Source organism: Hyperoodon ampullatus (genome assembly GCF_949752795.1).
Source record: "Hyperoodon ampullatus genome assembly, chromosome: 2".
In the NCBI taxonomy this organism is placed as follows: domain Eukaryota; kingdom Metazoa; phylum Chordata; class Mammalia; order Artiodactyla; family Ziphiidae; genus Hyperoodon; species Hyperoodon ampullatus.
This window is the reverse complement of record NC_136915.1, coordinates 56,081,408-56,223,869: the sequence shown is the minus strand read 5'-3', so window position 1 is coordinate 56,223,869 and position 142,462 is coordinate 56,081,408. Positions and strand designations below refer to the sequence as shown.

The 142,462-nt window shown below is 39.5% G+C and overlaps 1 pseudogene across 1 annotated transcript; it reads left to right on the top strand.

Annotated features, from left to right (window-relative positions):
* The first annotated feature begins 21,863 nt into the window (after nucleotides 1–21,863).
* LOC307064441 (very-long-chain (3R)-3-hydroxyacyl-CoA dehydratase 1-like) lies at nucleotides 21,864–108,194 on the top strand (annotated as a pseudogene). The gene is made up of 2 exons: nucleotides 21,864–22,600; nucleotides 108,074–108,194. The product of its transcript is annotated as a very-long-chain (3R)-3-hydroxyacyl-CoA dehydratase 1-like (transcript).
* The last annotated feature ends 34,268 nt before the right edge of the window (nucleotides 108,195–142,462 follow it).

Genomic DNA, 142,462 nt, shown 5'->3' with positions numbered 1-142,462 from the left:
CCTATCTTTTCTATACACACACATTTCCAAGTTTAAAAAGGGCATAAGTGAGGAGAGACGGAGAGACAGAGAAAGAGAAGGAAGGAGGAAGGGGATTAATCATAGTCAAATTAGGAATAATAATAACTACAATTTATTAATGCTCTGTATATCAGGTATTTTATATATAATGTTTAGTTTAAAACTTACAAAAATCTTTTAAGGCGGGCATTATTATCCAGATGAAAAAATTGAGATTTAGATCAGCTAAATGGCAAACTCAGTGGGGTCATTGGCTGAAATAGGATTCAGTGTGAGATCTTTCTGGCTTCAAACCCATGCGTTTCCTAATATGCCATACTACTTCTCAGGGACAGGAATTACAAGCAAACAAATAACAAATACTACCAGCTAAAATGTTAGCAACAGAAAATAACTTATTTTAGGCATTATCTAATACAACCACATGGTGAAAGCAAGGTTAAAATACCAAAGGAAAACACTAGCCAATAGAATGTTAACTGAAAATACCCCAAGAATCAAATAAGAACTTCAACGTAGCTGAAAAGTCATCCAGTAAACTTTACTCTTTATTCTTGATGAAAACTTTTTAAAAGTTGGTTTGGAAAGTTAATTACAGAGGTTATGCAATCACTATGACGAACAACTCCCAAATGCAGTGGCTTAACACAGCTTTATTGCTCGTTCACATCACACATGGCATAGTATGCATGTGGTGTGGTGGGAAGGGGAGTGGGCAGGGCTCTGTTCCACTTAGGCATTGGGAGGAGGGGGGAAACTTCTATCCAGTGGTACACTTTCCTTAGGGCCTCAGATTCCTCTGCTGGATCTTTTGTATTCAGCCAGCTGCCAAGCCGAGGGAGAGAACATGGAGGATCACACTAGACCTGCCCACATCCCATTGGCTGGAGTGAGTCACATGGGTCCACCCACCAGGAAGGTGCTGGGAAATGTAGTTTAGTCATGCACCAAGAAAAAGGAAACTGATTTAGAACGTCTGTGCCATTGAGTTTCTTATTATATTTAATAAGATATATGATATATATATTTAAAACTTTATATATATATATATATATATATGATATATATTTAAAACTGAGGTCAACATTTATAGTTAATGGAGACCTGACAGAATTATTTCCTCAAGAATGGCAACAGGAACAAATTCTATTTCTAGTCCTAATCAACCTACAATGAGACACTGATAATCGTTTTTTGAGAAGAAAAAGAAATGAAAACAGGAAAAAAAACAAAAAAACATTTACATCTATAGATGCCATTTTAAAAATCCTTGGATATCAAATAAAATTATGGTAAATTAGAAATAATTCACAAATAATCTCAACATAATTTAGAGTATAAGCTACATATCTGTGTCAGATCAAATCTTGTGCACCTCCTCAGATGCCCTGGATGATTATGCCACCTGCTTCCCAGCCTGTGCCAACTTTGCTGAACTCCCTAAGTTTACTAGAATCAAGTTGTAGCTCTGACTTGCCTGTGCCATACATCCGTACAATGTATTACTGCCTTTAGTCTCCACTTCCAGACTTGGATGTAATGCTCTGTAGTGTGCATTTTAATTTCCTGGGCTCCCATCACAGGGCTGGATGATGCAGTTCAGAAGTGCAGGAGAGTTACTTTCCTGTGGAGTAAACCTTGACCAATAGGGAATGGGAGACTGAAGAGATCTGTGCAAGTAACTTTCTCTTGTTATCCTCCTGGAGACCATCCAGAGGTATGGTTCCTTCTTGCCTTTCTGGAAAGATCCTGAGTAGTAAGCTACACCCTTTGTAGCCCATTGTGAAGTGGCTCATTGCACTGCATTACCTCCTCCTTTGCTTCATTTACCCTTTTCTTCTTTATTTTTTGGACTTGTGCCTCCCCAAATTTCAGCATTTTATCCTTATCTAAGACTCTGCTTCCTATTGGATGGTGTCAAAGTTTATGTTTGCTCACAAATAAATTACATTACTATATGCTAGTGACCTAACTAAAAAACAGAATGAAAAATCAATTTCTTTCAAAATAATAATTAAATATTATTTTGGCTCAGGTAGGTTTACTTAAAAGAAATTATGGGGATTTCCCTGGTGGTGCAGTGGTTAAGAATCTGCCTGCCAATGCAGGGGACATAGGTTCAATTCCTGGTCCAGAGAGATCCCACATGCCATGGAGCAACTAAGCCCGTGCACCACAACTACTGAGCCTGTGCTCTAGAGCCCACGCGTCACAACTACTGAGTCCGTGTGCCACTACTACTGAAGCCCATGCACCTAGAGCCTGTGCTCTGCAACAAGAGAAGCCACAGCAATGAGAAGCCCTCACACAGCCACGAAGACCCAATGCAGCCAAAAAAAAAAAAAGTTAGGTAAAATTAAAAAGAAAATTATGAAAACATTCTGGGAGAAACAAATGAAAAAATAATAAATAGATATATAAGCTATGGCTCTTATTTGGGACCCTGGGAAAATGAAATATTATTAAGATAAGAATTCTTTCTAAAGTAATGTACATTTAATGAAACACCACTTCACAGCTTCCTATGAGATACTTTATGTAGCAAGATAAACTGATTGTGAAAATTCCTTTGGAAAAATGAAAAGTCAAGAATACATATTTATTTAAATGATGATAAAATCTATTAGATTAAAAACCACCATATCAGTATGATGATAAAATAATTTTTGGTATGTTACAGTTTATAATGTACTTTCACATACAATTTTCTCATTTATTCATCATCATAGCACTATTAGATTTATCAGAGATGAATTAGTGTTAACAGCACTTTAAAGATTATTTATTTATTTTTTGGATTTAGTTATAGATGGCCTCTTTCCAATAAAGGCTTGAGGTGCTTCATCTCACAGTTGAGAAATTTGAAGTTTGGAGAGCTCACAATTAAAGGGTTAGTAAAGGTATACCAGGACTCCTATACGAACATTTTACCTCCAGAGCCCATGTTTTTTCCCACTGTACTTTACTGTCTTCTGTTATGAAATGACAATGAATCAAAATACATGGATTTAGTTTAAAGACAGAAGGTTTTTAATGGAATGGAGTAGATTCCAGAAATAAACTGTTGTAAGAATTCAGAATAGTTATTTTCATGGTCCTATGTGTTCATGTCTTATAAAATTACTTCAAATTATTTTGAGAAGTGGGAAGGATATAAATGAAGAGTTTTAAAAATAAATGAATGGGGCTTCCCTGGTGGTGCAGTGGTTGAGAGTCCGCCTGCTGATGCAGGGGACACGGGTTCATGCCCCGGTCCGGGAAGATCCCACATGCCACGGAACGACTAGGCCTGTGAGCCATGGCCGCTGAGCCTGCGCATCTGGAGCCTGTGCTCCGCAACGGGAGAGGCCACAACAGTGAGAGGCCCGTGTACCACAAAAAAAAAAAAAAAAAAAAAAAAAAAGAATGAATGAAGTAAATTAATTAATATATTCCAAACTTGAAACAATATAATAATTAGGGGAAAAATACTTAGATACATTTTGTTGGGATAATCAATCATAGTACAGTATTGAAAGTTAACTCAGTCACCCATATTTCACACTCAGTATTGCAGGCTTTTTCCAGGAAAGTTAAAGTATTATCTTGGCTCATAGTAGGCTCTCAAGAAATATTCATTAACTGAATGAAATCTAAAAATAATTTAGAGGCCCCAGATGGGTTCACAGGTGAATTCTACCAAACACTTAAGGAAGAAATTAAACTGATTCTCTAAAATCTTTTTCAGAAGACAGAGCAGAGGAAATACTTCCTAACTCATTCTGTAAGGCCAGCATTACCTTAATACTAAAACAGACAAAGACATTACAAGAAAAGAAAGCCACAAACCAATATCTATCATGAATATAGATGCAAAAATTCTCAAAAAAATATTAGCAAATCAAATCCAACAATATATAAAAAGAACTATATATCATAACCAAGTGAGATTTATCCCAGGGATGCAAGGCTGCTTCAACATTCAAAAATCAATTAATGTAATCCATCATATTAACAGGCTAAAGAAGAAAAACCATGTGATTATATCAATAGATACAGAAAAGACATTTGACAAAATCCAACATCCATTCATGATAAAAACTCTCAGTAAACTAGGAATAGAGGAGAATTTCCTCAATTTGATAACAAATAGCTACAAAAAACCTAATATCATACTTAATGGTGAGAAACTTGAAGCTTTCCCACTATGATCAGGAACAAGGAAAGGATGTTCCTTCTCACCATTACTTTTCAACATTGTACTGGCTAATGCAGTAAGACAAGAAAAGAAAATAAGAGCTATACCGATTGGGAAGGAAGAAATAGAATTGTCTTTGATCTCAAATAATATGATCATCTATGTAGAAAATCCAAAATAATTGACAAAAACACCTCCTGGAACTAAAAAGCAATTATAGCAAAGTTGCAGGACACAATGTTAACATATAAAAGTTAATTACTAGGCTTCCCTGGTGGCGCAGTGGTTGAGAGTCCGCCTGCCGATGCAGGGGACACGGGTTCATGCCCCGGTCTGGGAAGATCCCACATGCCGCGGAGCGACTGGGCCCGTGAGCCATGGCCATTGAGCCTGCGCGTCCGGAGCCTGTGCTCCGCAACGGGAGAGGCCACAACAGTGAGAGGCCCATGTAACGCAAAAAAAAAAAAAAAAAAAAAAAAAAAAAAGTTAATTACTTTCCTATATATCAGCAATGAACAAGTGGAATTTGAAATTAAAAGCACAGGGGCTTCCCTGGTGGCGCAGTGGTTGAGAGTCCGCCTGCCGATGCAGGGGACATGGGTTCGTGCCCCAGTCTGGGAGGATCCCACATGCCACGGAGCAGCTGGGCCCGTGAGCCATGGCCGCTAAGCCTGTGTGTCTGGAGCCTGTGCTCCGCAACGGGAGAGGCCACAACAGTGAGAGGCCCACGTACCGCAAAAAAAAAAAAAATTAGAAGCACAATACCATTTACATTAGCAAAAATGAAATATTTAGGTACAAATCTAACAAAGTATGTACAAGACAAATATGAGGAAAACCACAAAACTCTGATGAGAGATATCAAGGAAGAACTAAATAAATGGAGAGACCGTCCATGTTTATGGATAGGAAGAGGATTTTTAAGGCAATGAAACTACTCTGTAAGATTCTATAATGGTGGATACAAATCATTATACATTTTTCCAAACCCATAGAATGTGCATACCAAGAGTCAATCCTAATATAAACTATGGACTTTGGGTGATAATAATGTGTTGATGTAGGTTCACCAACTATAACAAATATACCACTCTTGTAGGGGATATTGATAAAGGGGGAGGTTGTGGGTGTGAAGGCAGGAGGTATATAGGAAATCTGTGTACATTTGCTCAATTTTGCTGTAAACCTAAAAGTGCTCTAAAACATTCAAATTAAAATTTAAAAAATAATAGTTTTAAAAATTACAGGCTTCCCTGGTGGCGCAGTGGTTGAGAGTCCGCCTGCCGATGCAGGGGACGCGGGTTCGTGCCCCGGTCCGGGAAGATCCCACATGCCACGGAGCGGCTGGGCCCGTGAGCCATGGCCATTGAGCCTGCGCGTCCGGAGCCTGTGCTCCGCAACGGGAGAGGCCACAACAGTGAGAGGCCCGCGTACTGCAAAAAAAAAAAAAAATTACTAGAAGGGGGGCTTCCCTGATGGCACAGTGGTTAAGAATCTGCCTGCCAATGCAGGGACATGGGTTCAATCCCTGGTCTGGGAAGATCCCACATGCTGCGGAGCATCTAAGCCTGTGCATGACAACTACTGAGCCTGCACTCTAGAGCCTGAGAGCCTCAACTACTAAGCCTGCATGCCACAACTGCTGAAGCCTGTGCACCTAGAGCCCTTGCTCCATGATGAGAGAAGCCACCACAATGAGAAGCCTGCACACTGCAACCAAGAGTAGCCCCCACTTGCCGCAACCAGAGAAAGCCCATGTGCAGCAACAAAGAGCCAAAGCAGCCAAAAATAAATAAATAAATTTATAAAAAAAAATACTAGAAGGAAAGGAAGCTACACATCAGAGGTCCCCAACTCCTGGGCCACAGACCGGTAATGGTCCGTGGCCTGTTAGGAACCAGGCTGAACAGCAGGAGGTGAGCAGCAGGAGAGCGAGTGAAGCTTCATCTGTATTTACAGCTGCTCCCCATCGCTGGCATTACCGCCTGAGCTCCGCCTCCTGTCAGATCAGTGGCGGCATTAGATTCTCACAGGGGCACGAACCCTAATGTGAGCTGCGCATGCGAGGGATCTAGGTTGCGCGCTCCTTATGAGAATCTAATGCCTGATGATCTGAGGTGGAGCTGAGGCCGTGATGCTAGTGCTAGGGAACAGCTGCAAATACAGATTATCATTAGCAGAGAGGTTTGACTGCACAGAGATCATAATACATCTATTGCTTGCAGACTCTTATCAAAACCCTATCAGTGAGCGGCAAGTGAAAACAAGCTCAGGGCTCCCACTGATTCTGCATTATGGTGAGCTGTATAATTATTTCATTATATATTACAATGTAATAATAATAGAAATAAAGTGCACAATAAATGTAATGTGCTTGAATCATCCTGAAACCATCCTCCCACACACATCGTTGGAAAAATCGTCTTCCACGAAATTAGTCCTTGGTACCATAAAGGTTGGGGACTGCTGCTATACATAAATTCCAAATGTGGAAGAGAGATTCATGGATGCTATCAGAGACAAGATGGATTGAACATATGTGCATCTTAAACATTTGCACAACAAAAAGTCCTCAGACTTTACCACCACCACCACCATCTCCGCCCTTTACTACATCCTCTCCAATGGTGGAAGAGTTGCTACTCTGATTGGTTAGATTCCCGGATAGGCACTGGTCATGTTTACCATTACAGGAGGTTACTGTGTACACCAGCAGTCATACTTCCAGCACTTGCTTCCAACCCTCTTTTCCTCATTTTCTTTGATATATTTTTATGTTATAGGAGGGCCTATCTTTATTGGGCACACCAGGCACTTCTCCTCCAGCTTGCTGTATCTCTATGCTAAGCTTTCACTCTCATACTGCGCCCTTGTTTGAAACACACTGTGGCAGAGCCTGATCCTCAGTGACAGGACTAGCCATTTCCTTCCGTCACTTCCTGCTTTTAAGACTGTATAAGGTGCATGGACTCTTTTTCCTTTTGTTGAGAAGCTGTGGCTACATCTCTTCTGCCTTCTCTTCTCCCAGGTGGAAGCTAAGGCTCAGCTCTGATTGTTATGCAGCTGTGCAGACACTTCTTCACAAATCGATGTAGGAAGACAGGTTCTTCTTGTAGAGACTGCCTCAGCAGCCTCATCTGTTCTACACAGGTACTCTGGCAACAGACCTTCTCCCTGGCCAATGGGGTGGGCACACAACTCACACTTGAACAATTATATGCACTGGGCACTGTTCTAGGTGCTTTACACAAATCAACTCATTCAATCTTCAAAATAACTCTATGAGATAACTACTCCTCTAAAGATAAGTGTAGTGTGATATACAGAGATTAAGTATTTCCCCCATGTGACACAACTAGTAAGTGAATAAATGTTTTAGGGTTCAAACCCAGGCAGCTTGGTTCTCAACTCTTCCTGGCCTCAATGTTTCAAGCTGGACCATTCAGAGTTCTTTCCTAGGATTTTTCCAAGTTGTGATGAGGCAGGTAATACTGTCACATCCCCAAGATGTTAAGATGTGAATCTAAGGGCATCAGCAACCACATTCCTCACCATGTGTCTGCCATAGGGGAGAATGAATTTGACAGTTGGAGACAATCAGAATTGCTTGACTGGTTCCTAGAAACTTCAAGATACAGCTTCAATTGCCTTCAGCCTTTCTCAGTTTCATTAGTACATGAAGTACAACAATTCACTTTTTTGCTTGTGTTTTTTCAAACTGTGTTTCTGTCTCTTGCAACCAAAAGAGTTCTGACTATGAGAGAAATTGGCGCCCAGATTGGCTAAGCTCATATGGCAAAGTAAGCATGGTCATTAAAATAGGGAATAATGTGGGCTCAGTAGTCCCTGTTAGAGAAACTGCTAAAGGAATATCTCAGATAAGCTTAATTAATCATAGGTTCACAGAAATAATTTTAACAAGTGACCCACCAAAGTCTTGATTTGTATAACCCAAAACATATCAGGTCTGGTAAACAGAGACTTAATATGAGCCATTGTGCTATAGGGTCATGTCCTCTTATCCATTTGCAGACCTGAGTAATCGTCAAGACCTAGAACCCTTGAATGAAGAGAAGACAGAATAAGGTCAAGTAAGAGGAAACAGGTAAGGATCCTATTATAACACACCATGTGCCTACTATGCATCTCCTTTCCCCAAAGGAACTTACAGTCTATGTGACTATTCACTCAGGAAGAATATATCCAAATTAAGGAGTGGGAAGGAGCACTATCGGATCTGGGTTTCAAACTCACACTTGTTCATGGCTACCTACAAATACCACTTGGGTGTTATGGGAACAGATGGTCTGAAGCTGAGTTCCAATCTGAATTCATGTCATAGAAGGTTCAGTGGAACCTAAATCCATTTCTATGGTTATTTCCTTAGTCTTTGATCTCAAATGAATATCTCTGGCAATTCCCTGCCACACTGGATCCCTGTCCCATGAAATGACCACAATCATGGGAGGAAGAGCCAAGTGGAAGATATTGGAGGTCCTCCTCTTTATAAAAGTAGTTAATCAAAGCAGTGTGCTTCCCCTGGGGAGTTGCAAAGGATAGAGACATATTAAAAGAAAAAGTTGGCCCTTTGTCACTGGGCTGAAAGTTGATTACATGTTTTAGTTTCTCTACAGTCATTCACTCATTTTCTTACTTAGATCCTGAGTTTTGAAACCACACTAATTTCTCTTCACTTGTATTTTATGTTGTTTTAGTGTGTTACTTATGTCTGATATTTGTTTATGAGTTAAGGTTTTAAGATTTATTCCTCGTTTAAACTATATTTAAAAGACTAAACATGCAAGATGAAATCTTCCTACTCCAGCATATAAAGAGAAGCTGGCCAAAGAGAAAATGTTACCATCTCTGACTAAGGGAAAATGATTTTGGTAAATGTTTACTAATACAAGTCTATAAAGATAATGAGAACTGGCTCATGGGACTGAAGCAGCACAGATTTATTTCCTCAGTTGTATACTAGTGAACTCTGCCGGCTAGTCGTTTCCATTTTGAGGACTGTTTATAAACGAATTTTAGAAATAAGTGCTTAGGGCTTCCCTGGTGGCGCAGTGGTTGAGAGTCCGCCTGCCGATGCAGGGGACACGGATTCGTGCCCCGGTCTGGGAAGATCCCACATACCGCGGAGCGGCTGGGCCCGTCAGCCATGGCTGCTGGGCCTGCGCGTCCAGAGCCTGTGCTCCGCAACGGGAGAGGCCACAGCAGTGAGAAGCCCACGTAATGCAAAAAAAAAAAAAAAAAAAAAAAAAAAGAAATAAGTGCTTAATAGAGAATTTGAAGAAGGAGGTAACATTGTGTCAAAGGTTTCAGGTTTTGGAAAATCTTACTCATGTACTTAGATTTCTCTCCTTGACAGAAAAACTAAGCATTTCAGAGATGTCACTTATTTTTCCAAATGATCTTGTGGATTTTATAAAATTTTAACCAAAATTGTACTTCTTAAGAACTTACCCAAATAATTCTAGAAAATGTCTGGAAAAAGGAAGAGACAAGAATAACTAAGCAGTTACTGAGAAAGATCACTATTGGTGGAAAATTGTTCACTAACAATTAAATTGAGATAAGTAGTACTGATTCAAAATAGATAGAAAATCAATTAAATAGATTTAAAGCCCAGAAGCTGACACAGGTATATATAAAAACTTAATACATAAAGAGTAAGGAAACAAAGGTGTTATAGAAATTGGATACTCTGAAAAAATGAATTAACATTCTTACCACATGCTATTTATTAAAATAAATTAAACAAATTAAATTTAATAATTTTAAAAACCATAGAGACAGAGAGAGTTCAAGATGGTGGTGTAGGAAGTTCCATCTTCCCTCCTCCCACAGACAGAATAAGTCTATAGCTACATATGGAATAATTCCCTCAGAAAGTGACCTGAAAGCTGGAGGAACAGAACCTCCCCAGCAAAGGGTAAAAGGACAGCATCCAGACAGGTAGAAGAGGCAGAGACAGTCTCAGCAAGGGAGAACCCACACTCCAGCCACAGCAATCCACAAACAGGAAGGATCACAAAAGGTAGGGATCTTTTCCCTAATGAGTGACAGATTTGAGCTCCACATCAGACATCTCAACTCCTTGATCCTGCACAGGAAAGATGAGCCCCCAAAACACTTGGCTTTGAAAACCAATGAGGAATACATCCAGTAAAGCTATAGAACTGCAGGAAATGAAAAACTTCCTAAAGGGCCCATGCAGATTCACTTGACCTGAAAGCCAGTGCAAAAACACCAGCTTGAAAAGTGCATGGACCATAGGTGAAGGGGACCCATTTATTAATCTTGAAGCATCTGGCAGAGAGGCAGAAACCAAGTGGGATGCTCCCCAGGGACTGATACACTGGCAGAAGACATTTTTGAGATCTCAGGCTACCATAATACTGGTGCTGGTGGGTGTCATTTTGGAATTCTCCCTCTAACCTATTAGTGCCTGCAGGCGTGCCCTACTGAGAGCCCCACCCATTCCTGATCCTTGACCAAATATTGCAGCCTGGAGCAATAGGCCAGCCACAGGTACACTGCAGTAGCCACAGGCAGGTCTCGAAGCTTAGCTGGGAGCCAGCCCCATCCACCAATGCCACACAGCAGCCATAGCTAGGACCTGCAGTTGATTTAGGAAATGGCCCCACCCACCGTTACACTGCAGCAGCTGTGGCCAGGTCCCATAGCCACTCCAGGGGCCAGCCTTGTCTACGAGTGAACTGCAGTAGTAGCTGCAGCCACCACAAAGGAAGGATGAATCCAGCTCACATAGGGGACACCTCGTGAGTACCTGGCTCTAATGGCCAGGCATAATTGAACTTCTGGGCCCCACAGGACATCTCCTTAATAAGGCCACTCCTTTAAGACTGGAAGAGATGGCTGATTTACTCAATACATAGAAATAAACACAGAGAATTAGGTAAAATGAGGAAACAGAGAATATGTTCCAATCAAGAGAATAAGACAAAACCTCAGAAAAAGAACTAAACAAAATGGAAATAAAAAATCAACCTGATAAAGAGTTCAAAGTAATTGTCATAAATATGTTCATAGAATTCCGGGGAACTTCAACAAAGAGATAGAAAATGTAAGAAAGTACCAAAGAGAAGTTACAACTCAACTGAAAAATACACTAGAGGGATTCAACAGCAGACTGGATGAGGTAGAAAGATGAGTAAGTGAGCTGAAAGACAAAATAATGAACTATCTTGGACACAGAAGCAAAGTGAAAAAAGAATTTTAAAAAATGAAGATAACTTATGAGACATTCGGGGCAACATCAAGCAGAATAACATTCACATTATAGGAGTCCCAGAAGGAGAAGAGAGAGAGAAAAGGCCAGAAAAATTACTTGGCCAAATAGTGGCTGAAAACATTCCAATTCTGGGGAAGAAAACAGGCATCCAGGGCCAGGAAGCCCAGAGAGTTCCATATAAGATGAACCCAAAAGGACACACAGCAAGACATATTATAGTTAAAATAGTAAAAGTTAAGGAAAAAGAGAGAATCCTAAAAGCAGTAAGAGAAAAGCAACTTGTTATATACAAGGGAAACCACATAAGGCTATCAGCAGATTTTTCAGCAGAAACTTTACAGGCCAGAAGGGAGTAGCATGACACATTCAAAGTGCTGAAAGGAAAAAACTTCCAACCAAGAATTCTCTACCCAGGAAGGTTATCATTCAGATTTAAAGAAGAGATCAAGAGTTTCCCAGGTAAGCAAGAGCTAAAGGAGTTCATCACCACTAAACTATCCCTACAAGAAATATTAAAGGCACTTCTTTAGAGCTGAAAAGAAATGGCACTACTTAATAATAAGAAAACATACAAAAGTAAAAAATTCACAGGAAAAGGTAAATATATAATAAAGGTAGTGTATCAATCACTTATAAAACAAGCATGAAGGTTAAGAGACAAAAGTAGTAAAATTAAAATTACAATAATTAGCTAAGATATGCATAAAATAAAAAGATGTGAAATGTATCATTTAAAGATAAAACATGGGGGGGTTAAAAAAAAAGATAAAACTTTGGAATGTGTTCAAATTTAAGTTGCTACCAACTTAAAACAGGCTACTATTTACATAGAATGTTATATGTGAAACTCACGGTAGCCACAAGGAAAAAACTTATAGTAAATACACAAAAGAAAATAAGAAATATAAACATAACACTAAAGAAAACCACTAAAACTCAGGAAAGAGGAAAAGAGAAGAACAGAAACTGCCAGAAAATTATTAACAGAATGGCAATAAGTACATACCAGTCAATAATTACTTTAAACGAAAATGGGCTAAATTTGACAATCAAAAGACATAGAATGGGGCTTCCCTGGTGGCGCAGTGGTTGAGAGTCCGCCTGCCAATGCAGGGGACATGGGTTCGTGCCCCGGTCTGGGAAGATCCCACATGCCGCGGAGCGGCTGGGCATGTGAGCCATGGCCGCTGAGCCTGTGCGTCCAGAGCCTGTGCTCCGCAACGAGAGAGGCCACAACAGTGAGAGGCCCGCATACCGCAAAAAAAAAAAAAGACATAGAATGGTGGAATTAATTTTTTTTTTTAAAGACCTATCTATATGCTACCTACAAGAGGCTCACTACAGAAATGAAACACACAGACTGAAAGTTAAGGACTGGAAAAAGATATTCCATGCAATGGAAATGAAAAGAAAGATGGAGTAGCTATATTCATATCAGATAAAATACACTTTAAAGCAAAGACTAATAAATGACAAAGAAGGGCATTACATAATGATAAAGGGGTCAATCCAACAAGAAGATATAACATTTGTAAATGTATATGTACTCAACAAAGGAGCACCAAGATACATAAAGTGTATATTAACAGACTTAAAGAAGTTGAAAGCAGTACAATATAGTAGAGGGCTTTAACACCCCCTCTCACATCAATGGAAAAAATTATCCATACAGAAAATCCATAAGAAAACATTGCAGTTAAATGACATGTTAGACCAAATGGATTAATAGATAAATATAGAACATTCCATCCAAAAGTAGCAGATTACACATTCTTCTCAAGTGCACATGGAACATCCTCTAGGAAAGACTACATGTTAGGTCACAAAACAAGTCCTAATACATTCAAGAAGACTGAAATTATATCAAGCATTTTCTTGGACCACAGTGATATGAAACCAGAAATCAATCATAAGAAATAAATAAGAAAAACCACAAACATGTGGAGATTAAACAACATGCTACTGAACAATCAATGGATCATCAAAGAAATCAAAGGAGAAATTTAAAAATACCTAGGGACAAATGAAAACAGAAATACAACATACTAAAATCTATGGGATGCAGCAAAAGCAGTTTTAAGAAGGAAGTTCAGAGCAATATAGGTCTACCTCAAGAAGTAAGAGAAATCCCAAATAAACTATCTAAATTTACACCTAAAGGAACTAGAAAAAGATGCACAAATGAAGTCCAAAATTAGTAGAAGGAAGGAAATAATAAAGATCAGAGTGGGAATAAATGAAATACAGCCTAAAAATGATTGAAAATATCAATGAAACTAAGAGCTGATTCTTTAAAAAGTTAAACAAAATTGACAAACTTTAAACTAGACAGATCAGAAGAATAAAGAGAGAGGACTCAAATAAATGAAATTAGAAATGAAAAAAGAAATACAAGTGATACCACAGAAATACAAAGGATTGTAAGAGACTACTACAAACACTCATATGCCAACAAATTGGACAACCTAGAAAGAAAGGATAAATTCCTAGGAACATACAATTCTCCAAAACTGAATTATGAAACATAAAAAAATTTGAACAGACTGAAACAGTATTGAAAAATCTCCCAGCAAACAAAAACCCAGGCCTAGATGACTTTGCTGGTAAATTCTACAAAATATTTAAGGAAGATTTAATACCTATCCTTGTGAAATTCTTTCAAAATATTGAAGAGGATGTAAACCTTAAAAACATACTGTATGAAGCCAGCATTATCCTGATACCAAAGCCAGACAAGGACAGCACAAATAAAAAAAATTACAGGCCAATACCCTTGATGAACATAGACGAAAAAATCCTCAACAAAATATTAGCAAACCAAATCCAACAATACATTAAAAGGATCATACATCATGATCAAGCAGAATTTATTCCAGGGATAAAAGGATAGTAGTTCATCTGCAAATCAATCAACTTGATACATCACTTTAACCAAATGAAGAATAAAAATCATATGATCAACTCAATAGATGCAGAAAAAGCATTTGACAAAATTCAGTATCCATTTATGATAAAAACTCTCAACAGTGGCTGTAGAGAGAATGTAACTCAACATCAGAAAGTCCATATATGACAAGCCCACAGCTAATATCATAGTCAATGATGAAAAGCTGAAAGCATTTCCTCTAAGATCAGGAACAAGACAAGGATGCCCACTCCAGCCACTTTTATTCAATATAGTATTGGAAGTCCTAGCCACAGCTATTAGGTAGGAAAAAAATTAAAGGCATCCAAATCGAAAAGGAAGAAGTAAAAGTGCCATGATTTGCAGATGATATGATATTGTATATAGAGAATCCTAAAGACTCTACCAAGAAAGTGCTAATAAAGAATTCAGTAATGTTGAAGCATACAAAATCAATACACAAAACTCCATGGCATTCTATACACTGATAACCAACTATTTAAATGAGAAATTAAGAAAACAATCTCATTTACAATTGCATCAAAAAGAATATAATACCTAGGCATAAATTTAACCAAGGAATTTAAAGACCTGTACACTGAAAACTACAAGAAATGATGAAAGAAATTGAAGAAGACACAAGTAAATTAAAAGATATTCCATGTTCATTGATTGGAAGAATTAATATTATTCAAATGTCCATATTACCCAAAGCAATTGACAGATTTAATGAAATCCCTATCAAAATTCCAATGCCATATTTCACAAAAGTAAAAGAATTCTAAAACTTGTATGGGACCACAAAAGATCCTGAATAACCAAAACAATCCTGAGGAAAAAGAACAAAGCTGGAGGTATCACACTCCCTGATTTCAAACTACACTACAAAACAATAGTAATCAAACAGTATGGCACTGGCACAAAAACAGACATATAAATTAATGAAACAGAATTGAGAGCCTAGAAATATACACACACACATATGAACAATTAGTTTACTGCAAACAAGTAAAGAACATACAATGGAGAAACAACAGTTTCCTCAATAAATGTTGGGAAAACTGGAGATCCATATGAAAAAAATGAAACTATACCACTATTTTATACCACACACAAAAATTAACTGAAAATGGATTAAAGACTTGAATGTAGGACCTGAAATCATAAAATTCCTAAAAGAAAACATCAGTGATAACCTTACTGACATTGGTTTTTGTGGTATTTTTGTACATCTGAATCCAAAGGGAATGGAAACAAAAGCAAAATTAAACCAATGGGACTACATCAAACTGAGAAGCCTCTGCACAGCAGAGGAAGCCACCTACAAAATTAAAAGGCCATCTACTGAATGAGTGAAGATATTTGCAAATCGTAACTCCAATAAAGGGTTAATATCCAAAATATATAAAGAACTCATGCAACTCAACAACAACAAAAACAAACAACCTGATTAAAAAATAGGAAAAAGTTCTGAACAGACATTTTTTTTAAAGAAAGCATATGGTTGACCAACAAGCCCCTGAAAAGATGTTCAACATCACTAATTACTAGGGAAGCGTAAATCAAAAGCACAACAAGATATCTCTCACACCTGTTAGAATGGCTATTACTGAAAAGACAAGAAATAAATGTTGGAGAGTTTGTGGAGAAAAGGGAACACTTGTACACTGTTGGTGGGACTGTAAATTGATGCAGTCACTATGAAAAATACTATGGAGATTCCTCAAAATACTAAGAATAGAACTACCATATGACACAGGTATTCCACTTCTGGGTTTTTATTCAAAGAACATGAAAACACTAATTCAAAAAGTTATATTCATCCCTGTGTTCACTGCAGCATTATTTATGATAGCCAAGACATGGAAGCAACCTAAGTATCCACTGATGGATGAATGGATAAAGAAAGATATATACAAAATGGAATATTATTTAGCCATAAAAAGGAAACAATCCTGTCATCATGACAACATGGATGTATCTAGACGGTATTACTCTAAGCGGAACAAATCAGATGGAGAAAGACAAATATAGTATGAGTTCGCTCATATGCAGAACGCTAAAAAAAACAAAAGGAATTTTAAAATAAAATAAAACAAAAACAAACTCATAGATACAGAGATCAGATTAGTGTTTACCAGAGGGGAAGGGGGTTGGGGGGAGGTGAAATGGGTGAAGGGGTCAACTTTATGGTGATGGATGATAACTAGATATATGGTGCTGATCACTTTGTAGTGTATAAAGATATCAAATTATAATTTTGAACACTAGAAACTTATAAAAACCTACAAATAAAAAGCTGTAGGCACATTTTAATATATAGTTTTTTGATCTCTGAAAAAAAATAGAATATACTCAACTTAAAAACAAGGAAGAATAAAAATTGCAAAGCGAAAGATTTGATATGATGTTTATATTGTAAACCAAAAGCAACCATAAAATTTAATTAAGAAACTAATAAACGGGGGAGCAAATTTTCAAAAACATGACAAGTAAAAATCAATGTACATTGATATAGAGAGCTCATAGATGCTAATGAGAAAATGCATGAGCTCCCATTCGAAAGATGGGTCGGGAACTTCAATGGTAAGTTCATATACCTTTACACATACACACAAGGAAAAGAAAAAAGAAAAGACAATGGTTTACAGTATTAAAATATTAAATGCTATGAATTATGGCAGAGATGGCTAACAGACTTCCAAAATTTATGGTCCTTTTTTATAACAGGTTTTTATTTTATTTTATTTATTTTATTTATTTATTTTTGGCTGCATTGTGTCTTTGTGGCTGTGAGCGGGCTTTCTCTAGTTGCGGCGAGCTGGGGCTACTCTTCCTTGTGGTGTGTGTGCTTCTCACTGCGGTGGCTTCTCTTGTTGCGGAGCATGAGTTCTAGGTGCGTGGGCTCAGTAGTTGTGGCATGCAGGGTCTAGAACACAGGCTCAGTAGTTGTGGCACATGGATTTAGTTGCTCCGCGGTATGTGGGATCTTCCCAGACCAAGGCTCAAACCTGTGTCCCCTGCATTAACAGGCAGATTCTTAACCACCACGCCACCAGGGAAGTCCCTATAGCAGCTTTTTAGTTAGAAACTGCCTTTCTCAGACACCCTTTCTCTAGGTGGTTCATATGACTGGTCTCTATCAATGGAATGTGAGTGAAAAGTGATGTCTATTTCTCTTAGAGCAAGGCTTTTAAGAATTGGGTTGTGCCTTTTTTCACATTCTCTGTTCTTCCACCTTCTGTATGCAATTAACTATGATGTTCTAGCAAATGTTTATGACTTAGCTGCAATTATTTGGCATTTTCAGCTCTTATAAAATGAAGTGGTCTCTTTTCTCCTATGAAGATTAATAAAGTAGGAAATTCTCTAAACATAGAAAGGTTTAGAAAGTGGCTATAAAACAAATAATCAATGCTACAACAATATAGTGTAGGACTATACTCAGAAAAGCAAGGAAGAAGAAGACATAGGATTATGGAAACTGTGAATCCATATCAGATAGAATTAGGTTTGCTGCATGTAACAGACAAAATAAATGAGTAATTTAAACAGGATAGAGTTGTATTACTTTCTCACATAAAAGAAAGGCAATGTAGAACTGATGCGATATCTACCCATTATCATTTTGTATCTAGGGACTTATCTTTCTGTTCCACCACCTAAGCATTTTGCTCCTACATTCAGCATCATATAATGTTGAAAAATGGATAGTGGAATGCCAGCTGTCATAGTTATAGGCTTAAGAAGAAAATGCAGAAGGCAAAAAAACTGCAGAGTCAGGTTCCTTTAAAAGTATTGTGAGGAGTCCTACACTACACTTCTGTTTCCACCTCATTGGCCAGAACTGCCATACGGTCATACCAAACTGAGGAAGGCTGGGAAATGTGTTTTATATCAGGTGGCAATATGCCCAGTTAAAATTTGGAGTTTTTTCCAAAGAGAAATGATGAAGATGATAGGCAGCTGGACCATAGGACCCCTCCTACATAGTGGTGAAGAGAAGTTCTAGGATGAGCATTGCCAGCCGCTGTAGGAAAAGCCACGCCACATTAAAGGAAGAAGGAGGTCTTTGGGACAAAGTTCCCTGGGGGAAAATTTGGGACTCCATGCTTTAGATGATATGACTGAGAGGGCAGGACAACTTGAAAATCTGATAAGGACATTTTTTTTTAATGAAAGAGAAAATAATAGCAATTAAAACTCCAGGAAAAACAAAAGCTCTACAATAAAATCATGTTTGAGATATGTAACAAAATAAAATAATGGTGTAAGAAAATAGAGTTCATTAAATATTTTTAATAAGTATATTCTCTTTTAAGTGGCCAAGAGATCAGATAGTGACCACGTAAAGAAAGATGTAATCCTAGCGCACTTCTTGAACCAATGGGAGAAAAATATTTACATAGGTATAAATATGAAAATAGTATGTACTAGTTTTTAATGTTTAGAGTCAGCCTTCAGACAAGATATGGATTTGTTGTTGCTGAGAAACAACTAATGTGAAAGTGTAACTGACAGAAGATGGAAAGTGGGAGGCAGGGGAGGAACATAAAGAAAAGGGTAGAACTCACTTTTCATCTTACAGAGTTGAGTCAGGATACTGACTAATATTGATAGAAAGAGAATTTTAAATATTATTTAAAGTTATACAGATAATCAGTAAAAGAAGTAAAAATAATATATTGGAGGCTTGGCCAAGATGGTGTAGTAAGAGGACCCTGAGCTCACCTCCTCTCTTGGGCATACCAAAATTACAACTATTTACAGAGCAACTATTGATGAGAAAGACTGGAATCTACCAGAATAGATCATCTACAACTAAAGATATAAAGAAGGAACCACAACAAGACAGGTGGGGGGGTGGAATCGCGGTATAGTAAAGACTTATACCCCCAGGTGGGCAACCTATAATCAGGAGAATAATTACAATTGCAGAGGTTCTCCCCAAGGTACGAGGGGCCTAAGCCTCACATTGGGTTCCCCAGCATAGGGGTCCTACACCAGGAAGACAAGCCTCCAGAATGTTTAGCTTTGAAGTCCAGTGGGGCTTACTTTTGGTAGACACAGAGGACTGTGGGAAATAGAGACTCCACATTTAAAGAGCACACACAAAATCTCACATGCTCTGGGACTCAGGGCAGAAGCAATAATTTGAAAGGAGCTTGGGTCAGAGCCACCTGCTGATCTTGGAGAGTCTCCCAGAGAGGGAAGAGGCAACTAGAGCTCATTCTGGGGACACAGACACCAGAAGCAGACATTTTGGAGCACTCATTCTACCATGTGGACACTGGTGCTGGCAAGCACCAATGTGGAATCCTTCCTTGAGCTCATCAGCCTTTGGACCCAGCCCAGCCCCTGCCCACCAGCCTGTAGGTTCCAGGAGTCGGATGTCTTAGGCCAAGCACCTAGCTGGGAAGGGACGCAGCCACACCCACCAGCAGGCAGGCTGCTTTAAGACTCTGTGAGCTTAGAGCTGTCCCTGGACATGGCCCTGTCCACCAGAGGGCTCAAGACATGTGTGTGCAGGCACTAGAACTGAGACCCCCCCAGGGCCCTGCAGCCAGAGACACTGGGACCCAGCTCCACTCCCAATGGGAGGTATCAGCACCAGGACCACCTGGGCCCTGGCCCCACCGAGCAGCAGGCGGACACCAGCCCCAGGACTATTGCAGCCCCTCAGCCTGCCATGGCAGGAAACAGCTCACCCACCAGCAGGCTGGTACCAGCCCTGTGACATGATGGGCCCCAGCCCTGCCCACCAGCAGGCCAAAACCAGATTTGAAAAACCTTGGTCCCCTCCAGCCACCATGGGGTCAGGCCCCACTCAACAGTGGGACAACACAAGCTTCTTGACACCCTGGGCCCCTCAGCCAGCTGTGTCAGGAACTGACCCCACACACCAGTGGTCTGATAACAGCTCTGGGTACCCTGGGCCCTGCAGACAGAGACACCAGGACTTGGCTCTGCCTGCCAGTGGGCTGGCACTAGCCCCAGGATATGGCTACAACTAGAAGCATGAAAATTACAAAAGGAAAAAACACATTGGTAAAGGCAAATATTCAGTCAAGGTAGTAAATCATCTATATCTACAATAAGCAGTTAAGGGATACACAAAACAATTACATGTAAAATATGATGTCAAAACAGTAATTGTGAGGGAAGGAGAGTAAAAGTGCAGTGTTGTTAAAAATGTGTTTGAAATTAAGAAATCAGCAACTTAAATAATCATATATATGTGTGTATATATATATATATATATATATATTTGCTATATGTAAACCTCATGATAATCACAAACCAAAAATCTATAACAGATACATACCCAAAACCCAGAAAGGAATCCAAATATAACACTAATTACAATCATCAAATCACAAGAGAAGAGAACAAAAGACAAAGAAAGGAATAAAAAAGAACTACAAAAACAACTCAGAATAATGAACAAAATGGCAATAAGTACATGCCTATCCATAATTACTTTATATGTAAATGGTCTAAATGCTCCAATCAAAAGACAAAGAATGTCTAAATGGATACTAAAACCATATATATATATATATATATATATATATATATGCTGCCACAAGACCTATATATATGCTGCCTATAAGAGACTGACTTCAGATCTAAAGACACATACAGACTAAAAGTGAGGGAGTGGAAAAAGATATTCCATGCAAATGGAAATTAAAAGGAAGCCAGATAGCAGTACTTATATCAGCCAAAATAGACTTTAAAATAAAGACTGTAACAAGAAACAAAGAAGGACATTACATAAAGATCAAGGGAATTAATCAAAGAAGAAGATATAACAATTGTAAATATATATGGACCCAACATGGGAGTTCCTAAATACATAAAGCACACATTAACAGACATAAAGGGAGAAATTGACAGTAACCCAATAACAGTAGGGCATATGGACAGAAAATCAATAAAGAAACACAACCCTTAAACAACACGTTAGACCAGATAGTATATATATATGTGTGTGTATGCACATGCGTGTGTGTATATACATATATACATACATACATACACACACATATATGTATATATATATAATATTCCACTGAAAAGCAGCAGAATATGCATTCTTTTCAAATACACATGGAACATGTGCACATGGATGCACATGGAATGTGTGCACATGGATGCACATGGAGCATGTGCACATGGATGCACATGGAACATACTAGGCTACCAAGCAGGTCTCAGTAAATTTAAGAAAACTAAAATCATATCAACCATCATTTCTGACCACAATGCTATGAAACTAGAAATCAACTATAGAAAAAAAGACTGCAAAATACACAAACACATGGAGGCTAATCAATATGCTACTAAACAACGAAGAAATAAAAAAATCTGGGAACAAATGAACATGAAAACACAATAATTCAAAATCTATGGGGGCTGGGGGTGCCCGCTCCTCCCCCAGTGGGTGGCTGGGCTGGCAGTGCTGAGCTCCCTGTGTGTGGCACAGGGGGCGCCTGATGGATGCAGTGCCAGTGGGCGATGGTGCTTCAGCAGTGTGCTCAGCTGGGCCCCCTCCCACTCCCCTGCTCCTCTCATCCACGTCCCCCCAGCTGTGCGGCCACCATGGCGTCTGGTGAGGAGGACAGTACCAATGGCAGTGCCTCGGAGGCCATGGGCAAGAGGAGGTGCCTAGGCTTCTTGGCCACCGCCTGGCTCACCTTCTACAGCATCACCACGACTGCAGGGTGGCTGGTACTGGCTACTACATGTACTGTAGTAAAAATGTACTGGCTGGTACATTTTTATGTGGGAAAAGGAATACACAAAGGTTTATATAAAAGTATTTAGAAGACACTTAAATTTTTCCAGACATTTGCATTGCTTGCAGAATTGTACCTACTTCTGTGCTTGTGGCTGGGGTCCAAGTGAGTTCAAGAGTCTTTATGGTGTGGCTCTTTACTCACATTATAAAACCAATATAATTTTTTTTATCATTTATATCCTGTCAGAGTTGCTGGTGAACTTCTTATGATATATGCTGCCTTATCATATGTGAAGAAAAAAGGAATGTTCTCAATAAGACTTCTGAATAAATACAATGCTTCTTTTGACTATTATTATTTTCTTCTTATAACCATGGCCTCATATATACCATTGTTTCCACAATCTACTTTCATATGTTACGTCAGAGAAGAAAGGTGCTTCATGGAGAGGTGATCGTTGAAAGGGATGATGAAATGATCCCTACAACAAGGTGTTTTTTCCAGAATAACCAGGATTACTTGAGTCTAAGGGTTAATAACAGGAATAAACAGGTTCATGAAAAAAAAATCTATGGGATGTAGTAAAATCAGTTCTAAGAGGGAAGTTTAGAGTGATAAAGTCTACCTCTGGAAACAAGAAAAATCTCAAAATTTCAAACCTTACACCTAAAGGAATTAGAAAAAGAAGAACAAACAAAACCCCAGAAGAAGCAGAAGAAAAGAGATCATAAAGATCAGAGCAAAAATAATTGAAAAGAGATCATAAAGATCAGAGGTAGTAGTAGAAGAAATGAGATCATAAAGATCAGAGCAAAAATAAATGAAATAGAGACAAAAAAGAAAAAAGAAAAGATCAATGTAACTAAGAGCTTGTTCTTTGAAAAGATAAATAAAATTGATAAGGCTTTAACCAGACTCACCAAGAAAAATAGAGTGATGGCTCAAATCAATAAAATCAGAAATGAAAAAGGAGACTTTGCAATTGACATCACAGAAATACAAAGATTCATGAGAGTACTACAAACAACTACATGCCACGGAAATGGACAATTCAGAAAAAATGGGCAAATTCTGAGAAATCTACAGTCTCCCATGACTGAACCAGGTTTAAATCGAAAATATGAACAGACCAATTACCAGTAATGAAATTGAATCAGTAATTTTAAAAACTTCACAAAAACAAATGTCCAGCACCAGATGGCTTCACAGGTGAATTCTACAAAACATTTAAAGAAGAGTTAACACCTATCATTTTCAAACTATTTCAAAAAATTGCAGGGTAAGGAGCACGTCCAAACTCATTCTACAAGGCCAGCATCACCATCACACCAAAACTAAACAAAAATATCATCACAAAAAAGGAAAATTAGAGGCCAGGGTCACTGACAAACATATATGCAAAAATCCTCAAAAAATATTAGCAAACTGAATCTAACAATACATTAAAAGGATCATACACCATGATCAAGTGGGATTTATCCCAGGGATGCAAGGCTGGTTCAATATCTGCAAACCAATCAGTGTGATACATTACATTAACGATTTGAAGAATAAAAATCATATGATCTCCATACTGGCTGTATCAATTTACATTCCCACCAACAGTACAAGCAGTTTCCCTTTTCCCCACACCCTCCCAGCATTTATTGTTTATAGATTTTTTGATGATGGCCATTCTGACTGCTGTGAGGTGATACCTCACTGTAGTTTTGATTTGCATTTCTCTAATGATTAGTGATATTGAGCATCTTTTCATGTGTTTGTTGGTAATCTGTATATCTTCTTTGGAGAAATGTCTGCTTAGGTCTTCTGCCCATTTTTGGATTGGACTGTTTATTTTTTTGATATTGAGCTGCATGAGCTGCTTCTATATTTTGGAGATTAATCCTTTGTCAGTTGCTTCATTTGCAAATATTTTCTCCCATTCTGAGGGTTGTCTCTTCATCTTTTTAACAGTTTCCTTTGCTGTGCAAATGCTTTTAAGTTTCATTAGGTCCCATTCGTTTATTTTTGTTTTTATTTCCATTTCTCTAGGAGGTGGGTCAAAAAGGATCTTGCTGTGATTTATGTCATAGAGTGTTCTGCCTATGTTTTCCCCTAAGAGTTTGATAGTGTCTGGTCTTACATTTAGGTCTTTAATCCATTTTGAGTTTATTTTTGCGTATGGTGTTAGGGAGTGTTCTAATTTCATTCTTTTACATGTCCCTGTCCAGTTTTCCCAGCACCACTTAATGCAGAGGCTGTCTTTTCTCCATTAGGTAGTCTTGCCTCCTTTATCAAAGATAAGGTGACCATATGTGCGTGGGTCTATCTCTGGGCTTTCTATCCTATTCCATTGATCTATATTTCTGTTTTTGTGCCAGTACCATACTGTCTTGATTACTGTAGCTTTGTAGTATAGTCTGAAGACAGGGACCCTGATTCCTCCACCTCCGTTTTTCTTTCTCAAGACTGCTTTGGTTATATGGGTTTTTCTGTGTTTCCATACAAATTGTGAAATTTTTTGTTCTAGTTCTGTGAAAAATGCCAGTGGTAGTTTGATAGGGATTGCATTGAATCTGTAGATTGCTTTGGGTAGTATAGTCATTTTCACAATGTTGATTCTTCCAATCCAAGAATATGATATATCTCTCCATCTGTTTATATCATCTTTAATTTCTTTTATCAGTGTCTTACAGTTTTCTGCATACAGGTCTTTTGTCTCCTTAGGTAGGTTTATTCCTAGGTACTTTATTCTTTTTGTTGCAATGGTAAATGAGAGTGTTTCCTGAATTTCCCTTTTAGATTTTTCATCATTAGTGTATAGAAATGCAAGAAATTTCTGTGCATTAATTTTGTATCCTGCTACTCTTCTGAATTCATTGATTAGCTCTAGTAGTTTTCTGGTAGCATCTTTAGGATTCTCTGCGTATAGTATTATGTCATCTGCAAATAGTGACAGTTTTACTTCTTCTTTTATGGTTTGGATTCCTTTTATTTCTTTTTCTTCTCTGATTGCTGTGGCTAGAACTTCCAAAACTATGTTGAATAAGAGTGGTGAGAGTGGGCAACCTTGTCTTGTTCCTGACCTTAGAGGAAATGGTTTCAGTTTTTCACCATTGAGGACGATGTTGGCTGTGGGTTTGTCATATATGGACTTTATTATGTTGAGGTAAGTTCCCTCTATGCCTACGTTCTGGAGAGTTTTATCATAAATGGGTGTTGAATTTTGTCAAAAGCTTTTTCTGCATCAATTGAGATTATCACATGGTTTTTATCCTTCAGTTTGTTAATATGGTGTATCACATTGTTTGATTTGTGTATATTGAAGAATCCTTGCATTCCTGGGATAAACCCCACTTGATCATGGTGTATGATCCTTTTAATGTGCTGTTGGATTCTGTTTGCTACTATTTTGTTGAGGATTTTTGCATCTATGTTCATCAGAGATATTGGCCTGTATGGAGGTTCCTTAAAAAATTAAAAATAGAACTACTATATGACCCAGCAATCCCACTACTGGGCACATACCCTGAGAAAACCATAATTCAAAAAGAGTCATGTACCACAATGTTCATTGCAGCACTGTTTACAATAGTCAGGACGTGGAAGCAACCTAATTGTTCATCGACAGAGAATGGATAAAGAAGATGTGGCACATATATACAATGGAATATTACTCAGCCATAAAAAGAAATGAAATTGAGTTATTTTTAGTGAGGTGGATGGACCTAGAGTCTGTCATACAGAATGAAGTAAGTCAGAAAGAGAAAAACTAATATGCTAACCCATATATATGGAATCTAAAAAAAATGCTTCTGAAGAACCTAGGGGCAGGACAGGAATAAAGACACAGATGTAGAGAATGGATTGAGGACACGGGGAGGGGGAAGGATAAGCTGGGACGAAGTGCGAGAGTAAAACTGACATACATACACTACCAAATGTAAAATAGATAGCTAGTGGGAAGCAGCTGCATGGCACAGGGAGATCAGCTTGGTGCTTTGTGACCACCTAGAGGGGTGCGATAAGGAGGGTGGGAGGGAAATGCAAAAGGGAGGGGATATGAGGATATACATATACATATAGCTGATTCACTTTTTTATACAGAAGAAACTAACACAGCGCTGTAAAGCAATTATATTCCAATAAAGATGTTAAAAAATCATATGATCTTCTCAATAGAGCAGAAAAAGCTTTTGACAAAATTCAACATTAATTTATGTTGATAAACATGCTTATAAAGTATGACATACTTAAAAAGTATGTCAACATACTTTGTAAAAAGTCTCCAGAAAGTGGGTATAGAAGGAACATACTTCAACATAATAAAGGCATGTGAGCCTTTAGACACAGAGCTAACATCATACTCAATGGTGAAAAGCTGAAAGCATTTCCTCTAAGTTTAGGAATAAGACAAGGATGCCTACTCTAGCCACTTTTATTCAACATATTATGAGAAGTGCTAGCCACTCCAATCTGGCAAGAAAAAGAAGTAAAAAGAATCCAAATTGGAAAGGAAGAAGTTAAACTGTCACTGTTTGCTGATGACAATACTATACACAGAAAATATAAAGATGCCACCAAAAAACTACTAGAGCTCATCAATGAATTTAGTGAAGTTGCAGGATACAAAATTAATATACAGAAATCTGTTGCACTTCTATAACAACAAAGTATCAGAAAGAGAAATTAAGGAAACAATCCCTTTTGCAATCATATCAAAAGAATAAAATACCTAGGAATAAATCTAACATAGGTGGTTAAAGATCTGTACTTGGAAAACTGTAAGACACTGATGAAAGACATTGAAGACAACACAAACAGATGGAAAGATATTCCATGTCATGATTTGGAAGAACTGATATTGTTAAAATGACCATACCACTGAACGCAACCTAAAGGTTCAATGCAATGCCTATCAAAATACTAAAGGCATTTTCCACAGAACTAGAACAAATAGTTTTTAAATTTGTATCAAAACACAGAAGACCCTGAATAGCTAAAACAATCTTGAGAAAGAATAACAGAGCTGGAGGTATCATGTTCCATGACTTCATACTATACTACAAAGCTGCAGTAATCAAAACAGTATGGTACTGGCACAAAAAGAGATATATAGATCAATGGAATAGAGAATCCAGAAATGAACTCACACTTATGTGGTCAATTTATTACAAAGGAGGCAAGAATATACAAAGGCAAAAAAGTCTCTTCGAGAAATGGTGTTGGGAAAACTGGACAGCTACATGCAAAAGAATCAAACTGTACTGCTTTCTCACACCATTACAAAAATAAACTCAAAATGGATTAATGGCTTACCATCAATAAATTCACACCATTACAAAAATAAACTCAAAATGGATTAATGGCTTAAATGTAAGTCATGAAGCCACAAAAATTCTAGAAGAAAACATAGGCAGAGCACTCTTTGACATAAATTGTAGCAATATTTTTTGTATCTGTCTCCTATGGCAAAGGGAACAAAGTAAAAATAAACAAAGCGGACCTAATTCAACTTAAAAGCTTTTGCATAGCAAAGGAAACCATTGGCAAAACAAAAAACCAACCTACTGAATGGGAGAACATATTCTCAAATGATATGACCAATAAGGGGTTAATATCTAAAATCTATAAACATCTCATACAACTCAGAATCACAAAAACATACAACCTGATTAAAAAATCGGTAAGAGACCTGAATAGACATTTTTTCGAAGAAGACATACAGATGGCCAACAGGTCCATGAAAATATATTCAACATTGCTAAACATCAGAGAAATGTAAATCAAAACCACAATGAGATATCACCTCACACCTGTCAGACTGTCTATTGTCAAAATGACCACAGATAACAAATGCTGGTGCAGATGTGGAGAAAAGGGAACACTTGTACACTGTTGGTGGGAATGTAAATTTTTGCAGCCACTATGGAAAACAATATGAAAGTTCCTCAAAAAACTAAAAATAGAACTATCTGCAATTCCACTCCTGGGTATGTATTTGAAAAAACTGAAAATACTAATTCAAAAAATATACAAGAACCCTGATATTTATAACAGCATTATTTACAATAGCCAAGATATGGAAGTGTCCATCAGAAGATGAATGGATAAAGAAGAAGTGGTATATATATATACAGTGGAATACTACTCAGCCATAAAAAAGAATGAAATTTTGTTATTTGCAGCAACGTGGGTATTATGGGTATTATGCTTAGTGAAATAAGTCAGACAGAGAAAGACAACTACTATATGTTATCACTTATATGTGAAATCTAAAAAATAAAGCAAACGAATATAAAAAAACAGAAGCAGCTTCACAGATATAGAGAACAATCTAGTGGTTACTAGTGGGGAGAAGGAAGGTGGGGGCAAGATGGAGGTAGGAGATTAAGAGGTACAAACTACTATATATAAAATAAATAAGCTACAAGGATATATTGTACAGCAGAAGAAACATAACCAACATTTTATAATAACTTTAAATGGAGTATAATCTATAAAATTGTAAATCACTATGTTGTACACCTGAAATTAATATAATATTGTAGCTATCTAGGAAAAGAGAGACCTTAAATAAAAAGTCATACAATTAATGTACAGTTATGAAATCGGCTTAGAGAGTTTTAGGTGAGAATTAAAGGGAATTCATCTCATGTCCGCAGGTTCGGAATTCTGGATCTAATCTTTATAGTTTAGAAAAGCCAGTTTAAAAAAAGCAGGATCGGGGACTTCCTTTGTGGGGCAGTGGTTAAGAATCCGCCTGCCAATGCAAGGGACATGGGTTCGAGCCCTGGTCCAGGAAGATCCTACATGCTGCAGAGCAACTAAGCCTATGTGCCACAACTACTGAGCCTGAGCTCTAGAGCTGACGAGCCACAACTACTGAGCCCGTGGGCCACAACTACTGAAGCCCACGTGCCTAGAGCCCATGCTCCGCAACAAGAGAAGCCACCACAATGAGAAGCCTGTGCACCGCAAAGAGTAGCGCCCTCTCACCACAAATAGAGAAAGCCCGTGCGCAGCAACAAAGATCCGATGCAGCCAAAAATAAAATAAATAGCAGGTACACAGACTGGCTTTTTAAAATAAAAGCATGATAGTGTTCAGGAGGTAACAGATACCGATTATCCACATGTTTTTTTCATCTTTTCTATATTAATTCTTCTATTTATACCCACTCAATATGTAAAATGCAGCTGCCTGTGCAGTTCTCCTAGTTGTAAATGACACAACAAAGTCTTAGCTTAATTAAAAGACTATAAACGGTGGGGGGGAAATCCCAGCTTCTTTCCCTTTTCTTCTGCTATCAATGGGATTAGGGTAGCTCTTCATCCAATGTTGCCTTCTGATGCCTATCACAGGCATTCTCAGAACCACCAGATAATGAGAGGTATTACCAAGTCAGGGAGAGGGAGAAAAAGGCTTATTTTCCAATTATGAATGTACTGATTCATTAACACTGACTTGAGCATTCATTTTAGATTCAGGTTGTCATGGACTTGCATTTAAACAATAGTGGCATGTTGATCTCTGCTATCTTTCAACAATCTTGCACGGGATGCCATTTAAGAAACAGCAGAAAGAGGAGCTGAAAAGGAGTAAAATATTCATGGCCAAAGTCAAAATTATATAAGCTGGCTGAGGAACACATTCTTTTTACTCATCTTTGGCAAATCTCAAAATGTAGTACAATAATGGATTATTGTACAAACTTTAAACTAGACACTAAGAAATCCAAAGTAGAGAGCTCATTACCTCATCCAAAATCTACCTAAAGTCATGGAAAAGTTAATGGTAGTATTAGTTAAAGCATCAAGTTACAAGAGTTTAAATATTTACTGTTATATTTATTTTTCAATATTTATGAATGTACCCAATATTTCTATAAGACTATACCTCGTTAGTGATGCAGCACCAAAAATATAGTCAATTTCCATAGAAAGCATCATATTACTTTAATTAATATTTATTGTTCAAGTAACCATCTCAAACTATTTTTCTTAATCTAAATTTGCTTTGGATTTAGGAGAATATTTTATATCTTTGTCATACATCAGTGGCTTAGATACCACTTTCAAAATTTTTGTCCATCTCCAGGCATCAACTTTATTTTCTTCATATTTTTGTTTAAATTGACTAATTTTATTTTAATTAACTTGACTTAAGTAATAATATGATTAAAATCAAGGGATTGGTATGATAGCTGTAATTTTTCAAATAACCATTAAAATAAACCCAGAGTGTAGAGTCCATAATTGTTATTACCTGGACTGTTAGTTCAAGGCAAGCTATAACTCTTGTTGCTTTTAAGCTGCTGAAAACTGAGATTTTCTGCTTTTTATTACAGAATAACTTAGCCTATCCTGAATGATGAGGTAGAAAATTTTTATATTAATGGTTGTGCACCACCCCTCAAATTTTGCATTCAAAATTTCCTAAAATCCTTTAGTGGCTGCAAAAGTAAAAACTCACAAAGTGAGAACACAAGAATGCCAGCAAAAAGTGGCTAGGAGGAAGAAATTTTAATAGCTGCATGGAGCTGGGGAGAAAGAGTTCAAAGTTCACATTCTGTCAAGTTAGAAGGGTTTGGTGAACATCTCAGACTTTTCACTAAAACCTCAGAAAAGCCATACCTTATAAGAAGCCCAGGACTACAGGCTCCAGTCTAGAATTAAATGCAAAATGAAAATAAATCCATTATAACAGAACTTAAAACAAGCCTCCACTTATGATTAACGTGATTCATATGTGTGGTTAGTAGAGGCTGAGAGTGGGAGGAGGGAGAATTGGAGCAAGGTCGTCAAAAGGTACAAATTTCCACTAAAAAGACAAATAAGTACTAGAGGCACAATGTAGAACATGATGATTATATTTAACACTGCTTGATACACAGGAAAGTTGTTAAGCGTAAATCCTAAGAGTTCTCATCACAAGCAGAATTTCCCCCCTCCTTTTCCCCTTTCTTCTTTTCTTTATATTATATCTATATGAGATAATGGATTCTACCTTAACCTATTGTGATAATCATTTCATGATATATGTAAATCAAACTATCATGCTGTATGCCTTAAACTTATCTGGTGATGTATGCCAATTGTTTCTCAGTAAAACTGAAAAAAAAAAGATTAATGTGATCCACCAATAGCTTAACTCTCTGTTAGTACAAATTCAACTTTCTTTCAAAAATACGGTATCTCTATAATGTATCATCCATACTGTCCAGGATAAAATAAGGTATTACTAGAAATTTGGAGAAACAGGAACATATAAGCAAACAATCAAAGAGAAAACATAGTCAAGAGAAGCAAATCCATAGATGACTTTTATGTTAGCATTCAGACAGGAATTTAAAAATAGGTTTTATAAATATGTTAATGGATTAAAAAGAAAAGATGAGCTGGACTTCCCTGGTGTCGCAGTGGTTAAGAATCTGCCTGCCAATACAGGGGAGATGGGTTCGATCCCTGGTCCAGGAATATCCCACATGCTGCGGAGCAACTAAGCCTGTGTGCCACAACTACTGAGCTCACGTGCTGCAACTAGTGAAGCCCATGGGCTCTAGGGCCCGTGTGTTGCAACTACAGAAGCCCGTGAGCCTAGAGCCTGTACTCCACAATAAGAGAAGCCACCACAATGAGAAGCCTGCAGGCTGCAATGAAGAGTAACCCCTGCTAGCCTCAAATAGGGAAAGCCTGTGTGCAGCAATGAAGAACCAATGCAGCCCCCCCCCCAAAAAAAAAAGATGAGCAAAATGGGTGAAAGACAGGGAATCCCAAAAACGAAATAAAAATTATAAAAGAACCAACTTGAAATTCTAGAGCTGAAAAAATACAATATCAAAAAAGAAAACATTGGGACTTCCCTGGTGGTGCAATGGTTAAGAATCCATCTGCCAATGCAGGGGACACAGGTTTGATCCCTGGTCTGGGAAGATCCCACATGCCGTGGAGCAACTAAGCCCGTGTGCCACAACTACTGAGCCTGAACGTCACAACTACTGAAGCCAGTGTGCTCTAGGGCCTGCATGCTGCAACTAATGAGCCCGTATGCTGCAACTACTAAAGTCTGCACACCTATAACCTGTGCTCCGCAACAAGAGAAGCCACTGCAATGAGAAGCCTGCACAGTGCAATGAAGAGTAGCCCCGAATTGCTGCAACTAGAGAAAGCCCATGTGCAGCAACGAAGACCCAACACAGCCAAAAACAAAAAAAAAAAAAGAAAAAGAAAAAATTAATTGATAGAATTTAAAAGATTGGATACTGCAGAAAAATGGACAAATCAATTTAAAGACAAGAGAACAGAAATTATACAAACTGAAGAATAGAGAGAAAATAATTGAAAAAGTTAGCCAAACTGCAGTGACTTGTGGGACAACAAACTGATTGACACATGGGTAATTGGAGTGCCAGAAAAAAAGGAGAGAGTATGGGGTAGAAATTTTGTTCTTAAGAAATAAGATAAAACATTTCCTTAACTTAGTGGAAATACATCAACCCACAAATCCAAATAGCTCAGAGAACTCCTAAAAGGATAAATACAAAGAACACCACATCCAAGCAAATGACAGTCCAACTGCTAAGACCCACAGATAAAAAGAAAAATTTTTAAACAGAGAAAATATATAAGAATGATATCTTATTTTTTATTATAAAATAATGGAGTTAAACAAAATAGAATGACATCTTTAAAGTGTTGAAATGAAAAACTATCAACTTAGCATTCTATATCAGTAAAAATATCTTTCAACAATGAAGAAGAATAGAGATTTTTCAGATAAAAGAATGGTGAGATGATTTATGTTCTGCAGAAATTCATGAAAAAAAATGTTAGAAGAAATTCTTGTGTCTGAAAGGAAATGATACCAGGTGGAAATCTGGATCTAGAGGAAGGATTCTGGAACAGCAAAATGGTAAATATGTGGCTACGTATAGATTACTATTTTTTCTTCACTTAATTTCTCTTCGGATGATTAAACTTTTAAAGCAAAAATAATAACAGTGTATTATGGAAGTTTATAATATATAATAGCAAAATATATAACAATAATTGCACAAGCAATAATTACACAGGAGAGGAAGTGAATGAGTTCATACTGTTGTAAGGTACATTATACATAAAAAGGTCATAGGGGGCTTCCCTGGTGGCGCAGTGGTTGAGAGTCCGCCTGCCGATGCAGGGGAAATGGGTTCGTGCCCCGGTCTGGGAAGATCCCACATGCCGCGGAGCGGCTGGGCCCGTGAGCCATGGCCGCTGGGCCTGTGTGTCCGGAGCCTGTGCTCCGCAATGGGAGAGGCCACAACAGTGAGAGGCCCACATACCGCAAAAAAAAAAAAAAAAAAAAAAAAAGGTCATAGGAAGAGTTATAGCTAAAAAACTAATAAATAAGATAAAATAAAATAAAGATATTCAACCCAAAAGAAGATAGAAAAGGAGGAGAAATAAAAACAGACAGGATGAATAGAAAACAAAAAGCAAAATATGTCAGAATATAAAGAAAAATAGATAAAAATCATAATCATAGCTGAAGATTTTAATACCCCCTTCTCAGTAATTGATAAAACAAGTAGTAGAAAAAATCAATAAAACTATGGTAAGACAACCAACATGACTTAACTGACCACTATACAGAGCATCTGCAGTGTATACATTCTTTTCAAGTGCACATTTACCAAGACAGACCATATATTAACCTGTAAAAAAAAAAAAAACTCAATAGATTTCAAAAGTTAGATATCACAAAGAGTATGTTGTCTGACCTCAATAAAATTAAATCAGAATTTAATAATGAAAAATATCTAGAATATTATAAATATTTAGAAATTGGGTAAAACATTTCTAAATAAATTATGGGTCAAGAAAAAGTCACAAAGAAAATAGAAATTACTTGGAGCTAAATGCTAATGAGAACACTACTTTAAAAATTTGTGGGATACAGCTAAAGAAGTGATTAGAGAAACATTTATAGCTTTAAATGAATATATTGAAAAAGAAGACAGTTTTAAAAGCAATGATCTAAGATTTTCACATAAATGTTAGAAAAATAACATCAAATTAAACACAAAGTACATAGAAGAAGGAAATAGAAAAGAGTGAAAATAAAAGAGAAAATAGACAAAAAAACTAACAGAGCCAAGAGTTAATATTTTGAAAAGATTAACAAAATAAATAAATCCTACCAATACTAGTCAAAAGGAAAAAGAATAAAAACACAAATTATTAATATCAAGAATGAAAAAGATGGAATCACTTGAGATCCTACAGACATTAAAAGGAAATAAGAGAATACTATTAAGAATTTTATGCTAATAAATTCAACAACTGTTAAGAAATGGACAAATTTCTCAAAAATCACCACTTACCAAAACTTACAAAATAAGAAATAGAAAATCTGAAGGGCCCTACATCTATTCAGAAAATGAGTATGTAATAAAAACTTTCCTACAGAGAAAACTTTGGCCCACATGGCTGTACTCATGAACTCAGTCGTGCATTTAAGGAATAAATAATCAGTTTCACACAAATTACTCCTGAAAATAGAGAATGGTAGAACTTTTTCCAACTTATTTTATGGGGCCAGTAAATCCTAATACCAAAACCTGACAAAGAGAGTACTAAAGTAGAAAATAAAATTAATATCCTTCATGTAGCGTAGAGGTAAAAATCCTTCACAAGATATTAACAAATGAACTCTTGCAATATATAAAAAAGGTAATACATTATGAGCAAGGGAGTTGATCCCAAGGAATGCAAGGTTGGTTTCACACTTAAAAACCGGTTATTTTGATTCACATTACTTAAATAAAAGATGAAAATAATATAATCATCTTTCTGGATGCAGAAAAAACATTTGAAAAAATACATCTTTTTTTTGACAACTTTATTGGAGTAAAATTGCTTTACAATGTTGTGTTACTTTCTGCTGTATAACAAAGTGAATCAGCTATATGTATACATATATCCCCATATCCCCTCCCCCTTGCATCTCCCTCCCAGCCTCCCTATCCCACCCCTCTTGGTGGACATAAAGGACAGAACTGATCTCCCTGTGCTATGCAGCTGCTTCCCACTAGCTATCTATATATCTCTCCATCTGTCTGTATCATCTTTAATTTCTTTCATCAGTGTCTTATAGTTTTCTGCATACAGGTCTTTTGCCTCCTAGGTAGGTTTATTCCTACCTATTTTATTCTTTTTGTTGCAACGGTAAATGGGAGTGTTTCCTTAATTTCTCTTTCAGATTTTTCATCATTAGTGTATAGAAATGCAAGAGATTTCTGTGCATTAATTTTGTATCCTGCTATTCTACCAAATTCATTGATTAGCTCTAGTAGTTTTCTGGTAGCATCTTTAGGATTCTCTGCGTATAGTATTATGTCATCTGCAAATAGTGACAGTTTTACTTCTTCTTTTATGGTTTGGATTCCTTTTATTTCTTTTTCTTCTCTGATTGCTGTGGCTAGAACTTCCAAAACTATGTTGAATAAGAGTGGTGAGAGTGGGCAACCTTGTCTTGTTCCTGACCTTAAGAGGAAATGGTTTCAGTTTTTCACCATTGAGGACAATGTTGGCTGTGGGTTTGTCATATATGGCCTTTATTATATTGAGGTAAGTTCCCTCTATGCCTACGTTCTGGAGGGGTTTTATCATAAATGGGTGTTGAATTTTGTCAAAAGCTTTTTCTGCATCAATTGAGATTATCATATGGTTTTTATCCTTCAGTTTGTTAATATGGTGTATCACATTGATTGATTTGCATATATTGAAGAATCCTTGTATTCCTGGGATAAACCCCACTTGATCATGGTGTATAATCCTTTTAATGTGCTGTTGGATTCTCTTTGCTACTATTTTGTTGAGGATTTTTACATCTATGTTCATCAGTGATATTGGCCTGTAGTTTTCTTTTTTTTGTGACATCTTTGTCTGGTTTTGGTATCAGGGTGATGGTGGCCTCGTAGAATGAGTTTGGGAGTGTTCCTCCCTCTGCTATATTTCGGAAGAGTTTGAGAAGGATAGATGTTAGCTCTTCTCTGAATGCTTGATAGAATTCTCCTGTGAAGCCAGCTGGTCCTGGGCTTTTGTTTGTTGGAAGATTTTTAATCACAGTTCCAATTTCAGTGCTTGTGATTGGTCTGTTTATATTTTCTATTTCTTCCTGGTTCAGTTTCAGAAGGTTGTGCTTTTCTAAGAATTTGTCCATTTCTTCCAGGTTGTTCATTTTATTGGCATAGAGTTGCTTGTAGTAATCTCTCATGATCCTTTGTATTTCTGCAGTGTCAGTTGTTACTTCTCCTTTTTCATTTCTAATTATGTTGATTTGTCTTTTCCCTTTTTTTCTTGATGAGCCTGGCTAATGGTTTATCAATTTTATTCATCTTCTCAAAGAAGCACCTTTTAGTTTTATTGATCTTTGCTACTGTTTCATTTCTTTTTCATTTATTTCTGATCTGATTTTTATGATTTGCTTCCTTCTGCTAACTGGGGTTTTTTGTTGTTCTTCTCTCTCTAATTGCTTCAGGTGTAAGGTTAGATTGTTTACTTGAGATTTTTCCTGTTTCTTGAGGTATGATTTTATTGCTATAAACTTCCCTCTTAGAACTGCTTTTGCTGCATCTCATAGGTTTTGGGTCATCATGTTTTCTTTCTCATTTGTTTCTAGGTATTTCTTGATTTCCTCTTTGATTTCTTCAGTTATCTCTTGGCTATTTAGTAGTGCATTGTTTAGCCTCCATGTGTTTGTATTTTTTACAGTTTTTTTTTCCTGTAATTGATATCTAGTTTCATACCATTGTGGTCAGAAAAGATACTTGATACAGTTTCAATTTTCTTAAATTTACCAAGGCTAGATTTGTGACCCAAGACATGATCTATCCTGGAGAATGTTCCATGAGCACTTGAGAAGAAACTGTATTGTTTTTTTTTTTTTTTTGGATGTAATGTCCTATAAATATCAGTTAAGTCCACCTTGTTTAATGTGTCATTTAAAGCTTGTGTTTCCTTACTTATTTTCATTTTGGATGATCTGTCCATTAGTGAAAGTGGGGTGTTATAGTTCCCTACTATGATTGTGTTACTGTCAATTTCCCCTTTTATGACTGTTAGCATTTGCCTTATGTATAGAGGTGTTCCTATGGTGGGTGCATAAATATTTACAATTTTATATCTTCTTCTTGGATTGATCCCTTGATCATTATGTAGTGTCCTTCTTTGTCCCTTGTAATAGTTTTTAAAGTCTATTTTGTCTGATATGAGAATTGATACTCCAGCTTTCTTTTGATTTCCATTTGCATGGAATATCTTTTTCCATTCCCTCGCTTTCCGTCTGTATGTGTCCCTAGGCCTGAAGTGGGTCTCTTGTAGACAGCAGATACATGGGTCTTGTTTTTGTATCCATTTAGCCAGCCTATGTCTTTTGGCTGGAGCATTTACTCCATTTACATTTAAGGTAATTATCAATATGTATGTTCCTGTTACCATTTTCTTAATTGTTTTGGGTTTGTTATTGTAGGTCTTTCCCTTCTGTTTCCTGCCTAGAGAAGTTCCTTTAGCATTTGTTGTAAAGCTGGTTTGGTGATGCTGAATTCTCTTAGCTTTTGCTTGTCTGTAAAGGTTTTAATTTCTCCATCAAATCTGAATGAGATCCTTGCTGGGTAGAGTAATCTTGGTTGCAGGTTTTGCCCTTTCATCACTTTAAATATGTCCTGCCACTCCCTTTTGGCTTGCAGAGTTTCTGCTGAAAGATCAGCACTTAATCTTATAGGGATTCCCTTGTATGTTATTTGCTGCTTTTCCCTTGTTGTTTTTAATATTTTTTCTTTGCATTTAATTTTTGATAGTTTGATTATTAGGTGTCTTGGTGTGTTTCTCTTTGGATTTATCCTGTATGGGACTCTCTGCACTTCCTGGACTTGATTGACTATTTCCTTTCCCATATCAGGGAAGTTTTCAACTATAATCTCTTCAAATATTTTCTCAGGGCTTCCCTGGTGGTGCAGTGGTTGAGAGTCCACCTGCCGATGCAGGGGACACGGGTTCGTGCCCCAGTCTGGGAAGATCGCACATGCTGCGGAATGGCTGGATCCGTGAGCCATGGCCACTGAGCCTGCGTGTCCGGAGCCTGTGGTCCGCAACACGAGTGGCCACAACAGTGAGAGGCCTGCATACCGCAAAAAAAAAAAAAAAAAAAAAAAATTCTCAGTCCCTTTCTTTTCCTCTTCTTCTTCTGGGACCCCTATAATTTGAATGTTGATGCATTTAATGTTGTCCCAGAGGCCTCAGGCTGTCCTCAAGTTTTTTCATTATTTTTTCTTTATTCTGCTCTGTGGTAGTTATTTCCACTATTTTATCTTTCAGGTCACTTATCCGTTTTTCTTCCTCAGTTATTCTGCTTTTGATTCCTTCTAGACAATTTTTAATTTCATCTATTGTGTTCTTCATCATTGCTCGTTTGCTCTTTAGTTCTTCTAGGTCCTTGTTAAACGTTTCTTTTATTTTCTCCATTCTATATCCAAGATTTTGGATCATCTTTACTATCATTACTCTGAATTCTTTTTCTGGTAGACTGCCTATATCCTCTTCATTTGTTTGGTCTGGTGGGTTTTTACTTCATTCCTTCATCTGTTGCATATCTCTCTGTCTTCTCATTTTGCTTACCTTACTGTGTTTGGAGTCTCCTTTTCGCAGGCTGCAGGTTCGTAGTTCCTGCTGTTTTTGGTGTCTGCCCCCAGTGGGTCAAGTTGGTTCAGTGGGTTGTGTAGGCTTCCTGGTGGAGGGGACTGGTGCCTGTGTTCTGGTGGATGAGGCTGGATCTTGTCTTTCTGGTAGGCAGGGCTGCATCCAGTGGTGAGCTTTGGGGTGTCTGTGAACTTATTATGATTTTAGGCAGCCTCTCTGCTAATGGGTGGGGTTGTGTTCCTGTCTTGCTAGTTTTTTGACATAGGGTATCCAGCACTAGAGCTTGCTGGTCGTTGAGTGGTGCTGGGTCTTAGCATTGAGATGAAGATCTCTGGGAGAATTCTTACCAATCGATATTACGTGGGGCCGGGAGGTCTCTGGTGGTCCAATGTCCTGAACTTGGCTCTCCCACCTCAGAGGCTCAGGCCGGACACCCAGCCAGAGCACCAAGACCCTGTTAGCCACACGGCTGCTACTGTTGGAAGGTCTCCTGAAGAGGTGGGGTGTGACTATGGCTCACCACGGGGACAAGGACACTGGCGGCGGAAGTTCTGGGAAGTACCTCACCATATTTTCTTGATAAGAGTCTCAGAAAAGTAGGACTATAAGGGAACTTCCTCAATCTAATAAAGTACGTCTCTAAAAGAGTTCAGAATTTCTAAGGAAGTCTTGAAAAACAATTCCATTAACAGATATCACTATCTATTAGAAAACTATAGCAAATAATTAAAGCAGTATGATATTGATGCAAGGATAGATAACTGACCAATAGAACAGAACAGATAGAGTCCACATATGTCGTACCTAGTTTATATAACAAACGCAATACTGCAGGGGAAATGTAGTTTTCTGTGTAAACAGTGTTGAGTGAATTGGAGATATACATGAATTTTTTTTCCCCTGATCTGTACCCAACACTATACATTGGGCTATGTTAAAATTAATAACATCTGGTCATCAAAATATCTTAAAAGAGTAAAAATGAAACCCAGATTGAGAGAAGATATTCACAATACATATATCTGACAAAGGACTCATACCAAACCTCTATAATGAACTCCTACAAAGTAATTTAAAAAAAGAGAAATAATCCATTTAGGGGGAAAAGGACAAAAACTTGAACAGTCACCTCATAAAGGAGGGTAGAAAAATGGTCAATAAACATATGAAAAAGTGCTCAATTTTATTAGTCTATAGGAAAAAGCAAACTAAAACCACCATGAAATACCACTGCTCCCATCTGAATGGATAAAGTAAAAAGGTAGGAAAATTCCAAGTGTTGATGTGATTGTGGAGTAATAGAACTCATATGTGCTGGTGGTGTGAGTGGAAATTGATACAACCATTTTTTTCAACATCTACTCAAGCTAAATATATGCATAGTCTATGGGCCAGCAATTCTACTTCTGGGTGTATAACCAGAAATAAAGACATACTAGAACATTTACAACAATACTATTTAAATGCCCACTTGCAGAAGTATGGATAAATAAAGTTTGTTATAGTCATACAAAGGGATGCTACAGAGCAATGAAAATAAAAGATCTATGACAACAGAGAACAATGTGGATGAAACCCACAGACAGAATGTTGACAAAAGAAGCCACAAAAGAGCACACAGCATCCTTACAGTGCATGATTCTATTTACCTCAAGTACAAAACAACCAAAACTCATCTAGGCTGTTAGAAGTCAGGACAGTGGTTACCCTGGGGGAGGAGTACTGATTGAAAGGGATCCCAAGGGGGTTTTCTGGGGTATTAGAGCTTGAGCTGGGTCCTGGGTACATTGATGTGCTCAACTTGTGAAAGTATATCAAGCTATAAACTTATGAGAGGTACACTTTCTGTAAGTATATTTTAATAAAAACTTAAAAAATAATCTTTTCTTTCCCTCTTGTCCTCAGCTAGAAGAACTATAACTGCTTTTATCGAATGAACTGTCACTAGATAGATGCAACCAAACAGCAACATTTTTGTTTTTCTACTGTTGCTTGGTTTAAACCCTCCCTAGATGAAATATTGGGCAGGTCTCAATACTGGGATATATTGGGCAATATCCCAATATGGCTTTTCCAGTCACACTTAGGTAATGAATACATAGTCCCTTTGTTTTGGCATTAAAAAGCCCACTCTTGCCTCATAATCACATAACTTCAGCCTGGTCCAGGGTAACCATCAAAACTTTAAACTTTTATCTAATATAAAGCTTTTCCCTTCCTGCAGCAGGGTCCTGACCTGGGCCTGGAAGCCCACAGAGGAGGCAGAATGTTCCTGTTTGTCTTCTTCTTTTGTTCCCAGCCCATCCTTCTGTTCACTCACTGCTGGCTTGTCTAAGCCCTTAGAGTTGGGCCAAGGCAGAGGGGATTAGGGGAAATGGCATCGGTTCATATGGCCAGAACAGCTGTGGTGATCTATCGGTTCCCCCCGGATGCTGGCTTTCATGAAGTGCTTTTGTGGGTTTTCTGGAGAGCCTCCCAGTGAGACCTCAGATGGCAGTCTCCCCAATGTACACAATGCTTGTCTCTGGCAGCTGTTGATGAGCTGATTCCAGGCCTGGGCTTTCAAACACCCTACACAGACCCTTTCTGTTGGGATCCTTTCACCCTGTTGGGGAATCTTCTTGAGTATGTTCTATTTTGAGAAGACCCCAGATCAGCTCCTTCTCATGGAATCTACATCTTTCCTTCCAGGAACACGTGAACCTTTGTCCTGCTGTTTGTGGAGCTGCAGCTTGCTCCCAATACATTCTCCTCTCTTCAGCTGATGGTGGTTGTTCACATTTAAACCACCAGAGTAGGTTAAGATACAAGTCCTCACATTCCCCAAGCTTCTGACATGCCCTTAGAAGCCCCTCACTTGGTTTGAGATGAAGGACAGCAACTCCTTTGTTCCCCAACTCCTTTTCTTCCACCCAGAGGACAAGTGAGAGGGGAATGCACAGCACACTGATCATTCTGTCCAAAGAAATCCCCCGGTCTGGCCTCTGGTACATCACCTCTTCCATGCCTTGAGGTGGGTCTCCCAGCATTCCATGGGTAAACGGTCTGGCCCTTTGCTCTAGGGCAGTGGAGTCACTGTGAGGAACTTGGCACCTATCTGATTCTCAAAGTGAGACAGCAAAGTCTCATTGTAACATCCTCCTACATAATTAATCTCCTTCCTCTTCTCATCTATCAGAGTTTTTCTCTATTGGCTTTTGTCACTTTCAACCTTGTGTTCCAGTTATTGACGTGCATATCAAATTCCACCTTCCAGACTACAGGTTTCTGGAGAATAGGAGTCTAGTCTGATTTATCTTTATCTCCCACAGAACCTAGCAGAGTGCTGGTACAGAGTTGGGGCTTAACATATAACAAGGGAATGAACAGGTGAATAATTAGAGCTGCCCTCTGCAGGAGTGGTCACTCAGGGCAGGCATCAACCTGACCTTTTGTTAAATACCCCAGGATTTCCTGATTCTGTAGCCCATGTTTAAAACTCAATCATTTGCTATTCACTCAAAATTATTTTTTGAGAAGTTATTATATGCCAGGCACTGGGTAAGTGATTGGAAAGAAAGGACATAGCCTCTACCCTTTTGGAGTTTAGAATTGAACTGTTGTGAGTTTGACACTGAGAGATGAGTAAGCTTTGGCTAAGTGTATAGGAAGAAGAAGAGCCAATCTCTGCAGGGAAATGACTGCCAAGTACTCTTGACTCAGAAGTGAGAATGTGTGGATATATCCAGAGAGAGAGGGTAGATGAGCCAAGTTGTAACAGAGCAGCCTGGAACAAGCACATGGTCCAGGCTTGAAGATTAGTGTTCTTGTGGAGGGTGAAGTGATTCTAAGGAACAGATACAGACAGGCTTGGGCAGACAAGAACAAGTGTCCTTGAGGGCAGCTTTGGAATCTGGTTTACTTCAGCATCAGAAGTCATATTATTTAAAAATATGATTTACAACATCCTCTAAATCTTTTGTAAACATACTCATCCCAGTTAATGAAAATAAGCACTGAGATATCTTTTTGAAGTTTTTGATGGTACCTGTCTTTCAATTAATAATCTTGTCAATTTTCTAAGACATTTAAATGTTCTTGCCCCATGATGTCACTGAAAGAGGGACTTGTAATCTCCTTTCAACTCTCCCCACCACATTCACACACACACACACACACACACACACACACACACACGCACATGTACATGCTCACATACACTTGCCCCAAGAAACTGACTCTGTTTGGCTACTCTGAAGTCAGGTACTTATTTACCTTTCATTAAACTGATTGACAAAGAATTTGAAAAGTGACCTTGGGGAAAGAATATGGGTTATCCCAACTGAACCTTTATAACAAAACCATGCCAAGTTTGCCTGAGGGAACAAAAGAGTTTTCAAAATAGGCTGAGTTGGGCACATTTTCTCACCATGAGAATATCATGCACCATCATCTCAGCAGCAAAACTCAAAGCCACATGAAGAACCAAGTGTGTGTGGTCTGGAATATTAACAATGCACTTTAATTTGAAGGCACTTCTGCCTGTAGGGCTTTGCGAGCTTAAACGGAAAAAAAATAACTAAAAGCAAAAGAAGATGAAGTAAAATGACAGGCCAATGATAATCTCTGATCTATAAGCAGAGAGCCACCATGACTCCTAATAACATGTGAATAAGCGAAGTTTAAGGAGTGTTGTATAACAGATAAAAGATATTAAAAATATAGAAGGAACAAGTTGTCATAATGCCATTGCTTATTGGTACAAAATAACTGTGAGATACCCACTGACTAATGCTATATAACCTGCAAACCACAGGGGACTCAAAAGGACCCACACACTAATATTGAGCCTTAGCACTCAAGGTGTACTCCTGTAGCGGGGTTGATCTTTTATGTGGCAAGAGAAATCCTTCCAATATTTTGTGGTCCTGATAAGCATCAGTAGTCAATGTTACCTCCTAGCTGTGGGCAATGCTACAGGTGAGGGTCAAGGACACGGATAGAATAAGCTTCTACAGGGAAGCTGGAAGGGATGAATAAGGAAGTAGAAGCAAGAGGCCACTAGTAGCTGAGTGTAGGTGGATAAGAATAGGAGCATATTATTAGGGGGAGGAAGTGGAGTTCTCCCAAAACACAGTGCAGGATCCAAGTCTAACAGCCAGAAAGAGAATGGATTTTGGGAAATAACAGCAGCACCAAAGGCCAAAGTACAGCGTGCAATGGACATAGCAAATCATAAAGGTTGAAAGCCAAGGGAGGCAAGGGAAGACATGAAGGCTAAAGGCCAGGAACAGGGCTGGGTTGGAGTTATCTTGGGAGAAAAAGTAGGGAAGAAGGCAGGGAGGTCTGTGATTGCTCAGAGTGGTCAGACAAAAGACTCTGTGGCAAGGAACATCTCTTTCAGATGTGACAGAGCTATTCCAACTGACTCATAAAAAATCAACACCAGATGGCTCCAAAAGAGATGCTTCTCTTGGATTTGCTGGGTTTTTCTACCTCAGGAGGAAGAAAGTTGAGCAATAAAGCAATGTGTACTCTCCAACATGATTTACAAGTCTGTTTCATGGAACACTTCTTGTAAGATGCTTAACAAAAAGTACTCCGTGGTCAAATACATTTGAAAAAATGCTACATATTATCTTCTTGTTTATGATTTACAATGTACATTAGTATAGTGAAGGTTCTGAAAAGTCCTGCAGTAAAGAGGCCTGTTTAACTTTATTATCCTCATTTAATGCAGTGTTACTCAAAATTGCTGGACTATGGAACACTTTTCTTACATTACACCTCTTAATTTCCCGAGGTTCTTTTGTTCTGAGCAGTGTGCTTTGAGAAATGCTTTTCTAGAACTTTTGTTACATTTGTCCTGTGGACTCAGTTATAAAGACAAAATCCACCTCAACTCAATGCTAAGGAGATCAGACTTGCTTTCATAGTATACGTGAATTAACACCAGGTGTGGACACAATATTACCCAGAGAAAGCCTTTGTTGTTTATTTTAAATATCTATTTCCAAAAAGGACTTCAAATGGTGTGTGTGTAGTTGTGTGTGTGTTGTTGTTGTTTATTGTCATCGGAGCCGGGAGAGAGATGGCCAGGACAATTATTCAGTTACACTGACTTCTGTTTTTGAAGTGGGAATGACATGAGCAGTCATGATAAAGCAGGCAATGGGTACAAAGTACTTTAAGGATAAACTGTGTCATTCTTCAAGTCTGCCCATTAGAAGTAGGGTAATGAAGCAACATGGTGGCTGCTCAAACAAAAGTAGGTCGATTTTCTGATGGCAAATCTATCAAATTCAGCATCTGAAAATGGAAATCATAATTTTGGTGTCCAGCCATCTCTGTATTGCAAACAATTCATTCAGAGCTTGATTGTTGTGACAGAAGCTAGGTATGGAACCAGAAGTTCTTAAAGAGTTTTGGAGATGCAACTGACCTCAACACACAATGTTTAAGTAAATCAAAGGAGTCAGTATGGGATCTTGGCTAGGCTTTGGGTAGCCTGGCATGTATTACATTCTTCTACAACTTTTCAATAATAACGTTCTCTGCTTGAAGCAGGTAATTCAGGCTGATATGGAGGACCACATGCCCCCTCCATCTCCCACCTCTGCAGAAAGAAGCTCTAATTGGTGAACAAAGAATAAGAACAATATGCTATTTTTGACTGACCTACCTCTTCCTCAAGATCAGGGTCATATACTTTGTGTGGAGGGCTAAGGGATTTTGTGTGGGTGTGCCTCTTCCAGAGAGGTGCCAGAGTGGCCCTGAGGGCAAGACAGCTAATGAGCTTGCTCAGGTCTGACTGAAGATTGAGCTTTAGCCCTGTGATAGAACAAGGTTTTTTTACTTCCAACTCCCTTTCTGGAGCTTTGTATTTCCAATTATATTTAGATAGAAGTGGATTTTTTTTAATGCTACTGCAGGTTGTAAAGGATACATTCTGTAGCATAAAAATAAGGGGAGAAAGGGATTAAGACATAGGGAAGAGAGAGAAGTTCTAACAGTTAGAAGTTCTAACTTATCTAACATATGGAAAAGTTCTCTAATTGGAGTTTCAGGAGGATATAATAAAGAGAATGTGGAAGAAGCAATCATTTAGGAGCTAATGGCCAAAAGTTTCTAGAACTAAAAAAAAACCACAACTGATCCTCAGATTTGGAACTCCAAAAAATCCTAGGCAAAGATAAATAAAAAGAAATTCTCATTTAGATGTAAATCACAGTGAAACTACAAAGCATCAAAGGCAAGGAGAAGACTTGGAAAGCAACTAGAGAGTCAAGACTTTCTACAAGGCATTGCAAATAGCCTGATGGAGTAATTTTTGTACAATAATGAAAACTAGAAGACAATGAGTGGTATCCTTAAAGTGCTGAGTGAAAATGATTGTCAACCAACAATGAAATACGTGGTGAAATGATGGTTCAAGAGAGGAGGGAAAGAATAACATATCCACGCTAGAAGAAAACAAGATAACAGAATTTACTACCAGCAGATTCAGGTAAAAGTACTACCAAATGGAAAGTCTCAGATACAGAAAGGAATTACCAGCAAAGATTTCTATATGTATGTAGGTAAATCTAAACAAATACTGACTGTATAAAGTAATAATGTCTATTTTGTCAAATTAAAAAATATAAACCAAATACTGGACAACAATAACATATAATTTGAGAAGTTTGATTAGATATGAAGCACTAGTGTCTTTGTTTTGGGAAAGAAATAGAAAGATATTGATTAACATTTGACTTTTTAAAGTGTGCATGTTAAAATACCTGGAGTAACTACTAAAAGAATGGATATGGAAAATATAACCTTAAAACTCATAGAAGACAAAAGACAAAAGGTGGGGAGGGGGAAAATAAACTAGCAAGAGGTTAATCTCAGTATAAGAGGCATTTACATTTTTAAAAAAGATATTTCAAATAAAGTCCAGGTCATTATTAGGATTCTCTGCTGTCATTTCTTCAGATCTCCATTTCTTCATCTTCCTATATTCATCAGCAGCATCTGAAAGAAAAGATGACTCAGAGGCAGGACACCAGAGGAGGCAGGATTCTGGCGCAAAGGAGCAGGCATTGGGCTTCCCTGGTGGCACAGTGGTTGAGAGTCCGCCTGCCGATGCAGGGGACACGGGTTCGTGCCCCAGTCCGGGAAGATCCCACATGCCGTGGAGCGGCTAGGCCCGTGAGCCATGGCTGCTGAGCTTGCGCGTCCGGAGCCTGTGCTCCGCAACGGGAGAGGCCACAACAGTGAGAGGCCCGCGCACCACAAAAAAAAAAAAAAAAGGAGCAGGCATTAAAAGGACCAACCATAAAAAAGAATGAAGTAATGCCATTTGCAGCAACATGGATGGACCTAGAGACTGTCATAATGAGTGAAGTAAGTTAGACCGAGAAAGACAAATATCATATGATATCGCTTACATGTGGAATCTAAAAATATGGTACAAATGAACTTATTTACAAAACAGAAATAGAGTCACAGATGTAGAAAACAAACTTATGGTTACCAAGGGGAAAAGGAGAGGGGAGGGATAAATTAAGAGATTGGGATTGACATGTACACACCACTATACATAAAACAGATAACTAATAAGGACCTATTGTATAGCACAGGGAACTCTACTCGATACTCTGTAATGACCTATAGGGGAAAAGAATCTTAAAAAGAGTGGATATATGTATATGTATAACTGATTCACTTTGCTGTACAGCAGAAACTAACAGCATTGTAAATCAACTATACTCCAATAAAAATTAATAAAAAATACAAAAAGGACCAAGGAACTATGGAAGGTCTAAGGAGGGGAGGCTGAGGAAAGGGATGCAGGGAGAAGGTCTATTCTGACTGATGGGTTAGCCACTTGCTGTGATCTAAGAACATATAGGTGTGATCAGCAGTTCAAAGACATGGGACAAAGAGGTTTCCTGATACTGAGACTGCCTGAGAAAAAGTGTTTTAAGGGAGTCTGGGATCTATGGCAGTGAAAGAATCAAGTCAATGCCAAAAATAGCTACCTAAGCCATTGAACAAGATAAATCCTAAGCATCGAAAGGAATCCAGGTCTGCAGGGAGGTGGCATGGGGTAGGTAGTTTTCTCTTTTATGTTTCCATTTAACACTTCTTTGCTGAGAGAGAGCCTAGTCTGTATACAACTCCACACAAACACGACATCCCCATGATCATTTGACAGCCTCTGCTCTCTTGAGGTGAGAAGATTCAAGTACATAAAAGATAGAAGACAAGATAGTGAAGAAAAGGCTGTTTATAGAAAAGGAAGTGGAGGTGGAAGAATTTGTGGAATGGGTACTTGGGATGGACACAAGCATTGAGTATGAGTTGCATGTGGAACGGATTGGCTACAAGTGTGCAAAGCTGACCACTGATGTTAGCATCATAATGGATATTTTTTTAGCTGTGCTCTAGGAAGTTTAGTGTCAACAATTGTAAAGATGCATTAAATACACACCCACACACACAAACACACACATTACAAAGACACAGTTTTTTGTGGGGTCATGGAACTTCTTACTTCTGCGATAACAATGAAGTGGACATTTGTCATTCTTTTTGGCCTCCTAGTGTCACCTCCTTCTGATGTTTGGGAATTTCTTACATTATAAGTTATAGCCCATATGTCCCATACACATTAAGATAGCAGACATTTTTTCCCCAGCCTCAGTTGTAGCTAGGGCCTTGGTCACATGGCCTAGGCTCTGCCAAACAGATTATTGAATTGAAGGCTGATAATGTGAATAAGTGGTGTCTGCCCAGGATCCATTCAGGCAGCAGCAGTGGCCGTGGTGTAGTGGGAGTGGCCATGGCAGTGAGGACAGGGTCTAGGGATGCTAACTGGGCAGTGGAGTCTATGGAGGGAGTAATGATGATGTGGTGGAGGCAGTCATGCAGCAGGTACAGCTTTCTGGAGGCAGCAGGGACACTGGTTCTAGTAGTCCTAGTGCCTAGTGTCTAGTGATGCTGGCATTTGGTGGCATTGCCAGCTGTGGCATTGGGTGCCCAGAGGTAGCAGCAGTTTTGCACTGTGATTTGGGCATTGTAACCTCCAGACCTGGTTCTCTGGTTTTCTGGAAGACACTGCAAGCTATTCAGTATCTTTTTCTGCTTAAATTAGCTGAAATAAGTTTCTGTTGTTTACAAGTTATAATCCTGCCTGATACATAGAGCAAGGTCTGTGTTTTAAAAAAATGTGAGTGTAATTCCACAAGATACCACTCCTGTGTACCAAGCCAATAATGCCTCTGAGTTAGGTTTTTACTCATTCACTGAATATTTATTGGCCTCTACTTTGTGCCAGACATTGTGGCAGACACTCTGGATACAGCAGTGACCAACATAGATACTGTCCTTGTCATTATGGAGCTTACAGCTTAGCAGAAAATACAGATATTACATAAATAATGAAAAGCTAGTGATGGAGTTCTATAAAATGGTAACTTGCAGTTATGTGCTATGGGAAGCCTGACAAATAGGGAAGCTTAACCTAGTTTTGGGTCCCAGGAAAAGTAGACAGTGAGACATGAATGATTTGTAGGAGTTAGCAAGGTAAAGGAAAGTAGAGTGAGAGAAGGCATTTCAGATCTGGGAACAAAGTTTTTGAAGACCCAGAGGTGAGAAACGCAGTGGGGATTTTGAGAATCTAAAAGAATTCTTGTATAACTAGAGGAGAGAAAGTGAAGTATGGGGAAAACTGAAAGAAGACATTGAAGAAATTAGTGAAAGTTTATGAAGGGCTTTATAAGCCATGAAAATCAGATTTCTAGATCCTTCACCCATTGCATAATTGCCATAATTTGTATTCATTTGCCCCAGAGAAAAGAGGATAAAAAGGAGCCTAAAGAAAACTTAGAGAAAAAGATGGGACTTCCGGGTAAGATAGCGGAAGAGTAAGACGCGGAGATCACCTTCCTCCCCACGGATACACCAGAAATACAGCTACACGTGGAACAACTCCTACAGAACACCTACTGAATGCTGGCAGAAGACCCCAGACCTCCCAAAAGGCAAGAAACTCCCCACATACCTGGGTAGGGCAAAGCGGAGAGATTCCCGCACAGAGGAGCGGTGCCGAGCGGCACTCACCAGCCCGAGAGGCTTGTCTGCTCGCCCGCCGGGGCGGGCGGCGCTGGAAGCTGAGGCTCGGGCTTCGGTCAGAGCGCAGGGAGAGGACTGGGGCTGGCGGCGAGAACTCAGCCTGAAGGGGGCTAATGTGCCACAGCTAGCCGGGAGGGAGTCCGGGAAAACTCTGGAGCTGCCGAAGAGGCAAGAGAATTTTTCTTCCCTCTTGGTTTCCTGGTGCGCGAGGAGAGGGGATTAAGAGCGCTGCTTAAAGGGGCTCCACAGACGGGCGCGAGTCGCGGCTAAAAGCGCGGAGCCCAGAGACGGGCGTGGGACGCTGGGGCTGCTGCTGCCGCCGCCAAGAAGCCTGTGTGCGAGCGCAGGTCACTGTCCACACCGCCCTTCCGGGAGCCTGTGCAGCCCGCCACTGCCGGGGTCCCGGGATCCAGGGGCGGCTTCCCTGGGAGAATGCACGGCGCGCCTCGGGCTGGTGCAACGTCACGCCGACCTCTGCCGCTGCAGGCTCGCCCCGCACTCCGTGCCCCTCCCTCCCGCCCGGCCTGAGTGAGCCAGAGTCCCCGAAGAGGCTGCTCCTTTAACCCTGTCCTGTCTGAGCGAAGAACAGACGCCCTCCGGCGACCTACACGCAGAGGCGGGGCCAAATCCAAAGCTGAGACCCAGGAGCTGTGAGAACAAAGAAGAGAAAGGGAAACCTCTCCCAGCAGCCTCAGAAGCAGCGGATTAAAGCTCCACAATCAACTTGATGTACCCTGCATCTGTGGAATACATGAAAAGACAACAAATCATCCCAAATTGAGGAGCCAGGAATCAGTGCTGTGCCTCTGAGGTAGGAGAGCCAACTTCAGGACACTGGTCCACAAGAGACCTCCCAGCTCCACATAATATCAAACGGCGAAAATCTTCCAGAGATCTCCATCTCAACACCAGCACCCAGCTTCACTCAACGACCAGCAAGCTACAGTGCTGGACACCCTATGCCAAACAACTAGCAAGACAGGAACACAACGCCACCCATTAGCAGAGAGGTGGCCTAAAATCATAAAAAGTCCGCAGACACCCCAAAACACACCACCAGACGTGGACCTGCCCACCAGAAAGACAAGATCCAGCCTCATCCACCAGAACACAGGCACTAGTCCCCTCCACCAGGAAGCCTACACAACCCACTAAACCAACCTTAGCCACTGGGGACAGACACCAAAAACAACGGGAACTACGAACCTGCAGCCTGCAAAAAGGAGACCCCAAACACAGTAACATAAGCAAAATGAGAAGACAGAAAAACACACAGCAGGAGAAGGAGCAAGATAAAAACCCACCAGACCTAACAAATGAAGAGGAAATAGGCAGTCTACCTGAAAAAGAATTCAGAATAATGATGGTAAAGATGATCCAAGATTCTATTTCCAAGATCCAAAATCTTGGAAATAGAATAGACAAAATGCAAGAAACAGTTAACAATGACCTAGAAGAACTAAAGATGAATCAAGCATCGATTAAAAACACAATAAATGAAATAAAAAATACTCTAGATGGGATCAATAGCAGAATAACTGAGGCAGAAGAACGGATAAGCGAGGTGGAAGGTAAAATAGTGGAAATAACTGCTGCAGAGCAAAATAAAGAAAAAAGAATGAAAAGAAGAGAGGACAGTCTCAGAGACCTCTGGGACAACATTAAACGCACCAACATTTGATTATAGGGGTTCCAGAAGAAGAAGAGAAAAAGAAAGGGACTGAGAAAATATTTGAAGAGATTATAGTTGAAAACTTCCCTAATATGGGAAAGGAAATAGTTAATCAAGTCCAGGAGGCACAGAGAGTCCCATACAGAATAAATCCAAGGAGAAATACGCCAAGACACATATTAATCAAACTGTCAAAAATTAAACACAAAGAAATCATATTAAAAGCAGCAAGGCAAAAACAACAAATAACACACAAGGGAATCCCCATCAGGATAACAGCTGATCTCTCAGCAGAAACTCTACAAGCCAGAAGGGAGTGGCAGGACATAATTAAAGTGATGAAGGAGAAAAACCTGCAACCAAGATTACTCTACCCAGCAAGGATCTCATTCAGATTTGATGGAGAAATTAAAACGTTTACAGACAAGCAAAAGCTGAGAGAGTTCAGCACCACCAAACCAGCTTTACAACAAATGCTAAAGGAACTTCTCTAGGCAAGAAACACAACAGAAGGAAAAGACCTACAATAAGGAACCCAAAACAATTAAGAAAATGGGAATAGGAACATACATATCAATAATTACCTTAAATGTGAATGGACTAAATGCTCCCACCAAAAGACACAGATTGGCTGAATGGATACAAAAACAAGACCCATATATATGCTCTCTACAAGAGACCCAATTCAGACCTAGAGACACATACAGACTGAAAGTAAGAGGATGGAAAAAGATATTCCATGCAAATGGAAACCAAAAGAAAGCTGGAGTAGCAATTCTCGTATCAGACAAAATAGACTTTAAAATAAAGACTACTAGAAGAGACAAAGAAGGACACTACATAATGATCAAGGGATCGATCCAAGAAGAAGATATAACAATTGTAAATATTTATGCACCCAACATAGGAGCACCTCAATACATAAGGCAAATACTAACAGCCATAAAAGGAGAAATCGACAGTAACACAATCATAGTAGGGGACTTTAACACCCCACTTTCACCAATGGACAGATCATCCAAAATGAAAATAAATAAGGAAACACAAGCTTTAAATGATACATTAAACAAGATGGACTTAATTGATATTTATAGGACATTCCATCCAAAAACAACAGAATACACATTTTTCTCAAGTGCTCATGGAACATTCTCCAGGATAGATCATATCATGGGTCACAAATCAAGCCTTGGTAAATTTAAGAAAATTGAAATTGTATCAAGTATCTTTTCCGACCACAATGCTATGAGACTAGATATCAATTACAGGAAAAGGGCTGTAAAAAATACAAACACATGGAGGCTAAACAATACACTATTTAATAACGAAGTGATCACTGAAGAAATCAAAGAGGAAATCAAAAAATACCTAGAAACAAATGACAATGGAGACACGACGACCCAAAACCTATGGGATGCAGCAAAAGCATTTCTAAGAGGGAAGTTTATAGCAATACAATCCCACCTTAAGAAACAGGAAACATCTCGAATAAACAACCTAACCTTGCACCTAAAGCAATTAGAGAAAGAAGAACAAAAACATCCCAAAGTTAGCAGAAGGAAAGAAATTATAAAAATCAGATCAGAAATAAATGAAAAAGAAATGAAGGAAACGATAGCAAAGATCAATAAAACTAAAAGCTGGTTCTTTGAGAAGATAAACAAAATTGATAAACCATTAGCCAGACTCATCAAAAAAAAAAAAGGGAGAAGACTCAAATCAACAGAATTAGAAATGAGAAAGGAGAAGTAACAACTGACACTGCAGAAATACAAAAGATCATGAGAGATTACTATAAGCAACTCTATGCCAATAAAATGGACAACCTGGAAGAAATGGACAAATTCTTAGAAATGCACAACCTGCCAAGACTGAATCAGGAAGAAATAGAAAATATGAACAGACAAATCACAAGCACTGAAATTGAAACTGTGATAAAAAATCTTGCAACAAACAAAAGCCCAGGACCAGATGGCTTCACAGGTGAATTCTATGAAGCATTTAGAGAAGAGCTAACACCTATCCTTCTCAAACTCTTCCAAAATATAGCAGAGGGAGGAACACTCCCAAACTCATTCTACGAGGCCACCATCACCTTGATACCAAAACCAGACAAGGATGTCACAAAGAAAGAAAACTACAGGCCAATATCACTGATGAACATAGATGCAAAAATCCTCAACAAAATACTAGCAAACAGAATCCAACAGCACATTAAAAGGATCACACACCATGATCAAGTGGGGTTTATTCCAGGAATGCAAGGATTCTTCAATATACGCAAATCAATCAACGTGATACACCATATTAACAAATTGAAGGAGAAAAACCATATGATCATCTCAATAGATGCAGAGAAAGCTTTCGACAAAATTCAACACCCTTTTATGATAAAAACCCTGCAGAAAGTAGGCATAGAGGGAACTTTCCTCAACATAATAAAGGCCATATATGACAAACCCACAGCCAACATTGTCCTCAATGGTGAAAAACTGAAACCATTTCCACTAAGATCAGGAACAAGACAAGGTTGCCCACTCTCACCACTCTTATTCAACATAGTTTTGGAAGTTTTAGCCACAGCAATCAGAGAAGAAAAGGAAATAAAAGGAATCCAAATCGGAAAAGAAGAAGTAAAGCTGTCACTGTTTGCAGATGACATGATACTATACATAGAGAATCCTAAAGATGCTACCAGAAAACTACTAGAGCTAATCAATGAATTTGGTAAAGTTGCAGGATACAAAATTAATGCACAGAAATCTCTGGCATTCCTATATACTAATGATGAAAAATCTGAAAGTGAAGTCAAGGAAACACTCCCATTTACCATTGCAACGAAAAGAATAAAATACCTAGGAATAAACCTACCTAAGGAGACAAAAGACCTGTATGCAGAAAATTATAAGACACTGATGAAAGAAATTAAAGATGATACAAATAGATGGAGAGATGTACCATGTTCTTGGATTGGAAGAATCAACATTGTGAAAATGACTCTACTACCCAAAGCAATCTACAGATTCAATGCAATCCCTATCAAACTACCACTGGCATTTTTCACAGAACTAGAACAAAAAATTTCACAATTTGTATGGAAACACAAAAGACCCCGAATAGCCAAAGCAATCTTGAGAACGAAAAATGAGCTGGAGGAATCAGGCTCCCTGACTTCAGACTATACTACAAAGCTACAGTAATCAAGACAGTATGGTACTGGCACAAAAACAGAAAGACAGATCAATGGAACAGGATAGAAAGCCCAGAGATAAACCCACGGATATATGGTCACCTTATCTTTGATAAAGGAGGCAGGAATGTACAGTGGAGAAAGGACAGTCTCTTCAATAAGTGGTGCTGGGAAAACTGGACAGGGACATGTAAAAGTATGAGATTAGATCACTCCCTAACACCATACACAAAAATAAGCTCAAAATGGATTAAAGACCTAAATGTAAGGCCAGATACTATCAAACTCTTAGAGGAAAACATAGGCAGAACACTCTATGACATAAATCACAGCAAGATCCTTTTTGACCCACCTCCTAGAGAAATGGAAATAAAGACAAAAATAAACACATGGGACCTAATGAAACTTAAAAGCTTTTGCACAGCAAAGGAAACCATAAACAAGACCAAAAGACAACCCTCAGAATGGGAGAAAATATTTGCAAATGAAGCAACTGACAAAGGATTAATCTCCAAAATTTATAAGCAGCTCATGCAGCTCAATAACAAAAAAACAAACAACCCAATCCGAAAATGGGCAGAAGACCTAAATAGACATTTCTCCACAGAAGATATAGAGACTACCAACAAACACATGAAAGGATGCTCAACATCTTTACTCATTAGAGAAATGCAAATCAAAACTACAATGAGATATCATCTCACACCAGTCAGAATGGCCATCATCAAAAAATCTAGAAACAATAAATGCTGGAGAGGGTGTGGAAAAAAGGGAACACTCTTGCACTGCCGGTGGGAATGTGAATTGGTACAGCCACTATGGAGAACGGTATGGAGGTTCCTTAAAAAACTACAAATAGAACTACCATATGACCCAGCAATCCCACTACTGGGCATATACCCTGAGAAAACCATAATTCAAAAAGAGACATGTACCAAAATGTTTATAGCAGCCCTATTTACAATAGCCCGGAGATGGAAACAACCTAAGTGTCCATCATCGGATGAATGGATAAAGAAGATGTGACACATATATACAATGGAATATTACTCAGCCATAAAAAGAAATGAAATTGAGCTATTTGTAATGAGGTGGATGGACCTAGAGTCTGTCATACAGAGTGAAGTAAGTCAGAAAGAGAAAGACAAATACTGTATGCTGACACATATATATGGAATTTAAGAAAAAAAAATGTCATGAAGAACATAGGGATAAGACAGGAATAAAGACACAGACCTACTAGAGAATGGACTTGAGGATATGGAGGGGGGGAAGGGTAAGCTGTGACAAAGTGAAAGAGCGGCATGGACATATATACACTACCAAACGTAAGGTAGATAGCTAGTGGGAAGCAGCGGCATAGCACAGGGAGATCAGCTCGGTGCTTTGTGACCGCCTGGAGGGGTGGGATAGGGAGGGTGGGAGGGAGACGCAAAAGGGAGGGGATATGGGAACATATGTATATGTATAACTGATTAAATTTATTATAAAGCAAAAAAATAAAAATAAAAAAATTTAAAAAAAAAGAAAACTTAGAAGTCAACTGAGTTTCTAAATAGATTATTTTGTATTATGGGTTGAATTTTGTCTCCCTCCCCCACCATCCCCCTCCTCTGCCAAGTTCATATATTAACGTCCTAACCCCCAGTACATCAGAATGTGACTGTATTTGGAGATAGCACCTTTAAAGAGAATTCGGCTAAAATGAGGTCATATGGGTGGGCCTTAATCCAATATGACTAGTGTTTTTATAAGGAGAGGAGATTCGGACATAGAAAACACACAAAGGGAGACCATGTGAGGACACAGCAAGAAGGTGGCTGTCTGCAAACCAAGGTGAGAGGCCTCAGGAAAAGCCAACCTTTCCAACACCATGATCTTGGACTTCTAGCATTCAGAACTGTGAGAAAATAAACTTTTGTTATTTAAGTCACCCAGTCTGTGGTATTTGTTAGGGCAGCCCTAACTAAAATTAACACATTTTGAAACCTAAACAGAGATAATAGTCTTGAAAATCAGAGCTTTTGATTTGTAAGATCTGGGATTCTTTAAAGAGAAAAGATTTTCCACATGCTCAGAGCCTGATTTTAAAAATCCAGAGACAAATGGTCTAAGAGTTGGTACATAAATTTAATACCATAAATAAAGAAGTTGGATTTTTAAAGGTAATAATAATTATCTCTAAGACGAAATAAATGTGTAGGAGGCAGTATAGAATAAACAGGAAATAGACATCAGAAACTGTCTCACAGATGGGATCCTGTGTGCCTATTCTGCTCTAGGCCAGTGGAAACACCAGAGATATTTGATAGTAGCTCAAAAAACAGGGAACCTAGTCTTCATCTCCTAGCATGTGGTTTGGAAGAGTCAGGCTAAACACTACAGCAGCAGTGGCCGATTGAAGTAACTCTGCAGATGGGTCTAAGGGCAATTTCATAAGCACACAGTGTGAAACATGGAACCAGCTCTTTGTTGATGAAAGGGGTGTGGATCTTTCTAAAAGGAGCCAGTAGACTCAAAGGAGCCTTGAGATTGGGATAAGGAGTACAAGGACCTGTCAGGTGGAGGCCATGGTAAGACAAGGGTAATCTTACCAGATGCAGGTGGACATAAAGGACCAAAAAATGCTGGGGAAGAGATGCACCTTATCAGACACCAGCAGAAGACAAAGGATGACTATGGACCAGAAGCCTCCCCATATTAGAGCAACCAGACAAATGTAAGGCCTTCCAAACAGACAGAAAATAGAGGGATAAAACAGAAAAACAACACTGAATTTGACTGAGAAAAAAAAATAATTTGATTCAGAGTAATAAATTACATTGAGATATGTAAAGTAAAGGAAGGGGACTTCCCTGGTTGTCCAGTGGTAAAGAATCCGCCTTACAATGCAAGGGATGAGTGTTCGATCCCTGGTCAGGGAACTAAGATCCCATGTGCCTCAGGACAACTGAGCCTGAGAGCCACAACTACTGAGTTCGTGGGCCTCAACTAGAGCCCACGTACTGCAAACTACAGAGCCCACATGCCCTGGAGCCTGCGCGCCACAACTAGAGAAGAGAAAACCGCACGTCACAACTAGAGAGAAGCAGGCGCACCACAACGAAGAGCCCATGTGCTGCAACTAAGACCCAATGCAGCCAAAAATAAAATAATAAATACATCTTTAAAAAAAATGAAATAAAATAAAGGAAGTTTGCACAGACTACAACCACTTATTCTAAGGACCTGTCTTAAGGGGGTGACTTCAACTCCACATAGTTCTTCTTCCATAGAGCCAATTAAATGACTCAGCAATAGCTCTTTGCCATGCAAGAAGAACATGGTATATATTAAATAGCCCTAGAAAGGTTTGAGAAACTGATTTGGTTGGATTAAACCATTATGTGTTACAAATACCTTGTGTTTAGAAGGACGGATACTAAAAATATTGATGCAATAGCCTTGAAAGTTCTCGGTAGCCCTGAATTCACATTTCAAGTTTTTTCCACGTGGATATCTGGCTGCAAAACAATCTGATTGTAGGAAGTTTTTCTGTAAGTTTACCTCTTATTGATTCCTAGAACACAATATCCCAGAAACATAGAACTATACTGGGGAATCCAGAAACAAAAATCTCCTCAAAGCATTGAAAAATTCCAGTGTGATACAAACTAAGAACTAAAAAGGTGAGGAGGTATTTAGACATTGTGATGAGTCGTTAAGATTGGAATTTGCCAAATTTTGCAAAGCAAGTTCAGTAAGTTGCTGATTTGTAGCAAATACTAGAAAAAAATTCCATATTAATAGTGTTTCAGTGATTTCTCAGAAGTCTCATTTTGGGATTACAGAATTGGCATGATTTTGTTTAAAATATTATGAAGGTTTAAGCTCTACTTCTGTTGTTTTCTTTAGCATCAAAGGTACATTTCAGGCTTTCAAGTAAATTTGAATCCAGAAAAAGACACCCCTTTCTTTGGACAGACATAACCCTGCATTAGGGTGTAGGGCTCAGATCTCTCTACTGGGTTTATCGGTATGGCCAACAACCTGTACAACTTTCCATCATGACTGTGTTTGGGGAAATTTTGTTGATTTTTTTTGTGTGTGTGGTTTTGTAAACTAATGAGATGAAGACCTCAGACACTGCTTCCTAATGGTGTGAATCACTTTCATCCTAGGAGGCTTGAGATAGACAGTCCCCAATGATTCCCAGTTCCTGGTATTTATGTGTTTACGTAGTCCCTTCTTTGCACTGAATAGGGCTAACTTTGTAACCAATAGAATATCACAGGAATAACAGACTTTTAAGCCTAGGCCATAAAAGACATTGCAACTTCTTTTTGCTCTCCTGGATCACTTGCTCACTCTGAGGGAAATGAGTTGTCATGTCATGAAGCCTCTCAAGAAGCCCCAAAAAGGGCTCCTACCAAGAGCCGTGTGAGTCATCTGAAAGCAGATCCTCTAACCCCAGTCAGGTCTCCAGATGGTTTCAGCCATGACCAACATTTTGATACACCCTCATGAGAGTTCCTAAGCCAGAGCCACCCACTTAAGCCACTTTCCAAAGGCCTGGCCCACAGAAGCTACGTGATTGATATATGTTTATTGTAAGCTGCTAAGTTTTGGAGTAATTTATTGCACAGTAATAGATAAATAATACAGTGTTTGTACTATCTTATCTTTTACCTTTAGTGAAACTCTGAGACATTGACAAACTTTGTGCTTGTGGTACTTTGGAGCAGCTGAGGAATTACAGTCATTTACAGTGTGGGTTGAAGTGGGCTTGTAAAAGAATGACAAAGGCAGTAATGGAGAATGTTAGGAGTGGTTAATAGTGGGAAAGAGGGCTGTAGTACATATTGACAGGGAAATCATGAACCCCTTGAAAAATTCAGGTTAAGGAGAACTTTGCTTTTTATATAGAATGGGGACTTTTGCATCTTATTTAGATTTTTAAGAGTACTGAAAATATTCTTTTTGTAAAAGAGAATAAATCAGTTATTTTTGGTATGTAAGAATTAACTCCAAAACTTAGTAGCTTAAAACAAAAATGACTTATTGTGTCTCATAAGTCTGTGATTGACTAGAATGTTCTACTATTTCTGCTTGGGCTCACTCATGCAGCTGTAGTCATCTGGCAATTCAGGTGGGATGAATTGGTCTAACATGACCTCACTCACAGGCCAAGGGCCTCATCTAGGATGGTTGGAACAGCTAGGATTGCTGGGACTGTATCTTCATGTGGTCTTACATCTTGGACTTCTTTGCAGCATGCTTGTCTCAGGGTTCCAAGAGGATAAGCATGGAAATATCAATATATTGCTTCTGTTGAGTCCCATTGGTCAATGCCAGCCACAAGTCAAGCTCAGGTACCAGGGGTGGGAGATAGACTTCATTTCCTGATGAGAAGACCGGCAAAGAATTTTAATCCACTCCACTGAAGATCGCTTCTTGAAAATTCAAGCAATACAGAGGAGTGAAAGAAGAAAGCTATATATGACCTAAAATTTCACCATCCATAAATAAGTAATGTTAACAGTTGTTGAACACCATTAAAAATATGTCTATATGTAAGATGATGGATGGATGGATGGAATGATGGATGGCTGAATGGTGGATAGCCAGAAAGAAATAATCTCTAAGAGGTGAGAATCATTTATTTTTATACCTACATGTTAACTTTAAGAAAGATGAGGAAATCAGCTTTCTTATAATTCTTCTCACCTCTCCTCCTTTACTTACAGACTTATTTTGATTTGGTCAGTGTCTATAAATTTATTTATTTATTTTGTAGTCATAATCCTTTTGTTTGTTTAAACACAGTTCTACATTTAAATGGATGCAATGATCACAGGTGCTCCTTTTACTGTGGCTCCTTAACTTTGGCAGGTTGTTGAATAGTGTGCTATATTCCCTGAGGACTTTCATGTTGTAGGTTGTCTGTCATTTGCATTTATCTTTGAATCATCATTTGAATGAGTATAATATTTTTCTTTCCCTCAGAACATTAGAGACACTGTTCCACTGTCTTCTGGCATTCAGTGTTTTTAACAGTGAATGAGGATAATAGCCTGATTTATTTTCCTCACTTTTTTTTTTTTTTGTCTAGAATCCCAGAGAATTCTAGAATTTTAATGATTTCACTAGAAAATATTTTTACATAACTTGTTTTTATCAGTTTCTTGGAATTCGGTCTGTAAATTTAGTTCTTCCTTTAGATCAAGAAACATTTCTTGCACTATATTCCTGCATATTTTAATGCTTTATTTGATTGGTTCTATCATATGATCCTAGTTATTCTTATGTTGGATCTTCTTTATCTTCCACACCTATCATCTTCTTCTAGTTACCTTAATCTCTTTGCCTTTTTCTTTTGCATTCAGGTTGATTATCTGAAGCTTTTTACTATTACATTAATTTTCTTTTTACTGTTTCTACTGTTGGGTCTATAATGGTTGCTTTGATTTCCTAATCTGTTTACTTATCTTTGCATTCTCTCCATTCATTTTTTCTTATTGTATATTATATTGCTATTGATCTCTTCCTTTACTGAATTAAGAGCTTTATTAAATCCTTTACTGGCCTAAAGTGCTCATAGGACATATATATATATTGTTTGTGTTATGTGTTTTTATGAATGCTACATTATCTTTTCTTTTGCATGATATATTCTTTTCTTCTTACTTTCATCTTTGTTTTTTGTAACATCCTATGTTGACATATTTACCATGCCCTTTCTTTCCATCTGTCATGTGTCACCCTTTCCATCTTCTCTGATGTCAGTTTGCTTTCATTTCTCTGAGCTATAGTTTGAGAACTAAGTGTTGCTTTCCATCCACTTTGCTAAGGCCTAAGGACTCAGGGGAGTAGGAGTAGTAGATTTTAGTGGAGACTAAAGCCTCTCTGTGGGATCTAAGCTCTCCTTTTTTCTGGAATCGCATTATTTATTCTGTAATAGGGCCCCCTTTTCTCTGCCAGAGATGTATCTCACTTCAGTGTCCTTTGGCTCAATTCCCCAAAGATAGCACAGTTTCTAAAAGATAAAATCCTGATGGAGTTGCCTAACCCATTAAAGACCCAATGTCATGTTAAGATGGTGAAAATAGAATAATATAAACCCTTGTTTTGAGAAGGAAAATGTTAAATCATAAATAAAATGTCTCTCTTCAAGAATAAAATCAGCTTTAACTGAAGGAAAGCTCTGTAGCAAATCTCTTATATGAAAAATACTTGTCAAAGTACTGTGCTATAAAATGTCTTTGCTGCACTGATAAGAAAGCTCAAAAATATAGAATATTTAATATCCAAGTTGCCAAACAAAACAACTCAAATGCTGACTAGTCAGATCAAGGTAAAGCTCTAAGTAAGATTAAAATTGACTGTGTCTTTACTTTCATCACAAGTAAAAAAGACTCTCCATTGATTTTCTTGATATTCAATATAAAGTGATAAGGCCTGGGCTTCCCTGGTGGCACAGTGGTTGAGAGTCCGCCTGCCGATGCAGGGGATGCGGGTTCGTGCCCTGGTCTGGGAAGATCCCACATGCCGCGGAGCGGCTGGGCCCGTGAGCCATGGCCACTGAGCCTGCGCGTGCGGAGCACAGGAGAGGCCAGAACAGTGAGAGGCCTGAGTACCACAAAAAAAAAAAAAAAAAAGTGATAAGGCCTTTTTGTTGACAAGTTTTTTTTCCATTGATTTTCTCATTACTCATCTGACATGTAACCCTTTAGTCTCAATGTTTGAATAGACTTTAATATTTTAAGAATGTTTTAATAACTGCATGAAGTCATAAAATATGGCTGGTGAAAAAGGTAATGATTGTTCACAAAATATACATATTCTTAATAATTTCAGATGTAAATAAACTTGTAATGAATTCACTATACTTTGCTCCTCTTTCTCTTTTTTCGGTAGCTCTCATGGTCTTTGTTTTCAAACACTATAATAATCATAGAATATTTTCTTTTGTTGAGACATAATTTACTCAGCTGATTCTCTTGGAGTAGTGGTTTATAACAAGCTTGTTAAAAGTATTTTTGACAATTTCTAAACCTAACCCTAACATGAAGCCTAGATGGATTCAAACAGATGTAGTGTTTGAAAAGAGAAAGAATGTCACATAAAAGATAACTATGGGGACTTCCCTGGTGGTCCAGTGGTTAAGACTTCATCTTCCAATGCAGGGGATGTGGGTTTGATCCCTGGTGAGGGAGCTAAGATCCCACATGCCTTGGGGCCAAAAAACCAAAACATAAAGCAGAAGCAATATTGTAACAAATTCAATAAAGACTTTAAAAATGGTCCACATCAAAAAAAATTTTTTTAAAAAGATAACTTTGATTTTTCTACAATTAAATGGTGCTATGGGTTGGGCTAAACACACACTATCCTACCACGACTTAAACTCCAGTCTGAAACTGATCTGATCTGTTGTGCTGCAAAATCAGTCAGAACCTATTATTTGAAAAAAAAGAAATACATAGATGGTACTGGTTAAGGAATAGCTAATTTTGTGTCAACAAATAAGCTCACCTATGCTTGAGATAATTGAGCCATGTAAAATTTGTTCTCCTCTCATAAAATGTGTGGGTATTCTCATAGAAATGGATTTTTAATCAGATTAAATTTTGTCTGAACAGGTACAGTCAATGTGTGAATTCCCTACCCCCACCCCTTTTTTTTCCGATAATGAAGATTTGGTGTCAGTCACTCAGGGTCTGTGCTCCTGCTAGGCAGTTATGAGTGGTATGATCTTGGACAAGCTACTTACCTCTTTTGAGTGTTGGTGTCCTCTATTGTAAAATGGGATGCAGTGTGAAATAAAAGGGAAAAATATTTAATAAAAATGCTAGAAATAATTTGTAATATGTGATTACTAATACTACCAAGTTTTTTATTTCTAGCATACTTTGAAGATATGGGTAATGATTAGAATTTGTCAAGGATGGGGTCTGCACAAATAAATAAGACATGGGCCCTGCTTCAGTAAGCATACCATCTGATAGGAGAGGGAACAGTGATGATGACTAACAGGTAAGAGGACATATGACTGTCAACTATATATATGTCAAACTTGTCTACCTGAATCAATGGCCTTCTACCTTTGACTAAAATGTCTGCCTAAATAATAAGGATTCTCTTTTCTATGAATAATTTACATAATGATAAAAGATTGCTAGACGTGAGAGAATGGTAATAGAAGAGGGTGAGTACAAAGAACAAATATGGAGAGCCTAGTGTATGGTAGAAAAAGCCAAATTATTGACATCAACTGAATGAATCTTGACTTCACTCTTTGCAGAGCATATTTGTGAGACTTTGGGCAAATGAAATTCTCTTTGGCCCTCAGCTTTCTAAAATAAAAAGCACTCAAGCTTTTATTAATGCTTATTTCATGCCAAGCACAGTGATAAGGGTTTTCCATACATTAAAAAAAAAAATCCTCACGGCTGCTCTATTTGGAAAGTATTATTATTTTCTCTATTTTACAATTGAGAAAACTGAGGCTCAGGAAGTTTAAGTAACCTGCCTGAGATCACATAGCCACTAAATAGTTTCACTGTTATTTTCATGGAAGCGGCATGACTCCAGAATCTGTGCTCCTAATCCAAATAATGTAAACTTAAAAATTTCTTTCCCTCTAAATTTCATGTTTATGAATAAGCTTAAAATGCAATTGGCTCCAGAATTTTAAAAGCAAAACTATTGGGAAAGTTTTGTTGACTAAATTTAGGTCAACAACAGTTGGATCTGAACAGTGGAATGTTCCAATCAGAGCTCCCTCTCCTGGTTTCTGTCCTCTCTAAACTTGAAACCACATTATTATTATTTTCTTATTGAGTATTTATCTTGCCAGCCAGATACTGCATTAACAGTTTTACAGGTTTATGTTTTCTCATTTAATTCTAACAAAAGTTTTATAAAGGAGATCTTATGCCCCCCACCCCCCAACAGTATGGCAAGAAAACAGGATGTCTAGCGATGGAAGTGTTTCACCTAAAGCTACAGTGGTAAGAAGTGAATACAACTCATCCTCATTTCTGTGTGCTTGCACAGCATATGCACTTAACCACGACTGCATTTTATTCAGATCTGTTACCAATGTAGTCCACACACTATATATCGGTTACATTTATGCATAAACACAGGTAGGACATACTGAAAGAAAGATCTGTGTAAATTTTGAAATCATTCTCATTATTTTATAGTGGCGCCTCATATATTAGTGATAGATACATACTGAATCTCTAAATTTCTTTCTATTATTGGGAATATTTTCAAAGAGTTCAGGGAATAATTACAACAGCAAGATACATACAATATGGAGCAAAAATTTAGATACTTGATAACTAGGAAATAACTCAAATCTCCCAAGAATATGCCATCCATTTTCTTATAAGCAACAATTCACAGTGTAGCAAAATTATGAAAAAAGTGCTCATAATGTTTAAAGTGAAGAGATTCCTGGAGAAACAAGGTATGTATTTAGAATATCTATTCTAAAACATATTTAAGTTTTGTTTTGTCCTGCATATATTACTCTTTTGGGGAAAAAGAAAAGAAGCCATAGAGGATCACAGGGAAGGGAGAACAATGGGTGGGTGAGGGAAGCTTACGGGTGAGCAAGGGGAAAGTGGAAAAATACATTCTACATTCAAAGTCTCTGTTGAAACCACATTATTGCCAGGATGGGATCTCAGCATGGGGAACTTTGCCCTCAGGTACTTTAAACAATGAGATGTGGTAATTATGCTCATCTGTATTCTCCTAGGCACTAAATTACTCCCATAAGAAAAATGTACTTTCGTTTTAAGGTTATTGAATAACTCACTAGTTCCCTGGCACAAAAACTTACTGACTGGGCCTCCCTGGTGGCGCAGTGGTTGAGAGTCCGCCTGCCGATGCAGGGGATACGGGTTCGTGCCCCGGTCTGGGAGGATCCCATATGCCGCGGAGCGGCTGGGCCCGTGAGCCATGGCTGCTGAGCCTGTGCATCCGGAGCCTGTGCTCCGCAACGGGAGAGGCCACAACAGTGAGAGGCCCGCGTACCACAAAAAAAAAAAAAAAAAAAAAAAAAAACTTACTGACTGATACCCAGGTGACTTTCTAGTCACATCTAATTATTTTGCTCACCATTAATAAAATGTTTCTTCCTAGACAGTATTTTGATAATCTTCAGAAGAGTCCCATTGAGGAAGGAAGTATTGTTAATATTGTCCTTATTTTCAAATGAGGGAACTGAGGCCCAGGGAAGCTGAGTAGCAAAGATGACTAAAGACAACTCATCCCCAAGGAAATTTACATTTCATGAAAATATTTAAGTATTGTCACTAGACTTTCAGTCAAGGTAACTGCTTTATCTCACTCCTTCTACCATGAGCCCTCACTACTGCTGGCTGTATTCAGTGGTATTAGAAGTATAGTTATATCTGTGACATCCTATCTGATAGCTTTTCCATAAACGTGAAGGGAGTGTGTAAGTGATGCAAACTCCCACATACACCTACTCACAAAACAACAACAACAACAACAAAAAGGACATTTAGGTGAGGAAGTAGGGAAATTCAGTTAAGAATTTAATGAGGAAAAAAATTCAAACTATTCAACTCCCTGTAGGCCAAATAGAATAGGCAATGGGTTAAACTATTTTCACTTTCAATTGGTTTTTTGGACTTTTTATAGATAGCTAAAGTCTCATGAAAACATAAAATGAGTTTATGGCACTTTTTTTTAGTCTATCAGACTTCCTTCATGCTCTAGGCACATGCTAATGATTGGGATAAAACTGATTTTGAATGGAGTTCCTGCTAAACGAATGAATGGTGGAGACTGGAATGTTACATGAAAGACAGCCAACTCTTCTGGAAAACCGCACAGCAATACACAAAGCCACAATGGTAAAAATTGCATGCATCTGGGAGGAAGGTATAAACTAGTATGTTGTAGGGAAATCAAGGGGGCTGAAGAAAGGGAGGAGGGTCAGAGATTAAAAGAACTCAAAGGATGGAGACAGAACACTTAAAGAAACCAAAGAAAAAATAAAAGCAAATTCTAAACAGCTCCCCTTACAAATGACTTTCATATGCATGGTAAGAAGTGAACTGAAAGAAAACAAATACCAAGAGATATAATAGACACATTATGTAACAAGGATTACTAAGGAGAGGCTAAAACCAGAAACAGATTTGGAATAATTTTGAGATGGAAAGTTTATATAAGAGATAGACACAACAGGCGAGGGGGAATTATGCCAACATGGGTCAAGGAGGATACTGTGTCTGAAGGGGGAAAGAATGTCACATAATAAATAAGTTGGCAGTGGGACGAAATATATTTGGATGGAAATAAAAGATAAAAGGAATATAGAACTAATCATAGGCAATTATGGTAGACCATCTGGGTCAGATAAAAAGGCAGCTCAGAATGTTTATGCAGATAAGGATGCCCAAGGAAAACAGAGTATGGTCTGGGATGGCTGTACTAGAATTGTATTACAGCAGAGTGATGTTCTGGTTACATCCCTGGAGAAGACAATGGATTGGATTAGAGCCCAGTTTTTGCATATCATTTGGAAGCCAGAAACCTAGAAAATAGCTAATAGACAAGGATCCAGAACAATCTGGGGCAAGCTATCACCTGATAGACATCTATCCCTTCATTTGTAATGTTCCTGGTGTCTGTGAAGACTTGGTGATCTCACCCTTCCTGTCACCCCACCACCCTGGTGACCTGCTATAATTTGACATTATCTTTGGGAACCCTCTGCCCCCATGAATCTCCTCACAGACTTCCTGCTGTGGCTACACTTGCCCCTAAGCCATTCAAGTCCAGCTTCTAAATTCATGCAGCTGGGTGCCCTGATAAAAATGTAACTGGCCTACCCCAGTAGCCTCTGACCATTTACCTGGTCAGGGGGCTTTGCCCTGGGGGTTGTAGCCAGGCAGCCTTGGAGAAGGGGAACACAAAAAAAGAGCCAACAGCTGGGATTCCAGCCCACTTAGGCTTGAACCCTCTAATTGCAGTAACAACAGCATCAAAGAAACTCTGTTGCTTTGTGTGCAGTGATAACCCTGTTGACTTCCTGATAACATGGCTAGAATTTTGAGGACTTTAACAGCAGGGCTGAGAGATTTTCACTTCTTCATTTAATCTTCTCTTCTGGGCTCCAAGGCCTCTTCTCTGACAGCACGTATCATGCTGTATTATAAGTGAATAGAGCTGCTTTCCACAATAGACGTGAATTCCCCAAGGTCAGAGACTGAATCTCTCATCTCCCACTTGCCAGAGATTAGCAACCTGTCTAGTAATTCTGGATGCTCAGTTATCATGCAGAATGAATGGAATAATAAGGAGTGACTCAAAGGAATTAATTCGTAAGTAAAAGATTTTAAACAGTTACAGCGGCAGTAGGGAGGTAATTTGCCAAAGCGCTGGTTGGGTGGGAGAGGATAAGAAGGGATGGTACCTACCTGATGTCCTTAAGTTTGTTCCTCAACCTGGAATTCTCTCCTCTGCACACATAAAGGCCAGCCTTGGGCATCCCTTTCTGATCTAAGAATTAAAAGTTCAGTTTCGGGCTTCCCTGGTGGCGCAGTGGTTGAGAGTCCGCCTGCCGATGCAGGGGACACGGGTTCGTGCCCCGGTCCGGGAAGATCCTACATGCCGCGGAGCGGCTGGGCCCGTGAGCCATGGCCGCTGGGCCTGCGCATCCGGAGCCTGTGCTCCGCAACGGGAGAGGCCACAACAGTGAGAGGCCCGCGTACCGCAAAAAAAAAAAAAAAAAAGTTCAGTTTTGAAAAGCTCAGCGATCCTAACGTAGATGCTCCTTATGTATTTTTCTCATCACTTCCACATGAATGTCAAGTTACTTATAAATCAACTCCTTTGGGTCCCCAGCAACACCCAATGGTCTTGCCTAGAATTCTGTAGAATATTTATGTCTTGTAGAAAATGAGTGTATATTTGCAATGATCTCAGCCTTGTTAACAACATGTTTTAGCCTAGTAGCTCCCAAAAGGTTGTATCAGGGGCACCAAGGGAATTAAAAAAACCAAAAAGAAAAAACCCCCAGATTCCTGGTTCCAGGCCTGGCCTTACAGAGTCATACTCGCTGTAAAAGGGTAAAAAAGAATCTGCATTTTCAATCCCCAAGTGTTTATAAAGCACAGTTTGATTTAGGAATTATTGCTTTGACTAAATGCATTTATTAAACAAATAAAAAGCAACTTATTTGGTTTAAAAATATCCCTAGTTAACTTCTGTACCATTTTTAGACACACCAAAAAAATCACCAATGATAGGTAGAATTAGTTTTAGTTTAGACCAAGGTGTAATAACCTCTGCTCAGTGGAACCGTTGAAGGAGTAATGAGCCTAATTAGTAACTACAGTTCTTTTAAATGATAATTTTGTCTCTTATGTGGGCAATTACTGAATAAAATTCATTAATATTTAGCTGCATCTTCAGTCATCCTGTATAATGATAATGACCCATTAGTTCATTTTTCAATAGTGCCTATGGGTAGGGAGGAAGTGCATAGGACAGTATGCCGAACAAGTTACTCTCAATAGTAGTTGTCTATTCTTTATGCTGTCTGCTTAAGGGATCTCTGGATGTGACTGGGCTGTGACTGAGGAAAGCGAGAAATAAAGGGGACAGAGGAGCTGCATCAAGGTTCCAGGATATTCAGAGAGGAGAAGAATATGGCCAGTTTTGGAGGTGGCTCTGACTGAGACCAATTGCCTGCCACTGAGTGACCTTCACTATATTTTATGAGTAAATAATTGTAGTACAGAAAGGGGGGCATAAGAAAAAGAAGATTTAAAAATATCCAACTTGAAGGAGCTTTTTGTTTCTTCAGGGGGATAGTTATGTAGCCATAATTTAAGGTAAAATATGGTTGGTGCTATAGCAGAGGTTAAAACCAAACGTATTCCAAAAAGGTGAAATTAGTTTAGAGCCATACAAAAAAGACTAATGACATAGACTTGCTCCACCAGATATTAAAACACATTATGAAATTATAGCAAATCAGTATATGTGGTACAGATGCAAAAATTAGACAGAACAGAAAGAGAAAGCCCAGAAAAAGACTATCATATATCATCATTTAACAATGAAGGAGCTAAAGTAAATCAGTGGTAAAGGGAAAGTTTATTCAACAAATAGTTCTTAAAACATTGCAAAGCACATTTGGATCAAAAGGCATTAGATCCTTCTCTCATATCACCACTAAGATCAAATTATTAAAAGTGCTAGCAAGGCTGTGGTAAGATGGATACTGTTTTACACAGCTAGGAGGGGCACAAACTAGACCAACCTTTTTGGAAAGCATTTTGTAATATGAATTAACAGATTTTAAAATGTTCATAGTATTCTGATTCAGTAATTCTACTTCTAGATAAACATATACACACACAGAGATAGAAATATTATATATACACTCATCTTTAAGAATAAAACTTCAGTTAAAATTTATTTATAATGCTGGAGAGGGAGTAGAGAAAACGGAACCCTCGTGCACTATTGGTGGGAATGTAAATTGATACAGTCACTATGGAGAACAGTATGGAGGTTCCTTAAAAAACTAAAACTAGAATTACCATATGATGCAGCAATCCCACTACTGGGCATATACCCTGAGAAAACCATAATTCAAAAAGATACATGTGAGAAACATCCGGGGAAGATGGCGGAAGAGTAAGACGCGGAGATCACCTTCCTCCCCACAGATACACCAGAAATACAGCTACACGTGGAACAAGTCCTACAGAACACCTACTGAACGCTGGCAGAAGACCTCAGACCTCCCAAAAGGCAAGAAACTCCCCACGTACCTGGGTAGGGCAAAGCGGAGAGATTCCCACACAGGTGCCGACCGGCACTCACCAGCCCGAGAGGCCTGTCTGCTTGGCCGCCGGGGGGGGCGGGGCTGGGAGCTGAGGCTCAGGCTTCGGTCACAGCGCAGGGAGAGGACTGGGGTTGGCGGCGTGAACACAGCCTGAAGGGGCCAGTGCGCCACAGCTAGTCGGGAGGGAGTCCGGGGAAAAGTCTGGACCTGCCAAAGAGGCAAGAGACTTTTTCTTCCCTCTTTGTTTCCTGGTGTGCGAGGAGAGGGGATTAAGAGCGCTGCTTAAAGGGGCTCCACAGACGGGCGCGAGCCGCGGCTAAAAGCGCGGAGCCCAGAGACGGGCGTGGGACGCTGGGGCTGCTGCTGCCGCCTCCAAGAAGCCTGTGTGCGAGCGCAGGTCACTGTCCACACCGCCCTTCCGGGAGCCTGTGCAGCCCGCCACTGCCGGGGTCCCGGGATCCAGGGGCGGCTTCCCTGGGAGAATGCACGGCGCGCCTCGGGCTGGTGCAACGTCACGCCGACCTCTGCCGCTGCAGGCTCGCCCCGCACTCCGTGCCCCTCCCTCCCGCCCGGCCTGAGTGAGCCAGAGTCCCCGAAGAGGCTGCTCCTTTAACCCCGTCCTGTCTGAGCGAAGAACAGACGCCCTCTGGCGACCTACACGCAGAGGCGAGGCCAAATCCAAAGCTGAGACCCAGGAGCTGTGAGAACAAAGAAGATAAAGGGAAATCTCTCCCAGCAGCCTCAGAAGCAGCGGATTAAAGCTCCACAATCAACTTGATGTACCCTGCATCTGTGGAATACATGAATAGAAATGAATCATCCAAAACTGAGGAGGTGGACTTGGAGAGCAAGATTTATGATTTTTTCCCCTTTTCCTCTTTTTGTGAGTGTGTATGTGTATGCTTCTGTGTGAGATTTTGTCTGTACAGCTTTGCTTCCACCATTTGTCCTAGGGTTCTATCCGTCCGTTTATTTTTAATTTTTTTTCTTCATAATTATTTTTTATTTTAATAACTTTATTTTATTTTATCTTACTTTATTTTATTTTACTTTATCTTCTTTCTCTTTCTTTCTTTCCTTCCTTCCTTCCTTCCTTCTTTCCTTCCTTCCTTTCCTCCTTTAGACAACGAATCATCCCAAATTAAGGAGTTGGACTTTGAGAGCAAGATTTATGATTTTTTCCCCTTTTCCACTTTTTGTGAGTGTGTATGTGTGTGCTCCTGTGTGAGATTTTGTCTGTATAGCTTTGCTTCCACCATTTGTCCCAGGGTTCTATCCATCCGTTTTTTTTTTTCTTTGTTTTTTCTTAATATTTTTATTTTAATAACTTTATTATATTTTATCATACTTTATTTTATTTTACTTTATCTTCTTTCATTCCTTCTTTCTGTCTTTCTTTTTACTTCTACTAATTCTTTCCTTCTACTTTTTCTCCCTTTAATTCTGAGCCGTGTGGATGAAAGGCTCTTGGTGCTGCAGTCAGGAGTCAGTGCTGTGACTCTGAGGTGGGAGAGCCAACTTCAGGACACTGGTCCACAAGAGACTTCCCAGCTCCACATAATATCAAATGGCGAAAATCTCCGGGAGATCCCCATCTCAACACCAGCACCCAGCTTCACTCAATGACCAGCAAGCTACAGTGCTGGACACCCTATGCCAAACAACTAGAAAGGCAGGAACACAACCCTACCCATTAGCAGAGAGGCTGCCCAAAATTATAATAAGTCCACAGACACCCCAAAACACACCACCAGACTTGGACCTGCCCACCAGAAAGACAAGATCCAGCCTCATCCACCAGAACACAGGCACTAGTCCCCTCCACCAGGAAGCCTACACGACCCACTGAACCAACCTTAGCCACTGGGGACAGACACCAAAACAACGGGAACTACGAACCTGCAGCCTGCAAAAAGGAGACCGAAAACACAGTAAGATAAGCAAAATGAGAAGACAGAAAAACAGCAAGTGAAGGAGCGAGATAAAAACCACCCAGACCTAACAAATGAAGAGGAAATAGGCAGTCTACCTGAAAAAGAATTCAGAATAATGATAGTAAAGAGGATACAAAATCTTGGAAATAGCATAGACAAAATGCAAGAAATATTTAACAAGGACCTAGAAGAACTAAAGAGAAAACAAGCAACGATGAACAACACAATAAATGAAATTAAAAATACTCTAGATGGGATCAATAGCAGAATAACTGAGGCAGAAGAACGGACAAGTGACGTGGAAGATAAAATAGTGGAAATAACTACTGCAGAGCAGAATAAAGAAAAAAGAATGAAAAGAACTGAGGACTGTCTCAGAGACCTCTGGGACATTAAACGCACCAACATTCTAATTATAGGGGTTCCAGAAGAAGAAGAGAAAAAGAAAGGGACTGAGAAAGTATTTGAAGAGATTATAGTTGAAAACTTCCCTAATATGAGAAAGGAAATAGTTAATCAAGCCCAGGAGGCACAGAGAGTCCCATATAGAATAAATCCAAGGAGAAATACGCCAAGACACATATTAATCAAACTGTCAAAACTTAAATACAAAGAAAACATATTAAAAGCAGCAAGGGAAAAACAACAAATAACACACAAGGGAATCCCCATAAGGTTAACAGCTGATCTTTCAGCAGAAACTCTGCAAGCCAGAAGGGACTGGCAGGACATATTTAAAGTGATGAAGGAGAAAAACCTGCAACCAAGATTACTCTACCCAGCAAGGATCTCATTCAGATTTGATGGAGAAATTAAAACGTTTACAGACAAGCAAAAGCTGAGAGAGTTCAGCACCACCAAACCAGCTTTACAACTTCTCTAGGCAAGAAACACAACAGAAGGAAAAGATCTATAATAACGAACCCAAAACAATTAAGAAAATGGGAATAGGAACATACATATCGATAATTACCTTAAATGTAAATGGACTAAATGCTCCCAGCAAAAGACACAGATTGGCTGAATGGATACAAAACCAAGACCCATATATATGCTGTCTACAGGAAACCCACTTCAGACCTAGAGACACATACAGACTGAAAGTAAGAGGATGGAAAAAGATATTCCATGCAAATGGAAAGAAAAAGAAAGCTGGAGTAGCAATTCTCATATCAGACAAAATAGACTTTAAAATAAAGACTATTACAAGAGACAAAGAAGGACACTACATAATGATAAAGGGATTGATCCAAGAAGAAGATATAACAATTGTAAATATTTATGCACCCAACATAGGAACACCTCAATACATAAGGCAAATACTAACAGCCATAAAAGGGGAAATCAACAGTAACACATTCATACTAGAGGACTTTAGCACCCCACTTTCACCAATGGACAGATCATCCAAAATGAAAATAAATAAGGAAACACAAGCTTTAAATGATACATTAAACAAGATGGACTTAATTGATATTGATAGGACATTCCATCCAAAAACAACAGAATACACATTTTTCTCAAGTGCTCATGGAACATTCTCCAGGATAGATCATATCTTGGGTCACAAATCAAGCCTTGGTAAATTTAAGAAAATTGAAGTCGTACCAAGTATCTTTTCCAACTACAGCGCTATGAGACTAGATATCAATTTCAGGAAAAGATCTGTAAAAAATACAAACACATGGAGGCTAAACAATACACTACTTAATAACGAAGTGATCACTGAAGAAATCAAAGAGGAAATCAAAAAATACCTAGAAACAAATGACAATGGAGACACGACAACCTAAAACCTATGGGATGCAGCAAAAGCTGCATTCAAAGAGGGAAGTTTATAGCAATACAATCCCACCCTAAGAAACAGGAAACATCTCGAATAAACATCCTCACCTTGCACCTAAAGTAATTAGAGAAAGAAGAACAAAAAAAACCCCAAAGTTATCAGAAGGAAAGAAATCATAAAAATCAGATTAGAAATAAATGAAAAAGAAATGAAGGAAACGATAGCAAAGATCACTAAAACTAAAAGCTGGTTGTTTGAGAAGATAAACAAAATTGATAAACCATTAGCCAGACTCATCACGAAAAAAAGGGAGAAGACTCAAATCAACAGAATTAGAAATGAGAAAGGAGAAGTAACAACTGACACTGCAGAAATACAAAAGATCATGAGAGATTACTACAAGCAACTCTATGCCAATAAAATGGACAACCTGGAAGAAATGGACAAATTCTTAGAAATGCACAAGCTTCTGAGACTGAACTAGGAAGAAATAGAAAATATGAACAGACAAATCACAAGCACTGAAATTGAAACTGTGATTTAAAATCTTCCAACAAACAAAAGCCCAGGACCAGATGGCTTCACAGGCGAATTCTATCAAACATTTAGAGAAGAGCTAACACCCATCCTTCTCAAACTCTTCCAAAATATAGCAAAGGGAGGAACACTCCCAAACTCATTCTACAAGGCCACCATTACCTTGATACCAAAGCCAGACAAGGATGTCACAAAGAAAACTATAGGCTAATATCACTGATGAACATAGATGCATAAATCCTCAACAAAACACTAGCAAATAGAATCCAACAGCCCATTAAAAGGATCATACACTATGATCAAGTGGAGTTTATTCCAGGAATGCAAGGATTCTTCAATATATGCAAATCAATCAACGTGATACACCATATTAACAAATTGAAGGATAAAAACCATATGATCATCTCAATAGATGCAGAGAAAGATTTCGACAAAATTCAACACCCATTTATGATAAAAACTCTGCAGAAAGTAGGCATAGAGGGTACTTTCCTCAACATAATAAAGGCCATATATGACAAACCCACAGCCAACATCGTCCTCAATGGTGAAAAACTGAAACCATTTCCACGAAGATCAGGAACAAGACATGGTTGCCCACTCTCACCACTCTTATTCAACATAATTTTGGAAGTTTTAGCCACAGCAATCAGAGAAGAAAAGGAAATAAAAGGAATCCAAATTGGAAAAGAAGAAGTAAAGCTGTCACTGTTTGTAGATGACATGATAGTATACATAGAGAATCCTAAAGATGCCACCAGAAAACTACTAGAGCTAATCAATGAATTTGGTAAAGTAGCAGGATACAAAATTAATGCACAGAAATCTCTTGCATTCCTATACACTAATGATGAAAAATCTGAAAATGAAATCAAGAAAACACTCCCATTTACCATTGCAACAAAAAGAATAAAATATCTAGGAATAAACCTACCTAAGGAGACAAAAGACCTGTATGCAGAAAATTAGAAGACACTGATGAAAGAAATGAAAGATGATACAGATAGATGGAGAGATATACCATGTTCTTGGATTGGAAGAATCAACATTGTGAAAATGACTCTACTACCCAAAGCAATCTACAGATTCAATGTAATCCCTATCAAATACCACTGGTATTTTTCACAGAACTAGAATAAAAAATTTTACAATTTGTACGGAAACACAAAAGACCCCGAATAGCCAAAGCAATCTTGAGAACGAAAAATGAGCTGGAGGAATCAGGCTCTCTGTCTTCAGACTATACTACAAAGCTACAGTAATCAAGACAGTATGGTAGTGGCACAAAAACAGGAAGCTAGATCAATGGAACAGGATAGAAAGCCCAGAGATAAACCCATGGACATATGGTCACCTTATCTTTGATAAAGGAGGCAGGAATGTACAGTGGAGAAAGGATAGCCTCTTCAATAAGTGGTGCTGGGAAAACTGGACAGGTACATGTAAAAGTATGAGATTAGATCACTCCCTAACACCATACACAAAAATAAGCTCAAAATGGATTAAAGACCTAAATGTAAGGCCAGACACTATCAAACTCTTAGAGGAAATCATAGGCAGAACACTCTATGACATAAATCACAGCAAGATCCTTTTTGACCCACCTCCTAGAGAAATGGAAACAAAAACAAAAATAAACAAATGGGACCTAATGAAACTTAAAAGCTTTTGCACAGCAAAGGAAACCATAAACAAGACCAAAAGACAAAGCTCAGAATGGGAGAAAATATTTGCAAATGAAGCAACTGACAAAGGATTAATCTCCAAAATTTTAAGCAGCTCAATAACAAAAAAACAAACAACCCAATCCAAAAATGGGCAGAAGACCTAAATAGATATTTCTCTACAGAAGATATACAGACTGCCAACAAACACATGAAAGAATGCTCAACATCATTAATCATTAGAGAAATGCAAATCAAAGCTACAATGAGATATCATCTCACACCAGTCAGAATGGCCATCATCAAAAAATCTAGAAACAATAAATGCTGGAGAGGGTGTGGAGAAAAGGGAACACTCTTTCACTGTTGGTGGGAATGTGAATTGGTACAACCACTATGGAGAACAGTATGGAGGTTCCTTAAAAAACTACAAATAGAACTACCATATGACCCAGCAATCCCTCTACTGGGCATATACCCTGAGAAAACCATAATTCAAAAAGAGTCATGTACCAAATTTTTCATTGCAGCTCTATTCACAATAGCCCGGAGATGGAAACAACCTAGGTGTCCATCGACAGATGAATGGATAAAGAAGATGTGGCACATAGATACAATGGAATATTACTCAGCCATAAAAAGAAACAAAATTGAGCTATTTGTAACGAGGTGGATAGACCTAGAGTCTGTCATACAGAGTGAAGCAAGTCCGAAAGAGAAAGACAAATACCGTACGCTAACACATATATATGGAATTTAAGGGGGGGAAATGTCATGGAGAACCTAGGGGTAAAACAGGAATAAAGACACAGACCTACTTGAGAATGGACTTGAGGATATGGGGAGGGGGAAGGGTAAGCTGTGACAAAGCGAGAGAGAGGCATGGACATATATACACTACCAAACATAAGGTAGACAGCTAGTGGGAAGCAGCCGCATAGCACAGGGAGATCAGATCGGTGCTTTGTGACCGCCTGGAGGGGTGGGATAGGGAGGGTGGGAGGAAGGGAGACACAAGAGGGAAGGGATATGGGAACAGATGTATATGTATAACTGATACACTTTGTTTTAAAGCAGAAACTAATACACCATTGTGAAGCAATTATACTCCAATAAAGTTATAAAAAAAAAAAGATACATGTACCACAATGTTCATTGCAGTACTATTTACAATAGCCAGGACATGGAAGCAACTTAAGTGTCCATCGATAGATGAATGGATAAAGAAGATATGGCACATATATACAATGGAATATTACTCAGCCATAAAAGGAAATAAAACTGAGTTATTTTAGTGAGGTGGATGGACCTAGAGTCTGTCATACAGGGTGAAGTAAGTCAAAAAGAGAAAAACAGATACCGTATACTAACACATATATATGGAATCTAAAAACATAATGCTTTTGATGAACCTATGGTCAGGACAGGAATAAAGATGCAGACATAGAGAATGGACTTGAGGACACGGGGAGGGGGAAGTGTAAGCTGGTACAAAGTGAGAGAGTAGCGTTGACATATACACTACTAAATGTAAAATAGATAGCTAGTGGGAAGCAGCTGCTTAGCACAGGGAGATCAGCTCGGTGCTTTGTGACCACCTAGAGGGTTGGGAGAGGGAGGGTGGGAGGGAGACACAAGAGGGAGGGGATATGGGGATATATGTATACATATAGCTGATTCACTTTGTTGTACAGTAGAAACTAACACAACCTTGTAAAGCAATTATACTCCAATAAAGATGTTAAAAAATTTATTTATAAAATGTTCATGACAGTGTTTTTATAATAATAATGAAACTGGAAAAATAATGGATAATTAGGAGATTATTAAGTAAATTATGTTACAAAATTATGTTACTCTAATGTAATAGAATAGAATGCATTTGTTAAAATACGTTTATTGGAAGTTTTATTAATTGGTATGGGAACTTGCCTTTCAAATGTTAGAGGAAAAAGTAGGGCGCTATTCATTTCAATTTGATTTAAAACACAGGAAAAGGACTGGAAATATATATTCTGAAATGTTAATTTTGTTATTTGGGGCTAATAAAAGTATGGGTATGCTCCTCCCTGTTAGTGTATTTCCTTTTCAAATTTTCTACAATTGGTATAATTTAGAGTAGATTCTTGACATGCACAGGGGACATAACCTAAAACAGTTGCTAATCTTTAAAATGCAAAGACCTTCACTTTCTTAGACTTTAATTTCTCTTTATTGCCATCATTAGCACTATCAGTTGGATTTCTTCTCACAAAGAACCGTTTCTGTTATATCCCCAGAGTTACTATATACTTGATAATGAGAAGAGAACAAAAAAGCCACATTAAGCTCTGGATTCTGGGTGGTCTGCTAGCAGTAATAGCAGCAAGGAGTAAACTCTCCCCTCTGCTTTCTAAAAATCCCCTTCCAAGACACCTAATTAATAACAGTAATAATAATAGGGTTCTTTGATATGGACAATTGACATTCTCTGATTCTCATATAAAGAGTGAATAAATGTATCTTTAGAAAGTGTTGTTATTTTTCTTGATCAAAGTTAAGGTCATGTTGGCCAAGCAAGCTCTCCAAATAGATTGCAGCCCCTAAGCTCCTCCTAGAGTAAAATTTGGGAGCTACCATTTTGCAAAGCTTACTCACCAAGGCTTTTTTTTTTGCCCGTACGCGGGCCTCTCACTGTCGTGGCCCCGGATGCGCAGGCTCAGCGGCCATGGCTCACGGGCCCAGCCACTCCACGGCATGTGGGATCTTCCCGGACTGGGGCACGAACCCGTGTCCCCTGCATCCACAGGCGTACTCTCAACCACTATGCCACCAGGGAAGCCCCCTCACTAAGCCATTTTGATCTCACACCATCTTCAAAGCACTCATGATTAAAATTCACATCAGAGAAAAATGACCAACTACCAGGTTACAGAACTTGGGTATTTTTCTTGAGTGAATAAACCCAGGAACAATGAATTATCAAATGCCAAGACTATGTTAAAAATGGAGGGTGAGGAAAAGCCATAGAAACAAAGAGAAGGAAGAGATTAATTTGATGTGGAGTGGGGGAAGTATGATTTTCATTGAGTATTCACAGGTGCCAAATGTAATAGTCTTTATTTCTCTGTGACTGAAAATAACTATGTCCTCAGTCTCCCTCACCTCCGGCCCTACAAATTCCTTCATCTGATGATAAAACTCTCAATGTTACCAGCTGAAAGTGTGTGTTTTCTATAGCCATGTAAAAAATCACCACAAATTTATCAGCTTAAAACACCACACATTTATTAGCTCACAGTCTCTGTGGGTCAGGAGCCTGGGCATGGTTTAGCTAAGTCCTTAGTCGGACTGCAGTCCAGGTGTTAGCCAGGGCTTGGTTCTCATCTGGAGGCTCAACTGGTGATGCATCTACCTCCTAGTTTACTCTGGTTGTTGGCAGAATTAATTTTCTTGCAGTTGTAAGGCTGAGAACCCCAGCTTCCTGCTGGCTGTCACTCAGCTTGCAGAGGTCACCCACAGCCATGTGGCCCTCTCCATAAGCTTTCTTATAACTTAGCCACTTACTTCTTCAAAACCAGCAAGAGAGAAAGAGTGAGTCTACAAGCAAGACAGAGTCTTGTATAAATAACATAATCACAGAAGTGACATGCCATTGCCTTTGCTATATTCTGTTGGTTACAAGAAAGTCACAGATGATTTCCACACTCAAAGGGCAGACATTATACAAAGCCATGAATACCAGGATGTAGGGACCATGGGGGCCATGGTAAAACTTGTTTGACACATAAGGTAACTCAATTGTACCAGTTTTAACTCAGTCTCTTGGTTAACTTTTCAGTCAAATTCAGATTCTTTCTTCTATTCACCCAAGGGTTTATATAACTGGTACTATGGCTTGAATTGTGTCTCCCTCTTCCAAATCATATGTTGAAATCCTACCATCCAATACCTCAAAAGGTAATTTGGTTCTTTACAGAGGTAATCAAGTTAAAATGGTCATTAGGGTGGGCCCTAATCCAATGTGAATGGTGTCCTTATAAAAATTGGAAATTTGGAGATAGACATGTATGCAGAGAGAATTCCACGTGAAGGTGAACACAGAGGTATGGGGTGATGCTTCCAAAAGCCAAGGAATGCCAAAGATTGCCAGTAAGTCACCAGAAGTCAGGGAAGGAACACAGCTCTTGGAAGGAACCAACCATGCTAACACCGTGATCTAAGATATCTAGCTTCCCAAACTGTGAGACAAGAAATTTCTCTTGTTTAAGCCATTCAATTTGTGATACTTTGTTTTCAGTCCTAGCAAACTAATATATAGAGCATTGGGAGAGGGGCATCTGGGGTCATATGACATTGCTGGACGCCTCTGAGATCTAGGTTTCTTGTCTGGTCTTTGACTGTTGTCCTCTCTTGCATGTTCACTGTTACTGGTCTATGAGGTCCCACCAGGTTCCTTCAATCTGGATGATCCACATATAACCTATTGACTGGGTCACCGGTGGTGTCTGGGAAGCCCCTTTCCTCCTCTAGTCCTCTCTGCCTCTTAGGACATGGGATAATTTGGCTGCACATTGTACCACTCAGGAGTACCCTGGAATCTCTGGGAATGTCTACATCCATCCTATAGCCATTGCATGCTGGCTCAGGAATTTCTCCAAGAGGCTTGAGGCCTCTTTATGGAGGTGAGGTACAAGACCCCTGCTCTGATATCTCCCCAGAGTTATCTGTGGTTGGTGATACAGACACTGCAAAATTGATCCTCCAAAGGATAAGGGACCAGAGCCCTCTCTCACCACTAAGCTCACATCTGTCCCCCTACTTCTGCCTCCCAGCAGCACTCCCAATCCCTAGCCCAGAAAGCATTCTTATATCCTGTCTATGATCTTATGTCACCATACAATCTATTCATCTCTTGATTTATAATATAAACTATATCATCTGAATTCTTCAGGTTTACTTTTGATATTTTGGAACTCAAAGTCAAGATTTTAACTCTTTGTTCTTGCTCAGACAATAAATTTAGTCTAAAAGTAGAGTTTTAATAGTGGAAGTTCTGGAGGATGAAAAAAATTACTGAGAGGACAAAAACCTGAGTCAATATATCAAGATATCATCTGGATATATGTAGTGGTTGACAATGACTTATTGAAGAATTACTGATTTTGTTGGTGTGAAAAAGATGGGCATGATTTCAACACATTATTTAAAACCCATCACAGTCACATTTTCTCTGCTTACTCTAACTTATTTTTCTTCATAGGATATATTGCTGCCTGAAACTGTATTGTTTCTTGATTGTCTCTCTCTCCTAATAAAGTGTAATATATTATAAGAACCATCCTCCAATGCCTATAATAATGCCTGCCATATAAGTCCTCAATAAATGGATATTTAATGGATGAATAAGTGTGTAATGAAAGATAAGATATATTCAAAGGGCAAGAAACATTATAAATAAAGACATAAATAAAACCACGGGAAGACTGGTTTAGTTAGAACTGAGATAAGTGTAATTTCTCTCTCTGTGTTAAACAAAACATGAACCATGTGCACTTCTTAGCCCCTATGATAGACAATACTAAGATCAGTCAAAATAACTTAGCTACCTGCTCTGGAAAGTACTTGCCTCTGGAAGATAACACTGTGAACTAACTAACGTAGTCACTTTAAGGCCCTCATCTCACTGTGGATTGGTATTCAAAGCTTTTATATTAAAAACTCTGCCCAATCCCAACTAGCTTCCTATATTAAAAGACTTTTTAAAATCACCTAATCCAGCTCTAAAAGCTTATATTGCTCCTTCTCTGACTTCCCCTCTGAGATGTTACTAGGACTCTAGCAAGTGTTCTCTCTTCTTTCAGTAAGTCTAATAAACTTAGATTTGCTTGGTCAAAGTTGCCCACTGATGGTCTTTTTCATATGACTTAGGTGAGGAGGGAGCAAATAGAGTGTGACTAGAGCATATGACATGTGAGTCAGGGTGAGAGGTAGTGTCTGATTCTAGTGGTAAGAAGGAGATAATACTGGAAAGGTTTGTTGGGGTCTGTATTAATCAGAGTCCAAGTCAAGGAAACAGAAACCTCTGTAGCTATTTCAAATAGGAGGAATTTAACACAGGGAATTGGTTACATGAGTAATGGAATGTCAGAGAAAGATAGAGAGAGAGAATGCAAAGGGGATGGCTACAGTTTAAGTAACTACATGAAGCAACTATAATCACTATGGCTGGTGACAAAAGGATGAAGATGATGTTACCAGAGTCCAGATGTGCAGAGTAGAAGGGCTCTGTGGTTATGCTGGAACCATGGCTAAGAGGCCTCCTGGCTGATGCTGCCACTATGGAGAAGGTAGGGATTGCAAGAGGGATGCAGCCACTTCCAAGATGGTGCTAGAAGCAGAGAGGGAGGAGGGAGAATAACTTCTCCATTTTCTTACTTTCTATGTCCTGTCAGTGACCCCTACTAGAAGAAAAATAACAGGAAGCCAGTTGTCAAGGAGTCCTGGGAAAAGTAGTATGCAGACCCTCAGGTTCAGAATTATAGAGTCAAATAGAGAAAAAAAGTTGTGGGCTGAAAGGTGACAGGTAAACTGAGCACAGGACCAAACTGAGAAATGTAGACAAGGAACTTGGAATTTTAGAGAGGTTATAAGGACCTGTAATAAGTGGAATTATATGAACAAGGTCTTGGGAAAGAAGTAGGCTACCTGTCTCAGTTCTACATGAAACTACACCACCCCATCCCACCCAACCCCCCAAGCTATGAGCTTTCCTATTTCCCTACACACCTTTACTGGGGAGAACATAGCTTTCTGCTACCTACCCCCATAACTCTCTCCATGGTTAGAGAAGAAATATAGGGACTAGGAATAAGAAATTTTTATCATGGCACTATTCATTGTCAGTGAATGTTAGAAAGATTTGTAATGGAATCCAGGACGCAGGGGGAGTGGAGGGGAAATGCATCAATTTTAGCATAATAATAGCCAGGATTATTATTTCACAAGAAATAAGATCAGTATCCTTAATATTAGTAATATGAATTTCTCATGGTTGTTAGATTGTGTCATCAAAAAATAAAGAATATTTGTCGTTGGGTATTGCACTGGTTTTAGCTTTTTTTTTTTTTTTGGAGAAAATCAGTTGCAGCCTAATGAAAGCCTCATTGTTTGCCATTCTTCCTATGGGTCGCGTTTCTGAGATTAATTGAATCTCTTTCCCTTTGTCCCTGAAAGGTCAGGAAGTTATTACAATGAATCACCTTGTTAACCCTTCTTGTTGCTACCTATGCTTTTTTTCCCAGAGAAATTACTTATTGTTTTTTAAATATGTATATGTATTCCAGGTGTATAGCATTATAACTTGACCTTTGTGTACCTACAAAGTGATCATCACCACTAGTCTAGTTACCAGCCATCACCATACAGTTGACCCTCTTCACCCATTTTGCCCATCCCTTATTGGATATATGACTTACAAATACCTTCTCCTATTCAGGCTGCCTTTAATTTTGATAATGGTTTCCTTCACTGTGCAGAAGCTTTTCAGTTGGATGTAGTACTGTTTGTTTAATTTTGCTTTTGTTTCCCTTGCCTTTTGATTCAAATCCAAAAAATATCACTAAGACCAATGTCAGTGAGGTTACTGCCTATGTTTTCTTCTAGGAATTTAATGGTGTCAGGTCTTACATTCAACTGTTTAATTCATTTTGAGTTAATTTTTTTGTATGATATAAGATAATGGTCTAGTTTCATCCTTTTGTATGATGTTGTCCAGTTTTCCCAACACCATCTATTGAAGAGACCATCCTTTCTCATAAACAAGATTGAAAAACCTCTGGCCAGGCTCACCAAGAAGAAAAGAGAGAGAACACAAATAAATAAATAAGAAGTGGAAAAGGAGACATAACAACCGATATCACAGAAACACAAAAATCCATAAAGGAATACTGTGATCAATTATATGCCAACAAATTTGACAGCCTAGAAGAAATGGACAAGTTTCTAGAAACATACAGCCCAACAAAATCGAATCAAGAAGAAATAGATAATTTGAACAGACAAATCACTAGAAGTGAAATAGAATCTGTAATTTAAAAACTCCCTATAAACAAAAGTTCAGGACCAGATGGCTTCATAGTTGAAACCTACCAAACATACAAAGAAGAACTTATACCAGTCCTTCTCAAACTCTTCCCAAAAATTGAAGAGGAGGGAACATTCCCAAAGACATTCTATGAAGCCACTATCACCCTGATACCAAAACCATACAAAGACACCACCAAAAATGAAAATTACAGGCCAATATCGTTGATGAATACTGATGCAAAAATTCTCAACAAATTATTAACAAAATGAATCCAACAACACATAAAAAGATCATACACCATGACTAAGTGGGATTCATCCCAATTCACAAGGATGGTTCAACATATGTAAATCAATCAATGTGATACACCACATCAACAACAAAAAAGACAAAAACCATATGATCATCTCAACAGATGCAGAAAAAGTATATGACAAAATTCAACATCCATTCATGACAAAAACTCTTACAAAAGTGGGTATAGAAGGAACATATCTCAGGATAATAAAAGCTATTTATGACAAACCCACAGCTAATATAATACTCAATGGGGAAAAGCTGAAATCCTTCCTGCTAAAATCTGGAACAAGACAAGGACTCCCACTCTCACCTCTTCTATTCAACACAGTATTGGAAGTCCTAGCCACAACTATTAGACAAGAAAAAGAAATAAAATGTATCCAGACTGGAAGAGAAGAGGTAAAATTGTCATATATGCAGATGGTATGATACTATATATAGAAAACCCTAAAGACTCCATACAAAAACCACTAGAACTGATAAATGAATTTAGTAAGGTAGCAGGATACAAGATTAACATACAGAAATCAGTTGTATTTCTTTACACCAACAATAAAATATCAGAAAGGGAATGTAAAAAAAAATCCCGTTTAAAATTGCACCCCAAAAATAAAATACTTAGGAATAAATCTGACCAAGGATGTACAGCAATCCCACTCCAGGGCATATATTCAGACAAAACTGTAATTCAAAAAGATACACACACCCCTATGTTCCTAGCAGCACTATTCACAATAGCCAAGACATGGAAATAACCTAAATGTTCATCAACAGATGAATGGATAAAGAAGATGTAGTATATATATATATACTGTATATATATATATATATATATATACTACATATATTGTATATATACTACATCTTCATATATATTTATATGAATACTACTCATCCATAAAAAATGAGAAAATAATACCATTTGCAGCAACAAGGATGCAACTAGAGATTATCATACTCAGTGAAGTAAGAAAGAGAACAAGAAAGAGAATGAGAAATACCATCTAATATTACTTATATGTGGAATCTAAAATATGACACAGATGAACCTATCTATGAAACAGAAACAGAATCATGGACATAGAGAACAGACTGGTGGTTGTCGAGGGGAAGGGGGTTGGGGGAGGTATGAAGTGGGAGTTTGGGGTTAGCAGATGTAAGCTTTCATATATAGAATGGATAAACAACAAGGTCTTACTGTATAGCACAGAGAACTATATTCAGTACCCTATGATCAACCATAATGGAAAAGGATATATCAAAAAAAAGAATGTGTATATATGTATAACTGAATTACTTTGCTGTACAGCTGAAATTAACACAACATTGTAAATCAACTATACTTCAATTTAAAAAAAAGTGAAGGGATTATCCTTTCGCCATTGTATGTTCTTTGTTCTTTTTTCATAAATTGTCACTTTGCTGTACAGCAGAAATTAACACACCATAGTAAATCAATTATACTTCAATTAAAAAAAGTGAAGGGTCTATTGTTTCTCCATTGTATGTTCTTTGCTCTTTTTTCATAAATTAATAGTCCATATATGTATGGGATTATTTTGGGGCTCTCAGTTCTGTTTCACTGATCTGTGTCTGTTTTTGTACAGTACATAATATTTCAATTAGGTTTGATGTTTGAAATCAGGAAGTGTAATACCTCCAGTTTGTCTTCTTTCTTGAGATTATTTTAGATATTCAAGGTCTCTGTGTTTACATACAAATTTTAGAATTATTTCTTCTAGTTCTGTGAAATATGTCATTGGAATTTTGACAGGGATTGCATTAAATCTGTCAACTGCTTTAAGTCGTATGGACATTTTAACAATATTAATTCTTCCAATCCATGAACACAGAATATCTTTCCACTTATTTAAATCTTCTTCAATTTCTTTCAAGAGAGTCATAATTTTCAGTGTACAGGTCTTTACCTCCTTGGTTAAATTCATTCCAAGGTATTTTATTCTGTTTGTTTCTAAATCGTATTGTTTTCTTAATTTCTGTTTCTGTTAATTCATTATTGGTGTATAGAAACGACAGAGATTTCTGTGTGTTGATTTTGTAACCTACAAATATACTGAATTTACATATTAGTTCTAAGAGTTTTTTGATGGAGTCTTTAAATTTCTCTCTCTATAGTATCATGTTACCTAAAAATAGTGGTGGTTTTACTTTTTTCTTTCTGATTTGGGTGCTTTATTTTTCCTGTCTGATTGCTGTGGCTAGGACTTCTGAGACTATGTTGAAAAAAAGTGGCAAGAGTGGACATCCTTGTCTTGTTCCTGATCTTAGAGGAAAAGCTTTCATCTTTTCACCATTGACTATGATGTAAGCTGTGAGTTTGTCATACATATCCTTTATTATGTTGTTACATTCCCTCTAGAGCCACTCTGTTGAGCGTTGTTTTTTATTGTTTGTCTCTCTTTTTTTTTTTTTTTTTTTGCCTTTTTGGGGCAATGCTGCACTGCTTACAGGATCTTAGTTCCACAGCCAGGGATTGAACCTGCAACCCCTGCAGTGGAAGCATGGAGTCAACCACTGGACTGGGAAGTTCTTACTGGGTGTTTTTTTTTTATCATAGATGGATGTTGAATTTTGTCAGATGTTTTTTCTGCATCTATTGAGATGATAATATGATTTTTATCCTTCATTTGGTTAATGTGATATATCATGTTGATTTCTTTGCAGATAAACCATTCTTTTATCCTTGGAATAAATCCCACTTGATCATGATGTATGATCCTTTAATGTGTTGTTGGATTTGGTTTGCAAACATTTTTTTGAGGATTTTTGCATCTATGTTCATTAAAGATATTGGCCTTTAATTTTCTTTTCTTGTGGTGTCCTTGTCTGGTTTTGGTATCAGGATAACGTTGGTTTTGTAAAATGTGTTTGGAAGGTTTCCCTCCTCTTCAATTTTTTTGAAAAAAATTGACAAGAATAGGTATTAAGTCCTCTTTGAATGTTTTGTAGAATTTGCTAGTGAAGTCATCTGGTCTTGGGCTTTTGTTTGTTGGTAGATTTTGTATTACTGTTTCAATCTCCTTATGAGTAATCAGTCTATGAAGTCTCTTATGATCTTTTGTATTTCTATGACATCAGTTGTAACTTCTCCTCTTTCATTTCTGATTTTATTTATTTGAACCCTCTCTTTTTTTCTTGGTTAGTCTAGCTAAAGCTTTGTCAATTTTGTTTGACAGAGATACACTTTTAGTTTCACTGATCTTTCTTTTCTTTTTTTGTCTCTATTTCATTTATTTCCACTCTGATCTTTACTATTTCCTTCCATCCACTAATTTGGGGCTTCATTTGTTCTTCTTTTTCTAGTTCCTTTAGGTGTAAATTTAGATTGTTTATTAGGGATTTTTCTTGTTTCTTGAAGTAGGCCTGTATTGCTATGCACTTTCCTCTTAGAACTGCTTTTGCAGTATCCCATAAATTTTGGTATGTTGTATTTGTTTTCATTTGTCTCTTCATACTTTTTGATTTCTTCTTCAATTTCTTTGATGACCCATTGGTTGTTCAATAGCATGTTATTTAATCTCTACATTTCCGTGTTCTTTTTCTTTTTTTTTTCTTGTCATTGATTTCTAGTTTCATATCACTGTGGTCAGAGATGCTTAATATGATTTCAATCTTCTTAAATTTATTGAGGCTTGTTTTGTGCCCTAACCTGTGATTTATCCTAGAGAATGTTCCATATGCACTTGAGATGAATGTGTATTCTGCTGCTGTCAATGAAATGTTCTGCATATACCTATTAAGTCTATGTGATCTAATGTGTCATTTAAGTCAAATCTTTCCTAATTGATTTTCTGTCTAGATGATCTATCCATTGATGTAAGTGGGGTTTTAAAGTCCCGTACTATTATTGTATTGTTTTCACTTTTTCCCTTTAAATCCATTAATATTTGCTTTATCTTGGTGCTCCTTTTTTGGATGTGTATACATTTATAAATGTTATATTTTCTTGCTGGATTGATCCCTTTATCATTATGTAATACCCTTCTTTGTCTTTTACTAACATTTTTGATTAAAATATATTTTAAAGTTATTTTTATTGAAATATAGTTGATGTACAACATTATGTTTGTTGCAGCTGTACAACATAGTGATTGAAAACTTATATACATTGTGAAATGTTCACCACGATAAGTCTAGTAAACACTTGTCCCCATAGAATGCTATTAGAGTACCACTGACACTATTTCCCATACTATAAAACATCCCTGTAACTTTTAAATGTTACATTTGGAAGTTTTAACCTCTTAATACCCTTCACCTATTTTGCCCATCCCCCCATTGCTCCCCTCCAGCAACTACCCATTTGTTCTCTCTATGAGTCTGTTTTTGTTTTGTTTTGTTTGTTGCATTTTTTAGATTCCACATATAAGTGAGATTATACGATATTTGTCTTTCTCTTTCTGACTTATTTCACTTAGCGTAATACCCTCTAAGTCCATCCATGTTGTTGCAAATGGCAAGATTTCATTCTTTTTTATGGCTGAATAACATTATCTTTTATATATATGTATATGCACACACACACACACACACACACACACACACACACACAATTCCTAAAAGAAAACACAGGGGAAAAGCTTAACAATATTGGACTTGGCAATGAGTTCTTGACTATTACACCAAAAGCACAAGTAATAAAAACAAAAATAGACATATGAGACTCCATCAAACTTAAAAACTTTTGCACGTCAAAGGACACAATCAACAGAGTGAAAAGGCAATCTACAGAATGGGAGAAAATATTTCAAATCATACATCTGATAAGAGGTTAATATTCAGAATATATGACGAGCTCCTACAACTCAACAACAAAAATATCAAATAACCTCCAATTTAAAAATGGGGAAATGGGGCTGCCCTGGTGGCGCAGTGGTTGAGAGTTCGCCTGCCAATGCAGGGGACGCGGGTTCGTGCCCTGTTCCGGGAAGATCCCACATGCCGTGGAGCAGCTGGGCCTGTGAGCCATGGCCACTAAGCCTGCGCGTCCGGAGCCTGTGTTCCACAATGGGAGAGGCCACAACAGTGAGAGGCCCGTGTACTGCAAAAAAAAAACAAAAAAAACAAAAAAGGGAAATGGCTTGAATAGACATTTCTCCAAAGATGGTATACAAATGGCCAATAAACATATGAAAAGCTCAACATCACTAATCATCAGAGAAATACAACTCAAAACCACAATGAGATATCACCTCACATCCCTTAGGATGGCTAGTATTTAAAAAAAAAAAACAGAAAATAACAAGTGTTGCTTAGGATGCAGAGAAATTGAAACACTTATACACCATTGGTGGGATTGCAAAGTGGTGCGACTGCTATGGAAACAGTATGGCGGTTTCTCAAAAAACAAAAAAATAGAACTATCATATGATCCAGCAATCCTACTCCTGTATATACCCAAAATAATTTAAAGCAGGATATTGAAGAAATATTTTCACATCCATGTTCATAGAAGCACTATTCACAACAGCCAAGAAGGGGAAGCAACTTAAATGTCCATCAATGGATGAATGGATAAAGAAAATATGGTATATACATAGAGTGGAATATTATTCAGCCTTAAAAAAGAAAGAGGTCCTCTCACATATTACATCATGCAGAAATCTTTGGGACATTATGCTAAGTGAAATAAACTTGACACAAAAAGACAAATACTGTATGATTCCACTTATATGAAGTATCTAAAGTAGTCACATTCATGGTAACAGAAAGTAGAATGGTGGTTACCAGATAGGGGGAGGGGAAAAGGAGACTTGTTGAATGGGTATAGAGTTTCAGATTTGCAAGATGAAAAAATTCTAGAGATCTGTTTCACAACAATGTGAATATACTTAACACTTCTGAACTGTACACTCAAAATGATTAAGATGGTAAATTTTATGTATGTATTTTTTACCAAAATAATAATTTTTTTAAAAAAGTGCTTTTTCCTCCTCCCACACATTCAGAATAGACTGTTTTTCAAATCAGATTATAGCTAGAAATATTGTCAACTATGGGACTTCATACTAAAATCTTCCCTCAGGGGCCATCAAATCCAGCCTACAGAAAAATCCCTTTTTATTACCGTGGGTTAAATAGGGACTACACATATAGAAAGGCTATTCCTTCAGAGCTGGCATCTGTGGCTCCCATTTAAAAGCCCAAACTTCCAAACACATTTATAGTAACTTTCCTTCAGGAGATAGATAGGGTTATATGGAGATTGAACCGGAAAAAAGTGATAGACCTCATCTGGCCCATTCCCATCATTTTACAGACAATGAAATTTAAGAGGATGAATTATTGAGTTAAGGCCACATAACTAGAGAAAAAGCTGGTCTGGTGTTTAGGCATCCTGAGATAATATACTAGCCCATGAAGGAAGACAACTGAATTCTAGTCCTTGGTTTGATATGTAGGGAAGTTTACTTCTCTCTCTCAGCCTTGGTTTTCTCATCTGTTAACTGGGCAGTGAGGTGTTCAGGTGGGTAGACTAGATGACTGCTGTTCTTTCCAGGACTAAAAGTGGCTGGCACATAGTAGGTGCCTGAGTATTTGTTGAATGAATGAGACATAGATTCTGTGGTTCTATGGCATCTATCAATTTATTATTCATTTAGTATAAGCTCATTCTACCTCATTGTGAGATTTGTCCTGTCTGAATACTCATTTATCTGTTAATGGTTAAACCTGGAGGCAGTTAGTTATGAAATTACTTATTTGATTTACTAACCAAGTAACACCAAATATGCCTTTTAACAATCTGAAGATTAAGGAAAGGGAATGCAAACAAATTCAACTTGATATTGATGACCACTGAGGGCCATGTGACCTGGCACATATCTGTCCTCAAAAATGTATCTTCCTTCATCATCTCCCCATTAAGGAGTAGTTCTGATTACCCAGAGATTTAAAGGAGATTTCCTTCTAAGTCCAATCAATCAATCTGTCAGCAAGTGTTTATCAAACACCTACTCCATGTCTCTCTAGGTGGTCTAGGAGTGACAGAAAAGTTAACAAGGTCCCTACTCTCTGGTAAGTCAGCTAGGACTGCTGGGCTTATGAAACCAGGGAATGATCTATGTGGTCTTTCTTCTTCAAGGAGGCTAGATTCAGTTTCTTCATATGGTGGTGGCAGAATTTCAAGAGGGCAAGTCCCACTATTTCCTCAATCTCTGCTAATGTCCCATTGGTCAAAGCAATACTCATGGTCAAGCCCAGAGTCTATACAAGGGCATGGATACTGGAGGCTTGATTCCTTGGGCGAAGGGGAGTCGTTAAAGTAAGGGTCTAAGCTATTTAGAGAGACAGAAGAGTCTGACAACATTAATTAAGCTCTTGAATTTAGTCATAACTAAGGCCAAATCTACCCCTGGGCTTCCTAGTTAGGTAAATCAATAAATTCTCCATCCCTCAGTCTGTTTATTTATTTTTTAAAATAAGGTAGTTACAGTCCTAACTCACATGAAAGTCTTACCTACTGCAAAAAGTTATAGAGAAACTAAATTAGGACCTAGGGGTCCTAATATCTGTGTAAATGAAATATTAGGTTGACTCCAACTTTTCATGCCTCTACTTTGAAACTAATTTGATGTCTGACAAAAATCATTGCTCATTAGTGTATATCCTCTGCCAGCAGCCACCTAAGGATTAATTGGTACAAGCCAATTACAATATAAAGAGAATGGTTTCCTAAGCTGAATTGTATAGCCCCAAATTTTCTTGCACATAAAACAGTTTCATTGCAGTCTAGTTACACTTCTAGATATCCACAAATAATGTGATAAACATAAGATGCTGCCATGCAGGTAAGTGGAAGGTGGCTGTCTTTCCTTGAGCTCTGCATAAGCAGACCGAGACTCAAAGATTTGTGTTTATTTGGGACGTAATCTGAGGAAGTTTCATTAGAGGCACAAGAAAGCGAGACAGGGAAAAAAGGAAGCTAATACAGGGCACATTATAAAACCATTAACCACTGGGGGCAAATACCTTTGGAGAACCCTGGGAGACAATGTAGAACATGCTTCAGAGTTATCCATCTATTGATTTATTACTGCAGTAACCTAGTATGTTCTGACTAACACAGATACAAAGAACAATATTTGCTGCTTTTAAAATGCAAGTTAACATGGCAAGAGTTCTACATGGGCTATGAAATATTCCTGAGATTCTAATTTTAAGTGGCAACAGGTCTCCATAGGCCTGCTTTAGATCAGCTGTTCCAAAATCCATTCTGCTACCAAAGTTAAGTTGGGAACTATGGGGGGGGCAGGTGGACAGCTATCTTCTACAAGTTCAAGGTCATCCCCTATCACATGGTTTCAAGCAGTTTGGCACTAGTGAGTTAATCTGAAGGAAAATCTTGCCCTATAGGCAATATTTGGGGCCCGTCTAAACCTATATGCTGGGTAATAGGCTCTTGGCTGCAAATCACAAAACATTCCCAAAAGACTTTTTCCCCCTGAGACTATTTCCATTCCCTAACTTTTATTCTTTTGTTACTAATCTCAAACTTTCAAAGGAGGGAGATATACTAGACCAGAGACAAAAAGAAAAAAAAAAGTTGTCCTATGAATCCCATCTGGATTGGTTGCCAACATTTAATTACTTATCAGTATTTGATTAGTTGCCCATGACTCCCCCCTGAATTAGCTGTCAACATTTGAAAAAGCATTTTTACCACCAAAAAAGAAAGAAAGAAATTCAACGTCTGCATTTTCTGCTTTTCTTGAAACACTGGATCTTGTAGGGCAAAGACTGATCAGAAGTAAACAGCAACCACCTCCTTTTGACAATTCTCACCCTCCCCCAGTCAGCAACACTCTCCACCTGACCATTACACTTATTTCTGTGACCAGAAAAGTCTCTGAAAAAATAAGAACACATTTCTGGGAGGCCATGTAGAGCATCAACATTGTGGAGTCTACTTAAAGAGAAGTTTGCACATAGTCTAGCCGTGATGGCTTTAAAAGCCAGAGTTCGGGGACAGACATGGAGCAGATATAAACTTATTTTTCTATGCCAGGATTTGAATTGACAAGCAATATACCACCAATTCGCTGGGAAATAGACTATGAAGTTCAAGACCAGCTATAACTTTGGGGAAAGAAAATTATGCCAGTCACTGTCTGAGATTTGTTATTTAAAAACAAACAAATGCACAACAGCCTGAAAAGAGCAATACCATATAACATTTATTGAGCACGTACTATGTACTAGGCATCGTTCTAAGTGATTCATGTGAATTTTCACATTTAACACACACAGCACTTAATGAGGTAGACAAAATTCTTGTTCCCAGTTTATACATGAAGAAACTGAAGCTCAGAGGGGTTAAGTAACTTGCCCAACCAAGGTCACCCAAATAGTGCGTGTGGAGTCAAGGTTTGAATCTAGACTAGTTGGGCTGCAGAGGCCACTACCACCCTGTAAACGCTCTACAGTTTTATAACCTATTTTGCAGCCCTAACCAGCTTGGTATAGTTTCTGAACTTACCTGGTGCTCTTAAATTCCCCAGTACACTGATGAGATTAGCTCTTAGAATGAAGACAACTAGAATGTGGATAAAATGTGACTGATGTTCAATTTGGGGCTCACTGAATATTAAGATGTAGTGATCAGAGCCAACCCTTGAGACAAAACACTTTACATGGCAGCATTGTGGGTAGGAGCCCAGCTCTGCCCTCACTAGCCACATGTCTTCAGGCAAGTCAGGCTCAGTTCCCTCGTCTGCAAAACAGGCATAATAATATTTGTCTTCCGAGGTCATTTTGAGGAATAAATGAGTTAACATTTGTGGGCACCTGGTAGGCTATGGACAGTCCAAAAATACTAACCCCTTGCACTGCCCTGACCTATTAAAAATTGTAATTTTGTTACTAAAAAATGTATTTGGTGGTATATATGCATTTTTCTCTTGGACAAACTGCCTGATGGGTTCTGGAAGCAATTGTCACCAAGTTTCAACCTGTTTGACATGAATGTTTAAGGATGCCTTATTTGGCTTCTACTAACCTCCCCTGGTACATTTCCAGTGGGTGGTGAAGATGGCAAATGATACTCCTTAATGCCTCTATTTGAGGGGCAATGCCTTGTCATGGCACATTGGATTTGACATGTGGGTACTTGGAGAGAGATTAGAGTGATTGAACTCGCTCTAAAAGTATAACATCATTTCACTCACTAAGGAATAGGGGTCTTGTCTGATTTGGGGTTGAATTCTGTTTTGTTCATCTGTGTTAAGAGAATAGAGTGATACACATCCATCAGTCTTCTCAGGCCCCAGGCTGCCTAAAGATTAAACATGGGGTTTTTCTCAATGATACCAATTTGCCTGTAATTGTTTTTTTTTTTTTTTAATTTTTCTGCAGGCCCAGCTCTGTAATTTCCTATGTTTTTTGTTTTTTGTTTTTTTCTCTTGCAAGCAAAGATCAAGCTTAAAATGAACAGTAACCTAACTGTTCATTTGTCCTAAATCCACCTTCCACAGACAGTCTCATTAAATTGTAATTTTAGACTTAGGGAGGACTAAGTCTGAGACCCAGCGGTTAACTGCTTTGCCTCTTATCTCTCCACTAACCTGGTCTCCTGGCTTCTGTCTAGTACTCTTTGCTCTTCACCCACTACAAACAAAAAGTGTTGGGCTTCCCTGGTGGCGCAGTGGTTGAGAGTCCGCCTGCTGATGCAGGGGACACGGGTTCGTGCCCTGGTCCGGGAAGATCCCACATGCCTCGGAGCAGCTAGGCCCGTGAGCCATGGCCGCTGAGCCTGAACGTCCGGAGCCTGTGCTGGCCACAACAGTGAAAGGCCTGCGTACCACAAAAAAAAAAAAAAAAAAAAAAAAAAGTGTTTTGAGGTAGCCCTGCTGATGAAGAGACTGATGCACCAGCGTCCTTCTCTGGAAAGTCAAGGAGGTTGACTTCTCATTACCGCCATTGGCAACCACCAGCACCCTCAACCCCATCATCTCTTAACTGGCCCTCCTGCACCCAACCTTGCCTTTCCTACTAATCTTTTCTTCACACAGAAGCCAGAGGAACATATTAAAATATCAGTTACATCATGGCACTGCTGAGTTCAAAACCCTGTTATGACACTCCACTTCCGAGTAAAAGCCCAAATTCCTGAAATGGCTGATGAACCCTACATCTTCTCCTCCCCATTCTCCACATACATTTTGTTCCACATATGATGGTGCCCTTGCTGTTCCTTGAACAGCATGCTCCCAGTGCACTGACACTCTTTCCCATATTTGCCGCCTCACTCCTGTACCTCCCGTAAGCTTTACTCAGCTGTCACCTCTGTGAGGCCTACACTGACCACCCAGTTTAAAGCTGCAAACCCATTCCCAGCACTGCCCTGTTTTCTTTCTCTCCATGGCACTTATCACCATATATAAGTCATCTCAGGCCTGCCATAACAAAATACCACAGACTGGGCAGCTTAAACAACAGAAAGGTATTTTCTCACAGTTCTGGAGGCTGGAAGCCATGATCAAGGTGCCAACAAATTCTGTTTCTGTATCTAGTAAGATCTCTCTTCCTGGCTGTAGACAGCTGCCTCTCCCTCTGTCCTCACATGGCTTTTCCTGGGTGCTTGTACACAGAGGGGGAGGGAGGACAGAGAGTGCAAGGCTAATCCTATTGGATCAGGGCCCCACCATTTTCACCTCATTTAACCTTATTACTTCTTAGAGGCCCCATCTCCAAATTCAGCAACACTGGTGGTTAAGGATTCAACATGTGAATTTGGAGTGGGGCAGAACACCAGAACGAGGGCAGGAATTTTTGTCTGTTCTGTGTACTGCCTACAACAGTTCTTGGCGTATAGTAGGTGCTCAGTAAATAATTGTTAAATGAATGAATGAAATAACTAGCCCACATGTGGTAGGCAGCCTCTAAAATGATTCCTGATTCCTGGTATTCACACTCTTGTGTAATCCCCTCTCCTTGAGTATGGGTTATACCTAGCAACTTCCTTCTAGTGTATAACAATAGTGCAAAAAAAGTGAAAGGATGTCACTTCCAAGATCAGGTTATGAAAGGACTCTGGCTTCAGGCTTTGCCCTCTCTTGCTCTCTCACTTGCTGACTCTGGTGGAAGACAGCTGCCATGTTGTGAGCTGTCCCATGGAGAGGCCCACATGTCAAGGAACTGAGGGAGGCCTGTAGAAAACTCAGTCTTGCTGACAACCATGTGGTGAGCTTGGAAGAAGATCTTCCCTTGGTCAAACTTTCAGATGAGACCACAGCCCCGGTGATATTTAGATTGCAGCCTTGTGAGAGACCTTGAAGCTGAGTCACCCAAAGCCAGGCCCAGATTCCTCACCCATAGAGATTATGAAATAACATTTGCCATTTTAAGCTATAAGTTATGGGGTAAATTTTTAATGTAGCATTGCATAACGAATACACCTAATAACATAAGAATGATGACCATGTCTTAAGAAACAGAAATCTAAACACTTTATCTGGGAATGATCATTTGAAAGTGGGGCTGCCCTTATAATTTGGGACCATTCAAGTCAATAGGCTTAGACTATGGCAATTCAGATGCTTTCTTTATTCAATGTTCTAAAGCAGGCATTAGCAAACTACAGCTCACAGGCCAGCTCTCTGTTTTTTGTGAATAAATTTTATGGAACACAGACACACTCATTTACTTAAAACATTGTCTATGGCTACTTTTGCAGAATTGAGTAGTGGTGATAGGGACCATCTGGCCAACAAGCCTCAAGTTTTTACTATCTTGCCCTTTAAGAAAAAGTTTGTTACAACCCAATCCAAAAATGGGTGGAAGACCTAAATAGACGTTTCTCCAAAGAAGACATACAGATGGTCAACAAACACATGAAAAGATGCTCAACATCACTAATCATTAGAGAAATGCAAATCAAAATCACAATGAGGTTACACCTCACACCAGTCAGAATGGCCATCATAAAAAAATCTACAAACAATAAATGCTGGAAAAAGTTTGGAGAAAAGGGAGCCCTCTTGCACTGTTGGTGGGAAGGTAAATTGATACAGTCACTATGGAGAACAGTATGGAGGTTCCTTAACAAACTAAAAATAGACCTACCATACAACCCAGCAATCCCACTACTGGGCATATACCCTGAGAAAAGCATAATTCAAAAAGATACACATACTACAATGTTCATTGCAGCACTATTTACAATAGCCAGGATATGGAAGCAACCTAAATGTGCATCAACAGATGAATGGATAAAGAAGATGTGGCACATATACACAATGGAATATTACTCAGCCATAAAAGGGATTGAAATTGAGTTATTTTTAGTGAGGTGGATGGACCTAGAATCTGTCATACAGAGTGAAGTAAGTCAGAAAGAGAAAAACAAATACCATATGCTAATGCATATGTATGGAACTTTAAAAAGCTGTACTGATGAGCCTAGGGGCAGGACAGGAATAAAGACGCAGACATAGAGAATGGACTTGAGGGTATGGGAGGGAAGGGGAAGCTGGGATGAAGTGAGAGAGTAACATTGACATATATACACTACCATATGTAAAATGGATGGCTAGTGGGAAGCTGCTGCATAGCACAGGGTGATCAGGTCAGCGCTTTGTGATGACCTAGAGGGATGGGATAAGGAGGATGGGAGGATGTTCAAGGGGGAGGGGATATGGGGATATATGTATACATATAGCTGATTCACTTTGCTATACAGCAGAAACTAACACAACGCTGTAAAGCACATATACTCCGATAAAGATGTGGAAAAAAAAATAAAGCAAGTGGCCCACAAGAAAAAAAAAAGAAAAAGTTTGTTGACTCAAGAGGCAAAAACTAATAAAGAGTTCTTGATATCTCTATCTTCAGTGCTGTCTAAGAGGTCCACCCTTTGCTCTCTCTCCACAAATCTTTAAAAGCCCAGTAAGAGGGTCGAACACCTCCCAACTACACATGGAGGCAGGATTACTGACTGGTTTAGAGCAGTGGTCTTTAAACTTTTCTGATGATAATCCATAGTAAGAAATCAATTTTAGGGACTTCTCTGGTGGTCCAGTGGTTAAAACTCTGCCTTCCAATGCAGGGGACGCAGGTTCGATCCCTGGTGGGGGAACTAAGATTCCCACATGCTGTGGGGCAACTAAGTCCGTGTGCTGCAACTACTGAGCCCAGGCACCACAACTAGAGAGCCCACATGCTGCAACTACAGAGCCCATGTGCCACAGTTAGAGAAGCCCGCATGCTGCAATGAAAGATCCTGAGAGCCACAACAAAGACCCAATGCAGACAAAAATAAATAAAAGAAATAATAAAATTTTTAAAAAAGAAATCAATTTTATATCACTACCAAGGACACCATGAATATATACGTAGAATTAAAACAAATGTAACACAAACCAATCCTTACCCTTTATATAAGATGTCCTCCGTTGTTTTCTATTTCATTTCATGTTACTACAAGGTGCTGGTTTCTCCCACTAAATTGATCTTCCTAATAGGACCGCTGAATGGATGTGGCCTGCTGGGTGACCATCCCTGGTCAGGGGCTGGGTGTGGTGTCAGGCTGACCTGCCTTCTAATCTCGACTCTGACTCTCACCAGCTGTGGGATCTTGGGCAGGGGACCTGATCCTCTGAGCCTCTCTCTTCTCACTGGCAAGTGGGAGGATTACCTATCTTGGGGGTTGCTGTGTGGGTGATCATGAGAAGGTCCATGTAAAGCACAATCCACTTGGGATATGGTAATATTTTCATAAAAATAACAACAAATCAGCAAATGCCCTTGTCCCTGTTGCATATTAAATTAGTTTCTGGTCTTTCCAAACTTGTTGAGGGAAAGAGACAACCCCCAAAGGGACTCCTAACAGAGGACTGACAAAGTCTATGGAATCATTGTTCCTTTTCTGAGATTCAGATGAGTTATGTTGGCAAACCAAAAGGCTGTGTATCAACTGGCATGAAATGCCCACAAGCCTGTAAACAACCATCTTTGCCAGTTGGATTTAAGGAAACTCCCTTCCTTTTATTCAATCTCACAGCCATTATATTTGCCAGTCATTGAATTCCGAGGGAAGGTGAGTACCATACGTAGACTATCCCAGCTAGAAACAGTATTTCTTCTTACCTACCCCCTTTTAGGAAGGAAAATCTGGTCTTACTGTTCAAAGTCTTTCACGTCTTTCTCCCCAGTTGCTTCTAATTCTCTTTCAGTGCCTTAGACTGCTGCTTTGTTTACATCTTAAAGCTTATTTCTGTCAAGAGAGGTTCAGAGGCACTTTTTAGGAGGCAGGTAAGCCTGAATAAAAAAGGAATTACATTCAGTCTGCCTTTGCCCCATTGCTGCCTTTCCCCCCAGTCCTTTAAATGCACCCAAGGCCTTGGCTTCAAGTCCCCAGGGGCTCCCGGAGAGAGCTTCACCTTACCGTTGTGGGCCTCAATGTTCTCATAAAGTAAGATGATTAGATTAGCTTAAGTAGAGACTCATTGGCAACTCCAGTTACTTGGTAACGGCTGCTGGGGGACTTGTGCAGAAAACAACTGCTGGGCCACATTTAGGATGATAATTGGTTAATGATGTTTGCTACAGATGGGAGGTGAGGGGTAGCTGTATCATCAATCATATCTGCCATCTTTAAGCTAAATGCTCTACTAATTATTCCCAATTTTAGATTCCTTTGATTCTAGAATCTTATACAACTGCTATCGAGATCTATCTCAATTTAATCTACATGTTTCAAGTATTTGCCTTTGTACCAATGGGAATGAAGGGAAGGACCAGAAAAAAATTAGTCCTCCAAAAGATTGGTCCTCCTGCCCTTTGAGTAATGAAAACCCAGACAGAAATCTGGACTACTGCTTCTCTTTGAACCAAAACATTTTAATTAGCTGCAGAAACTGGAGAAGATGGATTCTTTTGTTAGACATAGCCTTTGTTTTCCTTGTCCTAAAATGTAGAAAACAATGCTTAGCTCCATTTCACGCACCAGGCCATTATGGACAAAATTCTGACTTAAAGAATGACCCTCAGGGCTTCCCTGGTGGCGCAGTGGTTGAGAGTCTGCCTGCCGATGCAGGGGATACGGGTTTGTGCCCCGGTTCGGGAAGATCCCACATGCTGCGGAGTGGCTGGGCCCGTGAGCCATGGCCGCTAAGCATGCGCGTCTGGAGACTGTGCTCCGCAACGGGAGAGGCCACATCGGTGAGAGGCCTGCATACCACACACACAAAAAAAAGAATGACCCTCAAATGTTAATTTAATAAAAATGAAATTAAAAAACGATCTAAAGATTCTCATTTTGAAATGAGTACAATGGAGAAACTAAAACTATGGAAACTTTTCAGGTCCTGTGCCTGAGGAGAGTGGTTGAGAGGGATGAACACCTAAATAGAAATAAAATAAACACCCACCTACCAAAAGTGGTAGAAAAAAGGGTAAATAGTTTAACTGATAGTTTACATGTCATGCATGAATTACTAATTTTCAAAAATTTGGAATATGAGAGTATAATTGACATGAAAACTATTCAGGATAAAATTTAATCTTGCTCTGGTGGTTTGAATACACTCCAAGATTTTACAGTGCCTCTGGGCTATTAAGTCAAACACCAGCAATCCCTACCCTCTAAAGAAGGTGTAGGTGGTCGGCCTGAATCTTTCCTGACTCCGTATCCCGATATACAATTGGAGAAATAAGGGACATTTTATTTGTCAGTTTTCAAAAAAGTAGCATGCAGGAAATAGAGATAGATTTGAAGTTTTTTAGATTCCTTATAACAAGTTTACTGTACCTTTTATTAACAGAATGCCCATATTTTCAATTCAATTTTTTCAGGGACTGTCCTTTATAAAAAATCTCCTATCATAGCAATTTAGAGGTGCATCACATCCAAACAATGAGTGCACATTACTTTGCCATCATGTGAACGAGGTATTTGCCCCATTTTGCCTCTCTAAAAATGACCCACAAAGGCATGAATGTTCTCTAGCTGTGTAATATAGGCTCAGAGACTGGAGCAGAATTAGCTTTTCAGGGCCTGGAAGATGGGAACTTTCCCTGAGGGACTCTTTGTCACATAATTCATTGCCTGCCTTTATTGACATCTTTAGCCTGGACGCTTCTCTGAGCTCTAGAACTTCCCATCTACTACGTGATGATTTAACATAATTTTATGTTATTCATATTTATGAGCCTGGCATATGTCAGAAATTAGGGGTGCCAAAATAAATAAGATAGTGGATGAGATGGACATATAATTGGACAATTAAACTAGTTGGTTAGAGAGAGGTAAACACACAGTATGGTAGGGAGCACAGAGGAGGGGTAGCCAATCTGTAGACTTCAAGGACTGTAACTATGTCTCAGTTGAACTCATTAACTCTGTCCCCACCCAAAGTCATACTTCAAGAAACTAAAAGCCGTTGATTTGCAAACTGTGAGGACCTGACAAGATCTGTGAGAACCTAAGTTCCTTCAAGGCAATCCTATATTATATAGTCCCTGCAGGTCCCTCAGAAGGCCAGGTGAAGTGGGAAGGCTATGGAGAAGTTGAGAAAAACTATAATTTTAGTTTTGACTCTGCCTCTAATTGTATAACCTTAGGCAAGTCACTTCACCTGTTTTTCTGTAAAATGAGAACTTGGAAGGAAAAAAATGGGGGGTGGTCACCTAGGAAATAAAAGTAGAGTCTCTGAGGCAGATATTGGCAGTACTCAACCACTATTCAGAGAGGGGACCTTCACCAAAGGACATCTGCAAGATAGTCTCTAGACTTGTGATACATCAGCTTACACTACCCCAGTGGTTCACAGCCTGGGTTGTACATTAAAATCACCCGAGCAGTTTTTGAAGCTACACCTATGTCCAGGGTGAAACCAGAACAATTAAACTCTCCCAGGCTTGGGAAACACTGAGGTAGCCTGAATGCCGGACTTCTGATTTCATGTTCACCAAGCAGTCTTCTCTGATTAATATTTGGCTGCCTACAAATATTTAACAGGGAAGAAAATGTGCTGGTCAAAATGACTGGATATTTTTGGTCCTGTGGCATTTATAAATCTCACCGTGAATTCCTGAATTGGCCTTCTCTTTTCCCTATATCCATCCTGTGAATAGAGTTAATGTGAGTCAGCTCCTGAGAGCTGGCCTGCTGTCAGTGTGGGAACACATCACATGTCTAAGCTGGTAAGGCTGGGGCCAGAGGCTCGCTCTTGGAGATCACACGAAGCTGATGAATGCCAAACAGTCAGGCCCCTTGGGAGGCTACCTGTTCCCACGAGAAAAGTGCGTGTGTCCATGAATTGCTTCATGTGTGGGCAAAGTTAGTGAATGTCCCCTGCCCTTCCCATACCTTCAGACAGGATTTCTCTTTTTTTTTTTGCAGTACGCGGGCCTCTCACTGTTGTGGCCTCTCCCGTTGCGGAGCACAGGCTCCGGACGCGCAGGCTCAGCGGCCACGGCTCACGGGCCCAGCCGCTCCATGACATGCGGGATCTTCCCGGACCGGGGCACAAACCCGTGTCCCCTGCATCAGCAGGCGGACTCTCAACCACTGCGCCACCAGGGAAGCCCCAGGATTTCTCTTTTTATCCTTCTTCCTATATAAATAATCTTTTCTTTTAAAAAAGGAGGACTTGGACTATTTAATCTATTAGATTCCCCTCTGGCCATCATAATCTATGATTTGTTTTAGTATTTCTAAAGAGTATTCTCACCCACTCCTATAAAGAATCTGATTTTCTGCAGAATTTCCCTGTCACTTTACGATCTTGTTTAGTAAACACTATCTTTTTAAAAAGAAAATAAATATTCTACCTTGTTCTCAACCTGGGCACCCACTATCCTACCTAGTCACAATAGAACTCATTAAATGCAGTTAAATTAATTTTGCAAAGGCATAATTCACATAATTCTCAGGAACAGATATATCTGGGGAAATTGGGTCCCAAGATAACACTCAAATTTCTCATTATTATCAGAATTTGTCCTTGTCCAGGAGTGTCGATAGCCTGAGCAGGTTTTCCTTTCCAGATGATAATGTTATCTTTCTAGAAAAAAACCATGGTAAAATAGACATACCATAAAATTTACCATTTAAATTATTTTTAAATGTTCTGTTCAGTGGAATTAAGTACATTCACATTGTTGTGCAACCATCGCCACCATCCATCTCCAAATTTTTCACCTTCCTAAACTGAAACTTTGTACCAAATAAATAATAACTGTCCATTCCCATCTTCCCACAGCCCCTGGCAATCACCATTCTACTTTCTGTCTTTATGAATTTTATTAATCTAGGTACCTCATATAAGAGAAATCATACACTATTTGCCCTTTTGTGACTAGCTTATTTCACTTTGCATAATGTCCTCAAGTTTCATCCATGTTGTATCATTTGTCAGAATTTCCCTCCTTTTTAGAGCCAAATGATATTCCACTGTGTGTGTGTGTGTGTGCGTGTGTATACACCCCCCCCACACACATTCTCTTTATCCATTCATCCAATGTTGGACTTTTGGGTTGTTTCCACCCAATTTGTTTACTGTGAGAAATGCTGTATGAACATGGGTGTTCAAATATCTGTTCAAGTTCCTGCTATCAATAATTTTGGATATATATCCAGAAGTGGAATTACTGGACCATATAGTAATTATATGTTTAGATTTTTCAGGAACTCTCATACTGTTTTCCACAGTGGCTGCACCATTTTACATTCCCACCAGCAATGCACAGGGCTCCAATTTCTCCACATGCTTGGCAACAATTGTTATTTTATGTTTTCTGGTCATAGCCATTCTAAAAGGTGTGAAGTACTATCTATTATGGTTTTGATTTGCATTTTCCTTCCTGGTTATTGACGTTGAGCATCTTTTCATATGCTTATTGGCCCATTGCATGTCTTCTTTGGAGAAATGTCTGTTCAAGTCCTTTGCCCATTTTTAAATCTATTTACTTGGTTTTCTTGATGTTAAGTTGTAGAAGTTCTTTGTATAGTTTGGATATTAATCCCTTACCAGATACATGCTTTGCAAATGTGTTTTTCCATTCTTGTGAGTAGCCTTTTCACTCTGTTGATAGTGTTCTTTGATGCATAATAATTTTTAATTTTGATGATATCCAATTTATCTATTTTTTCTTTTGCTGCCTGTTTTTGGCATCATATTTAAGACATCATTGCCAAATCCAATGTTATGAAGATATTCCCTTCTATCTTCTTCTTAGAATTTTATAGTTTTAGTTTTTATGTTGATCTTTAATCCATTTTGAGCTAATATTTGTATATGGCATAGGTATGGGTGCAACTTCATTTTTTTACATGTGGATATTCAGTTTTCCCAACACAATTTGTTGAAAAGACTGTCCTTTCCCCACTGAATGATCTTGGCACCCTTGTTAAAAATCATTTGATCATATATGCAAGGGTGTATTTCTGGATGCTCTATTCTATTCAATTGGTCTATATGTCTGTCTTTATGCCAGTACACACTGTTTTGATTACTGTAGCTTTGCAGTTAGTATTGAAATCAGGGGTGTGAGACCACCAATATTCTTCTTTTTCAGGATTATTTTGGTTATTTGGAGTCACTTGAGAATCCATATGAATTTTAGGATGGATTTTCTATTTCTGTAAAAAAATGTCATTGGGATTTTGATATGACTTGCACTGAATCTTTACATCCCTTTGGGTAGTATGGACATTTTAAGAATATTAAGTCTTCCAATCCATGAACACAGATGTCTTCATTTATTGGTGTCTCTTTCATTTCTTTTGGTAATGTTTTGTTGTTTTCAGTGTACAAGTCTCTCGCCTCCTTCATTAAGTCTATTCCTAAGTACTTTATTCTTAAAATATCTGCCTGGGTTAGGCCAAGAGAGCAGTCTCAGAGTTGGAATGGAAGAGGGCAGCTACCATGATGCAAACCAGGGAAATAGGGAAGAGTAATAGTGTAAGCAGCAAAAAGGTGGAAGGTCTTATATCAAATGGAAATGGCTTGTTCCCAGAAAAATCACTGGCTTCAGACTAAAATGCTCTTGACACAAAACATGATAGCAACTGGGAGGCAAATGTGTTACTATTTGGCATCCCTAGTGATGAAGAAATAGATAGATAATTGATCTTGGCCAGGTTTCTAGATGGTTCTTTAACTGCAAGCTTTTATTTGATATTCATAACAATTGGTGTCCATGACTGTTAGGTAGGGTCCATCCTGGAATCCAAACTTTACTCCTACTAGATAGGAGATTACACAAGTTTTTCATGTCTGGATACCTTAGTGGTTTTGGTTTTAGTTTTGGATTTTTCTGCTATTACAATGCCAAGCCTTTCAAAGATGCCTGATTAGTTTTGCAGAGGGAAGAATCCACTGTTACTACCTTTTCATGTCCTGCATTTAATATGCTCCCTATAGCTCAAGCTTTCCTGTCACATATCACAGATCATAATGTGAGATATGAGTCCCCAATTGAAAATTGGAGTGTGTAACTGCATCATGGTCCATTTCCAACCTGTAGACCCAATCTCTAAGGAGGCAACTGAAAAATGTCCTTATGGATTTCAATATAATATAGTGTTGATATTTTTCCTCTTAGAGCTGACAGCAACTAAAGATTACATTGAAACTTTAAAGGAAAAGAGCAGTAAAAAGTGGGCAGACAGTTCCCCAGCAGGCTTCTGACAGCACTTGGAACTTCTGATTTATTTTCATAGTGACGGTGATGTAATGGGAGGAGGGGAGAGAGAAATCATTAAGTACAGACTCAAAGAAGACCTTGGGAAAGATACTGCATGTAGGTACCTTTAAACCTAACTTATGTCTATCACTGCATTCCTTGGCAACATTGTTACCCATATTATAAATAATACCAAAGAAATGGTAATAAATACTGGAGGGCCAGCTCACCTGGCAGAAAGGTGTCAGTTTAGTTTGGACTCATCTGCATAATGAAAACTGTAAAACGATTAACTCACATGATGTCTTTTCTGTTCTTGCTGATAAAAAATGGTTTTATTAGGGCACTGACTATATTTTAAGGGGTAAGGAATGATGGATGGACTGATTAATACTGAATACTGGATTCTGTGACATAGCATCTACTGTTACAAAATGACAACTGCTTTGCGTACGTGTATGTGTCTTCCCTGGTAGGTTGTGAATTTCTTGAGTTTAGAACCCTTTTTCATTCATCTTTATATGGCAAGGACTTGCATTTAGTAAGCACAAAATATACTTATTTATTCAACAGGTTTTTTTTTGGTTTTTTTTTTTTGAGGCCTGCTATATACCAGATGCTAATACAGAGCTCTTTATCCTGGAGAAGCTCTGAGTTAGTAGGGGAGACAAGCATCTATTATAAACTATAAGCCAACAATAAAAATACAGTTTCAGTCATAAATGCTAATAAAATAGAGAGCTGGTGTTGATGAATATAAGTAGAATGCACAGTGGCTAATGCAGCTTAGTTTACAATTCTTTGTGTTTGGAGGTGAGGGTGCTGGGCAGAGGTCAGATCTGTGTCTTCCCACTGGCAATCCTAGTTAGAAACCTCACTGTGCCCTCACTCTCCTTGAAAGAGTTGCAGGAGGAAAGAAAGGCCCATGAAATAGTGCAGTTTTTTGCTATGTGAAAGCCCTACATGCCGTGGAAAGTCTCATCTTGACCTCTCAGATCTCCCCACACTGGGCTGGAGGACTGTTACCAGGTCCCTGGCTCTAGGAGCTTGCTCTGAAAAGTTTTGCTCGCCACTCTCCTGCCAGCTTGCAAGGTAGAGATGTCTCCTGCTAAAAATAGAAGGAGGAGAAAGAGGTTGGAAAGCAGCAGGCAGAAAGGGGCTAATGGAGCCAAGGGGGAAAGGAAGGGAGGGACGGAGCGGGGAGGGAGGGAGGAAAGCAACTCCCTTCTGTTTATGGTGTCCTTTCTCCGCTAGGAGTTTCCACGTGTTGTTACCTCGCTTAATCACCTCGACAACAGTGCGAGATAGGCACTATTATTTCCTATTTTACATAGCCAATCATTCATTCATTCAATAAATATTCCTCCTCCTCTCTGTGAGGCCCTGTGGGAGGCCAGGAGACATTGCTGAGGTTCTGATGGGAAAACCGAGGCCAAGGGAGGCAGGCACTGGGCTCAAGGCTACTGCTTCCCAGTGGGTTTTCCACATGTGGTGTTGGACCCCATCCTCCCCCGGTTCAGATGGGGAAAGTGTCAGTGTAACGATGAGAATGCGTTCACTCTCGTCTCCCAGGCGGCTGGCCAAGGTGGGGAGGGCCAGGCTCCCTGGAAGGAAGAATTTCTCTCCAGCTTGTGAAATTGCTCTGATTGCAGCCACGGAGGAGATTTACAACTTACTGAGGTCTGACACTTGAATATCCATGGAGAGGCATATGAAAAGGAACGGAAGTCGAACAGATTCTGTGAGATTTTATGATTTCATTAGCATTTCAAAGCTCTGTGAAGGGTTGGATGAGGGAGAGGGCAGCAGTCCCTAGGAAGGCCCCTCCCCGCTAGTCCACAGCGGGAGGTGAGTGCCTCAGTGGGGGTCGAGAGGGGGAGTTGGAGGGGGCGAGGAGCTGGACCCAGAGAGAGCTGGGGGGGTGACTTCAGGATTTTCTTTTGGAAACTGAGTTGGAAAGACAAAACAAAAGTAAGCTAAGCCCAGCAAATCTCCCCACTGTATTGGGTATTAAAAATGAGTAGGTACAGGCATAGAAAGGGTGGTAAAAATGTGGTAAAAAGGAACTGATAAGAGTTTAGAGCTGTTGGTGACTATGCCAGTCTGGGCTCAAATATGAGACAGATCTGGCTCTGAGTTCCAGTTATGACACTTCTAGAAAAGTTTGGGTGACTCAATTCACTTCTCTGAGCCTGTTTCCTATGGCAACGAGAATAATAATACCTATCACAGAAGATGTTACATATATTTAAATGTCTCTCTTTTGCTTGCCATTCTTTAAAACTTAAATTAGATCATGACACCCATGCTTAAAGCCTCAAATGTTCCTTCACCACACTTGGGATAAAAAAATGTTAAAAAGTTCAACAAGACCCTGACCCTTCCAACACCAATACAGACCACCCCCATGCTCAATAGTCTGCACAACACACCCTGCTCTATCTCTTCATAGAATTTTCATTATTTGTGATTATACAGGTGTTTATTTGTTCTCTTAGTTATTGTTTGCCTCTCCTATAAAAGTGCAGTCTCTCGGAGAGCAGGGATTGCTACCAATTTTGTTTTTGATCCACTGTATACTCACATAATGCCTGGAACTTAGGTTCAAACAATATTTTTATTATTAGTTTCTGCTTTATAACAAAGTGAATCAGTCATACATATACATCTGTTCCCATATCCCTTCCCTCTTGCATCTCCCTTCCTCCCACCCTCCCTATCCCACACCTCCAGGCGGTCACAAAGCACTGAGCTGATCTCCCTGTGCTCTGCGGCTGCTTCCCACTATCTATCTACCTTACGTTTGGTAGTGTATATACGTCCATGCCTCTCTCTCGCTTTGTCACAGCTTACCCTTCCCCCTCCCCATATCCTCAAGTCCATTCTCAAGTAGGTCTGTGTCTTTATTCCTGTTTTACCCCTAGGTTCTTCATGACATTTTTTTTCTTAAATTCCATATATATGTGTTAGCATATGGTATTTGTCTTTCTGACTTACTTCACACTCTGTATGACAGACTCTAGGTCTATCCACCTCATTACAAATAGCTCAATTTCGTTTCTTTTTATGGCTGAGTAATATTCCATTGTATATATGTGCCACATCTTCTTTATCCATTCATCCAATGATGGACACTTAGGTTGTTTCCATCTCCCGGCTATTGTGAAGAAAGCTGCAATGAACATTTTGGTACATGTCTCTTTTTGAATTATGGTTTTATCAGGGTATATGCCTAGTAGTGGGATTGCTGGGTCATATGGTAGTTCTATTTGTAGTTTTTTAAGGAGCCTCCATACTGTTCTCCATAGAGGCTGTACCAATTCACATTCCCACCTCAAGCAATATTTTTCAAATGAATTAATGAATAAATGATGGATGAATGAAATGTATCTGGTACAGAGTAAGCTGTCAATAAATGGCACCTTTTCTTATTCCTATTATTAGTAGCAATGAGGAGTGTTTATAATTTGGAGGGGAAGCAGACCCCCTATACATGAAACAGCTGGAGTACTGAGCAGCTTTACTGTTCAAAAAGTGCTTTTGCTAGTGGTGTCTCATTGTCATCCTCACACCAGTCTTAAGAGGGACCAGGTGTCCTAACCCACATTTTACCAACGAGGAAACTGAACTAGAATAAAGGAAATCGCTCAGCTTCCAAGTCCCACAGCCAGCTAAGGATCAAAGTGCAGATACTCGAATGTTCCTGTTTGTGTGGCAGAGAGGAACAGCAGAGCTGTCTTCAGCACAATGCCAGGTGGAATAATCTCCCCACCTTCCTTCTGATTTGGGGGAAAGGAGAGGTGTGGTCTTCAAGGTGACAAGGGATACTTAGGACTTAAGGAAGTATCCTTCTAACCACCTTCTCTGTAAAAATGTAAAAAAAAAATATTCAAAAACACTAAAGCAGGAACTGCCAAATGCCGTCCCACATTGTTCAAGCTCCAGAGCCTCTGCCTAGAGATGGCCGAGAAGCACACACAGACACAAGTTGTCAGTGTAGGCAGCAGGTCAGCAGAGGTGGGTGAAGACTCCCTAAGATGCGATTTGAGTCGTGAAGCGAAGCCCTCTGCCCTGCACCGTCAAATCTCCTCAGTCCGCTGGCTCTGACCCTCTAGAGTCCTCCTCCTTTTGAAAGCAGCATCCTTTAGTGGTTCTATTACTGTCCTATGGCTGCTGTACCAAATGAACACAAGCTTGGTGACTTAAAACAACACATTTGTTCTTATACAGTTCTGGAGGGAAGAAGTCCAAAGTCAGTTGAGGTCATGGTGTCGGCAGGTGTCGGCTTCCTCTGCAGGCTCTAGGAGATAAACCTCTTCCTTGCCTCTTCCAGCTTCCGGAGGCTGCCTGCATTCCTTGGCTTTTGGCCACCCCACTCCAATCTCTGCCTCTGTGATCACATTACCTTCTCCTTTTCTGCAGTCAAATCTCCCTTTGACTCTCCCTTATAAAGACACTTGACTGCATTTAGAGCCCACCTAGATAATCCAGGGTAATCGTCACATCTCAAGATCCTTAAGTTAATTACAGCAGCAAAGTCCCTTTTGCCATACAGGGTTGCATTCACAGGTTCTAGGAATTAGGTTTTTTTGATCTTTGGGGGGCATTATTCAGCCTTCCACAGTGATTAAGAACCTGGAGTCTGATGATCTGAGTCAAATCCTGGCTTTGCTCATGTCAGCCAGGGACAAGTCACTTTACATTCAATGACTCAGTTTCCTCATCTGTGAAATGGAAGTATGGATGATAAAGTCACTATCTCATGGGATTGTTGAGTGGGTTAAAAATTAATGCGTGTAGAACACTTGACTCACCTTATTACTCAATAAATATTAACTATTTTTTTATTCGTTTCTGCTTTATAACAAAGTGAATCAGTCATACATATACATCTGTTCCCACATACCTTCCTTCTTGCGTCTCCCTCCCTCCCACCCTCCCTATCCCTCCCCTCTAGGTGGTCACAAACCACCTAGCTGATCTCCCTGTGCTCTGCGGCTGCTTCCCACTAGCTATCTACCTTACGTTTGGTAGTGTATATATGTCCATGCCTCTCTTTCGCTTTGTCACAGCTTACCCTTCCCCCTCCCCATATCCTCAAGTCCATTCTCAAGTAGGTCTGTGTCTTTATTCCTGTTTTACCCCTAGGTTCTTCATGACATTTTTTTTCTTAAATTCCATATATATGTGTTAGCATACGGTATTTGTCTTTCTCTTTCTGACTTACTTCACTCTGTATGACAGACTCTAGGTCTATCCACCTGATTACAAATAGCTCAATTTCATTTCTTTTTATGGCTGAGTAATATTCCATTGTATATATGTGCCACATCTTCTTTATCCATTCATCCAATGATGGACACTTAGGTTGTTTCCATCTCTGGGCTATTGTGAATAGAGCTGCAATGAACATTTTGGTACATGTCTCTTTTTGAATTATGGTTTTATCAGGGTATATGCCCAGTAGTGGGATTGCTGGGTCATATGGTAGTTCTATTTGTAGTTTTTTAAGGAGCCTCCATACTGTTCTCCATAGAGGCTGTACCAATTCACATTCCCACCAGCAGTGCAAGAGTGTTCCCTTTTCTCCACACCCTCTCCAGCATTTATTGTTTCTAGATTTCTTGATGATGGTCATTCTGACTGGTGTGAGATGATATCTCATTGTAGTTTTGATTTGCATTTCTCTAATGATTAATGATGTTGAGCATTCTTTCATGTGTTTGTTGGCAGTCTGTATATCTTCTTTGGAGAAATGCCTGTTTAAGTCTTCTGCCCATTTTTGGATTGGGTTGTTTGTTTTTTTGCTATTGAGCTGCCTGAGCTGCTTATAAATTTTGGAAATTAATCCTTTGTCAGTTGCTTCATTTGCAAATATTTTCTCCCATTCTGAGGGTTGTCTTTTGGTCTTGTTTATGGTTTCCTTTGCTGTGCAAAAGCTTTGAAGTTTCATTAGGTCCCATTTGTTTATCTTTGTTTTTATTTCCATTTCTCTAGGAGGTGGGTCCAAAAGGATCTTGCTGTGATTTATGTCATAGAGTATTCTGCCTATGTTTTCCTCTAAGAGTTTGATAGTGTCTGGCCTTACATTTAGGTCTTTAATCCATTTTGAGCTTATTTTTGTGTATGGTGTTAGGGAATGATCTAATCTCATACTTTCACATGTCCCTGTCCAGTTTTCCCAGCACCACTTACTGAAGAGGCTGTCCTTTCTCCACTGTACATTCCTGCCTCCTTTATCAAAGATAAGTTGACCATATGTGCATGGGTTTATCTCTGGGCTTTCTATCCTGTTCCATTGATCTATCTTTCTGTTTTTGTGCCACTACCACACTGTCTTGATTACTGTAGCTTTGTAGTATAGTCTGAAGTCAGGGAGCCTGATTCCTCCAGCTCCATTTTTCTTTTTTTCTTTTTTCTTTTTTTTTATTTTTTTGCTTTATAACAAATTTAATCAGTTATACATATACATATGTTCCCATACCCCTCCCTTTTGTGTCTCCCTCCCACCCTCCCTATCCCGTCCCTCCAGGCGGTCACAAAGCACCGAGCTGATCTCCCTGTGCTATGCGGCTGCTTCCCACTAGCTATCTACCTTACGTTTGGTAGTGTATATATGTCCTTGCCACTCTTTCACTTTGTCACAGCTTACCCTTCCCCCTCCCCATATCCTCAAGTCCATTCTCTAGTAGGTCTGTGTCTTTATTCCTGTCTTACCCCTAGGTTCTTCATGAGATTTTTTTTTCTTAAATTCCATATATATGTGTCAGCATACAGTATTTGTCTTTCTCTTTCTGACTTACTTCACTATGTATGACAGACTCTAGGTCCATCCACCTCATTACAAATAGCTCAATTTCATTTCTTTTTATGGCTGGGTAATATTCCATTGTATATATGTGCCACATCTTCTTTACCCATTCATCCGATGATGGACACTTAGGTTGTTTCCATCTCCGGGCTATTGTAAATAGGGCTGCTATAAACATTTTGGTACATGACTCTTTTTGAATTATGGTTTTCTCAGGGTATATGCCCAGTAGTGGGATTGCTGGGTCATATGGTAGTTCTATTTGTAGTTTTTTAAGGAACCTCCATACCGTTCTCCATAGTGGCTGTACCAATTCACATTCCCACCAGCAGTGCAAGAGTGTTCCCTTTTCCCCACACCCTCTCCAGCATTTATTGTTTCTAGATTTTTTGATGATGGCCATTTTGACTGGTGTGAGATGATATCTCATTGTAGTTTTGATTTGTATTTCTCTAATGAGTAAAGATGTTGAGCATCCTTTCATGTGTTTGTTGGCAGTCTGTATATCTTCTGTGGAGAAATGTCTATTTAGGTCTTCTGCCCATTTTTGGATTGGGTTGTTTGTTTTTTTGTTATTGAGCTGCATGAGCTGCTTATAAATTTTGGAGATTAATCCTTTGTCAGTTGCTTCATTTGCAAATATTTTCTCCCATTCTGAGGGTTGTCTTTTGGTCTTCTTTATGGTTTCCTTTGCTGTGCAAAAGCTTTTAAGTTTCATTAGGTCCCATGTGTTTATTTTTGTCTTTATTTCCATTTCTCTAGGAGGTGGGTCAAAAAGGATCTTGCTGTGATTTATGTCATAGAGTGTTCTGCCTATGTTTTCCTCTAAGAGTTTGATAGTGTCTGGCCTTACATTTAGGTCTTTAATCCATTTTGAGCTTATTTTTGTGTATGGTGTTAGGGAGTGATTTAATCTCATACTTTCACATGTCCCTGTCCAGTTTTCCCAGCACCACTTATTGAAGAGACTGTCCTTTCTCCACTGTACATTCCTGCCTCCTTTATCAAAGATAAGGTGACCATATGTCCATGGGTTTATCTCTGGGCTTTCTATCCTGTTCCATTGATCTATCGTTCTGTTTTTGTGCCAGTACCATACTGTCTTGATTACTGTAGCTTTGTAGTATAGTCTGAAGTCAGGGAGCCTGATTCCTCCAGCTCCATTTTTTGTTCTCAAGATTGCTTTGGCTATTTGGGGTCTTTTGTGTTTCCATACAAATTGTGCAATTTTTTGTTCTAGTTCTGTGAAAAATGCCAGTGGTAGTTTGATAGGGATTGCATTGAATCTGTAGATTGCTTTGGGTAGTAGAGTCATTTTCACAATGTTGATTCTTCCAATCCAAGAACATGGTACATCTCTCCATCTATTTGTATCATCTTTAATTTCTTTATTCAGTGTCTTATAATTTTCTGCATACAGGTCTTTTGTCTCCTTAGGTAGGTTTATTCCTAGATATTTTATTCTTTTGTTGCAATGGTAAATGGGAGTGTTTCCTTGATTTCACTTTCAGATTTTTCATCATTAGTATATAGGAATGCCAGAGATTTCTGTGCATTAATTTTGTATCCTGCAACTTTACCAAATTCATTGATTAGCTCTAGTAGTTTTCTGGTTGCATCTTTAGGATTCTCTATGTATAGTATCATGTCATCTGCAAACAGTGACAGCTTTACTTCTTCTTTTCCGATTTGGATTCCTTTTATCCAGCTCCGTTTTTCGTTCTCAAGATTGCTTTGGCTATTCGGGGTCTTTTGTTTTTCGAAACAAATTTTGAAATTTTTTGTTCTAGTTCTGTGAAAAATGCCAGTGGTAATTTGATAGGGATTGCATTGAATCTGTAGATTGCTTTGGGTAGTAGAGTCATTTTCACAATATTGATTCTTCCAATCCAGGAGCCTGGTATATTTCTCCATCTATTTGTATCATCTTTAATTTCTTTCATCAGTGTCTTATAATTTTCTGCATACAGGTCTTTTGTCTCCTTAGGTAGGTTTATTCCTAGATATTTTATTCTTTTTGTTGCAATGGTAAATGGGAGTGTTTCATTGATTTCACTTTCAGATTTTTCATCATTAGTGTAGAGGAATGCCAGAGATTTCTGTGCATTAATTTTGTATCCTGCTACTTTACCAAATTCATTGATTAGCTCTAGTAGTTTTCTGGTAGCATCTTTAGGATTCTCTATGTATACTATCATGTCATCTGCAAACAGTGACAGCTTTACTTCTTCTTTTCCAATTTGGATTCCTTTTATTTCCTTTTCTTCTCTGATTGCTGTGGCTAAAACTTCCAAAACTATGTTGAATAAGAGTGGTGAGAGTGGGCAGCCTTGTCTTGTTCATGATCTTAGTGGAAATAGTTTCAGTTTTTCACCATTGAGGACAATGTTGGCTGTGGGTTTGTCATATATGGCCTTTATTATGTTGAGGAAAGTTCCCTCTATGCCTACTTTCTGGAGGGTTTTTATCATAAATGAGTGTTGAATTTTGTCGAAAGCTTTTTCTGCATCTATTGAGATGATCATATGGTTTTTCTCCTTCAATTTGTTAATATGGTGTATCACATTGATTGATTTGCGTATATTGAAGAATCCTTGCATTCCTGGAATAAACCCCACTTGATCATGGTGTATGATCCTTTTAATGTGCTGTTGGATTCTGTTTGCTAGTATTTTGTTGAGGATTTTTGCATCTATGTTCATCAGTGATATTGGCCTGTAGTTTTCTTTCTTTGTGACATCCTTGTCTGGTTTTGGTATCAAGGTGATGGTGGCCTCGTAGAATGAGTTTGGGAGTGCTCCTCCCTCTGCTATATTTTGGAAGAGTTTGAGAAGGATAGGTATTAACTCTTCTCTAAATGTTTGATAGAATTCGCCTGTGAAGCCATCTGGTCCTGGGCTTTTGTTTGTTGCAAGATTTTTAATCACAGTTTCAATTTCAGTGCTTGTGATTGGTCTATTCATATTTTCTATTTCTTCCTGATTCAGTCTTGGCAGGTTGTGCATTTCTAAGAATTTGTCCATTTCTTCCAGGTTGTCCATTTTATTGGCATAGAGTTGCTTGTAGTAATCTCTCATGATCTTTTGTATTTCTGCAGTGTCAGTTGTTACTTCTCCTTTTTCATTTCTAATTCTATTGATTTGAGTCTTCTCCCTTTTTTTCTTGATGAGTCTGGCTAATGGTTTGTCAATTTTGTTTATCTTCTCAAAGAACCAGCTTTTAGTTTTAGTGATCTTTGCTATCGTTTCCTTCATTTCTTTTTCATTTATTTCTGATCTGATGTTTATGATTTCTTTCCTTCTGATAACTTTGGGGGTTTTTTGTTCTTCTTTCTCTAATTGCTTTAGGTGCAGGGTCAGGTTGTTTACTTGAGATGTTTCCTTTTCTTAAGGTGGGATTGTATTGCTATAAACTTCCCCCTTAGAACTGCTTTTGCTGTGTCCCATAGGTTTTGGGTCATCATGTCTCCATTGTCATTTGTTTCTAGGTATTTTTTAATTTCCTCTTTGATTTCTTCAGTGATCACTTCGTTATTAAGTAGTGTATTGTTTAGCCTCCATGTGTTTGTATTTTTTTTTTTTTTTTTTTTTTTTTTTGCGGTACGCGGGCCTCTCACTGCTGTGGCCTCTCCCATTGCGGAGCACAGGCTCCGGACGCGCAGGCTCAGCGGCCATGGCTCACGGGCCCAGCCGCTCCGCGGCATGTGGGATCCTCCCAGACCGGGGCACGAACCCGCGTCCCCCGCATTGGCAGGCGGACTCTCAACCACTGCGCCACCAGGGAAGCCCCATGTGTTTGTATTTTTTACAGATCTTTTCCTGTAATTGATGTCTAGTCTCATAGCATTGTGGTCGGAAAAGATACTTGATACAATTTCAATTTTCTTAAATTTACCAAGGCTTGATTTGTGACCCAAGATATGATCTATCCTGGAGAATGTTCCATGAGCACTTGAGAAAAATGTGTATTCTGTTGTTTTTGGATGGAATGTCCTATAAATATCAATTAAGTCCATCTTGTTTAATGTATCATTTAAAGCTTGTGTTTCCTTATTTATTTTCATTTTGGATGATCTGTCCATTGGTGAAAGTGGGGTGTTAAAGTCCCCTACTATGAGTGTGTTACTGTCGATTTCCCCTTTTATGGCTGTTAGTATTTGCTTTATGTATTGAGGTGCTCCTATGTTGGGTGCATAAATATTTACAATTGTTATATCTTCTTCTTGGATCGATCCCTTTATCATTATGTAGTGCCCTTCTTAATATTAACTATTATTACTTGAACTGAATAAATAACTAGCTTCCTTCTTCTTTTCTTTTTTTCCCTTCCCTTTGCAGTAGAAGTCCTTCTTCAGCAACCTTTAACACAAAACCCAATATATAAAGCAGATCAAGGTTTAGCTGCCCTGGTTGAAGAAATGAGAAGAGAGGGGCTGGTCCTGTCACCCCAGGGCCTTGGCCACTGCTGAGGCACCGTTGAGAATCTTGCGGTTCTTAGGACACAGACCAAGTTAGACACTCTGTCCAAATCAATTCATTCAATTGAAATCTGTTTCCTGCTCTGTATCAGGCCTGGGGTATAGACGCTAAGAGCATGAGTGCCATTGGATTGCCTGAGAAAAAAGCCTGGCTCTGCTCCTGCTTGTGTGGCTTTGCACAGGTTATTCTGTGCCTGGGACTTTCCCATCTGTAAAATGGTAACGAAAATAAGACCTGACTCCTGGAATTGCTGCAAAGAATAAATGAGTTTCTTCGTGCAAAGTCCTTAGAATAAGGTCTGGCATGTGGCACGTGGTAGCTATTTTTGTTAAGTGCTGGGGACACTGAGAGCAGTGTCCTAGGGGACCTAATAGGGTTCCAGGGATGGCAGGAGAGGGACCCTCCAAGGCAAGGCTTGTGTGTGAATGTAGGGGTGAGGGGCAGTGGTCAAGGGAAGGGAAGTGTGGATCAACGTTGAAGAAGAGAGGCAAAGCTGCAGAAGCCTGTTGGCTTTGATGGGGTGGGTGACTCTGGGGTGAGGGAAGTGCTCTCGGGAGCTGGAATCGAATCGGCGAAAGGCTTGCAGATGAGTACGGCCGGTGGGCAGCTGTGGCTGAATGTAGGACTCGGGGGGTGGGGGCATGCATGGCATGAGCCAGAGGAAGCAGGGACCAAGGGTCTTAGGTGATCCAGGGAAGAGTTTCCCCTTATACTGGAAGTCATACAGGGTGGAGAGAGAGGAGGTGCAAGTGAAGGGAAGATCACTTCCTTTTCCCATCTCCCTTTTTCTTGAAGACCAAGGTTCTTGGGATTCTCTGGAGGGCTAAGAGCTCTTGCTGTCTCTGGAGTGTTTTCTGCTGAAAACAGGCTCAGTGGGGGCCACTGGGAGGGATTGAGTCTTGTCCTCTTTTTTTTCCCCCTCCTTTTGTTAAATTATGGTAGCTTTGTTGACCTTTCACTGCTCAAATCTGGGGCAATATGAGCATGAGAACAGAAAATGATTGTGTTGACTGAAAAAAGCATACAACATGAGGGCTGTGAGTTCAGTTTTATATGGGGACTCACTGAGGACTATTGCCTGGGAGACAGCCTCTCACACAGCTCTGAGGAATTGCTGCAAAGGGCGGGGGGTGGTGGTCAGTGTATATATGATTTTGGTGGAGGGGGTCCTGGCCATCAAGCATACATCTCGGTAGAAGGTTGTTCCTAGTCACAAGGCATAGATGTCTCTGTTAATGCTTTCAGTGTTTTTCTAGGTATAAGATGCAAGAAATTGGGCTCATAACATTTTCTTCTGAAAATAGCTAACTATCTGAAGGCCTGTTCTGCTAGTTTTTCCCAGAGCACAGAGTGCCTCTTTCCTGATCTCCACCCTGAACTCCTTTCAGGGTGTGTTAAAGGTTGGCGACTACAGTGGCTAATGACTTAATCTTTGTAGAGCCGGATGGCAAGTGACATTCTTTAGATGTCAGTTGTATCAGAATGCATCCCATTGAACCATACAGGAATTTAGAAGAATATTTGTTTTGTTTTTTTGAGTCCTATCCTCTTGGGGCTTACCTGGGAAGTAAGACACAGGGATTCTGGGGCTGATCTCACAGTTGCTGGGCCACCCCATGCAGGCCAAACTGACCTTGAGGTGCTCATGAGCTATGGGGACAAAGGTGGTAGAATTCTGGCTGTATGCAACTGTTAGATGAAAAGTGTGACCCTAACACAAAGAAATGTCATCATCTTTGGTTCATCAAACACAACCCAGCAGCCCATAGCTTATACGAGACCTAGAACCTTAGAGCTGGAAAAGCCCAAAGTTAGGTGGTTTTCAAACTGCTTCCCCAGGGTTTTAGGATTCCACACAGACAGCTTTGGAACTGTTTTTGGCCTAAGAGGAAGGCTAGGCAAGTGAGGCCTATGTCCCTCATTGCTCTGTAACCAGTGCTTTATTTTATTTACTGAAGTTCTGTATAAGATTTTGATAGGAATAAGAGTTTTAGGTTAAAACAAAACATTGGAAATCACTTTCTTAGCCAGCCTCCTTGTTTAACAGATGAAAAAACAGTCCCAGAGAGGAGAAAGTCAAAAGTCATAGGACAGGTACAGAAAATGCTGCATTTAAGAAATTGAGCTTTGATATCTATCTGTCTAGCTAGCTAGCTCTCTCTCTCTATCTATACAATGGAATATTACTCAGCCATAAAAAAGAATGAAATATTGCCATTTTGCAGCAACATGGATGGAACTAGATAAGATCATACTAAGTGAAGTAAGTCAGACAGAGAAAGACAAATATTGTATGGTATCACTTATATGTGGAACCTAAAAAACAATACAAATGAATCTATATACAAAACAGAAACAGACTCCCATAGAAAACCAACTTATGGTTCCCAAAGGGGAAAGGGGGTGGCAGAGGGTTAAATTAGAAGTATTGGGACTAACAGATACAAACTACTAAACATAAAATAGATAAGCAACAAGGATTGTCTGTACAATACAGGAAATAGTATTCAATATTGTATAACAACCTATAATGGAAAATAATCAGAAAAAATATATGTATATACACATAACTGAATCACTTTGCTGTACACCTAAAAGTAACACAATATTGTAAATCAACTATACTATAATTTTCTAAAAAATTAAATAAAAAAGAAGCTGGGCTTTTCACTACACCATACAATTGTGATTCTAGAAAAGTCATTAAAAAGGGGAGGGCTGGGAGTAGCCTGATATATACAACACATTATCCGTTCATTTGGAAATGTTTTATTTCTGAAGAGAGGTGGGGCAATCAACTACTTCCCCATAATGTTCTCTGGAATTTTCCAAAGACAGGAATATGTATTAACCTATTTATTTTTTTCCCCATGGTGGGTAATTAGTTTGGGCTCTTGAAATCCTATACAGTGGCTTACTTTGGAGAAGCAGCTAAAAGCAGCTCTACCTCAAACCTATTCCCTGACATTCACATATGTACATGCACGCACACACACACACACACACACACACACACACTCACACTCACACTACCAGCATGCCTGGGGACTGTCCTATGTTCCCTATAGTTTCCCTTCCTGTAAGCAGGAAGGTGAGGGCCTCACACCTGTTGGTCTGGGGGCTGCTGCAGAGCAGAGAGGAGGTCTGGCCATGGACTATTTCCTCTGTCTCTCATCTCAGGACCCAAAATGCATTGGTTTAGAGCCAGGGACAGAAGACTTCCCATTTCATGTTTCTCTCCCTGTATCTGTGGTCGCACATCTCCCCCTTTCCATTATTTATTTATTTATAATTTTTACTGGAGTATAGTTGATTTACAGTGTTGTCTTAGTTTCTGCTGTATAGTGAAGTGAATCAGTTATACATATATCCACTCTTTTTTAGATTCTTTCCCATATAGGTCATTCCCTTTTTATTTATTAAAGGTTTCTCTGACAAGTAGATGGAACACTGCACCCTTCAAAGTCCCTATCCATCTCCAGGCCCTCACTTTCTTGCTTCCTGAGGAAATGACTGAGTCACATAGAAAGGTGCTGCCGTGTGTGCAGACAGAGCCCACAGGGAGGTGGTCTACTTTCCCTCCCTCCTAGGAGGCAGCCAGGAGGGAGGGAAAGTGGACCACCTGCACACCCCCCACTCCCAATACAACCACAGTCGCATACATATGCACAGCCCACAAAGCATGCCAGAAACACACTCCATACACGTAGGCTTGGTGGGAACTCCTAGTTCTAGAATTCAGTGGAAGAAAACACACTGCAATGTCTGTCCTGTCTCTATCATTGTCCATGTTACTGCACCCCTCCCTGTCCTAGACTTTGCCCCCACTCCCTGCAGAGCTGTAGAGCCGGCCAGGTGAGCAGCCCCTGTCCCAGGCATTTTGCCCAAGACCACCTCCTCCTTTATTTACCCAGCCTGTCATCCCCATTTTCTTAATTTTGTATTTGGCCTCTTGATACCCGGTTTTGGTCCTCCTTAGCTTATGTCTTTTTTTTTTTTTTTGAGACATAATATATCACGTCGAAGTGTTATGATGTAAACATGATACAAGGTATATAGTATATGTAATACACAAAACATAATAAAAGAAATGTATCCTATGCTACATTGTGGGCAAAAAGGCATAATCCATATTCAATATTTGAAATTCTTGTAATAGCATCCTTTTGTTGTTTCATTTTGCAGATTGCATTTATCTCATTCCTGGGTTGGGGGGGAGATGAGCACTCCCTGTGTTTGTCTAACAGATCATTTCCTCCAGCAGCTCTGCTTCTCCTTGTCGGTGAGGCTCTTGGAGTCCTCGGTTTCTTTTCGCCATTTTAAGGTATTCAACGAATGACTGCATGAACACTTTGTCTTCCACAGTTGTTTTGAAAATTGTTTTGTTGGCTTTGTAAAGTTGGAGGTGTTTGTGTTCACAGATTGAAGATTTGAATTGTTGCACATGCAGGTACAGGTACACACGCACACACGTGTGTGCACTCACACACACGGACATACGTTGATGGTAATCCTCTAGACTTGGCTTATGTCTTAGTTTGAGTTTTTCCAGAAGCAGAGCCTGAGCTAGTAGTTTATGTGGGAGATGCAGGACCTTGGTAGGAAGAGAAGACAGACAGCAAAGTGTGCTTTATGTCACTCCAGAAGGCAACTGGATCACTGTCCTGTGGGGAAGCTCTGGGAAACAGTGCAAACCACATACCTCAGAATTATCCTCCCCAAGGGGCAAGGGAGCTGGAGATTTTTACACCAATTCCAGATAGTCTTTGGTTGAGGACTATTTCTGGGGACTGAGAATTCCCCAGAGCTTCTGGCCTGCCACTCATGGACACAGAGCAGCTTTACATGGTACTGGGAAATGAAGCCCTCGGGAAAGAGATGCAGATGCTGGCAGTTGGAAGGTGAAGGGTTTGAGAGATCTGGGTGGGCACTGATGGTGTCTGCCATAGGTTGCCACATCTGGCTCCTTCCTCAGCTTTCCATACCTGACTCGAAACAGGCCAGTCACACGCCTTCCTTGATATTCTAGAACTTGGAAATGAAGAGGCAGAGTGAGTGTCTGTTCTTCTCTGGTTGTGAGGCGCACTGTCCCTCACTGTTTGAATAAAGCCAGGCTGCTATGGGAGAAAATGAGGCCGACACACCAAGAGAAGTGAACATGAGTGGAGGAGAGCATTCTATTGGGTTCTAATCCACGATTCCAGCAGCCTTGAGATCCAGCTAAACCCCCGCTCTGAGCCTTTAAGGAATTCTCCCCCCTTCTGCTTAAGCTATTTGAGCTGGGTTTTATTCACCTGAACTCAAATGAGTTCTGACTAACGTACTCCTGTATGGTCTTGGGTTGCCTCTCCTCTGCCACTATCCATAAATAATAATAAAGATAGTGATAGTAATAAATATTGCACAGCTACAATGGGTCAGATATTTTCTAGACACTTGGGGGTAAAGGGGAGAGTGATTATCTTATGAACAGAGTCTGCCTGCCCATGATCCTAGATATTCCTTCTCGGTTTTTTCTACCTTCTCTAACGGCCCTTATTTGAGCCCCAGTACTCCCCATTGGACAATGTGTTTCATATGCCCATTTCCTACTCAGCCCTTGGGTCTTGCTTAATGCTATTTCTTTAAGATAGATTTCTTCTCTCAGCCAGTGTGAAATACCTGGTGGCCTCCCAGTATATATCTCCATTTTAAAAATAACTTCTATAGTCCCCCTAAAATTTAAATTTCTTTTGGTAAAGAGAATAGACCTCCATTAGAAAAAAGTTGAAAAAAATTTCATGTATGGTAGTCAGGAGGCTTTCAGTTGCAAAAGGAGGATTTATTGGCTCATACAGCGAAAATTTCAAGACTAATCAGCTTCAGGTACAGCTGGACCTAGGAGCTCAAGTAATGCCATTATTACTTAGTGCTGGTATATCTCTCAGATCAGTTTTCCTTGGTGCTGGCTTCATTCTTCAAGTTAGCTTTAGCCACAGGGTAACCACTCTCTTCATGCCCAGCAGCTTTAGGATGACATCCTATAAGCAAAAGTCCTAATGCTAATGTTCATTAGTTCTCATTGGCCAGGTTGGGTCTTGTACCAGCCCCTTGACTTATCACTGTGACCAAAGGCATGTGGTACTCTTATTGGTCATGTCTGAGTAATGTGTCCACACTTGAATTCAGGGGGGTAAGTGAGGTTTCCCTGACCCATGTGGCCTGGGGTTGAGGAGAAGTGGGTCTCTAATGGAAAACAGGGAAATTCTTCCCAGAGAAGTGGAATTGGATGCAGGGCCCACAGAAATACTAAGCCCCTATACCATCCAAACACCCAGCTGAGAGAACACCTTCATGCGTGTGAGTTTCGGGTGCATTTTCTGCCAGTCAATAACATACTGTAACGTTTAATTGCAAATCCTTTTCTGTTCTTCTGGAGAAAGAGGATGCAGACAGCAAGAAGATAGAAGGACCTGAAGTGTGGTGAGGGCTTCCTGGTGTCATGGAGAAAGAAGGATTTTAAAAAAGGAGGCAAAGGATACTCAGATGTACTTCAAAGACAGAAGGATTCTGTCTAAGTTGGTTGTATTTTCCTTCAACTAGGTGGGTGATATGAGTGGTACTCAAGAATTGTGTGTGTGTGTGTGTGTGTGTGTGTGTGTGTGCGTGCGCATGTCTCCTGACTTTGTATAAAGGAGCTTTTCCTTTGGGATCTTTTAACTGGAAGACTGCTCTGCAAACACATTTGGCAAGATCCCATGGGATGAACAAGCTAACTGAGGGGGAGTGGGGGAGCTCGGACAGGTACTGCATTAACCCACGCTGACCATCAGGAGACTTGAGGGGCATTGGACAACCACTATCATCCTGCATTTTCCAGAGCTCGAAACTTTCAGTATAGATTCTTGTTACTTGCCCAGAAGCACTGATACTATTGTATTCACTTTCTCTCTAATAATTCAATTCAATCAAAGTATGGATTATTTGCGGGAGGGAGACTAGCTGAGACTTCAAGCAAGTCATGATCCATTGAATCCTGGAGCAGGTCACTATGCAGATGTCAGATGACACTGTCTGCCTGAGACCAGAAGAGTCACTGTCCACAAAATAATGACTAATATTTACTGAGGACTTACTAAGAGCTTACTAAATGAGTATTAACTCATTTAATCATTATGACAATTCTGCACGTTGTGTTCTATTACTATCACAAATAAGGAAACTAAGGCTCCACAAGTAAAAAACTTTCCTAGGATTACAGAGCTAGTAAAGTGACAGAGTTGGGATTAGAACCCAACCTGCCTGCCTCCAAAGCCCATGATCTGATTGTTACCCTGTCCTCCAAAATCAACCTTGGCAGACTTTACCTTTGGAAGGCATATGAAGCATACCTAGCCCCACCTTTCACGAGTGCAGAAAGTTCTGATGGAGAAACTGCCATCCAACCTTACTAGTTGAATGCCTCCAGTGATGGGGGGCTCACTACCTACCAAGGGAGCCATTTAGATCGTTGGTGAGCTATAATGATTATGGTTTTTTTCCCCCCTTTACTGGGCTCCAACTACCCTCCTTGTAGCTCCCTGATATGAGTGATGGTGGCCCTGTACTGAACAAGTATTATGTGCCTGACTCTGTGCTAAGCATTCTCTTATTACCCTTGTTTCATCTTCAAACTCTTATCTAGAAGTTCAGGGAAAGAGACTCAGAGAGATTGGGTAATTTGCCTAGTATCACACAGAAGAGATCAGAATTAGAATTCTAGTCTGTCTGACTCCAAAATTATCCCAATAAGCAACAAATGTCTCCCAGAAGCAGAATCTTTGCCTTTGAAGTATTTCATTTCGTTACAATTAGACTTTGCTTACTAAGCCACTGCCATGGTTTTGGGGGTGGGGTGGGGGGAAGCTAGGCTTTGGGGACTCATGCAAAGATGTATATAAGACAGAGCGACGGTGCTTTGTGACCAACTGGAGGGGTGGGATAGGGAGGGTGGGAGGGAGGGAGACGAAAGAGGAAAGGGATATAGGAACAGATGTATATGTTTAACTGATTCACTTTGTTATAAAGCAGAAACTAAAACAAACAAACAAACAAACAAAAAAACAACAGAGCGAGTACTTCCCAGGAGTTCCCTATCTAAAAAAATACATAAAAGAATATGTCCATGGTCCGAGGCCCAGCCAGGATCTAACTTCACAGGGAGGAAGCCTTAGGCTGGGGGTCAGATGGAGCAGCTGGGAGAACATGGTCTACTGACCACCTCTTCTGTGGGTCTCATGGACTGATCATGGATATCTCCAGCATCTTTCCTTCCACTTCCTCCAAAGTCTTTTTTTCAGAATGCTGGCACTTTGGGAAAAGGAGCTCTCCACTTAGACCTGCTCCCGGCCTCCGTGCTGAGCGGGAGAAAGAACTGAATGCACAAGCTGAAGCAAGCACTGGGTGGGGCAGCGACTAATGTTTGAAGATAGTTCTCGCTACTTTTCTAAAATACAATACCGTGTTCTCACACAGAAAGCCAGTGAAATCTTCCCTAGTGCCCTTGAGCAGAGTTAGTCACTTAGCATCCTATACACACCCTTCTCTCTGACTCATTTAAGCACACTGTATTATAATTGTGTTTATATTCCGTTTTCCTTCATTAGAATGCCAGCTCCCAGGACTACTGCGTCCTACCTTACAAATCTCTCCACTCACCCCTTGGAACACCACCTAGAAAGTGCTTTGCCAGGCACTGATCACAAGCTACTATACTATACATTTCACGTATTTATTTTGTCCATTGTCTTTCTCCCCTCCGACTGAAATGCAGGCTCCTGAGTGCAGGTACTTTAACTGTTTTGTATAGAAATGTGTTCTCAGCACCTAGGACAGTGCCCAGCACTGTGTGGGCTCTTGGTAAGTATTTGTTAGATGAATGACCATCCCTGAGACTGGAGGTGGAGTGGGGGGAGGACCAGAAAGGGGCTTGGTGCCAGATGCTGGCTAGGAACTAGCAAGTGTCCTCTATCACAGTGGGTTAGAATGTGAGTCATCTTCATTTTTATTGTCATTTTTTTTTTTTTTTTTTTTTTTTGCGGTACGCGGGCCTCTCACTGTTGTGGCCTCTCCCGTTGCGGAGCACAGGCTCCGGACGCGCAGGCTCAGCAGCCATGGCTCACGGGCCCAGCCGCTCCGCGGCATGTGGGATCTTCCCGGATCGGGGCACGAACCCGTGTCCCCTGCATCGGCAGGCGGACTCTCAACCACTGCGCCACCAGGGAAGCCCTGTCATTTTTAAAGTATCTGTTTAACAGTGATCTCTCTTTGAAACAATAACCTACTATTTTGATGAAGCAATGAATTAGAAAATAGACCATAAATGCAATGTTGAAAAAATTTAAATACCACTTATTAAAAAAAAAAAACACTTCATTGTATATGTTAACAGGATGTTAAATGAGACTGCTCCTGCTTTCTTGGGAGTTAGAGAACCAAGAGGCCAAGAACACCCACACATCCTAAAGAAGTGTTAGAAAGCTGTGCCTGACTTGCTAAGAGGTTCTCCTAGCACTAGCTCATAACCGAGGTCATAGGAAGGACCATTTTGGAGAAAACTGTAGGTATACTAATTTTCTTCTTTCCCTTTACCTTGAACCATGTGAAGAGAGGGTTTTGAGAGAATCATTCAGAGAGACTGACGTGTGTTCCCTGGAATTTTGAGGAACCAGCGACTCTCAAGGGAGAAATCTAAAGGCTGCTGCATGTGGCAGAGCAAAATGCAGAAAGCGCTGTCCCAACTGCTGTACCACCACCTACGGCAAGCCAAGTGGGGTGTTTCTTGTGGACTAGATAAAGACTTCATGGAAGGGCCAGTCTGGGGTCATCTTAAAGGGGAGCCTTCCCAAGAAAACTACCTGAAGTGGTGATGTGACTCGACAGAGGGATGGACCACCCTATAGCCAGCTGGAAGAGGTGTTGCCTGTCCCAGGAGAACTTTAGAAAGGAGCTCTAGCAAGGAATCTCCAAGGGACCCGTTAAAGTACTCACAGGAGAAAGAGCCAGCAATCGTGCCTCTGCCGTATAAAGAAAGCCCAAAGCCAGAGCACAACAGTAGTAGTAAAGTAAGACTACTCGTATCCCTAAATTCTTTCTTCCTTCTTTCTGAGCCTTCAGGGGCCCAAAGCAGCCACCAACTAGAGGGGAAAGAAGTAGAGTGAGGAGAGAGGGAAGCAGCAGCCATGCCCCTGTCTCCTGTACAGGTCTCCACGTCTAGGGCAGGGGAGAAGTTTACAGGGGATGCGTCTGGAGTTTTGATTATATCCTGGACTAGATTGGGCTGGACTTTGTGTCACCTCAGAAAGAGCTGAAAAGCCATCAGATATGACGGTGGTTTCATCCATTCCCCCTGAATCACAGCCCCACTGGACTAGTTGTCTTTGCACATGCTGTTCCTGAAGCCTGGAGTACTCTGTACCCCATCTGAGTGACTGTGTCCCACTTCTCCTTCAGGACACAGCTAGAGAGACACTTCTTCAGAGACTCCTTCCCTGGCACTCTCACACTGCGGAAGGCACGTTTCATCTGTGTTCCAGTGATATCCTCACGTATCTGGTGGAGACGGTTAGTTGCTCACAGCATCTCTTTTCTCCTTCCTCTATGACAGTAGAGTGGTATCTGGGCATGTGGTACCTGACACCAGAAACTGCATGGCCCAGCCTCGCAGCAGTTAGGTGTGTTTATATGACTAAGTATATGTTAAGGTCATGTCATTGATATGTGCATGTCATTCTTGGGCTTTAAAATGTGTCACTCATGCTCCTTCCTAATCTTTTCCTCCCTGCTAGTGGGAGTACAGATATGCTGTCACCCAGCTTCAGCCATTCAGATGAGGACAATACCACAGGGGGGCTGTAGAATGATAGAATGGAAGGAACCTAGATCCTGAATGACAGTGTGGGGCAGAAAATGCCTTCTTCCCTGGGACTATTACATAAGAGAGAAACACACTTCTTTCTTCCTTAAGCCACTGTTTTGTTGGCTCTTTGTTTGAGATATTTAGACTTTCGCCATAACTAATCCAATATATGGTTCTAAACTATACTGTAACTTCCTGTTTACTTGTCCATCTTTCTCAGAAGACTCAGAGTTTCCTTGGGGAGTGGAACCAGGACCTACTGAATTTTGTTTCCCCAGAACCTAGGACAGGGTCTGTGCCTAGTAGATGTTCAATACATATCTACAAAATGAAAGAGAGCCAGTGAACTAAAAAAAAAAAAAAAAAAATCACAGTGTCCTGTGAAATATCAAAAGCATGGAACAGCTCTCAAATGGATTGCTTTGACTACTGAAGCAAAATATTCTCCTACTGTCTCTGCTACCAATTCACCCTGATAGAGCCCTGATGGATGGGCATGTTTCAGTCACTGAGTGATTTTTAATAGACGTGTTTAAGTATGAAGGCTGAGGCTTCCGTTTCTCTATTGTTAATGGTAGAGACATAGAGTGTTGAGTGGTCTGTGGATGGGTGATAAATGGTTTTCACTTGCTAAAATTATTCCCAGTTCTTCTTCCCCAAAAGCAAGTGCTTTGGCTCTCTGGGTGGCAAGGGTGAGGAGGAGGGAGATCTTCCAACAATAAAGTTCACAGTTAATTCTGCCTGCCTAGTAGAAACTCCCCATTTAGGAACATAAAAATTCCCACTTCCTACTGGAATTAACCATTTCTTTTCACCTAGAGTTGAAAAGCATAAAGAGCACCCACTGGATGCTTGTACAACTCTAAACCATTATAGTCAAATAACTAAGAACATGCAAGCATTCTGCACAGGCCAAAGTTCATTTGTAGATCATAGAAAGTTCTGGTAGAATACAATGTTTCTCTCTTCCATTCATTCATTCAGTTATTCATTGACAAGTATTTATTGAGCAGCTACTATATTTCTTGTGCTCTGTTGAGCATTAGGGATTCAGTAATGAGGAATGTTATTCACACATCCAAATTATCCCCTATTTTTCTCAGTTGCTTAGAGTCTAACAGGGAAGATCAGCAGACATTCAAAAGTAATTTGAATGTGAGGAGGGTGTTATGGACTAAATGTTTGTGTCCCCCCAAAATTCATACATTAAAGCCCTAATCCTTAATAATAATACCAATGTGATGGTTTTGGAGGTAGGGCCTTCGGAAGGTGATTAGGTTGAGATGAGGTCATGAGGGTGGGGCCCCCATGATGGGATTAGGGTCCTCTAAAAATTAAAAGAGAGACTAGAGCTTGCTTGCCTTCTCCCTCTCTCTCTGTCTCCTTCTTCCTCTCTCCCTCTTACTCTCCCTCTCTCTGTGTCTCGCCTCCTACTCCATGCCATGTGAGGACATAATAAGAAAGTGGCTGTCTGAAAGCCAGGAAGAGGACTTTCACCAGGAACTGGATGAGCCAGGACCTTGATCTTGCACTTCTCAGCCTCCAGAACTGTGAGAAATAATATTTGTTACTTAAGGCACCAGTGTACGGTATTTCTATTATGGCAGCCCAAGCAGACTAATACAGTCTGTTAAGAAAGGGATGTCAGGAGCTCTGGGGACATATAAAAGGGAGGCTGAATCTAGCCTCAGTCATGAACTCCCTCCCTGAGAAAATGACCCTTCCGTTGACACAAGTGGCTCTGGTCTGGAAAAGAGTCCCTTTAAGCACTACAGGAATACGGGGTTTAATGTAGGAATTAGAGTTCTGTGAATGTGGAAGAAGCTGGGGGAGTGAAGGTCTGGAAGAGGACTCAGAGCACTGGAGGAGCAGGTACTAATCACTTTAGCCTGAAGCAATGGTGTGGGTGAAGAAGCTGCAATTGGCAGGGAAATCTGAGTTGTGTCCATCTGGCTGCCAAAGTCAAACTGTGAGGCAGGAGATGTGACGAGGTCTGAGAAGCCTGTCCATCCACTGCCCCTGACCTAGCTCTCTGTCTGACCATCGTTAAACTGCCATCACTTTTGGCTGCCATGACTTGGGGCGAATAAAGGAATGCTTCATCTCCACTTTCCCAATCTCACGTGAATTCCCCTCATTGCCAGTGGGAAAGGGAACTCTACGAGTGTAGTTCCTAATCTTAGCCAGACACGGCTGTACCATGTTGACCACAGATAACCTCGCTCAACAGTTGCTGGGGGAGAAGGTTCTAGGCTGATGACACAGCATGCGCAGAGATAGGGAGGTTAGAGTGGGTATGGTGTGACTAAGGAAGTGAAAGGTAGCTAAGAAACTCTCAGGATGAGGTAGGAGTTCAGGTTGCAGAAAACCCTGGGAGCTTTTTATGGATATTCAACATTTTTTTAAGAGCAATGGGAAGCCAGGAAAGGATTTCAAGCATGGAGGATTCAAACTTATTTCCATCTTGGAGAGGTCACTTCTCTCTTCTCATGGAGAGTGGATTGGAGGGGACAGGAGTGGTGACAGGGGATGATTTAGGAGTTCATAGACACCATCCAGGTAGGAGATGGCATTGATATAGGCTAGGATGATGGTAATAAGGATGAAGAAAAGTGGAATGGTAGGAAACACATTTTGGAGGTAGAGCCAAGCTCCCTAGCTGTAGCTTTTAAAAAGCAGCTGCTTGTTGCTAATTGGTTGAGCCACATGAAATTGCCATTTCACAGGTCAAAAATGAGCAAATATTGGCAATTTCATATGATACAAGCTAATAATTTCTCTAACGTTCTATGCCAATTATGCTGCTGTGATTTTCCTTAATGGCCAGAATTGGGAGCCAGAAGGAACCTTCCACCTATATAAATGCTTGCAAAGCAATATTCAACCTAGGAGGCCTTCAACTGCAAGCAAGAGGAAATCTAATTCAAACCAATTTAACATTAAATGGTACTTATAGGCACACATAATTGAAAGATGTGGTGTGGAAGACTTTAGGTATGGTTTGTTCAGGGATTTGGTTTCATTTCGCTGTATCATTTCTCAACTCTGGACTGCTCTTCATCTTCAAGCTTCCCTTAAGGTATGAAGATGGCTGACAGCATCTCCTGGAGCTGCATGTTTCCTTGTTCACAGTCGGGGTAGAGAAACACTCATAAATATTCAAAGAAAAACCCAAGCTTCTCTGGGCCAAGTTAGGTCACATGTCCACTCCTGAACCACAGTAGCAAGGGCCATGAGATGACTCTGGAGGCTTGGACCCCCAGAACTGGATGGGGTTAAGTTCATCCAAATAGCATGGCTGCAACATCATGGGTGTGTGTTTGTGTGGAATGGATACTGTGGAGGCAAATACCTGTTCAGTATAGTAGGGGATTGAATCTGATCCTTCCCAGAGACAGGTCCCTTCTGATCCAGTAATATCAAGGGAAAATCTCCAGGGTCAAGTTTTGTAATCCCTTGTCAAGCTGGAGGTACCTGTTGAGAAAGACCAAGTATACTTCCCGGTGGTGGGCCCCTAAGGACATACAACCTCACGGGTTCATAAGAAAGCCTATTTCCTCCCAGACTACACATGGAGTCAGGCAGCTTTTCCCCTAAAGCTTGCAGGTTTAAAAAAGAAGAGCCTCACTGAGGTCTAAAGAATCTCATCTGGTCATCACATCATCTAAAGGATTCCTTATGGCTAAAGCGAGCCTGGTACTGCTGACCACAGGGCACGTGCTCTTGGGTCCTGGCACTCTGTCACCCCAATGCTGAGGTGGCAGCAGGGAAGATTCCAGCTTGAACTCATTTCCTGAAATTTCTTTTGGCACACAATAAAGAAAAAGAGAGTCATCTTTTCAACTTGGGGCAACAATCCATCTCATATTAATTACATTAAGATGGTTCCTCAAATGCTCTGTCTCCACCATCTCTTTGAAATGCATTACAGGTATGGGACTAGAAGAAAGCTGAGTGCTGTCTGCAAAGAGCTTCTAAAAAGTTTCCGTTGGGGCTTCCCTGGTGGCGCAGTGGTTAAGAATCTGCTTGCTGATACAGGGGACATGGGCTTGAGCCCTGGTCCAGGAAGATCCCACATGCTGAGGAGCAACGAAGCCCGTGCGCCACAACTACTGAGCCTGTGCTCTAGAGCCACGAACCACAACTACTGAGCCCACGTGTCACAACTACTGAAGCCCGCACGCCTAGAGCCCATGCTCCCCAACAAGAGAAGCCACTGCAGTGAGAAGCCCGTGCACCGCAACGAAGAGAAAGCCTGCACAGAGCAACGAAAGCCCAACGCAGCCAAAAATAAATAAATAAAATAAATTTATTTAAAAAAAAAAGTTTCCGTTGTTATACATGCAGAAAGGGAATATGCTAGACATTAGCTTTATGTGGCAGTCCAGCTCTTCTAAGAATGTTCTCCTTGTAAAGAAGTCTCATTCATCATGGACCACACTTTTAAACATTTTGATTCTCTTAGAAGTTGCTACTGAACTCAATAATCGTATCTTAGGGTGATGACTTTCGCTGGAAAACACTGCTGTCCAAGATCCATTCTTGATATTCCTAAAGTGACCATGCATCCAGGTTTCCCCAGGACAGGTCATCCCTGTTCTAGTTTAGCATTTATCTCAGACAAAACATCCTGATTTTGATAACAAATTATATGGTCATCCTAGTGGTTATCTACTTATTTTATGCTGCAAAGCATACTGGGAGATGGAGAAAAAGGTGGAAACAGATGGGGCTGACCTTAATATAGCACAGCAATTTCTAGTATTTACTGTATATCAGGCCCTGTACTAACTGCTTCATGTTCTGTATCTCCTTTAATCCTCATAACAATCCTTCAAGGGCAACAGTACTACTATGTTTACAGACAAGGAAACAGAAATAAAATTAAACAAATTGGGGCTTCCCTGGTGGTGCAGTGGTTGAGAGTCTGCCTGCCGATGCAGGGGACACGGGTTCGTGCCCCGGTCCAGGAAGATCCCACATGCCATGGAGCAGCTGGGCCCGTGAGCCATGGCCGTTGAGCCTGCGTGTCTGGAGCCTGTGCTCCGCAACAGGAGAGGCCACAACAGTGAGAGGCCCGCGTACAGCAAAAAAAAAAAAAAAAAATTAAGCAAATTGCTCAAGCAACTTTGCCTAGCTATTAAATGGAAGAGATGGAATCCAAACTCAGACTCCAGAACTAGAGATTTTAATTACTATATTATATTGATGCTGAGGTTACCAACCAGAAAACATAGTGGCCCTTATGCTAGACACAGTCTAGAGGCCAAATGACAGTGCACAACAACACCGGTATTAGTATCTGTATCACTGAAGATGCTTTTATCCTTGGGCAGCAGAAAATCCAACTCAAAATGGCTTAAGCAGTGTTAGCTGACAGAGGAGGAGCCCTGAGGCAGGGAGGCTTCGGGTAGGGTGAGCAAGAGGTTCAGTGGCCTTGGCGAGGACCCAGTGCATGCTCTTAGGTCCACAGTGTTGGCTTCATCCCAAGGATGGGGTCCCTCTTCCTTGTAGGGTTGCCGTCACTAGCAATCAAGGGTACATGCTTCCTTATTTTCACTCAGTATGAAAGAGAGAGGTTGGCTTCCTGTGATTTTCTCTTAAGACTGAAGACATGATTTTCCCAAAATCTCCCAGTGAATTTCTCCTCCTGTATCATTGGCTCAAAATGGCTTAGACCTGTCCCTCCCTGGACCAGTCAGTGGTAATGTGGTTACTCTTGCATGCTTGGAATGGAGCGGAATGGCCTCTGGGGCCTCAACTAGTGTCCACTCACACAACCAAGGCAGAACTTGCAATCTAGTGACAGGAGATTCTGGGCAGTATTAACATTTGGAGCCTTGGTTCTGGAGTTAGGGTGACATGGCCTTAACATTCTATTTTGTCACTTCCCAGCAAGGCACTTGGGTAAGTTTCTTAACCTGTCTAAACCTTGATTTTCTCCACTATAAAAAGAGGATTAATAATAGTATCTGCTACATGGGATTGCTCTGAGGATTACTTTAAACTATTTAAAATAGGTGAGAATAGGAAGCTCAATGCCTAATCCATAGTAGGCTCCTAAGAAACATAAATTCCTTCCCCCTTCATGTCAGACTAGTATAAAAGACCATCTCAACCCCTACCACAATGCAAACTCTATAGTGTATATGTGTAGTACAGCTTTTGTATAGCACTGATATTTCTGCATTTTATTTAGATGTGGTTTTTCTGTTTAGGATCTAGGTAACACTACCCCCTGTGGGTGTATGAGGAGGCATATCTTATATAATTTTGGGGTAGAGACAGAGCATGGTACAGGAAATCAGAACTGAGAAGTTAGGCCTGTAAGCTGTTAGGAAGATAAGAAATGAGAATGGTTGATTCTCTTTGGTTCTTACTCTCAAAGATCTGGATGTCAAAGAGCTTAGAAGTGGTGAGGGAGAGGGTTTCTGTTCCAAGGAGCATGCTGAGAGCCAGGCAGAGGTGTGCTATAGGGGTTCTTAACTGTGAAGAATGGACCACGTGTTGTAAGCCAGGCTATAAAGCTATATGCCAGTCTCTGTTTTGATTTCTCTTTTGTTCTTACCAGTCATAAGGAAAAGTGTCCTTGAATGTGCCAGCCTTGGCTAGTGAGACTTATGGGACAACTCCTGCCGGGGCCCACATTGGAGTTTCAGTATCAAAGGGGCAGCAATACCCAGTGTGGTCAATGTGGTTATGGCAGTGGTATTTAATAGAAAAATCTCCAAAGGGAAGAAGATCAGCCAACAGTGGTTAGCCTCCTTATTTGTGATTAACAGTTACTTAGTTGGAGCATAGCCCATGGCTGGAGAGTTCAATATCCAACAGGAGATGGGCTAGAGAGCAGAGCTTGAGCAAATGGTCTAAAGGTCAGCATAGGACTCCAGTTCTAGGAAGCAGATGGCACACAAACCACAAATCAGAGGGGAGAGGCACAGATCATTGGAAGTGGCAGAAAGGATGGGGGCAAGGTTTCAACTCAACAGCTTCAAGCAGAACACTCTAGAAAATCATTTGCCAATTCCAGACTCTACCTTCTAGTGGGAACAAAGCTGACAGCTCCTCTTTACAGTCAGTGGAAGCTGCATAAGTTTCCTCCCTCCAACTCTTAGTGTTCTGAGAAGTTACATTCCAAAGGTGATGTGGGGCAGTAGTTTTCTGAGACATAGAGCCCCTGGGAATTATGAAGATATCTCAGGGATCAAGAACAGGTGGGGATGAAGGTGGGAAGACAAATAAATAGGCAGGTTTCAGGGATTCATCACCTTGACTCCAAGAAGTTCCACTGTTATGATCAGTGCCTTGAAGAGAGTCTGGCAGAAATAGGCACTCAGTAAATAAATGAATTCATGTTTTAGATATCGCAGTTCTCCATAAGTTTTAATTTGATTGAAGGATTCCACCAATAAAATTATAAGTATGAAAGTTACTGCTTTAGAATATTCTTAGAAGAAGACATCAATCCCATATAGATAGACGGGCTAGAACTAAGACTTATTTGAGGGGGAGTGGTTTCCTCCACTTAGGCTTGAAAGCCAACTTGGTTTAAAAAAAGTCATCAGAGATACAGATGGCCAATAGGCACATGAAAAGATGCTCAACATCACTAATTATTAGAAAAATGCAAATCAAAACTACAGTGAGGGGCTTCCCTGATGGCACAGTGGTTAAGAATCTGTCTGCCAATGCAGGGGACACGGGTTCAAGCCCTGGTCCAGGAAGATCCCACATGCTGCAGAGCAACTAAGCCCGTGTGCCACAACTACTGAGCCTGCACTCTAGTGCCCACGAGCCACATCTACTGAGCCTGCACCCCACAACTACTGAAGCCTGCTCACCTAGAGCCCGTGCTCCGCAACAAGAGAAGCCACCACAATGAGAAGCCCGCACAGCACAACGAAGAGTAGCCCCCCACTCGCTGCAACTAGAGAAAGCCCATGTGCAGCAACGAAGACCCGATGCAGCCAAAAAAAAAAAAAAAAAAAACTACAATGAGGTACCACCTCACACCAGTTAGAATGGGCATCATTAAAATGTCTACAGATAACAAATGCTGGAGAGGGTGTGGAGAGAAGGAAACCCTCCTATTCTGTTGGTAGGAATGTAAATTGGTGCAGTCACTATGGAAAACAGTATGGGGGTTCCTCAAAAAACTAAAAATAGAGTTGCCATATCATCCAGCAATCCCACTCCTGGGCATATATCCAGAGAAAACTCTAATTCAAAAGATACAGGCACCTCAATGTTCATAGCAGCACTATTTACAATAGCCAAGGCATGGAAGCAACCTAAATGTCCATCAACAGATGAATGGATAACGAAGATATATATATATATATATATATATATATATGTATTAATATATATATATATATGAGCGGTATATATATACAATGGAATACTACTCAGCCATAAAAAAGAATAAAATAATGCCATGTGCAACAACGTGGATGGATTTAGAGATTATCATACTAAGTGAAGTAAGTCAGAAAGAGAAAGACAAATACTGTATGATATCACTTATATGCGGAATCTAAAATATGACACAAATGAACCTATCTACAAAACAGAAACAGACTCAAAGACATAGAGAACAGACTTGTGCTTGCCAAGGGGGAGAGGGGTGGGGGAGGGATGGATTGGGAGTTTGGGATTAGCAGATGCAAACTATTATATATAGAATGGATAAGCAATAAGGTCCTGCTGTATAGCACAGGGAACTATATTCAATATCCTACAATAAACCATAATGGAAAAGAATATATCTATATATCTATATACCTATATATATAAAATAATTGGATCAGTTTGCTATATACCAGAAACTAACAAAAGATTGTAAATCAACCATATTTCCAAAAAAATTTTTTTTAAGTCATCAGAGGTGGCTACGTATTTTAACTCTCCCCTGTTGCCCTTTCCAGACTGTGATGACGGCCAGAGAATAGCATGTTATCAGAGAGATTGATTGGCATTCTTGGTGTATTTTTTTATTTTTTGGAGAAACAAAAGCTTCTGATTCCTCCATAGTAGTTCTATATTTCCACAAAGGACAAGAATAAAAATAACAATCTCCATGACTACACTTGAAGTGGCTGCTATGAGCCAGGTACTTTCACACATTATGCCATGCAATAGTACTAGAACCTTCAGAGGTGGCTATTATTATTCTCTTTGTTTTTTAAGTGAGGCACAGAAAGATAAAGTACCTTACCAATAATCACACAAGGAGGTAAACACAGGACTTGCACTTGCATCTGCTTGACTCTAGCAGGCATGATCTTTTATATTGGCTTTCATTGCAGCAAGAGTGATTTTGGATATATATAAGAGTAAAATCATTTTGTAGGACTGCAGAGAACTGAGATCTATTACTAAAGTAGGTTACATAATCTCCTTCCCTAATACTTTTTCATTAAATAAGTGGGGCACTTAACTGCTTATAGTGCTTAAAGGTGAAGCAGGCCTGGAGATACAAGTGGGGATTGCTCATCTCTTGCCCCACCTATTCATTAGTAATTTTGTGGCAGCACACCTGGATCCACACCCATGAGAAAACATCAGGCAAGATTCCAATGACATTTTTTGCAGAAGTAGAAAAAACACTCCTAAAATTTATATGGAACCACAAAAGACCCTGAATAACAAAAGAAATCCTGAGAAAGGAGAACAAAGAAGGAGGTATCACACTTCCTAATTTCAAGCTATACTATAAAGCTGTATTCATCAACACAGTATGGTACTGGCATAAAAACAAACAAGTAGAACAATGGAACAGAATCAAGAGCCCAGAAATAAATTCAAGCACAGATGGTCAATTAATATTTGACAGGGGAGCCAAGAATACTCAGTGAAGAAATGACAATCTCTTCAATAAATAGTGCTGGGATAATTGGATATTCACATTTAAAAGAATGAAAACTGGGCCCCTATCTTACACCACTCACAAAAATTAAGTTGAAATTGACTAAAGACTTAAATGTAAGATCTGAAGCCATAAAACTCCTAGAAGAAAATGTAGGAATAAATTTCTTTGACATGGGTCTTCATAACGAATTTTTTGAAAATCACACTTAAAGCTCAAGCAACAAAGCAAAAACTAAACAAGTGAAACAGCAAACTTAAAAGCTTTTGTACTGCAAAAGAAACCATTAACAAGGCCGGATACTGTAAAACTCTTAGAGGAAAACATAGGCAGAACACTTTGACATAAATCGCAGCAAGATTTTTTTTGACCCATTGCCTAGAGTAATGAAAACAAAACCAAAAATAAACAAATGGGACCTAATTAAACTTAAAGCATTTGTACAACAAAGGAAACCATAAACAAAATGAAAAGACAACCCTCAGGGCTTCCCTGGTGGCGCAGTGTTTGAGAGTCCACCTGCCGATGCAGGGGACACGGGTTCGTGCCCCGGTCCGGGAGGATCCCACGTGCCACAGAGCAGCTGGGCCCGTGAGCCATGGCCACTGAGCCTGCGCATCCGGAGACTGTGCTCCGCAACGGAAGAGGCCACAACAGTGAGAGGCCTGTGTATTGCCAAAAAAAAAAAAAAAAAAATGGACAGAAGATCTAAATAGATATTTCTCCAAAGAAGACATACATATGGCCAAAAAAACACATGAAAAGATGCTCAACATCACTAATTATTAGAAAAATGCAAATCAAAACTACAATGAGGTATCACCTCATACCATTCAGAATGGCCATCATCAAAAAACTACAAAGAATAAATGCTGGAGAGGGTGCAGAGAAAAGGGAACCCTCCTACACTGTTGGTGGGAATGTAAATTGGTACAACCACTATGGAGAACACTATGGAGGTTCCTTAAAAAACTAAAAGTAGATCTACCATATGATCCAGCAACCCCACTCCTGGGCATATATACAGAGAAAACCATAATTCAAAAGGGTGTATGCACCCCAATGTTCATTGCAGCATTATTTACAATAGCCAGGACATGGAAGCAACTTAAATGTCCATCAGCAGAGGAATAGATAAGGAAGATGTGGTACATATATACAATGGAATATTACTCAGCCATAAAAAGGAATGAAATAATGCCGTTTGCAGTGACATGGATGGACCTAGGGATTGTCATACAGAGTGAAGTCCGAAAGAGAAAGACAAATATCATATAATATGGCTTATATGTGGAACTAGAAAAAATGGTACAGATGAACTTATTTGCAAAGCAGAAATAGAGTTACAGATAGAAAAGAAACTTATGGTTGCCAAGCAGGGATGGGGGGAGGGATGAACTGAGAGATTGGGATTGACATATATACACTACTTTATATAAAATGGATAATGAGAACCTACTGTATAGCACAGGGAACTCTACTCACTGTTCTGTGGTGACATAAATGGGAAGGGAATCTAAAGAAAGAGTGGATATATGTATATGTATAACTGATCACTTTGCTATACAGCAGAAACTAACACAATATTGTAAAGCAACTATACTCCAATAAAAATTAATAATAAAAAAAGAAACCATTAATAAAGTGAAGATATATGCAAGCCATACATCTGATAAGGGGTTAATATCCAAATATATAAAGAACTCATATAACTCAATAGCAAAGAGCCAAATAACCCAATTTAAAAATGGCAAGGAGGGCTTCCCTGGTGGCGCAGTGGTTGAGAGTGTGCCTGCCGATGCAGGGGACACAGGTTCGTGTCCCGGTCCGGGAAGATCCCACATGCCATGGAGTGGCTGGGCCCGTGAGCCATGGCCGCTGAGCCTGTGTGTCTGGAGCCTGTGCTCCACAACGGGAGAGGCCACAACAGTGAGAGGCCCGCGTACCGAAAAAAAAAAATGGCAAGGAACAGAATAGATATTTTTCCAGAGAAGATATACAAAAGGCTAACAGGTACACGAAAAGATGCTCAACATCACTAGTCATTAGGAAAATGCAAATTAAAACCACAATAAGATATCACCTCAGCCTGTTAGAATGGCCACCAACAAAAAGACAAGAGACAACAAATGCTGGAGTAGATGTAGAGAAAAGGGAACACTTGTGCACTGTTGGTGAAATTGTAAATTGGTGCAGCCACTATGGAAAACAATACAGAGGTTTCTCAAAAAGTTGAAAATAGAACTATCATATGATCCAGCAATTTCCCTTCTGGGAATATATCTGAAGGAAATGAAAACACTATGTTGAAGAGATACCGAACCCCCATGTACATAGCAGCATTATTTATAATAGCCAAGACATGGAAACAACCTAAGTGTCCATCAATGGATGAATGGATAAAGAATTTATATTATATATACAGTGGAATATTATTCAGCCATAAAAAGGTGAGGAAATCCTACCATTTGCACCAACATGGATAGACCTTGAAGGCATTATGCTAAGTGTAGTAAGTCAGACAGAGAAAGACAAATACTGTATGAGCTCACTTATATATGGAAACAGGAAAAAAATAAACTCATAAAAAAAGAGATCAGACATGTGGTTACCAGAGGTAGAGAGTGGGGGAAGAAGGAATTTAAAGAAGGAGGTCAAAAGGTACAAACTTCCAGCTATAAGACAAATAAGTCCTAGGGGTGTCGTGTACAACATGATAAAGATAATGAACATGGTTGTACATTATACATGAAAGTTGTTAAGAGGGGAAATCCTAAGAGTCCTCATCACAAGGAGAACATTTTTTTTCCTTTCTTTTTATTGTATCTACGTTAAGATGATGGATGTTAGCTGAACCTATTGTGATAATCATTTCACAGCATATGTAAATCAAACCACTATGCTGTACACCTTAATCTTATACAGTGATGTATGTCAACTATTTCTCAATAAAACTGGAATAAAAAATTACCCAGTTAGAGGAAACAGGATGTTCTTGGATACTCTGTTAAAAAAGTTTTCAACGAGAATTCCAGAGCAGCCATGATGTTAAACAGATGTATTATTTTCCAGACTTAACATAAGAAGGAAAAGTCATTGTACATATATACAAAATACTTTATCTTAATATTGCCTTCCCCAGCAACATGGATGGACCTAAAGATTGTCATACTGAGTGAAGTAAGTCAGACAGAGAAAGACAAATATCATATGATATCACTTATATGTGGAATCTAAAACATGGTACAAATGAACTTACATACAAAACAAACTTATGGTTACCAGGGAGGAAAGAGGGAGAGGGATAAATTGGGAGATTGGGATTGACACACTACCATATATAAAAGAGATAACTAATAAGGACCTACCGTATAGCACAGGGAATTCTGCTCAATACTCTGTAATGACCTATATGGGAAAAGAATCTAAAAAAGAGTTGATATATGTGTATGTATAACTGATTCACTTTGCTGTACACCTGAAACTGACACAACATTGTAAATCAACTATAATACAAATTAAAAAAAAAAGAATATATCACAAAATATTTATCCATTCTCTTAATAATTGACATTTGGGTTAGCTCAGGTGTGGGGTATTATGAATAAATATTTTTGAATATTTTTAAAAATATTGTTTTCCCAATAAAAATATAAATTTTTAAAAAAGAGTAGGGAGATAGGGAAACCCATGGAACAGAAGGGTGAGAGCAAAGAGAATGGGGCACTGACTCTCTTCCTTTGTCAGGCAGGACCAGCCAGCAGGGGAAACGCTGGCTTTGAGGGGCAGGGAGAGAATCTTCTGCCTTCAGAGACTCTTGGTTTCCCATTGTTGAGTCAACTCCAGGGAGAGTAGAGTGGAGAAGACTGAGTTAAAATCCTAGCTCCCTTCAACCACGGATGTCCTTAGGCAAATTAGTTAATCTGTC